The sequence below is a fragment of a genome, unplaced genomic scaffold (genome assembly GCF_019419815.1).
Source record: "Pyrus x bretschneideri cultivar Hongxiangsu unplaced genomic scaffold, Pyrus_bretschneideri_v1 Contig62, whole genome shotgun sequence".
Classification (NCBI taxonomy): domain Eukaryota; kingdom Viridiplantae; phylum Streptophyta; class Magnoliopsida; order Rosales; family Rosaceae; genus Pyrus; species Pyrus x bretschneideri.
In genome coordinates this window covers 1,434,697-1,574,759 of record NW_025999801.1, presented here as the reverse complement: position 1 = coordinate 1,574,759, position 140,063 = coordinate 1,434,697, and the positions used below count along the sequence as shown (strand labels likewise).

Sequence of the window (140,063 nt, the reverse complement as noted above, 5' to 3'; positions counted from 1 at the left end):
ATAAAATTTGTTAGGAACATCCATTAATAATCTAAAAGACAAAACGCCAAGCGAATCAAGAGAGAGACGAGAGAGAGAGAGAGAGATCAACCAGGAAAAGATAACAAGGAAACAGAATAAATTCTCATTTAGTGTCCAATAGCTCTGAACAGGTCATCATAGTATAGACATGCTGGCGCAGGATAAGACCATTTCGGTATCCCAAAACCTTACACTCGCAGGAAACAGCCTTGAAAAATACTAAAATCATCTGCTAACCCATGATTTTCACTGAGTGTACCCGACAGTGAGCCATTATTTGCTCTATTTAGCCTATTCCTTCAAAAACCAACCTTCTCACACTCTAACCCCTGTACTAATTCAGAACCACTGTGACACCTCAGGCTTGCTTTAAGCCTTAAAATTAATTCCCAAGTGTTAGTGATACCATATGCGCTTAAAATGATCTGCTCCCCACGATTTTCACTGCAGCAAGTTGCACAGCTTTCGTAACCATGTAGATTATTCATGTATGTGAAAAAATGGTTGTATAATTATTCATGTGAGGTTGCTCTAGTGCTATGATGACGGTTGATCATTTAGTCTTAAACATATCTAGTTCTTGAGGTTTGAAAACCCCACAAAAGAACATACATTGAAACATTCTCTGACTTGTCCGAAGTATCATATTTGGAATGGGATCTACCAAAACACAATCTGCTGTTATCGTTCCTTTTAGAGGCTTAAAGAAATTAAATTGTCTAGGTAAAGACACATGAACGAAACATCTCTTCCATCATTTAACATGTACAGAGTCACAAAAGTACCATCGAACGGTCTTACTAAACAATTAGCACGACAAATACACGCATCTGAGGGATTTTCTGAATTGTGGTTTCTAGCATGAAAGTACAAGAAGTAGAATTACCTGGGCCAAGAAACCTCCCAAGGCTGGGCCAATGATCAATCCGATACCCCAGGCTACACTCACCTGAAAAAAAAAGATGATAACTCTCAATGTTGATGGTAGTAGAACATTTATTATAAGAAGTTGCAGAATCAAAAGGTCAACGTGGCTTACTGTTGACATGCCTAAAGCTTGGTGTTCTTCTCGGAAGGCTTCACTTGCGTATGCCTGGTCATGCAGTTAAATCATATATTCCAAGTAACCGGGACATTACATATGTGGTCGTACACTTGCAATGACATCATTAATATATGACACAATATAGTACCTTAATCGGCCCAAGTAAACCATTCAAACTTCCAAGAAGAAATCGTGTAGAAATAGCCATCCAAAAGTTTACACTTAGTCCAAATAGAGTGTTGAAAATAACCCTGAGCCAGTAAATAGTAAAAAATAATTTATAAATACGCAGAGAAGAGTGTTGAAGAAAAGAGCCAGTGCTTATTGCCAAATTATCAAAGTGAAACCCAATGCAGAACAGAAGTTACTAACACTGCAACAGTCCCTATAATTATGACAGGCTTCCGACCATAGCGATCGGCCACCATTCCCCAAAGAATTGACGTCAGAACTCTGCCAAGCATATATGAAGACCCTTCACAATGTAACAAAGTTCGTAAAGACAGTTGTTAAGGAACGAAATGGTGAAGGAAACGAAAGGTAATAGTAGTGACAATCATCAACTCACCTACATATCCAGCATAGTAGCCAATGTCTTCCTCTCTTTTAGCAATATGGAAATCCCTAATCTGCAAGCAATATTTGGAATCTTGAGATAAAAAGTAGACTTCAAAGGGTTTTAAAGGTTGCAAAAAATTTAAAAATTACAAGAAACAACAGAATTATTAAGTATGCACACACCATAAAATAAAGGAATGGAAAGAGAGATGATATTGGCAGCGCTGCAAAACGATCACCAAACGATAGATCAGGGTTTAAACATTTAAAAAAAAAAGTATGAAGACAGTGCAGATATAAACATTACTTAACAAAATTGTTCAATCATTTGGAGTGTAACAAAGCAATCAAACTGTAGGATCAGCAACCCAATTTACATGCAGCAACAAGTCTTTCTTTAATCTCATAATTTCCTGGTATAGCTTATTCTAAAAGCACTTATAACCGCTTAAACCTCTAACATCATATTTCTGAATTTCCGTTCCAAGTTTTTAGTCTCAACATCAATTGCAGAGTTATATAGTCATACATACACGTCACATCATTCACAAGAAAATTGAACTGTAGACTGTAGTGCAACACAATGAGGATGAACTTGAAATCCCTTTTCGAAATCGGTTCAAGAAAAACGATAAAGAAAATCAAAAAGAAAAAACTGAAGTGCTTTTCTTACCAGCTGAAAGAACAATAAGCCATACAGAAACAAGCATTTTAATAGGAAGACCTCTCTGCAGCTCTTTACGCTGTTCCACTACACAGCCGGGACACTCGTCATAGTAAACCTTCTTCAGCAGCGTCTCTCTGCACTCCTCAGCCATGGTTCGAACGATCAATCGCTTCGAACCCTAAACCCGAAAAATGGCTCTCTGAATCTGTTTGATTCTGTCAGAAGCTGACTGAGGATCAGGAGGAGGAGATGTAAAACTTCTGGGTTTTGTACGCGTCAGTATTAATATTTAAGATGAAAAGTTAATTAATAGCACCGATTGCTAATCATGTTTTGAGTCGCAGTTGGCTACTTGCCTTGCGATTGACATCATTGCATGCGTCAACTGGAGACGGACATATATGCTCGCGAGTTCATTGGTACGGCAAGCCACATGACGGTAAGCTTAACCAGTTTTTGCACAACCGGTTAATTTAATACGAAAAATAATAGATTTTGAATTAACTCTTTTAACAAGTTAGACTGTTACCGTGTAACACATTAATTGATGCTGCTATCGGATCAGCTGTTAAGAAACTGTTAAAATATTATTTGTCAGATCTCAGACATTATGCACAACAATTTTTGCATGACCACTTGTTAACCCGATAACGAAATGGCACAACCCGTTGACAAATTGGACCATTATCGGATCAAGTGTTAAAAGCTTGTTAATATAATGAGTTTAACACAACACAATCAGTTCAAATATTAATGATATATGAGACGAACATGGTTCATCTGTACTATAAAAATTCTCGTCCTTGCAATAAATCATAATCATTAAAGGCGTTGGACGAAGACCAACATGGAAAATGTGACAATATAAATACGAACGAAATAGTATTATTAATAATGAGATGCGATTAAGATCCATGAACCTGCAAAATTTTCCAGTCCAAGAAATAAAATATAAGGTGTAGATATATCAGAATAAAATAATAATATTTGTGTTAAGGAAAGAAAGCAAAAGACAATTAGGATTGTAATTAGCGGAGTAGGGACGTCTTCCCAAATATTTGATTGTTGGACTGAGCTTTCATTGATGAAGTGGCGAAACTCAACCTCTTCCCAAATATTTGCTTGACAATTGGCTCGTTTACTTCGTCAATCATTCACTACTAAAACGCCACACTCACTTGTTACGTACTGGACAATTTCGAATTTTCCTCTAATACGTGAAAGAAAAAAAAAAACCAATACGTATTTTTAAAAGAGACGTTAATTCTTATGTAGCAGTTATAAATGTTTAAAATAAACACTAACATTCAGTCCAGCTGAATTGTTTTAAATTTATGTGGATTAACATATTTGAAGAGGAATTCAAAATTAGAGTAAGGCTATAAAAAAGAACTTATAAGGAGAGTGGAAGTTCTGCCGAAACGAAAAAAAGAAGAGGAAATGCCGCTCAAAGGAGAGTGGTCCTGCAAGAAGAAACGTCACCTGACACAGCAACGTCTTCTTGCTTTTCTTCAACCATAGATCACCTCATGTTGCTTCTTGGCCGTTCATTTCATCCTTTATAATGATTCAAGTTCGCTTTAATTAATATAAGACATATGGGTTGGAATACGTAGCCTAGCAATATGTCAAATTTTCTTGTGGGCTATTAAATTTTATTTGCCATTGACATCTCCTTTAGAGGTTCTACTGTGACATAAAAATACTAGATATACCATGTTATCTTTAATAAGAAAATTATTTATATGAAACAGATACACTGTCATTATTGTGTCTTGCGGGAATGAAATAAAAACTTGTGTCTTTATATAAATATGTGACGCCACATGATTGTGAACTCGTATCATATAAGTTGTTCTAAAAAAAATGGACACTACTTGTACTAGTAGGCTCCACTAATGTGATAGAAAAATACTAAGTAGACTATATTTTAATAAATGTATTATATTCTCCAACAATGGTAGGACCTGCTTCTGTCGATGGGTCTAATAGTTCCGCCTCCAATTGAAATATTGTACAATGTAGTTTACTAAAGTATGGTTTACCTAGCATTTATGTACGTGACTTGAAAGTATATCATTAGCATTAAAAATAAAAAAATTTGTAACTCAAGTGATTAAAACATTTGTCACGTACTCCTTTCCTAAATAATGTGTATAAAAATATTAAAAAATGAACATCCGATCTAAAATCAACTGACAACAAAAAAGATCCAACATTATTTAATCACTCATACAAAATTTTCTTTTTCGATGTAGAACAAGCAACAACTTTGGAGTCACAATTAGTACAGTTTATGATATTTGATTTCTAAAAGCAATTACAACAAAGTGGTAGCTACTGTCATCATATCGAGTAGTCATGGGCACAAAATATTTTTAAAGATTCTAATCAAATGGCACGTGAAAATTCACAGCTGCAACAAAAAGTACTATAGTACAATAATTTACACCAAGTTTGGTTGCTAGTGAAATTGAAAGGCTTGAGTCATCGAATTTTCCATTCATTTCCTACCCAGTCTCTGTCTCGTAGCTCCATGTTTGCTTTATCCATGTGAATTTATTTTTCTGCTTTTTTCATGAATAAAACTTAAAATTTCAGAGCAAAAATATGGTAAAGATGTACAAAGCGATGAATTATTTTTTCTTGTGTTTCTCTTTAGCCGTTAGCATCTGTTTTTCAGTCTTAAATTCTAACATATTTCACTACAAAGATTTATATTCAATTTTTTTATAGCAAAAACTATCTTCCAACTACTATATCATTACGACGACGATTTATTCAAGCGGACCTTCACAATATATTAGCAAATAAAAAGACAGCAAATAAAACAACAACATGTTAATTGACATGGTCATAACTTGTTTGAGTGTGTATGGCAGGCTCCAGCCAGCTAAAGTCTGAAATGGTAGAGCAATTTGTCTGCACATAAATAATGCCAATTGACAGCGAAAACAGGGATCTGGGTCACCAAATAATTGAAGGATCACCATTCGGAGTAAACAGTTGAGCCTTTCACTCGCGTGTTGTTTGTTTCTCAAATCGTTTTATTGTTCTGGTCCACAACATCATGCCACTAGCCATAAAGCATGTGCCACGAGCCACAGACACGAGAACCATTTTTATGAAATGAATTTACTTTTTATTATTATCGTAGTGTCTTGATCTAATAATGTTTTGTTATATATAAAAAAATTATTTTTATCTAAATTAACATTTGTCTACACACTTTATATGTATAAAAATATTTTTTTAGAAAATGAGAAGGACAGGAGAGAGAGAGAGAGAGAGAGAGAATGTGGAGGGAGTAGGAGGCTTTTGTTTTTGGATTTTTTTTTTTTTTTTAATATTGAACATGGGGGGAGTGGTGAGGCTTAAATAAAAGACAGTAAAATTTAGATCTATGAAATTACATTATTACCCAACATTTTTTGTGTGTGATAGAAGATTAAGTAATCTTTTTACCTTCTTTTGGTTGACAAAGAGAGTTTCATCAATTAATAAAGATTATATATTAATAAAATATTTTTGTGAATAAAAAATGGTGAAAAAACTATTTAGTCTTCTATCAAAACAAAAAAGTTAAGGGTAGTAACGTAATTACACAAAACAAAATTTTGTTGTTTTTTGTTTAAGCATTACCTACAAGTGATTTTAACATTCCTCATTTTTAAAATTAAAAAAAAATAAAATAAAAAAAAATAAAAAACATCTCTCCTTCTCTCTCCACTCTCTTGTTCTCCCGCACTCTTTTCCTCTCTCTTTCAATTTTAAAAACAAAAATAAAACATTTCACACACTCTTTTAGTGTGTGTGGGCATACACTAGTTAATACCTTATTGAATTGAAAAGTTGTGTGACGATAAATTTGTTTCACGTAAGTCCTCACAAATACCATCAAACTTTTTGTGAAAAAAAGATTTAAGTTATTTTTTACATAACATACACAGAGCCTTTAAGAGAAAGGATCACATTTTTTTTTTTTAAATGGGGATTAGTTGTTGGTTCAAACGACATCAAACTTCAATGATATGAACCATTAATTTTTCAAGTTGCACCTCATATACCATATTGCAAAATATTAGCCAAATCGGAAATATTTGATACATCTAATTGAGTTCAAAGACATTGACCAACAATATGGTCTAAGAAACAATGAAATTTCATTTAAATGAAAAAATGATTTTGGATTGAATTAAATTTTTGTAAGAATAATGTATAAATCGAGATTTACAACGTAAAATTTGGATAAGTGAAGTTCAATCAAGAGTGGATCCCATAATAAAGCCATGTTCTTTGTTAATCACCATTCATGTGATCGAGTCGAATCACATGGACATGGTGGTCTCTTTATTCGTTTTACTTATTAAAGTTGATGTCGGTTGCCCCTTTTAAATTGCGCATCTTCTTGTTAGTGTATCATGTCGAATTACTTTTGACGTTTCGTATTATCATGGTTTTTTTTCCTTCTCCTTTTTCCCTCAAAATGATTAAATTAAGAGAGTTTTCATGAATTTTCTAATAAAAAATATTTAACAAACTTTTATTAATAACAATGACAAATGAAGAGGTAGTTATGGTATCGTGAATAAGTTGAAATTTAGAGACGATAACAATATCATAAATAAGTTAAAATTTCACGGCAATATTGTAAGTTGAAGTTTGGGCATAGTTATTTCTCCGTAACAGACTGCATCTTAATAAATAGTTGATTGCTTCTTAAGAAATAATTGTTGGTGTCATCAAACTTCAACTTACTTAAGATTACTCAAACTAAAAAAAAAAAAAACAGTTAACAAATATTTAGTAGATAATCTAAAGATATTTCTATATAATCTAAAAATTTCTTAAGACCCTGTTACTCCCAAAATAGGTTATTTAGCTAAAGGTTAATAAAATCTTTACTAATTAGCCATATATCAGTGCTCAATTTTCTTTTAGAACATAATCAATCAAATATTTATAATAATTATTCATAAATCAATAAAGCATGTCATATGAGTTTAAACTAGTTAGAAAATAACTATTATACCCTTGTACTTTTCTCTGTTGACTTCATTTCTTTTCTTATGGTCTCCCCTCTCTAACTTTATTCATTCTCTCTTTTCTCCGGTGTAATTAGTAATTTTGCTTTCCAAGTTGAGTAAAACTCACGTGCTGTCATGGGCAATGGCGCCCAGACACTTCCCTTGTTTACGTCTAAAACAAACCATCGTGATTGCTCAGCCCAAAAAAAATAAAATAAAATAAAATAAAATAAAATGAAAAACCTAAGAGCAAGCAGAAGAAGGATGTAACAAATTCCAACAACTTACAAGGGTTTTAGTCGTGGAGATTCTTTTCTAGGGTAGTGTCCATCAAAATCCACCTGAATTGCAGGTGCGTTTGCAATTTTACGATCATCAATTTAGAACCAAAAAAATGACACTGCATTGCAGCATTTGAATTCAAATGTAAAAATCGCATAAGGTGTGAAGCATAGGAAGCGTGTGAGTGACAAAAAAAAAATAGAACCATGAAACAGACACTACAACGCAGTGTCTAATTCAAAATGTAAAAAACGGAACTAGAAAACAGACACCGTGTCTGAATCAAAATGTTAAAAAATAAAAAAAAATAAAAAAAAACAGAATCAAGAAATAGACATTACATTGCAGTGACCGAATCCAAATGTCAAAATAGCGTAAAAAACATAACCAGGAACGGGACACTTCACTGTAGTGTCTGAAGCCAAATGTCAAAAACAGAACCAAGAAACGCAATGTCTGAATCTAAATGTCAAAGTAACGTAGAAAAACATAATCAGGAATTGGACATTGTATTGTACTGTCTGAATCCATATTGACCTATTCCAAAATACAATGAGAAATAGGGTGTTAGTTGAAGTGAGTTCTAGTTGTAGTGGCAGATTTTGTAATTTTTGTTTATTTTAAATGCATTTAAATATCACGATATATGATTGAGCTATTTTAATTAACATAAATATTGTTGATATATTGTAACTTTTTATTGATTTTATACAACCTACATAGAAACGCATTTACATTAATGCCAAGCACCTTGGCCAAAGATTGAAAACCACCAAAATTTTAGTCAAGGAACATTGGTAGTTAGGAATCGTATCCAAAATTTCTCTTTCAAAAAATAACTTTATTTATTATTCAACACACATTTCTCATTTGGACAACAAAGTGACCGCCACCGCCAACTACTACAAACACTAACCTTCTACCACCACAACAATCGTCACCGCTGCCGCCACCACCGCCACAATCAGAACCCCACCACAACCGCCACCATTGCCATTGCCTTCACTACTGTTGTTGTTACTGCCACCGCTAGCACAACCACAATCGTTGCTACTACCACCACAACCACCACCACCTCTACCACCATTGTTACCTCTGTACCCTAACCCCCACACCCCTATTGGCATCACCAAGATACCCTCACCATTGTCGCTAGTCATCACCACCACACACCGCTGTTACCACTAATGCCCCCACCACTGATGTTGTCGCCACCACTGCCTACCATGTCTATTTTTGTTATTGTACAAAATTATACAATTTCAACATTAAAATTTACCAAACGCTTTTACACTAATTTTCATAGTCACAACACTTATAGAAATATAGTTTATCAAATGCTCAACTACTTTATTTTACATCTAATTATTCTTTAAGCACAACAGAAGCAGTTTTTTTTAAAAGTACAGTAATCCCAAACTGACTCTTAATTCCCCTATATTTTTTACTTGTGGTTAAAAAAAAATATAATTTATGTTTGACTGCTCTTTTCATTATTTTACATGTTGGAAGCCTCTTTTACCTAAATCAAGTGGATCGGGCCTTGTAGATGAATGCTGTCATTGAACAATGTCCTAGTGTTTCCTCGTGCATTATGTGATCCATTATTTCAAACATTTTTTTTTTATTTAGAAACGTGGGAAATGAATGGCTAATCACAAATGATCAAACAAACCCATACAATTCCAAGAAATTAAGGTCTCTTTCATGTCTGTAACTGGATTGAATTTGATAACTAATGTGAAGATTAAAATTTTGCCGAAGTTGAAGGGAAAGAGGGATTGGTTCTCAAAGAAACGACTTGTTCTTTCTTATCCCCATAAAAAAATGCATCCATTTCTTCCTCAAAAAAAAAAAATATATATATATATATATATATAATGAGTTTAGTAAATTATCTAATTCAATCTAAAATCATATATAAAAAAAATATATATATATATATATATATATATATATATATATGGATTTCACAATTTGAGAGGTTGACCAAAGGTTCTTGTTGCTCTTGGAGGAGCCCCACTAGTTATACTAGCTTGGATACGGTGGAAGCCATTAGAAAATTATATGGCTAAGGAGGAGGAGATAGAAGAGTTGGGTTGGAAACAAGAAAAGTTGGCATTGTAATTTTAGAGATTGTGAAACCACTCCTACTATAGTGGACTCTAAAGCCTTATTTGTGACTATTTATGTAGGAAGTATTTATATTCATTTGCGTCTTTTTTCCAAGTGCTTTTACTCGAAACAAGCTGAAAAGTTTATGAACAATTTAAGTTCTTTTTGAAATATTATTTAATTGGGAAAGCATTTGACTGGTGCCCGCTTCCGCAAAAGTGCTTAAATGATCAAAAACACTTTAAACATATTTTTTTTCCTATTTAAACGGTCACAATTAAGCCACGTCAATATTTAATGTTAACTTCTTTATACAGAGAAAAATAAAAACAAAAAGACAAAAAAGAAAGTGAGAAAGGAGGGAACTGGACTGAAGATGAGAGAATCCTACTCCCACTTTGGCATGCAAGAATGCCATTATTCATGCAGATAGCTAGTCTTCAACTTGCCTTTTCATCTTTCATAGCGTCGCTGGTCTTCCCAGAATTTCAGAACATTCTGTTTGGAGTTATATTGTTCCCCCAGAGGATCGTAGTAAAGGTGCACATACATGCAAAGATGAAAAATATGCAAAAAGATCGGTACTTTTCTTTAAATGAAACATTATATATATATATATATATATATATATATATATATGAAAGCCCTTCTTAAGAGGATCCAATAGTGAAACGAATGGGAGCACTTTTGAAGGGATACATACAAAGAAAAGAAATAAACTTGATACAACAAGGTTATATAGTTTAGTCTATGTCCAATCTAATACAAGGATCATGAACAAGAAGAATTTAGTCTATCATCCAAATCCTCCTCATTATGATTATATGTTTGCTGTTTTTTAGATAATGAACTTTTTGGATGTATATACTTTGTGTATTCTTCTGCTTCTATTTTTGCATTTTATCATTCTTTTATTATCCATAGAAGTATAGTTTTTTTAGATGTAAATAAACACTTATTTACAAGGTATATAATAAATTTACATAAATCCACCTAACTGCCTAGGTGCTAAGCCCCTGCTCACCGCCCAATTAGGAGGGCTAACGGTTTTTAGAACCTTGAATATAAATGGGCAAAAAATATATAGAATCACTTAATATGAAAATAGTTTAGATGCTAGAGATTGTTACCCAATGTTGGCCCGACTGCGTGGTCCTGATTTCGGCCACCCAGCCATCCAAAAGCCACTCATGGCCAGCAGAGAATCAATTGTAGTAGCCCGAAATTCTTCTCGTCCCCATCCTTTCTTTGGCCCTTTTGCGAAAGGCTTAACAAGCTGCAATTGTGTCTCGATGTAGGAGTTGATGGTGACCATTTATGTTTCAGTTGATTAGTGATGCTATAGCCTCTATCCCATTTAGCATAGCATAACGTATCAAATCTCCTGGTGGCGGCTGCGGACTTGGGGGCTCATCCAGTGGCCGCCCTGTGCAGTAGTCCCACACAACGGCGTTGGAAGCACGGATTGTCACGGCTCGGTAAGGTGCCATGATTAAGGGTTGGTGTATGAGAATGGTGAATAGCAGAAACGAGAATATGTTAATGGTTGGTGTATATATATAGGAAAGGAAATTGGTAACATTAAGTTACTGGAGTTTGATCAAGTTGGTGATTTATGTTGGTGCATTTTTAATATTAAATAAGATAATTATGGTTGTTATTAGTGGAAAATTAAGACGGTTCTCATTATTTGATATTAGTGGAAAATTAAATTTGTTGTCATTATTTGTTGTTAATGAAAATTAAGATGGAGTCTTTTAGTCTTTCACATTTTGTAACTCTTGTAATCTTTTTTTGTTAATTTGTGTTTATTACCTTCACTAAGAGTGTTTATTCCTTCGCCTAGCTGTGGAAGTTGGTGGTAGTGCATCGGGACCTTCAGTCTCAGAGGAAGGTGAAAAGTTGCTGCGGAAAAAACTGTGGAATGCGACGGTGCCGCGTGTTCGGGCTAGACTTGTCCCTCACATAACTTCCCTTATCTTGCCTGTCGAGCAAGGTTTGTTGCTGCGTCTTTTGCGATATACGTTTATTGTTAGTTTGAATGGTGCCTTTGTGGCGCCTTTATTAGGCCTTGAGGCTCACAATCAAAACTAAGATGAATCTGAGTATGCCACTGTTCTTTTTGTCTAACAGATTGTTTACTTGGCTGTTCAGTTAATCGATTTCTTGCACCACAAGTCACTTTAACTTCTTGGATTATTAGGATTGTTCATAGATGGGTTAAGTCTGTATTAAGTTCTTTTCTTCCCTTTTGATCAAGGACTTTCATTTATAGGGTCATACGTTTGTTCACAAAAGAGTTCAAAGTCATTCAAGTTAATTCCTTAAGTATTAGCTTAAGCGGATGGCAAGGAAACAAAAGTAATTAGTTGAACAAGGTTAATCATAACTAACACTTGAATGGAATTAGTTAAAAATGATATAAGGTTTAATTCAAGATATAGAAATAACAGATCTATTCTACGTAAATACAAATAAAGGAGATTCGGGCAAGATTACAACCTTGTCGGGTAAGGTTCATCCTCTTGTGGACACCTCTCCTTGCATTTGACAATGATTGAAATCTTGGAAAATGAAATATAAACAAGGTTTACTCAACGGATTGATACTACAACAAAAGGAATGGTAGTAGAGCTTCTAAAACTAGACAAAAGAGAGCTTTCTATGGTAGACCTGTGATTTGAAAGGGCCAAGGGATGAACAAACTAAATCTTTTTCTGATTTCGCTGTTGAGTGTATTGAGAGTTGCTTGATTGATTGGTTGAGAGAGAGACATATGCTTGTGCCCATCATAGCTTTTATAGACTTCTCTAGCCCGATTGTCCAAGCCTTCCCTTTTGGTGATGCCTTCCAGAGCACGGTGAGTCATCATCAACCCTTGCTAATTACATACCCATGCCATGGAAAAGTACATTTTGCTGAGGGTGAGTTGCCCTCTACTACTTGTCACTTCTTATATTGGTATGCTGCCTATTAGCCGCTAGAAATGGTTTTAAATTCTTCCTGAGCTGCCACCTGTCCCAACCTAATTTCTTTCTGTTTTTTGTATGTTGGGCCTTTAATTGTATTGAGCCCAACTTTAAATATCCACCCAAACACGGGGCAAAATGAAGATTGCAGCTTGGCGGAGTTGCTCGGATGCGTTACCAACAAAAGCTAAACTAAGGCATCGGAAGGTTGATGTTGACGAGTTGTGTTTAGCGTGTGTACGACGGGTTGAAACAATAGAGCATGTTCTTCGAGATTGCTCCTTTGCTGCGGCCGTTGGTTCGCAGGGTTAGGCTTGAGGATTAATGTCTTTGGTCACCTAAGTATAAAGGCTTGGTTGATACAAAGTGCTCCCTCTTTTCCTGTGGCGAAGTTTGAACTACTAATGATTTTATGGAACCTATGGGAGACGCGGAATGAACTATTATGGCAAGGAAAGCAACTCCAGTTGAGCTCGTTATGAATGTCGAGGAATGGTTGAAAGTTTATAAGCACTGGCATGGTCAGAGAAACCCTCGCACTACCAGCATGCGACAGAGATGGGTAGCTCCCAGTGATGGTTGGCTTAAGTGCAATTTCAACGGGACGTGGGGTTGAAAGCTCAAAGAGGAGAGGTTTTGGAGTTGTTGCAAGGGATAAGGAGGGTTCCTTGTGGCTGGGATGGCTGGTAGCAAAGATTGGGTGGCCTCTCCGCTGCTTGCTGAATTATTGGCAGCAAGGAGAGAGCCACGAGTTTCTGCAAGGAAACTTCCCTGCAGACGTTAGACTGGTGTTCGAAGGAGATGCAACTGCTGTTATGGCACTTCTGGATGGTGTTTTATGAGGTTCTTCAGAGCTTGCTGTTCTCTCTTTACCGCAGTCGGACCAACACGCTGCGGCCATATTGGCAGCCGCTCAGATGCAATTTCAGAGACAAGGCAGTGACGGTGGCGGTGCGGCAGTGCCAGAATTACCCAAGATAAAAATGTGATGAGGCCAATGTTTTCCGTTGAAAAATATTGGTTTCATACCCTATGGGATTTCAGAGGTCATATTTTTCCAGGAATTATTTTTGCCCTAACTTCTTCATAAACATCTTTTGGGGAGAATTGACAATAGAATAGTGACTCATATTCCTTATAAAACCAAACACGGTTTCTTAACTTTCCGATGTAAGACAAATCTTAACATCCCCACAAGAATCACTATAGCTCCAATAAAAAAAATAATACTAGGTACACCAAATGATGCGGTACCAATCAAATTTGTACAGTGAAAACCTGAACATGGCGCTTCGTGCCAATACTCAACCCCTGATGCCAATGAGTCATCACTTTACCATCACCAGATATATTTGTACGACGAATTAGACTTACTAGAAACAGAACCCAAACCCAAACCCCATGGCTAAGAACGGGTGTGGACTAGTTCGATATGGCATGGGTTGCAGCAGGCAGCAAGAGACCATGAACACAACAATTCGAAAACACAACACTAATATTTTCTGGACAAGTCTTAAAAGACAATTGAGTAAAATGGTTCGATGAAAATTCCTAACGCAACTAATGTCACAAAGAAGTGAAAAGAAAGGAAAGCACAAGCAGCAGATGCAAATAGATACAAATTTCAGAATGGAGATGATGTCGTTCTACGAAGCTGGTACTTTGGCTCCGGAGGCGGAGCACTCGGCAACACCTTCTCTTGCTCCTGCAAGGACAAAAAGTAAAACGAATAAGATATCTAATATACAAAAATTGATACTTTATTTCGTTCTTGATTTAAAATTTAGAAAATTCTCAAGCCTGGTCTGAAAATTTTCTTTATTTTCAATAATATTTGAAGAACGGAGGAAGGACAAATGACATAGAAAGATGAGAGAGATGAACAAGATTTGCATCCCTCTTCTTGGTCTCATCTCCCTCTCCCCTCTTTCATTAGTTGATAATCCATATAGCTTTTCGATCAAAACCATACAAGGTAGAAAATGAGCAGTTAATCAAGGCGTTGTCTCAACGTCATGCAAAGTCAAGAACAAACTAGGCAGCAAGTTTTCTACCAGCTTGGAAAAATAGAATGCAAGTTGAATGAAAAGTGTTGATACCAAAAGAAGGAAGTAGATCCTCCAAAACAACACAAGTAGACAATGAAGTCCAAACTACAGATGAAAATTAAAAAGCGGGACATCTTAAGCACCAATTTTTTTAATTACTTTTGCGAGGAGAAACAAACATTTTATTAAATAAAAAGTCCAACAAATGTAATATTGGCTTCCAGACTATAGTTTTAAGGTACGATTCAGTTTGTTCTATTTGCTGCCCACTTTGAGTCCTCAATTAAGTTAAAGTTTCTCCGCTCTCTCTTCCATAGTTATTCCTAGGAACTAATTTTAGTTAACACGTGTAGAAATGGGTTGCATCACTGACAACTGGTACAAGAAGGCCCGAACATATGGATAATCCAGTCATATTTACAATTAAAAAATTGGTGTCATGTCAACCCTTGCAAAGTTTGCCACTCACAAGGATTTTGAAACAACAATCCCTTTCAGAATCTACATTCCAATCCTGTTAGAAGATCCTGACAGACGTTAAACCCAATTACATCCCTTTACACCAACTTTCCCCTCTCACTTTCTCTTGCACTTTCATCAGAATAATTGGACAAGCAGTCTTTCTTATGGCCAAACTTACAAAGAACCAAGTGCTCCTCAAAGGGATATGACTAGACATATTAGGATGCTAAATACTCACACCCATTCTCCAAACCTAAGGCAAAGTTGAAAGATAAACCCAGACACACTTCTACACCTCATCCACAATCACCACGGTCCAAAAAATCATGCCATGTCCAACTTTGCCCTAGAACTTAAACATTCATTAGAAACTAGGAGTATCTGCTTGTCAACAAAAGCATTGTGATAGCAAGAAACAATCCCAATATTCAAGGTGGAACTAATAGTGAGAACATTCATCAGCTACTACACAAACTACAACCTAAACTTACAAGGCTAAAACTCTAAACTACTAACTCTGGATCATAAGTCTTGAAAGCATGTCAGTTAAAACATTGATAATTACATAGTCATAACATCCTGGAAAATTCAATTGGGGTACCCAACAATTTACTCAGTATTAACCATGCACCTTATATTTCCGAAACTTCCTATCTTTGCCATTTGAATAAGCTTAAAAGAGCAAAAATGAAAAGAAAAAAAAACTTTAATAAAAATAAAAAGAAGTCTTCCCTGCCCGGAGGTGAGTCCCCTGCTGGGACTTGTCTCCCAGCAACACACATTAGGGTTGCAGGGAGGCCTGCCGGCACCAAATCCAGAAGCAGAAGCAGTTTAGTATTTGTTTTCCTTTCAAAGAAAAAAATGTTGTTTAGAGGGTAAACAGTGATTTTGGAGTTTACATAATAGAAGCTCAGCATAGTATGCATTGTAGTGTACCTATAGATTTTCCCAACATTACCTGTAACAAAACTCTAATTTATGGGGAAAATAGTCATATACGGAAGCCATCCAGACATTAAAGTATGATCAAGTATCTAAGCAAGGTAAAACCTTATCTAGACATTCAAACTATCTCCTCAATAATGCCACTTGTAAAGCTGTTTATAATTATCCATGAGTTAATGCTCATGATAATCCTTGAGGAAAATCCTACTCATGCACAAAATAACTGCGTTAAGAAAAGGTATCACCCCCTAAGTTTAACACTATTTAGGAAAAATCCTCTTCACTAAGACAACCAAATCATCTACAAACAAATGCGATACAAAGTTGTATTGGTTATTCTAATTACTAGCCTTAAAACATGCAATAAACAAGTGTGTGATGACTCAATATCTTCGAAATGTTTAAATTAGTTGGTAGATGGCTTTTCCTGGGCAGTTACATTTGTATCAAACTCTCTGCAAATTTTGTAATAAGTTAGCTAACTAATAGCCACATGTAAAAGAGTAGGTGAAAAGGGATGAGCCCCCAACCCCTTTAAGGTTATATTGTGCTATATATACCAGTACCTTTATGCTTCTTTTTTAATCCTTAGGTTGAATATCATCAAATTCCATATAGCATTTATATTTAAACCTCAAATTCATTTAGACTCTTAGATTGAGTAATTTATACATGTACATCTGAATTAAGCGAGTACATGTGATCAAATTATCAAACCTGATGAGGTACACTGAGATGCTAGGAGTACCAAAAGAACTTACAACATAACCCTCAGTCTAGAGCTTCACACTTCATCCTTTCAAAAATATATGAAATCTTCTTACACAACTGTGCACATATCCGGTGGACACATGGTGACTGCATATGATCTATTAATCAAGATTGCAGTTCCGATATAATGGGTTATGTAAAATCAAACTTCAGGGTGAAAGACCCCAACCAGTGGAGGCACTGATTTAGGATAAAACTTGCCTTAGCCTTAGCATCTAACAACCAAGATTCCCTTATATTTGAACATAAGTAGAGGGCTCTACCAAAATCCATGCTCAAATTTCACCAGGATATGAAATTTCATTCATGAGATTGAGGCAAAGACTTACATACTCCAATCTTCTCCAGGAACTAGGAAAAAGTACAAAAGATTCTTAACCGCCCATATGTCAAGGATTCTACCTTAGGTCCTAAACCCGGGCTCAAATTTTGCCTGGATATGAAGTAATATTCACGATATCTCAAGGCAATTACTGTTTTCCTATTCAATAGGAAGGATCATATTCACAATCTGTAGGCCCTAGAACAGAAGTGGACTCCAATATTTTCTAGGAAGCAGGAAAGAAAGAACATTACATTCTTATCCATTATAAACTCACCCCCGCCAAAGTTTTATTTTGTATCATATTGTATTTATCACTTCGTCTCCAGGTTAATTAGGGCTATTTGTCCTTTCTCAAGGTTAAATGGATGCTTCGAGGGTCAATTAGTGGTTTACTTGCAGGATGGCATGGAAACTTCACGGAAAATGTAAAAAAGGAATTGGAGTGTGACTCCTGTTAGGTTTTTCCAGCCCATGATAAGTTGTCCCAATTGGAGTTGTTTGCCCAATTGGAGTTAGTTTCTCAATTGGAGTAGGATTCATAACTAGATTCCAATTAGGATTAATAATCTTTATTGAACAAGACCTTTACTATGTCTATATAAAGGGGCTATTGTACTAGTTTTGAATTGAAGGGAGCAAAACAATAAATTGTATACCACTCAAGGGATTAGAGCGAGAGAATATTGTAAACTGTGTGCGAGAGAAAAGAAAAGAGATAGTGTATTTCTTGTTCTTGTTCTTTCAGGTTTTTCGTCAAGTACTAGTTCTAGAGATTTGGCAAGATTATTGGTTGTACTCATTATTGATATAGTGTGGTTGTCCCATGGACGTAGGCACATATTGCCGAACCACGTAAATTCTTGGTGTTATTTATCTTGGTTATTTGTTTTGGATTTCCGGAGTTTGTTCTATTTTTCCATTCTTAAACGCAATATTCTCGAATCTCAACAACTCCTCCATGCATCTTGCTTAAAAGGAAAAGTCCAGCTATTGAAGGGACAAAACACTCCTTAAGGAAGACAATTGTGCAGTCCTTAAGATGGTATTGATGAATGAACAATTAATGTTCTCCCTGTTTCCTTCATTTCTTTCATAAGTTTTTTTGCTTTATTGTATACTGGATAATGCCCCTTAGAATTCTTCATTCCTTCTATAGAATTTTCTTAAGAAAACAAAATCATGTTTTTCAATCATGCAGCTACCAATCTGTAATTTTATCAAACTCTACCTACCAATTGATCTGGGGTTTGACTCTCTCCCACGGTACCCACCTAGCAAATGCTAGAGTTTCTCGCTCCCCAAATGTTGAGGGGTCAGGTAGGAGGGCCCAGTGATTAGTTGGGTCAAAGATTCGGACACACTAGTTTCAGAAAGAAAAAAAAAACAACGAACATTAACAACAACAACAACAACAACAACAAAGCCTTTTCCCACTAAGTAGGGTCAGCAAAGAAAAAAAAAACAAACCAAAAAAAAAAATTACCAGCTAAAGCATTTATACAATATTTTTCAAATCTATCCTAATTCCTACATCACTATTTCTCCAGAATCAATGACTCTGTCTCCGATAAATCAGATTTCAGCAGTATGCCAGTATCCAAAATCAGAAACATAATAATCATCCATTGATGAACTTAGTTAGTGGTGCCTGTGCGTGCATGTTTCAATTACCTGCAACAGGCTTGGATCTAAATAATTAAATCTGATGCAAAACAAACAACTTCCTACTACCAAATGAAAGAAAAGAAGCCAACAAAGATTCTCTCATTTCTAACGAGGAGAAAAGAAAGAGTTTTACTAATCGCAGTTGAATTAAAGCAAGCTACAATCATCAATCACCAATTCAAGATGTATTAGAGAAATCAAATGAAACAAATACAAACATACATCATACTAAAAGAAACCTGACCTTCTGTTTCCTTAGCCTTTCATTTTCCTCCTCCAGATGTGAAACTTTGTTCTCCAGTTCATTTGTATACGCCTGTTAACAGTTTTCAATTTTCAGCTAAAATTACAAGAAGAAAACCTTGTGTGTGGACTTATAAACCAAAAGATATGAAATATTAACCTGCTTCCTTGCTCGCGAACGCGCAGCAGATTCCCGGTTCTTTATCATTCTCTTTTGCCTTCGCTCAACAGTCTTCTCAACTATGTCCTCAGGGTTGCCTCTTTTCCTCCCAGGTGTCTGCGTATCTGATAACGTACCCATTAAGGGTGAAGGCACCGCAACTTGGTTGTCAGGATACGGCACTTCCATCATAGCTCCAGCACCTACGTGCATTGGCGGTGGTAAAGGTTGGCTTGGCATGTATACCCCCATCATACTTTGTTGTGGATGCTGATATTGTGGTTGTGGGTACTGCATCCACTGACCTTGTGACAACTGTGCTGCCACATTCGCATCAACCCCAACAAGAGGATCAGCATATTTTTTGTCTGAAGATGCTTCAGCTTCAGCAACAACTCCGGCTTTGACCAAGAAATCCTCCAAAGTCATCTCTCCCAAAGTCCGCTGTCGTTCTTGAGATTTCTGTTCTTCTTCATCTTTGCTTTGTTGAATATCTTTCCAAACCTCATCAACTGTCTTCTTGCTCAATGCACTAGTTAATGACAGGCTTGCCTGACGCTGCAGTTGAGATTGATTGACCAGTGTTGTGCCTTCAATGTCTATACCCATGATCTGATTAGCTTCAGCACTCCATACATTTTTTAGAAGCTCGTCAAGGTTCATGCTGCTGAGTGGCTTCCCCAAGTCACCTAACTGATTTTGTACCTCATCCAAGGTAAGACTGTAAATTGAGTTTTGCCGTGGCAAAGGCTGGAACTGTGACTGTTTGCAATTACCATCAGCCCCACCTTGAGATCCCATTGTCTGTATCCCCATTCACCAATTCTTAATAAGAAATTGCCAATTACACTGCAAGTCTAAATTTTTAAATATACTAAGTGATACCATAGCTCAGCAGCTTCAGCCTAAAACCCACTTGAGGCAATCAACCTGAATATCAGATACCTATGTCGAGAAAACATTGATATTTCAGACTAAGAATTTTCTAGTAGTTAACAACATTGTGTATGGTACAAATGCCAAAAGTAACTAAAAGAGGAATGACAACAAAGTTGAGTACACATCAACATGATTTGCAAATGAATACACACGCACACATAAATTTGAATGACGGTTTGAAGGATCTCATCAGGTCATGTAGGCATGTAATCAGTAGAGCCATAAGCTGCCTATTAAAAAGACGAAAATTTTGAAAAAATGAAAGATGCTAGATTGATGCCCATAAAATTACAGTTTAAATTCCCTTAAATGGATAAGAATAGTCCAATTTATTAGAAAATACAAACAAAAACCAACAGATTATCAACTTGCAAATTCAACTTGAAATCATAACCTCTACATCCATAGGAACAAAATTTGTTAAGAGAGAAAACAAAACTAATAAATCAGGGTATAAGCTATTGAAACCCAAATCTAATCAAGCACATATAGAGATTAGAAAAGAAAAATTTTTAAAATCAGGGTCTAAACTAACATAGGGATTTGCCAGAAACAGCAATGAACTCTTGCATGCAAGTGATTGAAGGAGTTGCAGAGCCTCCATTTAACCCAATGCTTTCAAACGCTAAACCCACAATCAAATTCTCACAAAAGAAAAGCCCCAAAATCCTATTTTCCCAGAAAATCAAAGAGCAACACAATGAAGCATGAAAAATGAAATTACATCATTCTCCAAAAAGGAACAAAATTTCACAACATTACCTCACCACAGAAAAACCCAAATCCCAGAAATTAGATTTGCATGCAACAGAAATCAGTGTTTTTCTAACTAAAAGAAAAAAAAATCACTGACCCAATTTCATTCCCAAATGCATGAACGTCTTTCCTCAGAAAATAAAACAAAGTTCAAACAATTTTCTTTTAAAGAAGAAGAATAACTGAGAGGTCTGCCTGAATAAAGAGCATCGGATACATACATATATATATATATATAGAGAGAGAGAGAGAGAGAGCACTCACTTTAGAAAGAGATAGAGAGAGAGAGAGAGAGAGCGATCTGAATCACAGGGAGAGTTTTGGGTTGAAGAGATTTTGTTTGCTTGAGTGTTGAGGTTGGAATCATCAGCAGCAGTACTCACACATACCAACTGTATCTATTGTTGAATATCCAATTTGCAGAAAAACAAAACTCAAAAAGCGCAGTTGCAAGAGAGAGAGAGAGAGAGAGAGAGAGAGAGGTTTCTGGCTTTCTGCAAAAACCAAAAATTCCCAATTTTCATTTTATAAAATTTAGTTCTTTTTTTATCCGTGCTATGCTCCTCTACTTGCGCCCTCATCAGTTAATTAATTATGGACTGCCAATTTGCTTGGTCCACTTGTGCCACCACAAAATCGTCCATCTACATCATTACATCATCACTCGCTTTTAGATTCGATATTAAATGTATAGATTAAATAGATATATTTTTAATGTTTTAATTTCAAAATTTGGACATCAAGTTCAGCTGTAGGTACTTAGATAGGGTTGTTTGACTAAGGTTGACAAGGGGAGTTATATTTTCGACTGAACTTGTTCAACTTACTCTTAGCTTATGAATCGTATTTGATTTATTTAACTCAATGGTTAAAAAAATTAATAGTGCTAAATTTCTCCATGCTTCTCTTACAACGAGCGTTATTTCTTGCATAACATAACGGAGCATTATGTCTTACGCAGTGTTTAAAATATTGGTATCAATGGAATACCAATATGAAAATTTGTGAAAATATCGATGGATATATCAATATCAATATCAATTACTTTCAATAGAAATGATGGGAATTCAAAATGAAATTTTAAGGAATGTCAAACACTAATTTAAACGAAATATAAGAGTTTATCTGATATTTAACTAATATATCATAAATATTGACAAAATATGTCGATTTTAACTGAAACTTAAGAATTTCTCCAAGATAGGGTGAAATCTAGACTTCACCTCTCTTTCCATATCTTTCTTTAATTTTTTTTATATTTCCACAGAAATATCGACTTTATCGAAGAAATTTCAAACACTAATCTTATGTCACATAATGGAGCGTTATGTCTTGTGTACCGTAACGAAGCTATGTCTTACATCACATAACGCTTCTATTATATTTTACGTCACATAACATAGCGTTATGTTAAACGACACATAATAGAGCGTTTATGTCTTACGTCATATGTTCAAATCAACTGAAAATTCTAATTATTTATTACATCAATAATAGTAATTTTTAGTTGATTAACCTCAAATCAAAAACTCCAGATTACTTGTCATTTCTGAGTCGCGTAGTTGAACTCAAATCTTTAACCCCCAAATTACCAAAAAAAAAAAATGAAGAAGAAGGAATTAATTTATATGGAAAACATAATGAATGAACTGTTTTGGATTTTTTGACATAACAAGGCTGCATATCATTTCCACAGAGCGCTTCTCGAATTTCATAAATAGCAATTCTATAAATAATTTATTTCTTAATTTTTTTAGTATAATTATATCGTTATTTAAAAAAGTAACTATTTGTATTTAGAAAACAGATATAGTAATTGAAATTGTTTATTGGATGATATGATTGCGGTACAGATACAAGCGTGGGAAGGCAGGCAGGGGAGCAAGAGTGCGTGGAACGAACCCAACAAACGAGGGTTTTGTCCAGTAGTGATTAAACGCTGTGGAAGAAATTGCTCCGCCCCTCCCTGCTGGAAGGCACAAAATCGAATTAAATAACTCTAATGCAACAGACAGTGGCCACGTGGCACTCCATGCTCCTTCTGCCTATTTGCACGTTTTTAGACTTTTTTATTTTTTATTTTTTATTTTTTTATACTTTATAGATTAAATAAGAAAAACTAAGAAATTCAACAAAATTAAATAATTATCATGTCTCTGTGCGCCTGCAAAACTCCACTTGAAGATGGAGGAGGTATCAATGGAAAAGATTTTGATACGAATTGATGTTAAGTAATAGGATATAGATTTTTAGTTTCAAATTAATAATTTAATTATGATTCGAATTTGGGGGACGACACTATCAGGTGCATGTCTATGGTCTTACTTGTTTAATTCGTTAGGAGGACTATATGGATTTAGGAGTGGATTCGTTGAGTTGTCCAGAACACTAATTCCTCTTAATTGCATTGAGTTGGTCTAGAATCTCACTTCCGATTTAGTTTCGTTGAGTTGGTCCAGAACTCTATATACTATATATTCCGTAGAATTAGTCTAGAAGCTCACTTCCGATTCGGTTCAGTTTAGGTAGTCTAAAATCTTATATTCCTCTAGATTACGTTGAGTTGGTCAGGAATCTTACTTCCCATTTGGTTTTGTTAAGTTGGTACAGAACCCTATGTTCCTCTACATTTTGTTGAGTTAGTCACTTCCCATTTGGTACCGTTGAATTGGTCTAAAATCCTTTATTCATCTATATTTTGAGTTGGTTCAAAATCCCACTTGTGGAGTTTCATTAAGTGATTATGGAACCCTATTTTTCCTGCTATTTAGACCATGATAAATTTTAGAAGTCATTGTAAATATAAGATGTTTTTGGAGCTTAACAAAATGTTAAACTACGAATGGCTTGGTCTAGTTTTATGGTACGTAAACAGTCTAACTTTAAAAATTAAATGCAACCATGAAATTAGAAGAATTCATTAGTACTACGAAATTCAGTTCATATATTTAGTCACGTCTCAAGATTAAATTTTCAGTGTGTGCGACAATTATGTGTTCTACCACTACCGTTACTGTTCACTTGCCGTCAACCAAATGAGGAAGGCCATTCAATTTACTCATGGAAACAGCCGGCCCAAAGTAAGAACTGGGCCGCCCAAAACCGTCGCTCCGGATCGCCCAACTTCCCCACTATTTTATTTTTAATTTTCTTTCAGATCGCTTGGCCTCCAATCTCCTCACTCCTTAATCGTTTTCAAATCAAACCCAAAGTTCCTTTTTATCTTCTAATTTTCGCTTTCCCCCATTTTCCCTCGTTTTCATTCCTCAACTTTTCAATTCAAATTTTTGTATCTAATCCAGCAAAACCCGAATCTCAAATTCAATGTCCGCGTCGACCGTTTCAATAACGGCGAACCCGGCGACGACCCGGCGGCGACCCGTCGTGGCCGTCGATAAGAAGTCCTCCAACATCGAACTTGTCTCCGCCGAACCCCAAACTCACAAAGCAGACGACACCGCTACCAATTCTAAAGATCTGAGCCACCACTCCATCAGAGGCGAACCGGGTCTTGACCGGTCCGCTCAACCCAAGAAAACCGGCCCCAATTCCACCATTTCGCCGCCGTCCAGTCGCCGCTCTCGCAAAACCCTAGCCGCTGATCCCAAGCCTCGATGGGTCACCGTCCTCCGAATCTTCTCCAAAAACTTCATTCTGCTTGTTCTGATTCTGGGTTTGTTTCAGATTGTCAGGAGACTCGCTCTGGGGTCTGGGGTTGGGGTTCCCATGGCGTTTACGGACTTGGAAGGCCGAATAGCGGAGGTCGAAGCGTTTATGAAGACCACTACAAAGATGGTTCAGGTTCAGGTGGAGGTTGTGGACCGGAAGATCGAGAGCGAGGTCGGAGGGTTGAGGAAAGAAATGGAGAAGAAGATAGAGGATAAAGGGGTTGCGTTGGAGAGTGAGTTGAAGAAATTGGAGGCAAAAGGTGAAGGGTTGGAGAGGTCGGTGGGCGATTTGAGGAGCGTGGAGTGGTTGTCGAAGCAAGAGTTTGAAAAGGTGTATGAGGATTTGAAGAAGAAGGTGAAGAGCAGCGAAGATGGCGGATTGGGTGCGACTTTGGATGACATAAGGGCCTATGCGAGGAATGTGGTTGAGAAAGAAATAGAGAAGCACGCGGCGGATGGGCTTGGCAGGGTGGATTATGCTTTGGCCACTGGTGGGGCTTCCATTGTGAAGCATTCAGAGCCATATTTGGTGGGGAAAGGGAGCAATTGGTTCTCGAAGAGTACGAAAAATGGGGTTCACGGTGATGCTGATAGGATGTTGAGACCCAGTTTTGGAGAGCCTGGCCATTGTTTTCCCTTGAAAGGGACTAGTGGGTTTGTCCAGATTAAGCTGCGGACTAAGATCATTCCCGAGGCTATCACTCTGGAACATGTTGCAAAGGTGATGTTCTTGTTCACTATCTAGTCTTTGCTTATTCATGTGTTGTTTCTTTATCTTTTGTGTTGGTTATGCTGGATACAATTTAAATTCTCGACAGTTTCTGTAATATGAATATTGTTTAAGATGTGTGTCGGAATTAACTCGCAGGCAATAATGTGCTAGGAACTGTGGGATTGAGATATATAGTCAATGACCTTCACACAATAATAGATCTATTGTAGTTACTGTTCTCGGAACTTTGACATGTTTACTCTTTTGGTAATAAGTTGTTTCGGTTATTAGTTATGCTGAAGTAAAGGTTAAGCTACAAGATTCCAAACTAGACAATGAATTCTTAATTTTGAAGTATTTTAGTCAATTTGTTGGTGATGGTTGATTTTTTGTCATTTCGTACAACATGTAACTTTAAATTTGCAGAAGTTCTGTAAGGGGTTGTGAAGTAGTCTAGGTGGATTATCTTGAGGCTGGATTTTTTTTAACCTTAGGTAATGTCACTTAGAACAGGCTTTTCCTGCACATATCTTGCCCTCCCTAGACCCTGCCTTCATGGAAGCTTAATACTCTGAGGCTCTGAGCCATTTGTCAAGAGAGTTAAAATGGTTACCAATTTAGTAGAGCTATCCCCTTTTTGTTGAAGACTCGCAGTCAGTAGGTCGAAAGCGTTTTTGTACTCATTTGAAATCCTTTGCTATTTCTGCTATTAGTTCGTGGGCAGGTTTCGTCTGCCTTTACTTTAAGCAATGTGGTATGCTCTTTCACAGCTTGATTTGTATGTAGATATTTGTGCTGTGTTGTAATGACTTACATGTTTTTTTATATTGTATAATCCATACTAATATAAAAGCTCAAAACATAGCGGCTTGCGTATCATATAAATCTCTAAAACATTTTCATGAAAATAAAATTATCAATACATGGAGAGTAATCTCAAACTCTATGTGGGGTGTTGTGTGTGTGTGTGTGTGTGTGTGTGTGTGTGTGCACACACTTGTATTTTTAAAGATCACTAACCAGGTTGGCAAATTTGCGAATCAAGCCTAACCATTTTTTTGTGGGGTCCTTAGTCCTTACTAGTTCCACAATTGAAACCCTTTGAAGCTATGGAATGGCTTTAATTATGTCCACAATTGAACCCTTTGTCCTACTATCTTTTAGAAACGCATCCTCTTAATTATATTAATATTTATAGATAGTTCCAAGTCTCCTTATTTTATGTAAGAAGTCTATGTATGTTCTGAGTAGTAGGTTGATAAAATTGAAATAAAGTCTTATTATAGTCGGGGAGCCTCTGAATTCATGTAGTAAAAACATACGATAGAGTTGTACGTGTACTTGTTCTTGTCTGTTTGCTATTATGCATCATGTTGTTTAGTTTGACTTTGACCTATAATATATGGAAATGCTTAGTCGGAAAAACATGTTTGATTTGCCAGTGAATATGTGGGTGGATATCATATGTTAGTTTCGGTAGGTGACAGGGATTCAGGAATGAGCTTCTTGTTGCTTATCGTAGGAAGGCTTGGGTTGAAAATGTAGGCTAAAGCAGCAAGCAACTAGTAAAGTATTGAAAAGCATAATCATCTAGTTACAGACACTCGAATGATGCGGTTCATGAGGCCTACTATGAACTGGAACTTGTAATGTACCAGTGCATAAAAGATGGTCAAATAAGAATGGTTCTTTTATGTGCTCGTGTTGTAAACTGAACCCAAATTCTATTGGGCATGATATTTTGGTTTAACTGCGGATTAAATTAAGAATAAGGTGTTAGGAATCAAAATAGTTGCAGGAATGTTTTTCTTTGTGTATGCGAGAAATTAATATTAAATATATGCGATAAATTAATATTAAAACTTGATAATGTTAGTCTGTGGGAACGCGTTTCTGATTATTTCTTTTACCCATATTGGGATGTATTTTGATTGTACAATTATTTTTCCTGTCCTTGCTGGACCAAATAATTACCTTTCTGATTAGATATATAAACAAATTTACATATTCCCTTTGTCGTATGGTTTGGCATAACAAAATTGGTTGCAGATATTGTAGTTAATCCTTCCAAATTCTTTAGTTAAACATGTCGGGATTTCTGTCTTATTTGGTTACTTGGAAGCTTTGAGCGTAGACATCCATTAAGCATTTAAGCAAGAAACGAAACTGAATAGTTACTGATTCTATAACTGTACTCTGTAATTAACTTTGTTTACAATAAATTTTGGACCTGCTTATATATTACTTCCTTTACAATGCCACTCTGTAGGATTAGTTTGAATTCCTTTTATGGTTTTGGTTACTTTGTTGATTTCTATATTATTTGGCTATGGGGAAGCTTTAACATCTATTGCAATGTTGGAGTACCATGGCATGTGAACCAACATGTAAAAGCATTTTCTTGTCTCCACAAGCATTCTGATTTCAGCTCACCACCATTGTGTTCTTTTGCCGATCTCTTTGTCCTTGATTATTGTGTTCATTGATAGATTCCTTAAAAAATATGCTAACATGTTTGTTTTTATATTTGAACAGAGCGTCGCTTATGACAGATCGAGTGCTCCCAAGGACTGCAGGATCTCTGGGTGGCTGCAAGGGGGGGATAATCCAGAAGTCTATACAGAGATGTTTCGCCTCGCTGAATTTACTTATGACCTTGAGAAAAGCAATGCCCAGACATTCAATATCATGGACTCGGCAGTGTCTGGCCTCATTGACACAGTGAGGTTGGACTTCACATCCAACCATGGAAGCCCTTCTCATACTTGCATATATCGATTGAGAGTTCACGGACATGAACCAGACGTTTTGTCTATGATGGCCATGCAGCAGTAGCGTTAATGCCATTACCATATTCGTGCAGCAGCGTTAATGCCATTACCATATTCGTGCAGCAGCATTCTTAGGCCACTTCTGCTTTGAATATGAACTCATATTTTTTTCGTTTAATTTATAACTTGGTAGGTAGAAATTTGTGGTATGTTTCTAGAGTTGTCGATATCGTGTATTGTCTCTCTGATATTTTTAGTTTGTAGTAATGTATTGGTAGGTGTATGGTATTTTGTCTGTGTTTTCCTGTCTATGCACCAAGTAATGAAATCAGGCACGGGTTACAGGTATAGAAACAGAGATTTTTCTTGTATATTCCGGAGTATTACTGTGATTTGTCAATTTTCGTTTTTGTGTTTGTTTCTGCATGCTTCTTGTTCCATTGATGTGAAAGAGTACTTGACCTTGGACCTCACGAAGGCGGTTCCCTCTGTACTTCACTTCCAGGGTTGGGCGCTCCTTCGAACTTATGACAAAATTGACGGTTAGGAATAGAGATTGGCATGAACGCAAAGTTTAGAAGGGCTTTGAACCAAATTGAAAGTTTGGTGGGCAAAGAGGAACAAGGTTTGAAGTTCAAATGGCAATTGTAAAGTTGAAGGGGAGTGTGGTGTTGGTGGATTAACATGCTTATAGCCATTGTAAGGACCTGAGAGCCTCCATAGCCAGATGAAGCTGAAGGCGATGATGCAAAAAGATGGAGGTAGCGGGAGGCCGCGGCGGTGCGCAGAGGAAGCGGAAACGACACCCTTTCATTTTGGTTCTGAGAAGCCAGCCATGCTCCCTCCGGCCGGCTTTTGGTCCTAGGACTAGGTTGGACTATTTAGCACCGATCCCAAACCATATCAAAACATTGATTCATTTAGCAACTGGATAAAGTGGTTAAACATTTTATGAGTAGGCTTGTTTTAGACCATTAAAAATGAGACGCCTAAATAAGCCTTCAACTACATCTTTGATATTTTAGTGTTAATTAGTAATTGTGTAGTGGAGCATGGGTAGGTATTTCATTTTACATTAGTAATAAGAAGTTTTGACAAAATTCTAGAAAAAACAACATTGATTTGCCGATTTGTATTCAGAGACGATATTGATCAATTTTTGATCGATGCATTACTTTAAAGAGGTAGCTCAATTTTTAGGGACCATTTATAATGCAAACTCTCTTAACGTTATTAAGACCATTTTGTAATTAATGACCTTTGAACTATAGGTATTATCACTACTTTGACCACTTTATAATAAAAAGTATGTAGAAAACAAAATTAAACGTTAAATAAATAGAAGGAAAAAAAAAGATGGAGGTCAGAATTGAGGAGCGGGTTCTACGGTGGTGGGACAGATGAGGGGTGCCGGCGTGTGATCCACTGCGGAGGAGGAGTTCAGCAGTAAGAGCCCCCGTTGCTCTGATAAGCCAACGGGCTTTACTCAACACTGGGGTAAAGAAATCTTCCAGCTACTCTTTTACAAGGCGGAAGGACTGTATCGCCGCCGCTGTGCTATCGACAGTGGCCGGAAACAACTGTGTGCGCGCTGGGCTTCTGGCCAGCGGCTCCGGCCAACGCTTCAGGGCGACCGCTTCTCTTACATACCACGCGCGCGAACACCTGTGTCTCCTGGGTCCACAGTGGCACGCCGACAAGGGCCCACTAAGCCCCTCAAACGGATTCACACGTCCCGTAGGTTGTCCACCTCCTAATCGCTTCCAGACCATCCTTAATGCCCCCACTTGGGTCACAAGTTCACGCGACTGAACTCGGCAATTAGAACAACACGTGTCAAGTATATAAAGAATGGTGCCCATGCTCAGCTGGTCGATGTGGGACAAAACAAAACAGATCCTCTTTCTTTTGTTTCACACATCAACGTCAAAGTCTTGCATCTTCTTCCTCTTTTCTTCTTTTCCTTAAAGATTCTAAAAGAAGGGGTGCGAGTAAATGACCAAAAGAGTTTGGTAATGCACCAACAAAATCCAAATATCAAGCTTTGCCTCAAGATTCCTTCATGGTTAACGGGTTCCAACCTTTGAAGTATAATATCTAGATCCCTCTAATGTCTATAACTGTTTTATATCATATTTTAGAGCATTTTTTACGTAGATAAAGTTTTGAACTAAATCATAAACCTTGAATGCTTCAATTCAAAAGAACAAACATGAGACGTTTTGCTAATTTGTTTATTACACGTACTCGCTAAATGCATGAATAGCTTTGATGGATAACTATATGTCTTGGATCGTGAATGAGATTTTTCTAGCAGATAATCTTGCTTCATTTGGGCTTTAATAGCTGGGTATGTTATCATGCGTTTGAAAGCCTACCTCTTGTGTACATCATTTTACTTGTTATTATGCTTCGGGCCATCCATTACTGTAACCAAAAGAATCGAAAATGTTCTTTCTTTTATCTTCCAGAAGCTATAATTTTCTCAGTGCGTGCCTTGCCTCTAAAGGCCTAAAGTAACAACCCAGGAAACATGCTCTTCCTTTTATATCAAATGCCCATATGTTTTGTATGCTTAGCCTTCCCCCTAAATGTCTAAAGTAATCCCTACTATTTGGAACGTAATGATATCTTGGATGCTTTGGGACCAGAAGTGAAGGCTATAAATCTCACTAGCTGATGAGTGATGACTGGCTCGGCTCCTTCCAAAAAACTTCGCACCTTTCCGCTTGAAACGGAAACATAGTATTAGTTTTAAGTTTTAACCTTTAAGCATATTTTGGTCTTTGATGCTTTGGTTTTGGGTTTGACTGAACTAATTAAAAGGCTAGCACCCAAAAACATGTTTAAAGATAATAGAAAGAATGGTTCCTCGACGTGGGAAAAAGAACGAAGGCTTTTTCTATAGAATTATCAGAGAGACGAGTCATAGGCCTTACTTCCAACAACACTAATATTATCCCTAACTTGTTAATTACCACTTGCACAATTCGTTAGTGTGGAGTTTTATCACAAAATGCCTTGATGTTAGATTGAATGGAGTTAGGATATTTAAACACTTCATTCTTTCTTTATAAGGCCGATCGTGAGATATTTCAACATTTTCTACTTTCTATGTTTCATGGTAGTCAAAATGGGGTTCTTTGTTTTGTTTATACAAGTGATATTTCAGACTACAGAATTCACACACATGAGCTCGAGTCAATGCCCTTAGTTATTTGAGTCATGAGACGAGCCTCTCACAGTGCGGGTTTATTTTTAGCAACACTATCAATATTGTGGACAATTCAAATGAAGAAATAAATCATAACGCATACCTTCTGCAAGGCTAAATCTTTAAAATGAATCACAAACTTCAAATATTAATCATAAGAATATAGTCAGGCCGAACATCGTGCCTGTGACTGTCTGGGCAAGTGTGGATATTTTGTTCTTTGGTAGCATCAAAGGGCCACATAAGTTTTCTTCAAGTATTGCTTAATAATCTAGAATCTAAAACCAAAAAGTAAGAATATTATTGGTGTTACAGGTTACAAATATATTATATGTGTCTGTACACACACACACACACACACACTATATATATATATATATATATATATATATTGGTTGATGCTTTGGGACCAGAAGGGTCTTCTCACTCACTGGTTATTTTCAAAGAAGTCTGCACCTTTCCGCTGTAAATAGAAGCAAGTCTTAATAATATGATGATTGAACTATATTTTGACCACCCTTTTTTCTTGTTGCCAATATTGTGGTCCAAAAAGTTTGGACTAAGATAGCAACAAAACGGCAAAGAGGGGACTAGAGAACCGGCGGAGTGGATAGAATTTAGAGTTCATGAGTACAACTTGTCCCTAAAATTCGACTTGTAAGAGAATATGGTGCTTTAAGAGTTCTCAAACCACTTCAAGGTATGGTGTTCTTCGGAATTGGGTCCTAAGTTTGGGACATGGAGACAACAAGCTCATTTATCTAATGTTATCGATTTATCCACCTTCAAAGAGAAATCATATTATTCTTTTAGAAGACCTAAAAATAGATGTTTGAATTGTTGAAATACATTATAGAGTGGCGTGTTAAAAGTATATATCATTGATATGATCCAAATTTCTAATGTGGGACAATTAAGTCCAAACATTACTATTCAGTCTCATCACAACCATCATATTTGCATACTCAAGAAACATTATATGAATTTATTGAATAACCTCTTTTTAAATAATTATATAACTGAAAATCCTCGTCACACCCATAATCCATTACAAACTTAATATAAGGCACAATTAGACTCAAGATATTAGATCCCAACACAGTCAAAAGTGCAGATTAAACATTATATTCAAATATTGAATTTTAAAAATATGAGGGGGTTCACGTTTTAATGGGAAGGTATATTTTATCAAGCTTGTTAATTAAGAAGTCCATGCAATAGCGGGTCCATAATTTTAAGGCCGGGAGGTTCCAATGTAAAAGGTTTAAATAAACTACTTAGACTGTAGAACATATAGCTCTATGAATAGAACGGTCCTCCCTAGAACATGTAGCCCTAGGATTAAAACATTCCTCTCTGCCCAAAACAGTTGGAGGGTCAAAAAAAGACATCCATACATGTTTTTCCTAGACCACGGATGGTCCCGAAACCACCCTGGTCCCTCTATAAATCCACCCATGAGTGCATGCCTTACAAATGTGGAAAATAGATAAAGAATTACATTTTCAAAATACAAAAACAAAAACTGTGTCCCGTTGAGAAGTGTGTGTGGGGAATGGGATCCAGCAGCTTCACGTTTGAAGTACAAAAATGTTGAGTCCAAAACATGTTGTCTGGGAGCCCCCTCCCTCCCTTTGCCAGCCTTGAAGAAATTGATCTTCCTTTTTTCGACATTGTTTTTGGTACCATCAAATTTACACATTTGTTGTATGCTTAATTAGTTTCTTCCTAAAACCAATACTTAGCATTTTATGGTTAAACAGTCGACAACCATTTCTTGTAAGCTGTGTTACGTGGTCCAAAGGCTTTGCCCTTGACAAACCCAAGACCAATAGAACTAGGGAAGGAAAACAAAAGACTAGAAATGTGGAGCACATAGAATTAGTTTGGTTCCATATAAGAATGCAAAAGTTGTATTGGAAGTTTTTGTTCTGCTCAATTTTAGTCCAAAAGGTTCCAGTTCTACCTCAAAATATGAATATTTTAAAACTGAGTCGTTGGTTTGATTTTACTGACAGTTTAAGATTGGTTGTACTTTACTGACTATTCATGATTTGAGAACCTGTTTAACGTTTGTCTAGACCGGTTTCAGTACAATATCGATCGAGATTAGTTAGTTATCGACAAACCAAGTTAGTTGGTTTGTCTTTTTAGACTCTTTTTTTATTTGAAACTCCAACACTAGAAAGCGCCAATAGTGCGGTCCTCCTTTTGTACGCAAGTGTAACCATAAAAGGGCTAAGTGCACCTTAACAAACTGAGGTTTGGCGTGAGTTTCAATACAAATCAGATCACATAATATCATGTTTTTCACATTACACCCTAAACTTTTGACGTTCGTCCAACTTACATCAATTTAAGTTGATTGTATGGTCAACCATTAACTGCTCATGAATCCAAGTTGAGACTCACCCTCCAACTGTCAACCTAACAAAAATGTGTAAATTGGTTTAACGTGAGTCAAAATTATCATGGTGCTATATGAAAATCAAAATCTCATAGTCCATCATGAGACTGGCCTTAAATTTTGATAAAGAGAAATGCAAAACTCTTTTAAAGTGGAACTTTTCGTCACCTCATATTTTAAGCATAAAACTTTATATTGTCAGCACCAAAATCATGTAAAAAATAAGGTGCCAAAGTATCTATAAAAAGTCCTACTTTTATGAAAATCTTCGTAACGTTTTCCATGGCATGTAAAATGTAGTTTAACCGTGAAGAAAGAAAGATTGACAATTGGCAACGTGCACGATGAGCCCCAAAAGCCCGAACCGGGGACCGGCCAGGGGAATATTAAGATTATTATATTGGCGGCAGCGGTGGTAGCGCCTGCCGTACAGCCAGGAAACCATAACCCACAAACAAAGCCTCCCCAAGTTTGACTGTTTGACGGAGACACACACGGACACACGTGGGGCCTCTTTTTCCTCTGTCACACAAAATTAAAAATAAAAAAGACATTTAATAAACCCTTCCCTCTTGTTTCTCTCTCCCATCAAATTTCAATGCACTAGAAAGTGCGACGCACGAAAACCATCACCATAATCTGCCAAAATTTTAGAACAAAGTACCAAATAGATTTTTTCTCATTTAAAAATAATTCTGCCTGACGATTTCGTCATAACAGTTCAATTATTCGAGAGATGAAGAAACAAGTAGTATGTAGATTTTCAAGAAAATTGATCCTTTTCGGACCCTTACTTTCTAATCCATTATATTTGAGAATTCGTGTAATTGACATTTGATTTAATTGCCACAAACATGGGTCTACTTTAAAAAGTATAATAATTTCAACTGTTGAATCAAATTTCAATAGAACGAATTCCCTGATTTGGTAAATTAAGAAAAAGATATCTGCATTTTCAAAACCAACTTTCTTCCGGAGCAGAAAACAAAGTACAAACTGACATAAAACTCAACGTTTAGGTCCCAATCCCAATTCCCAACTAATTATGTGTGGACTTTATTTGATGGGACATTTCACATTCTTCTCTTCCCCCTCTTTCTTTTGACCCCCCTCATCATTGTCTTTATATTTTTCCCAAGAACAAAAAAATAATAATGTTTAGCATTTTACTTGCTAATTGCACATATATAATTATATTTTTGTGTTTAAATTTATTTGAAGAGTTATGTTGGAATTAGTGACTGATAAGATTTACATATATTTAACGTCGTGTTTTTTTATTTTGCTATCATTTTTTTTAAGTTGAGTTGCAGAACCTTTCTATTTCTTCAGATTGTTATACTTAATTTTGTTACAAAATTGTTTTTTTTTTTTTATCAAAAAGGGCGAGTTTCCATAAAAAGATCCACAAGGATAATCAGAATCAAATAGAAAAACAAATCTCGCCTTATTTGGCAGACATATCTCAAATGTGAGTATCTTTACATTAAGACCAATACTAGTGCTAGCATCGGCTAAAAAAGGGGAATATAAATATACTCTTTTAAACCACTCACACATATATTTAATCATGATCGTTGATTCTGTTTGATTTACTCAATTCAATTGCCAAAAATAAAGAGTGAAGTCAAAAGCTAAAAAGTGTGTAAAATCACTTTCTGATAGAAAATTTGCTTTCTTAAGAACATATTAAATGTCACCAAAAATTAATTGAAAAAGAAATTGTAATACTTGAGAATTGTCATTTTCTTTTTCGTTTCAATAAAGTTTATAGAAAATTCTTAAAAAAAAAAAAATTGCAGAGAGAAATGACACTTTAAATATAAAAAAATATATAAATATTTTAAAGAAACATATTAAAAATAATAAATAATACATATAAAGTCACGTTTTTTATATACATTTTGACATAGGTTTTTGTGGGACCCATTCAGTAATGTATCTCAACTACCTAACTGTCCATCTTTTATGTCTTACCTAAAAAAATTATGTACACTAAAAATTAATCAAATCCAAAACTATACGGTTGAATTAAATTTAGTGTTTCTTTGTAGAACCGTATTCATTGACTATTTTTTCACTACAAATGAATTTCATAATTATTTTGGATCTATCTAAATTTTTAGCAAGGATGATCTATGAATGATGTACTAAATACCGACGGTTCGGATCATTGAAATACATTACGAAGTGAGCCCTATCAAATGAGTGTTACAATGTGTGAAAAGCGATGTGTCTCCGGCTCATAACCTATATATATATATATATATATATATTAAAATCAATAAAAATATATTAAAAACACTAATAAGTTTCGCTCGTGAAGTTATTTATTGCATTTGTCTTTGTTTGTATTGTCCATCAACAAAAAACAAAGGGAGAGGACTTTTCTTTAAACACCAACTATAGAAGAACAAGAGGTGGAAGTTTGAAGCCATCCATATGGAATATGCAGGTCACCGTGTCAGTCTTATCACGTTCAATTCTCCATCTCCTTTTTTTTTTTTTTTTTTTTTTCTTTTTCTGGAGTAAAAAATAAATTAAACAAATAAATCCAAATATTTTATCAAGGCAAGGAACAGGGAATCGCGTTGTCCAGTTGACTTTCTCGAGAAAACCCATGTTGCCTGTCAACTTGTTTCATGGGTTGGTTGTTCTTGTTGCCATTGCCACTCTTTCTTTATAATAATATGTACATATATCATATATATTATATTTATATAAGTTTACAGAGATCTCATCCCTCCTCCTCCTCCATGACTGTCAATCCTTCACCAAGTTCTGGTAATTTATGTTCTATTTATTCTGTCATCTGAAACTGAATTGCATTTGGGTGCTTGTGTTTGATGCTATTTTTTGGATGTAGGTAACTAGATTCTTATTCTCTGGGAATTGTTTTCGTTTGTTCAATCTCAATATTTTACCATTATTCTCATGCTGTCCTCTTTGTTTTTACTCTATAATTTATTTTGTCCAATTCATGAAATTTCCATTTTTTTTTTTGACAATTTAATTATCCGTTTAGGAGGGTTTTGATCTAATTGCTTTGTGAAGGTCTGTGAATAACAGTTGATGAAAAGTTGATGAAAAGTTGCACCTTCGGAAATGACTGTCAGCAATCAAGACGTGAAAAAGAAGGTTCTTTTTCTTATTTTTGTTTCCAAATTCTTCGTCTTTTCTATTTTGTAGATAAAAAAATGGATCTTTCGGCAAACAGAATGGTGTTTTTTTTAATCAGATTTTGTTAATTAATTGGATTTTACCCTTTTGTTTCAGTCTTTTATTCATAAAATCTTCACCCCAAAGGAGAAAGAAGGAAGCGGCTCTTCGGATTTCTCAGGTGAGACTATAATGTGTTTCTTTTTGGTTTCAATTCAATCGCTTATCAACCATTGTTTTCCATTGGAGAAAATCTAGAGAGAGAGAGAGAGAGAGAGAGAGAGAGAGAGAGAGAGAGAGGATATTCCTTGCAACTGGGGACTTACATTATATTTGATGTTATCTTTCTTTTTGGAACTGCAGAATAGAATCCCATCTGCTTTTTGAAGGATGTGATCTACTTTTCTTTTTTTGAATTGATTTGTTTTTCTTTAACTGTTTGGTAAGATAGGGACATTGGTCCAACCATATAAGACATTTGGGGTCTAAAAATGGCGTTTTTGGTAAGAAAGATATCGATGTCTACAGTGAGAGGGAGAGCACCATGGAAATGTAATCTTAGAATATATTCATGTTTCAAATCTAAGCTACTGCAAGAAAGGTAGCAACTAGCAAGCATAGAAAATGTCCCTCACATCCCCACCTCTCTCTCTCTCTCTCTCTGCTTCCTTTTTAACTTCCAAAGAAAATTTCTGTCTTGCTTAGCCTACAATTCTTATATATTTGACATCTTACCGTGAAGTCTTTACGTAATTGTATCCTCTTTCAGAAGCACAGCAGTCTAACCCGTCAGTTGACATTCAATCTATAAGTGACACAGGGTCTCAAATGCCTGCCGGTCAATATGTTCAGTCCTTTCGGTAATTGGAATATCTTCTACAACTATTTCTTTTTTCTGTCTTTCTATCCCCTGACAAGAATGCATATGCGCTAATTTTTGGCTTTTGTTTTCTCGGTTTTTTTGTTTCAGGGTTTTTGTAGCGACATGGAATGCAGGAGGGAAATCTCCTCATAGTGGCCTTCATCTGGATGATTTTTTGCAGGTTAATAACGAATCAGACATATATGTCTTGGGGTATGGTCTCTTTATTTATTCTTTTTTTCATTTTCTTTGTGTTTGCCTTTGATTTTTATAGTTTCAAACGGATAAATTATTTTGACAATTTTTTCAAATGAAATTGTACATTTGGGTACTCGTTTTTGAAACCATCGGACTGTGATATGAGTCACAGTGTATGATAATGTGTCAAAAAGACAGGCACACACGCTGTAGAAAGAAACTAGTGACTTTTATCTTCTGCGTGTATTTTTTGTTTTGTCATATCAGTTCGGTACAACCTTTAAAATGAAAATGTAATTCCATATTGTTTGTGCTTCTGTAGAAGATATTGATTGTTCATCTTATTAATTTTTCGGCTTTTTTCCATCAGTTTCCAGGAAATTGTTCCGCTAAATGCTGGAAATGTACTAGTTCTAGAAGATAATGAACCTGCAGCAAAATGGCTCGCTTTAATCAATCAGTCACTAAACAAATCACCTGACGGGTGTTCAAGAAGCAAAGCAGGTGGTTCACGATTTTCCTCGAAGCCTTCCCTTAAAAAGGTCAGTAAGACTTTTAGGACAGAGAGCAAACGGAGGTTGAAGAGTTGCAACTGCCCTTTTGAACTAGAAAGGAAACAAAGTAAAGATTTTTGCTTTCGGTGCCAACAACCAAACATAAATGAAGACGACCTTTCTTCAGATCCGGATGAGGATGGATCTAATGCCTTTGATATATCAGAAATTTCCATGGCCTCTGCTACCAACCAGATGAAGTACGGCCTTATAGCAAGTAAGCAAATGGTAGGAATTTTTGTTACTATTTGGGCGAGGAAAGAGTATATACAATATGTTAGCCACTTGAGGATCTCTTGCATCAGTCGCGGGATAATGGGACTTGGAAACAAGGTATTTTGTTAAAACTTTTACAATCACCGGATGTCGGTTATACATAAAAAAAAAAAAAAAACCTTTCAGTACATTGATTATTTTGTATACTGGTTGCAGGGCTGTATATCTGTGAGCTTCTTATTCCATCAGACAAGCTTTTGCTTTGTCTGCAGTCACTTGGCATCTGGGGAGAAAGAGGGGGATGAGCTTAGGAGAAATCTGGATGTATTAGAGATTCTTAAAAGCACTCAGTTTCCGAAGATTTGCAAAACGGCTCATAGTAGGATGCCGGATAAAATTCTAGGACATGAGTAAGCATATTTCAACCTTGTTATTAAAGTACTGATTCCTTTTTATAATCAACACTATTTTCTCACATTTATTGACCCTGATTATCTGATTAATCTCTTTGCAAATGGATCTAGTGTGGTTATATGGTTAGGGGACTTGAATTACCGCATTGCTTTGAGCTACTCTGAAACCCAAAAGCTATTGATGGACAACGACTGGGATGCACTTCTTGACAAAGATCAGGTAACTGATTTTGCCTCGAAAGAATAAGAAATTTATGTTGGAGTTGAACTACATGTACAACATAAGATTCGTTTTTCGTTACAAGCAGATCACATTTCATTCTCTCATGGTGTACTAATAATTTTTGTTTTTGGTTGCATGTATAGCTCAAGATCGAAAGAGAAGCAGGGCGCGTATTCAAGGGATGGAAAGAGGGGAAAATCTACTTCGCACCTACTTACAAATACTTTTATAACTCAGACACATATTTTGGAGAGATAAAAACATCAAAAAAGAAAAGAAGAACACCAGCTTGGTAGGTCGACTGGAAGAAAAGAATGTACTTACGGAACCCAATTGACTTTAACAAAGAAGTTTATTTGACTCGTTTAAAATTGCAGGTGTGATAGAATACTATGGCATGGAAATGGGATTAGACAACTTTCTTACATACGTGGAGAGTCTCGGTTCTCTGACCATCGGCCAGTGTGTGCAGCATTTTTTGTGGATGTTGTTGTTAATGAGAATGAAAATAAGAAGGGATCGCCTAGCTCTAATATGAAAATCGAAATTGAAGAGCTTTTACCAACTGCTAGATACCAGAGAAACATGTAAGTTATAGCTAAATTTGGTTAGTTCTTTGCCTACCGTTAAAAGTCCTTTCCCTGATCGTCCTTTTGTATTGTCAGGTACTAAACAGTAACCGTAACCACTGAAAGTTTGAAGAAATACCCAGTTTTGCTTATCAAATGAGATGACGTAGGTTTAATGATGCAAGGTTTTTTTGCAGCACTGAGGTGCAGAATAATTCTCCATTAAGTGATAGATGTACTGCACCGAAATAGTTGACTTCTCCTGCGGGCAATATGAAGTATGTTCTCTCACAGCAAAGATGCTCGGCTTTGGATATATTCGGATTTCCCAACAAGTTGAAGGGCAGATATGAATAGGTGACAGATTATTGTGTGAATTTCTGCTGTCTTTGTTCTCGTCATTTATTAAAGTGTTAGTTACAATATTTATTTGTAGACATTCCCATTTCTCTTGCCTAAATTTGGGTCAAAAGAGAATGGAGCTGATGGTATAAAATTGCTTGATTCACAAGCCACCCGGTCTCATCTATGATCTCAACGTGTTTAACTGGGCGAAACATTTTAGGTCGGTAGTGGTGAAGGTGAGAATACACCATATGGTAGTTTAAGTTCAGGACTATAGTATTAAGCAGCACATTCAGTTTCAAACTTTGTATGCAAATTGGCATTGCATTGGTAATCGAACCCTTTTAGTTATAAGTTGAGTGTCAAATATTTAAGGCCAATGGTGTTTTTCAGAATCAGAATCCATGTTACAATATCCAATCCGAAATTTTGGACTGGGACTGGATCGGAACACAATTTTTAAATTTGGAATTTTCAAAAACTTTGGAGTTAGGGTAATCTTGGAAATTTCGGAACATTATTTGGAAATTAGTATATTTTACAAGTTTTTTTTGTCCTAGATAGAGAGAATAGAGAGTTTGAACCTGAGACGTAATGAGTTGAAAATTTTGACCCTATTCACCATATTAATTCACCACTTTCGGGTCAATGTAATTGATGTTTTGGTTTTGTTCCATGTTTAATTAATGTGGTTGGGGTTTTAGTGGACTAATTAATGTCTCCTTACTGTATGAACATCATAATTGAAACTCTTCATTCTCTTTATCATTATCTAATGATCATATATGCAAACAAATTTATTAAATATAGAGATCGTTTAGCTATTCTTATGCATCAAACAATGAAGATCAGAATTGAAATCGTTCATTCTCTTTATCATTTTCTAAAAATCATATCGGTAAAAAATCATTCAATTTGAAAATCGTTAAACTATTCATATGCATCAAACAAACAATGAAAAGACATTAATTATAAGTTCAGGGATAAGTAGGTTTTCATATAAGGAACACCAGCATTGTCCATCCTGAAAAGCTCCATAATCCTGTACACTTTTACTCGGCCCTAAACCAATAAGAAGTCCAAGTCTAGTTGATCCAAATAAATAGTTGCAGACGCAGAAGCATCTGAACAAACTTAGGTACAAAAATGGATCTAAGGATTTAAAGGCCTAGTTTTAAACGGCAAAGTTTTTCGATCAAAAAAAAAAAAAAAAAAAAAGAAAAGAAAAAAGAAAAAGGGCAAAGTTTTGTGCAAATAACTTGGAACTTTCCAACCAAACAAGACATACAATTATTTCCCTTCGTATTATTTCGCCACCGCTCATAAACTTCAAACCAAACGATGACAATTCTTTTTATCTTTATTTTTTTTAGTTGAGCGATAGCATTAGTAGGTTAGAAGTTAATTATTAGAGGAAAAAGAATCAGTGAGGATCGAATTTGCACTAAAGTGCATAAACTTGATGTTTTTCACCACTATAATAAAGCGTCATCTGCATTACAATTCTTTAATAACAATTGCTTGGACAAGGAGGTCAGTATGTTGCAATGTAGTGGGGCAAGTGGTCCGTGTCACTGTTTCAATTGTTTTTTTTCTCTTCAAAGACGCATTTTTGCACTGCGCAGTCGAACTCCTTTGTCAATGCATTTTTCTGTCACAACACTACTTCGTAGTCATAAACTTTTGTAGTACAGTGACACCCACGTCGTATATTTTGCAGTATAGTAGGGTGTCACTATCGCTGCAATTCTAACTACAGTATTAACCTTGGCTTTAGAGCTGTAAACGGATGGATATTGGCCGGATCGTCTTATCTTTGATCCGATAATTCGACGGATCCTATACAACTAAACTTATATCCGATTTTGTACAATTAACGGTATCGGATCCTATACAATCAAAGTCAAAGAATATTTCTATCTGGTAGTGAGTGTTAAATTCATTACAAGACCCAACTAGGCAGCCCACACAATTGGCCCAAATACAAAACATGAAGTTCCAAAGAAAATCACAGAACAAGCTCACCACCAAGGGTGAAGAAGCTGCCACGACCGACGGAGGAAGAGCCGCCCCGAAGGGTGGCATGGAAATCGACCAGCAGTACAAAACAAGCGTAGGGAAGGAGAGAAGTTAGAGAGGGAAGCCTTCTCTCTCTCTCTCTCTCAAACTAGCTATCTCGAGAGAAATTCTCTCTCAAACTCTCTCAAATCAAAGAATTGTTGTGAAAGAGATGTAAAAAGTGTTTCCCTTTCTTTTTTGGATAAACTCAAGAAGCAACTAGCAATGCCACTTTATCGGTGTTAGTTTCTAAGTTACATTCGTTGCAAACTCCAGAAGTCACTCTTATAGCTGCCTCCTATTGAGCGCACTCCAGTTGAACACATCGACACCCCACGTTACGTGATACGTGATCTTGCCGGCCCCAGCATGTTGCCTTTCACGTGCCCTAGCGCGTGTCCCTCTGCCTATGCCCTCTGACACGGTCCAACCGACTCTCCCTTATGCTACCCCCTCCACCATGCAGGTCCACTCATCCAATGGTGACTTGTCTTCGTGATGGAACCTACAAACCGAAGACTCGTATACTGAGGCACTGTTCGGTATCCTCTTCCTTACGCTTTCTTAGCGTCTATTAATTGTGGTGAACCTACTTGTTTTTCTCATGCCGCTAAGCATTCGGAATGGTGCAGTACCATGATTGAGCAAATTATTGCATTGCTTCGCAATCAGACGTGATCTCTTGTTCTGCCCCGACCTGGCCAGAATATTGTTGGTCGCAAATGAGCTTTTCGTATAAAGTGGAATCTCGATGGTTCTATTGAGCACTATAAAGCTCGTCTTGTGGTTAAGGGTTTCCATCAGCATTGTGGCATTAATTAGTTTGAAAAGTTCAGTCTCATTGTCAAACTAGCTACTATTCACACTGTCTTGAGTCTTGCTATTTCTCATGCTAGGTCACTTCGTCAACTGAATGTGAAAAATGCATTCATGCATTAATGAAGATGTTTACATGGCTCAACCACCGGGTTTTGTGGATCCTGCTTGTCTGCATTTTGTCTACCACCTTCAGAAATCATTATATGAGTCTTAAAGAAGCACCTCGTGCATGGTTTCACCGAATCAGTTCTTTCTTGTTTAGCCTTGGTTTTTCGATGGAGTGAAGCGGATTCTTCACTGTTTATTTTTCGACATGCCTCCTCTACTATTTACTTGCTACTAATGTGGATGACATCGTTATTACTGGCAGCTCATCTAATCTTCTTAACCAATTTACTACTCTCCTTGGTAAACAGTTTAGCATCAAAGATTTGGATCCTCTAAGTTATTTTTGGGGTATACAGGTTACTCTTGACTCCCCTTGTATCTCCATATTAATCAACTAAAGTATGCTCAGGAGCTCCTTAAAAAAATTGATATACTTACGTGCAAGCCCACATCCACGCTTCTTGTCGCTAAGATTTCTCTCACGCTTCTGATGGGTTACTTCTGGCTTCTCTTACTTCATTTTGTAAGTTAGTTTGCTCCCTCCAGTATCTCGTAAGTTAGTTTGCTCCCTCCAGTATCTCACTCTCACTATTCCTAATATTTCTTTGTCGTCAATAATGTTGCCCAATTTATGACCTCGCCTCGCACTACTTATATGATTGCTGCCAAATGGATTCTCAATTACATAAAAGGTATTTTGGATTTCGGCATCACCTTGAGTCATCAGGTTGCTTCCGCTACCCTATCTGCGTATTCTGATGTTCATTTCACCACTGACTACCTTGTTTATCTTGGCTCAAATTTATCTTTTGGTGCTCTAAAAAGTAGGTTACGTTCCAGTGCTAAGTCAGAATACCATGCTCTTTCTCATGCCTGTGCCAAAACCACTTGGATTATTTTTTTACTTCACTGGCTAGGTGTTTGCCTATCCTTTCTTGTCCTTCTGCATTGTGACAATCTTAGTGTCACTGACCTCGCTTCTGATCTTGTTCATCATGCTCGCCCATATTATATTGAACTCGATTATCACTTTATTCGTGAAAAGGTCACTCTCATCAAGTTTGTTATATTTCGTCCACTAATCAACTTGTTGACCTACTTACCAAGGCTTTTTATCAACCAAGACATGGTGTTCTTAGTCTCAAACTTGTCTGATTAGGCTCATTCAATTTGCGGGGGATGGGGGCGCGATGTTAGAATAGAAAAACCGGAACCCTCTTCATAATTATAGGACTGTACTTATATAATTGTATTTATTTTTAGGATTTCTTTCACATATGGGTTATGTCAAACCTTATATATATTGTAACTTCCATTATGAATCATTAATTCAAGGAGTCATATTTCTACAATTGCGTGAACTTTTTCAAGAAGCAATCCCAACCAATGTGATAATTGTGACAGAGAATAGCGACTGTTGCTCAATATTATTGTAGTGAGAGTAAGAATGCCTTCACCAAAATGAATTGGTGTGTTCTAACGATTACAAGAGTCCCTCTGTATAAATATGAAAGTTTACAAAGTATGCTTCAACACAAAGCATTACATGCCTAATCAAAAGTCTTGACTATCGTATTGCTCAAAAGCCAATAAGCCATGTAGTAACTATAACAAATATCTCACCAACATTGCTATTTCATCCACCATCTTTTACTATGTGGGTCATCACAATTCTTTCAAGTTTTACATACTTATTATTGATAATGAATCACACATTAATGGAAAAAGAGATCTTGTATGCGCGTATAAATAAGTTAAGTTGCTCTTTGTATTGTCAATTGATTTATGGTGAACCTTTAACCTTTTACTTATGCACTACAAATTTGTTTAATTGGATACTAGTAAGTGAGTTTAAACTACAAAATATAGGAAAAATATGGTTATTATAAGCAAGAATAAAAATGAGAAAAAATTATCATGTGTATTTTTTATAAACCGCAGAGTCAATCTCACTCCAATATTGCTATCATGAGAAGTGACTATGAGGAGAACCCTTTTAAATTTGGAACCCTATGTGATGACACCTTTCGCTCTCTCCAAAAGCCACCATTGAGGATTGGAAATGATTAGACAACTCTTTAATTTCAGGGTAGGTTGAGTGGAGAAAGAGAAAATTTATGCTACAGTTACACTAGAGAGTAGAAAATGAATTGCTTATGAAAGAAACTTATCCATTCCAATGATCTCCAAAATAGTATGTCTATACCTCATCTAATTCACTCCAAATGAAAAATCACTCACTTCTACCTTCAATATGCCATAAAAAAAAATTACTTCTGAGGTGTGAAATGTTGTTAGCCTAAAAAATACGATGGAGCCAGAGCAGGAGTATGTCCTTCCTTGCACGTTCTCAGTTGCCAACACAACTGCATTACATACCTCTGCATTAAAATTGCTGACCTCTAAATTATCAAAACCGACAACCCCATTCCCCTGCTAATAATGTACACGCGCATCCCTGCATCTCTGCATCTCTCTCTCTCTCTCTCTCTCTCTCTCTCTGCATTAAAATTGCTGACCTCTAAATTATCAAAACCGACAACCCCATTCCCCTGCTAATAATGTACACGCGCATCCCTGCATCTCTGCATCTCTCTCTCTCTCTCTCTCTCTATCTATATATATATATATATAAAAAAGAGATCCCCAACACACATTTTCATACTCAACTCAACCTAGAGCCCCCCGAAAAACAATACGTTTTCACACTCAAAATGCCACGGCTACCCTCCTCTCCTTTCTTCCTCCTCCTCCTTTCTCTATCCCTCTTTTCACTACTTCTGTTAACCTCTGGTGCTGCTGCATCCTCCTCCTCATCAGCCTCTTCAGCATGCAAGTCCACCCTCTACCCAAAGCTCTGCCGTTCGATGCTCTCCACCATTCGCTCCTCACCGTCCGATCCCTACAGCTACGGCAAGTTCTCCATCAAACAATGCCTGAAACAGGCACGCAAAACCTCCACAACAATCAACCACTTCCTCGGAAAAATCAAGCACAAGTCGTTTTTCATAAACGACAGCGAGTCGAACGCGCTGGAGGACTGCCAGCAGTTCTCGGAGCTGAACGTAGAGCACTTGGAGGCGATCTCGATAGAGCTCAAGTCTGCCGAGACGCTGAATGAGGAACTGGTGGACAAGGTACAGACGTTGCTAAGCGGCATTGTGACCAACCAGCAGACTTGTTACGATGGGCTTGTGGTGTCTAAGAGCAGCGTTTTGGGAAACACCACGGCTTTGGCCGTGGCCTTCTCTAATGTTACGCAGCTCTATAGTGTGTCGCTTGGGTTGGTCACGCAATCCTTGGCTCGTAATCTCAAAAAGCATAAGAGAGGCAGTGAGGGCTCCGGCACAAAAAATGTGCACAAATTCCGGGAACCACTGGAAACTTTTATTAAGGTAAAGCTTTTGAGTTCATTTTTCTTGACATTTCTGGTTTTTTTTTATTTTTACAAAAATGTTATTTTACCATTCATTTGCATTATTTTTCTAATAGAGATGGGACCATGCACGGGTGTACCTGATCTTGATTAGAAAAATAGTACAAATAATTATATAAATAGATAGTAAATGTAGTATTACACATTTTTTTACATTTTTTTTTCTGTGATAATTTTGATATATATGTCAGTACCCTAGTTAAGATTTTAATTGGACAAAATCTTGTAGTATATCTGATAGTCAGAGGCTACATGCTTATAGCTTTGTTGAACTATTGGGTAATAAAAAAGGAAAATATTGGGAAGAATATCTTTTTAGACTATATTTGTAAAACATGATGTAACGATGGATAATTTAACTTTTTTTATAATGATTTAAATAATAAATTCAATCATTAACCACTACATCATATAATTTACAAAATATAATCTAAATAATTCTCCCTAGCATTATCTAATAAAAAATAAGGAACTTTAATGAAAAGCTTCCGGTATTGTTCACTTTAACGAAAAATCACATTTTTACACTAAAAAGTCAATCATAATACTATTCACTTTATTCCTTATTTTATCATTATCGTTCAAATTCAAAATTTTTAAATATTTTTCATTAGTTTCTATTAAAAAATATTGTTGAATAACAATGCATGGAATGAAACTCTATAGTAGTGTAATTCGGAACCCAAGAAACATAACAAGTGTCATTAGATTATTTATAAAAGGTATCAAAATGGCAGATACAATAGAGGATCTGGGGATGTGACACTAGATTCCAACAAACAAAGCACACTACTTCGCTGCGCAGCAGCTCCTACTTGTATCTAATTACAGATAAATACATATCTAAATAATTAAAATTCTATAGATTGGACACGTATTTATTTATGGTTGGATAGAAACAAGAGTTGCTGTTAATTTGTAGCAGCCGAATAGTGTTCACAAACAAATAGCAAGACTTTCATTTTATCTTCAGTCTCTTAAGTGGAATTTCTAAGAGCATCAATAGATGTCAAGTTAAAATTTTATTTGATGGCTAATGTGGCCAATTGTATATAAATGTTAAATTTTCTTCATTTTCAATGATGTGTCAAATCTTTATTTTATTATTATATTAGACCTCATAGTTACATTAATTATTTAAAATAATTAAAATTGATTTTAGTTTTTTATTCTTTTGGTTGCTAATAGGACCCATGCTTTAACAAATTAAATTAAATATATTTGACTTCTTTTAGATAGCTAGAAAGCAAAAGGTCAAAGACTCAGCTGCCACAACATGACACACCTCGACCTAGATCGAGGCGTGCTGGCTGTCACGTAAGGGTGACGTAACCATGTGTACAGTGCGGAAGCAATATTAATATAAGAAATGCGAAGAAACAAAAACCAAACCAACTAGAGCACTAGATAAGAATAAGTGCAAGACGAAAATAAGTGTGAGTTCACAACCAGAGCATAAGTAGTCTAAGTGCAATCCAGTAGGACGAATACTAATTATACAACATCCAAAGGTGATCCTAAAATGGTGATAATCTGTCAAAACCTCCGCTAAATCCCCGTAAGCCACCAACAATCACTCCTACCTAAAACCTGGAATGGTGCAAAACAAAAAGTGTGAGTGGGCAAAAACAAAGATTTTCAAAACCATTTCAATTATCAAAGATAGTAACCCCTTGCCATAAAACTTGTATAATTTCGCAGAAATTAAAATACATATCTATATCACAACCATGCTCAGAATAGAAAAATCCTCATATATACCATGTCAAATATCTCAGCATAAAAATATGTAAGCCAATAAATCAATGCAAAATGATATGTCAGCCGGAGTCACCTAACGTGACCTGTACGGCTCAAATCCATATCTCAACAAATATACCTGCACACGAGTCGGAACCACCTAAAGTGGTATGTACGACAGGACTAGGTGTAAATAAATACGCTCAAGTGCTACGATCACGTGAAGACTGTGCGAATAATAGCGGGTCACCTAGGAGTCAGAACCATCTATAATGGTCTGTACGACAGGACTGTGCACCTAACTTGGATCCAAGGTGAGCGTATGGTGCAGGAGGTGAACATCACGTGAAGGACTGTGCCCTAACCACGGGCGGGAGCACTAACACGGAGGTGCAAGTTTATGAGCTCAAAATACATCTCAACATAATCATGCAACTCACATCCACAATCAATAAACTCACCTGGTACTTACCTGAGCACCCGTAGCGTCAACAACAATATATGCAACTACTAAATACATATTCTAAGTATAAGACATTTGGCATGGCATTTCAAAACATATGAATCATTTAAATCAATTTTCTAGGAAAATACCAAGCATATATATATATACTGAAAACCAAAAGCTCACTCACTGATATGTGGAAGGGTCGTAGCCCCCAAGTCTCGCTTAACTACACTCGTCCTCTGGAAAAGTCTCACCTATATGCGAAACAACTATATAAATGTTGTTTTAAAGCACATAAACACAACTAGGTACTAACTTCTCACACGTTGCTCAATTGGGATGTTTGAATATACCAACATGATCTACTCAACCCCACGAACATCCCTATATTTTTAGAAAAAATTTCCGATCACCCACGTGCCGGCCAAGGCACGTGCCTGGCACACATACGGAAACCATAACGGTGTTAGGGAATATTCCGTCCAATAATGAAATATACCGTTAAATATACCTGACGCCATTATTAACGCCGTTAGTCTATTCCGTCAAAGTTGATGGAATATTCTTCGTCTTCTCAGATAATCCTCGTCGGAGCCGCCACCGGTCACCATCTGCATCGCTGGAAACTAGAAAATTTTCAAATCTTTATATCTTCTTCATTTTTCAACCAAACTTCATGAAATTTAAATCAAAATGAAGCTTATGATGAGAGGTCCTAAAACTCATGGGATCTTGCCGGAAAAAATCATGATAATCTGGGCACCTCTGCAACTTGTCAAACCCGAGCTTCCTAACGTCCAAAACCTTCTAAAATTCTTCCCTAAGCTTTGTGAAGAAGTTCTAAGGCTCTCTAACACCTCCAAACTCGACAAAACCTCCTCGATCACGATGGATGAACAGTGCACCTCATCGGGGTTTCCTGGTTCCCGAGCTTTCGAAGTTCTCACGTCCAACTACAAGTATAGATCGACTCCTGAGCTTGCAAGGAGTCCAAAAACAACATCCACAACCTCGATCCGTGAATGATCAAGTGGTTTGAGAAATTGTCTGTACAATTGTACGGAAATGGAAAGAAATCCGAGAAGGAGGAGAGAGAGTCAATGGGAGTGTGTATGTGTGTGTGGTCCAGATGGGTCACCAACCAAAACAAAAGAAAAAATAAAACTTAAGTTCTAATTGGTTCCAAAAACTAAGGAAAACATGAATTGGACCACAACCAAAATGCATGTCACACAACACCATCAGCATCCAAGGGTAAATTAGAAATTTCCATGCTCTCAAGGATAAAATAATATACACATTTGGGACGGGCTATCACACAACATATATGACATATCCATTGGGGAACACTTAAATAATTTTTAGTCTCATTTGGCATATTTGACATCTCATGTAGGGATGGTCTAATAAATATTGTGGCGGTTGGGAAAAGAATTAGAAAAATAATTTTCACGTACCTTTTTAGCTTTCCATATATTTTTATTTTTTGTTTTAACCATTTGTTTGAAAAAAAATCAAATGGAATTAACCATAGTGTGTAAGAAGTTAAAAAGAGTGGTCATTCAGTGCTACGGTATGGTGGTATTTCTTTTCACTTAGAAGTGAGAGATCTTAGACTCGAATCTCGTGGATGTCGAATTCAATACCAAATTAGGCTACACATTGTGTGACTTAGCCGAACTCCCCCTCCTCTTAGTGTAAAAATATTGATCTACTCAAAAAAAAAAAAATTAAAAGAGTGTGTTTATCATTTCCCAAAAAATTATAAAGTGAAGTGGGGTTTTTGACTTACAATTGGGAAAAATACTTGAATTTTTATATTATGTGGTTTGGTGAATCGTATGTTAGTATCAATTTATATTTTTTACATAAAACTTTTATAAGGCAATTTTATACACAAAATTGAATATTGTATATTTGAAATACACATAGAAAGAGTGCATGATGACATTTTAAGAGTAAGAGTAACATCTCATCTTAATAGCGTGAAATGTAATAGTAGCTTCACTTAAATTTCCAACTTCTCATTTTATTATGCAAAAATTTCCAATTTTTCATTTAATTGATGATAATTGAGGTTGTAAACACATGGTTACTCTATAAATTAGAGCTTCTTAATAAAAAGAATCATAATTAGAGTCACTATTTGTAATTAACTTGTATATATATTTTTTCATAATGTTACCCTTCAAATTGTGAGTTTTATTTTTATAAAAACTTAAATTGGTATAAGATATGTAGTTCATAGAGACTTAATTTGACAGGGACAATCACAAAGTAGATAGTACATCATAAAGATACCTTCTCTACTCTTTTTTTTCATTCAACATTTTTCTGATTTTTTTTTTTTTGGTCGAATTAGAAAACTCAGGTAGGTGCGGAACAAAATGTTTCAAGCCAGCTGAGGTACAATTCTTTTTTTCTTTCTTTCTAAATAGTTACGAAAACTTGTGTGTCGACACAAAGATCTCAATTTAGTGTTCAATTGTTTATTCAAGTCAAGTGGGTCTCTGTCTGATAGAAGTAGCTAGATCTGGAGTAATGGAGTCAAAATAAGAGGCCTTGACCTACCCATGTCAATTATTGTACGTTAATTTGTAAGTAGGGTCAATCGGGGGAATTTGCACCGTCAATGGCCTCCCCCATCAAAACAGCACGCCGCCACCACCACCACCCTTCTTTATATTTTTCTGGTCAACTCACCATCTGATCATACGACATAAAACGATTATTAACATGTTACCAAGTAATAAGTATCTTAATAAGTGACTTTGGTATATCTTACACGGTATTAAAGAGCGATTCTGTTTACAACCAAATTTTAAATACAAAGATATTTCAAAGGTTGGTTTTGATTAGAGTTAATTATGTTTGGTGTCCAAAATTTTGAGATGGGTGTTAAAAAATTTTATTGTCCAAAGATGGAATGTTGGGTGTAAACAAAACTCGACGTAAATTGATGAGTGAAAATCCGTATTGAATTTAGGTCATGTGCCAATACTAGTATATAATGCAGTGTACTAAAACAATAATCTGTAAATATGATCAAAATACTCAATATACTTGCGCAAATTAAAATTTAACAAATGTGTACGGTACGGCTACAATCTATAGAACAAGCTTAATCACATTGACTATAAATCCAAACCATACGTGTAATATCATTTGATCAACTTTATATATATATATATATATATAAAGTTCTGGCAAACCATACAATCTATAGAACAAGCTTAATCACATTGACTACAAATGTGTACAGTACGGCTACAATATATATATAATTAAGTATATGATCATTTAGTCTTGTGGCTAATCACTTTAATGGAGGAGAGATCCTGACTCGTGGGCTTAAATTTCATGAACCACAGTTGATAAAAGAACAAGTGATTATGTAGAGATTCGTGAGTAACTAAGGAAGAATTCATTTGAATAAAAAAATAAATTGCAGGCACTTCGGAAAAGTTCTGGCAAAAACTCGACGATTTCTGAAAGAGGTGAGAGGATTCTTGAAGAAATGAAGAGCAGTGGCATTCTGGTTAACGACATAGTGATTGTGAGTCCATATGGGACGGATAACTTTACATCGATCGGAGATGCCATTACTTCTGCTCCCGAGAAGTTGAAGCTTGAAGATGGCTACTTTGTGATCTATGTTAGAGGAGGATGCTATCATGAGTACATTGTCATCGCCAAACACAAGACTAACATAATGCTGCTCGGAGATGGCATTAATAGCACTGTCATTACCGGAAACCATAGTTTTGTCGATGGTTGGACTACCTTCAACTCCTCAACCTTTGGTAAGAATTACATTTCTGCTAGCTACCTCTTTCTCTTCTGGCCCCCTTGAAATTAAAGTGCGTATAAAAATTATTTGAATCACATTCATCCAACCAAAACCCTAGTAGGGGCTCAGAAAAACTATTGTGTCTTGTCACGTGACAGTGCTGAGTGACAAAATAGTTTTAATTGAAACATGACATGTATCCAAATTTGATGATAAGTTTTGTTTCTTTAACACATCATTTTTAAACTCAATTATTTGGCCAATGTACTCGAGAACAACTCTACATGCATGGTTCATAATTTTCATAATCCTTATGGCCTTCAGTTAGTAAGTACCAGTCGACTTCTACTTCATTGATGACTAAATATCGTCAAACTTTGTGTAACATAGTGAAAATTAGTTTGAACACGTGTGAATTGAGTATTAATTATTTATGTTTTACTTCATCATGCTTAATTAGTCTGAAACTCAATGATCTGTTGTGTTGCAGCTGTTTCTGCCGAACGATTTGTGGCCATAGATATTACCTTCAGGAACACTGCAGGTCCAGAAAAGCACCAAGCGGTAGCTGTAAGAAACAATGCTGACCTCTCCACATTTTACAGGTGCAGTTTCGAAGGCTATCAGGACACTCTATACGTACATTCCCTGAGGCAGCTCTATAAGAAATGTGACATATATGGAACTGTAGATTTCATTTTTGGAAATGCTGCTGCTGTCTTCCAGAGTTGCAATTTATACGCTCGAAAACCGATGCCCAACCAGAAAAACGCCTTCACAGCGCAAGGACGAACTGACCCGAATCAGAACACCGGAATCTCCATCCACAACTGCACAATTGAAGCTGCGCCAGACTTGGCAGCGGACCTCAACCCCACGTTAAATTTTCTGGGAAGGCCTTGGAAGGTGTTTTCTAGGACTGTCATCATGCAGTCTTATATTGGCCCTCTGATCAGCTCAGTTGGATGGTTGGAATGGAATGGGACGGTTGGATTGGACACACTGTTTTACGGTGAGTTTCAGAATCACGGGCCGGGGGCAAACACGACGAAGAGAGTACAATGGCCTGGTTATAGTCTGATGAATGCTACTCAAGCTTTGAATTTCACTGTCAGTAATTTCACATTGGGTGATACTTGGTTGCCCGACACCGATATACCCTTCTATGGAGGGTTGCTGAATTAGAGAAATATTAAAACTTATCAGCCTCGTTTGGCAGACTGTACTGATTATTTTAGCCGGATCTGCCATCGGATTATAGTTATACTGATTAAATTAGTCAGACATTTGACACATTATCGTACTAATAATCGATTATTTATAATGTATTTGGCACTGTACCGGATAAGAGATCGAATTATATTATTTTTATGAAAAAAATTTGTTGACTATTTAAAAAAAAGGGATTTTTTTTTTTGACAAAAATTCACTACAACCAAATGCATCAAATTAAAAAATAAAATAAAAATAATCTTGTTTGTCATTTTGAACTTTGTTATTGCATTTTCTATTTGTCCTTTATTTAAACCAAATTATAAAAAAACAAAAAAAAAATCCTCTCTTCCCCAGATCTTCTCCACCGCACTGCCCCCAGACACCCTCACTCCCTTCTCCTTACCAGTTCAAGCAAATCTTCCCGCTCTATACATCTAAAACGAATCCCAAATTACCCAGAAATAAGGAAACTTAATTACTATTAGAAAACAAAAAAGGGGGAAGGGGTCGTAAAATTCGTTCTGGGCTCTGCTGAAACCATTTGCTTCGTGGTTGACAAAGATGAACCGTCCGCAAACTGGGTTTCTGTCAAATTGAAAATCCCTGTCAAGAACTGTTGCTCAAACTTAGGGTCTAGTGCGTTAAAACTATTTGCAGGACGGAGAACTTCATGGATGTTGCAAATCGAAGAGAGCTCCGAAGTGAACTGACCCACCACCATCAGATTGGGGACGGTTAACTGCCGAGGCCCATGACCGTGACCCGGAGGGTCTGGCTCAGGCACCTTCGAGTCTTCGACACAATCGAAGAGGAAGAGGCTGCGGGAAAAGGGAGGGAGGGAGGAAGTTGGACTAATAATATGCTCTTTTGGGATGTATAATTAAGCGGGCGTAAAGCGGACTACATTGGTGGAGCCGGATAATTACTATTTAATATATTCTTATTAATAGTCTCATCCAATGCTATATACGGCGTACCAAATGAAATCCTAATTTCTACTGATTATTGTATTTAGTACTGTTTAAAACTTTTTAATTATTCATTGGCTTAATTTAATGGCAACTTCATTCATGTTCATCATATATATCCTCGGTTTATAATTTCGTACTCTAAGTAGCCGGTGTAAATTTACAAACAGATGGTAATAGAATTAACTTAATTTGTAATATTTGAATTTCCAGTTTTACACATGAATGATCTGAAAATTAATTTAATTGGAAGTATGAATTATGAAATGTCAGATATGTTGGACTTTGTATATACTAATTTTCAACAATTACATAAAAGCCAGAGAAATATATCACAATTTGCTGTGTAAAAACAATCAGAAAGTATAAGAAGGCAGACAAAACAATCATGATCAAAAAGTGTGAAATGGAAAATAATAAATTGGGAAAAGAAAAACAATTTTTGTTCATGAAACTATCAAATATATTGGTCAGAGGCTTGATGTGTAGGCAACACCAGCATCAGAGATCCACTTAGTTCCTTGGAGAAATGAATGCACTGTAAATTTGCTGGCTGCTTTTTGGTTGATGGTTCTCAACCCCTTCCATTTAACCCTATTCTTTGTGGAAGCACCAGGTCCAAAATTTTGAAATTCCGAGTAAAATACGGTGTCGGGAGCGCTATTGCCTACCCATGGCAACCATCCGTCAGTGCTGATGAGGTTTCCCATGTCTGTTTGCATGTACACAGTTGTGGAGTAATTCTTCCATGGCCTCCCGAGGAAAGTTTTGACCGAGGACAAGTCTCCAAAGGGCGATATGCTGCAATTGTGAATCGAAATTCCTGTATTTTGATTGGGATCAAACTTCCCTTGAGCTGTGATGGTGTTCTGCTGGCCAGGCATGGGAACCTTCGGCATTATGTTGCAGTTTTGGAGCACAACTGCTGAGTTCCCGAAAATGAAATCCACTGTTCCATAAATGTTGCACTCGCGGTAGAATTGGCGATTGGAGTGAGCATAGAGAGTGTCCTGGAATGCATCAATGTCGCACCTATAGAAGACTGACTGATCAGCAGTAGACAACAAGGCCACTGCCTGGTGCTTGGCTGGTCCTGCAGTGTTGCGAAATCCAATGTCCCGGGCAATGAATCCCTTTCCAAAAACAGCTGCATACAAAGAAATAAATGTTTCTATTACCATTATGATATGAAACATTTACCAGCAAACATTGCTGATCAGATCTCTCACTGAAAGGAGACTCATTTGCATGAGAAGAATCCCCTTTCAAAAGGACGTGGCGGTAATGTGATCAGTAAATATGCTAGCTATAGAGAGTTTTATCGAAATATAAGTTAATGCCAAATGAAAGTTTACCGAATGTGGCAGTGGAAAATGTGGGAGTTCCATCCACAACGTTGAGTTTGGCGGTTACAATAGTTGCATTCGAACCATCACCGACCACCAAAACATTCCACTTGGATTTCTCAACCCTCACATTCCCATAATAAACCCCCTTCTTGACGTAGATGACTGTTCTCTTCTTGCTCTTATCCGGAACAGCCTTGAGTGCATCCTGAATTGTTTTGTATTTGCTACTGCCATTGCTTGCCACGACAATGTCTGCCTTCTTCCTCAAATCCGAACTCTGAAGCAGCTTGCGATCCTTCCGATGCAGCCACTCTGGCACACCCTGGCTGTACTTATCGGTGGGATCAGGGTGTGTCAGCAGTCGCCTTAGATTTACTGAGTTAAGGATTTTGGAAATCCAAGAGACGATGGCGAGGCTGTTGCTAGTTAACTCATTGGAGTTCTTCAAGTAGCCGACAACTTTATCCTTGAGTTCTCCTTTTACATCATCAAAACCTTCAATGCAAGTCTGCTGATACGTGCCTGAAGAGCTCAGCCAAGTCTTGAGATCATCAAACACATCAACCAACGACTTAGCGTCAGAGAGTGAGTCGTTGAGATGATCCAATGCCAGACTCAAAAGGTCTTGACAATCTTTCAAAGCTGCCACGGACTCTGTGTCCTTGGCAATTACATTAAGAACCCCATCAGCCGAAAAATGAGTAGCGGCTTTCGACAATTCATTTATCGCCACCTGAATCGCCAACTTGAAAATCTCCTCAGGCTTAACATTGCTGGAGTTAACCAGAGGACCAAGACTGCTGTAACATGAATCCTGGTACAAGGTCACATCACAAACAGCCTTGACAGAAGTGGAGATGGCCGAGTCTTTAGAGTTCCCACCAGATTTATTATGAACGGTGGTTCCAACCACAGCAGCAACAACGACACAGACAAGAACTATGGACGATAGGCTTATGATGGCGACTCTCGTTCGAGTTTTCCGACGATTGTCGAGCCGGGCTTGCTCGGATTCATCAATCTTGCCATAGGATTTGATGGAAGACATAATGCTAAATGATTTTCCTATGTGGTCGAGGATTGCATGAGGGATGGTGGTTGGGTGTGTTTATATATATATGGAGGGTTTGGATAAACATATTGGTAGCCTAACGCGGTACTACGTGCTTTGCACTTAATTTTGGTAACATTCAACTGCTGGAGACTGGAGTGCTTCACATGTTAAAAGTATTATTCGTGCACTCCGATTTCCTCCCCCCACATACATATTATTATATGAATATGGTGTATTTAACTACAGGATAATGCAATCAAAATTTTAAATCAAATTTGGAAATCAATGATATGTCGCCAATAGGAAATAAGTACGTTAATTAACATTTAAGTAATAATTCAATCATTAATATCCATATCATTTAATTTATAAAATTTAGTTTAGAACGTATACATGTAAGTGTTATTCATGAACTCACTATTAATCATATATGTAATACAAGTATACTGATCTTGCCTCCCTGATTAATTAGGGACTAATCATTGTATCACTCTAAACAATTTACTAATCTTGATTGCAACGACCATACACCTAGTAATACTAATAATGTTGCTAAAATCTCATATGAAATGAAAAACAAAAGCCTAATTAAACATCTTTTCATACACTTGAATATTGTGTACTTGTGAATAATAACATATTACGAAATTGATACATCTAATTAAACTCCGAATGCTCGAATTTCTATCCAATTTCGTTGTGCACTTCGATTTCTTTAATTAAAGTTCAAATTTATTTCATTTTTGTCAACCATACTCTGGCTTCTTCATCCTCCAGATGTTGACCAACACATCACGATTCAGATAGACAAGTGGTCATTTCAGGTCAAGACGTGTCAGAAACCAATTTATGGCATAAGCTTAAAATAAATTAAAATTTATTATTTCTTAAAACGTATGTTGTACAAATTTAATAAAGAAAATTTATTTCTCAATTGGCAAGCAGACAAAGGAGGAGAAATTGTGATTGCAACACATCTGATCCAAATACTATTACCGTAGCTGAGACTCTTGCACTTCAGGATACACTTCTTTTTGCAAAATAGAGAAATATCAAGGATGTGGTGGTTGAAGGTGATTTCAAGATGGTTATAGATGAGATTCTCGACTAATGCAAGATCTCTTGGAGTCTCAGAACTATTTTCGAGAACATCAAATAACTGATGACCTCTTTTAATTCTATTCAGTTGCTGTTTATAAAGAAGCAAACTTCCTAAATGAAGGTATTACACTCATTAGTAACAATATTGACAACATTTGTATTTGAGATAGGGTGCTTCAGTGCTTCCTAGTGAAGCACGCCAACCTAGTGTTCCCGAGAATTCTTCTTTTCTTAATAAAGTTTATTTCCTAGAAAAAAAAAAAAAAAAAAAAAGAGATCACTATAGCCAAAAATTCTTGCCAATGTTTATCGAGAAGGGAAAAGAAAAAACAGTAGGGGTAACATTCAATTCTATCTGTTAAATCTTTATCCACGGCTGAGATTAATGCTTAGATAAGATTAAAATATAATAGCTAATTAAGTAATACATCTGGATAATTGAATATAAATTGTCTTTAATGAAATAAGCTAATTAGGTATCCATAACAGCCATATTATTATTCGCAATATTTGGTGTTTTGTGCCCGATTTAGAATTTTGGACAACGTTTTGAACTTCTATATTAGCCTACGTTCCTATCTATTTAGTGTAGATAATATTATTTGTTTAAAAAAAATTAATTAAAAATAAAATGAAAATACAAAAGTACCCTTAATTTAAACCTCCAATTTTTCTCTTTCTTCAAAATAGTGAGATGGGTAAATTGTAAAAAAGGAACACCCAGAGCGGTAATTATACCCAAATTCTACCCCATGTAACATAAAATCAAGAATTTGTGTCAAAATTACTTGTTCATTTTTTATAATATTGTTTAATAAACTACCACGAAGAGGATTTTTGGGTTCGAGTTAAAATAGGCGAGCGAGAACACTTGATGGGAGATGTATACATTGAGTTTGCAATATAATGAAATTGTCACACTTTGTTGAGTTGACAAAAGGGACATAATAATAATATTGTCGCACACGATGGAACGTAAATTAGCATGAATGTTTGATCTTCAATTCGAGTTTTAGTTTAAAGAAAGGAAAGAAGGTACATAGTACGTTGAATATCGATAAAGTAACTATAATGAAAAATTGAATTTTTGAATTATCAACGCGGAACGGTAGTATGCGTGCTATACAAGTTACTCTAAAATTCTAAATAGTAAAAAACCAAAAACCAAAAGGTTACGCTTACCAAAAGTAAAAAATAAAAAGGATAAGTTACCCACCCACGTCTCAAACCGCGGTTAAAACGTAGCTGAGTCTAGTTAAATAGCACGCCGTCCGACAAAAATTTCACTTTTGCTTCCAATCCTTTTGTCTGTCTTTTTCTTCTTCCATTTCTGTCTCTCCTGACCAGGACACAACTTCTCTCCCTCTCTCTGAGGAACCAGAGGGTGTTGAGGAGGGAGGAGCTGCCATCCCTCCGCCCCTACCAACCCATCAAATAGGTACCTTCATTTTCTGCTTTTTATTTGTTTACTTAAACTACTTGTTTCATTTCTCACTCTTCTTGTCAACTAAAAATATAATAATTGTCAAATGAATATTTTTATTTTATTCATCGTGTGAATTTTCATGTATTTTTATGGTTGATCTCTGTCTTAATGCTATCTGGTTGTTCTCTTGGTGTGTATTTTATATTGTACTTCCTTTAGTTGCAGGTCCTGGTGTTAGAATTTACCCTTTTTGTTTCTGTTTGATCTTTTTTATTTTTCGTGTTTTTCGTTGATTCTTAATCTTCTAGAACTTTGGATTTGATAGCATGGTTTTTTTAGTACAAGAGTAAACCACACTAAGGGCAATGGGTTGAATAGGAAGGCCCTAACCACCGGGGCAATCCACCACTTGCTGATAGTATAGTTTTGTAGTTCGAACATCTTATGATCCGAAGGGTGGCTACCCCGAATTTCCGTATCTATGTTAAACAATGAACAAACAAATTAATAAGTGAATTATATTGCTTAGATAGGTGGAATATGTGCTGCATACCTGCATTATATCAAGCTATAACATTTTGAGTTAAATCATGAAAATCAGTAACATGGTTTTGTGAAAAAATATGAAACTGATTAGTTGTGAATCTGTTGTTACCCAGTTCTGTTCTTTGTCCTTTGGAAGTTTTTTGCAGTTGCAGGGTATGCACTTGTAACATTTGGTTTTTGTTCTAATGATCTCATGTTCCTCATGTTGCTGATTGGTGTTTTTTTTCTTTTTCATTTTTCATTTTGTTTTTGGTTTGTAACTGATGTTGTTGCTTTTGTGCATAAGGTTTTTGTATGAGGGTTTTGCTTTGGTTTTTTTCGTCTTTTTTGTTTTGAATGCAAAACCGCGGAAATCCGTTGCGATTCTTTGTTTGTTAATATTACTTGTTTGATTCATGATCAATTAATATATATAGCTTTGCTTGTCTAAGTGGTTCTGACTTCTTTAATGTATTACTTTTTATGTTTGCAATTAATCGTATTCGTGAAAGTATGTAATTTTCCCTTTTATTTTCATTGAAGTAACGTTGTTGTTACTAGTTCCATGTTCCTGATCTCCCGTATGCGACAATTGTGGCTTTAACTGAGTTATTCGTAATTATCATTTGCAGAAGATTTCATTTGTTTTTGGGTTTGCTAATCATATAAAGAGTAGAAGGGTGGTGAAGTTGGCGTGGACTGTATTTCATTACCCAATTGTTATATATTTGTATACAATCAGCATTGTTCTTTGTTTTGGTGGTGGATGGCGATCATTGAGGAGTTGGAGTTCATTGAGGACCTGGACTTTCTTTTGGCTCTCCCTGAGGAAGGTGAGGCAGCCCCAGAGCATGACCCAGAGGCAACAGTGGAGGAGGATGATAGTGACGACGAATTGGATGTTAATGAGCTTGAGAGGAGGGTGTGGAAATATAGAATGCGACTGAAGCGGCTTAAAGAGCAAAATAAAGGAACAGAAGGAGCTGACAATGCTAGGCAGTGTCAGCCACAGGAACAAGCTCGGAGGAAGAGGATGTCACGGGCACAAGATGGAATCCTGAAATATATGTTAAAAATGATGGAAGTTTGTAAAGCCAAGGGTTTTGTTTATGGGATTATCCCCGAAAATGGTAAACCAGTGACTGGTGCGTCTGACAGTCTTCGCAAATGGTGGAAGGAAAAAGTAAGATTTGACCATAATGGCCCTGCTGCAGTTTCTAAGTATCTGGCTGAACATCCAATCCCTGGGAAGAATGAAGAGTCCCATGCAGTACCATCCACTCCTCACAACTTACAGGAGCTCCATGATGCCACTCTTGGTTCACTTTTGTCGGCTTTGATGCAGCACTGCCATCCACCCCAAAGACGTTTCCCGTTGGAGAAGGGTGTTGCCCCACCTTGGTGGCCCACTGGCAATGAGGAATGGTGGACTCAATTGAATCTGCGCAAGGATCAGGGTCCTCCCCCATACAGGAAGCCTCATGATCTGAAGAAGGCTTGGAAGGTGAGTGTTCTCGCGGCTGTGATAAAGCACATGTCGCCCGATATTGCCAGGATCCGGAAGCTTGTTCATCGGTCTAAGTATTTGCAGGACAAAATGTCTGCTAAGGAGACCACTATTTGGCTAGCCATCCTTAACCAGGAGGAGAATTTGGCCCAGAGGTTATATCCTGATGGATGTACACCTCCATCATCTTCTGGGAGTGGGTCTAGTTTTGCAATCAGTGGTACCAGTGATTATGATGTTGAAGTGGTTGATGATGAAGAGAATTATGAAGAAGAGGACTGCCAACCTCATTTTAATAACTTAAATATTGGAACATCTGGACAAAGAGATGGACTGATGCATCATTTTATGGCAGAGCTGACTGAGACCGATTCCGACTCTGGTCAAAAGAGGAAGCAGCTGCCTGAAGAGCCACAAATGATGTTAAATCATCAGGGTTACACCTGCGAATATCTGGATTGCCCGTATCATGATTATCACCTAGGCTTTCGCAACATAACTGCAAGGAATAATCACCAGTTGACTTGTTCTTACAGGAATAATTCTTCACAAGTTGGAATGTCAAGCGCTCATCCTAACGGTGACAAACTTGTGGGGTCCTTACCCAGTCCTCAACCTAATCCAGCTATTCAACAACCAGTGAACCAGACAAGTAGTTTTAATGCTTCCGGACTTGAACCTGCTGGGGATGAGCCGAATATGATATCGGAGTTTATGTCATTCTGTGATGGTAATACTCAGCAGAACAAGAACTCGGATCCTGGAAGCCTCGATGTTGTAGAAAACCACAACCAGCATCAGGTGAATTATCAATTTCCAATGGGTGATAACTTCTTTGATCAAAGGTTGGTTGTAGGACCCAACATGTCTGCAGCGTCACCTATGCCTATGCTTCCTCCAGCTACTCCAGCTCCTCCATCTCTCCCATCCACAGAATTTCAGTTTGATCCGTGCAACTTGTTTGATTCTCCATTTGGTAATCTTCCCGATAATACTGACAACTTAGGATTTGGCACCAACTTGCCGCGAGATGACTATAGTCTTGACTCGATGCTGGAACAAGATCCATTCTGGATGTGTCGTTGAAGCCGGGTTTGCTTGCATTGCGCTCCAATATATGAATAAGGATGTTCATATGTTTGTGAGCGGGGGAGGGATGTTTTCTCGACACAGTTCAGGTTGTCTCGTGATAATTCAGTTTTCTTTAGGTTTTTTAGACACAGTATTGGACCCGATTGGGTGAAACTTCTCAAGTTAGTGGTTTATTTTTATCGGTCGGACTTTTTAGATGTTTATAACCCTTGACAAATTTTGGGGAGTTTCTCGTACTGCAACTTTGTCATCAAGTCTAGGTTTCATAGTTGTTCTCAGTGCAGTATTGAGTAGGGCCTATAAAGGCCTGGAAAGAAGAACCCAATCTTATGGAGGAGGGTTCTTTTCCCTCCTAATCTCTTCCTTTCCATCCCCTCCTATTTGAACGGTTACGGTTTAGCCACGTCAGCATCTTATATTGATTTTTTATAGAGACAATAAGACAAAAAACAATATGTGAGAGGAGAGGAGGGGAGAGAATCCTACTTCCAATCTCATACACAGATACAGTACTTATGTTGAAATGTTTTGGACAGTTTTTGGTTGTTGGAGGACTTACATGACACAAGCACACAATTTTTGAGAACTTATATGACACAAGCGCACAGTTTTTTGAGGGTTTACATGACACAGTGTACCGTCATGATGAAGTTATATGTCAATAAAATAAAAACATGCATGTATATGTTTTTGTTCGTGTGGTATTGTTTTATTGACATGAGATGCCTTGTGATAGTGCTCCATGGCAGTGCACTGTGCCTTGTAAAGTGGTTCTCATCTAGTCGTATTATTCTACGAGACAAATGAATTCGGCCCCCCGAAGCCATGATACTGGTATCATGTGAATCAGTTTGGTCTTCCGTGTTAGGAATCTTAGGACTGAAAAATCAGGCAGAGACTGAAAAGGGGTCAAAGTTAGGTAAAGATCCTCTTCAAAATGTTTCGTGAAATCAAATGATTATATTTGTCACAATATAATGATAATTTGCACCAAGGAATAATGATTCCGACTGAGCTTAACAATACAGAGAAGAGAGCCTGGCTTCTTAAGTTGTGGAAGAGTTCCTCTTCAAAATGTTTCGTGACTTATTTACAGAATTTTGTGCCGCTCAGTTTTTAAGGTTTGAGGACAAGTTCCTCTTCAAATGCTTCGTGGCCTTCACATAACTTGGACTGTATGATCAAAATTGTTTATTTTATAAATTACTATGTAAAGTTCATTTTTTTACAAAAAGTTATTTAAAACTAAGATTGTTTAGTCAATAGAAAACAAATAAATAGTTCGTAATGTTTTTATTGAATTTGTCAAGCAATTTTTATACAACTCGATGACCTAACGATATTAATTTTAAGGGTAATGCTAGAGATACCAAATTTCTAACTAAATTTGTAAACCAAATGATGTGAATGTTGATAATTGGATTATTACTGAATGTTGATTAACGTGCTTATTTTCTATTAATGACCTTTCATTTGGTTTGTATATTTAGTTTAAAAATTTGATCACCCTAATATTATTCTAATATTATTTTATATTTTTATATAGAAGTGTTATTAGCACTCTAAAAATCTCATTCTACACTCCTCACAAATGTATTTTTCTTTCCAAATATAGAAAGTTTGGAATGTAGAAAGAGATTTTTGAAGTGTCAATAACAATTCATTTTTTATAAAGACGAACAATTCTAATTATAACACGAAATTATATAAATAGGCGACAAAATATTTTAAAGTGGCTTGTTTTCAACTTTAAGGAGCTAAGCTCTTCTCAATAATATAATTATAATAATTTGATACCGTAGTGCGATGAACAGTTAAGCACGTGGTTTGTAGTTTTCAAATATTTAATGGGTGCTAACGTGGCTGATGACTGCTTGGTTGTCTCGTGTATACGTGGTGGGTGGGAGGGATTGATTCACCCAAATTAGGAATTAAAAAAGTCATCAAGGCTATTATGGTAAAGTCAATCCACTGATTATGATTATCATGGAGTGGTGTTATACCCATTCCAATATCTTATTTTCTCATCCATCTTATATTTATATCCATTACAAAATGTTGAAAAATACATAAACTCTTTTCCCACTCACCATTATTTCCAAAATAACCTTGCATATTCTTTCTTCAAATTTTCCTTGCTTTGAAAAATTATTTTAATTTAAAAAAAAATTATCATTACTCAAAAACTCTCCCTACCCATAATATAAAAATATCGAATTACTCAAAAAAAGAACTTCAAATATCATCACCAGGCAGCATCTCCCTCCCCAAAAAAATCCCATAATTGTAACTACCAACACCCCCAAATCCTCAACCATGACACCAAGCAGAAAATGTTTCCAGCCCAAGCTCCACACGAGAGGTATGGTGTGCATGACTGGTTTGTCTTATTTTAGTCCAAAGACTTAAAAAATGAGTCATTTTTTTACTTATATTTGTCTCCTTTTTTTCAATTTTTTTTTATGAGATATTTCAAACTTTTCAGTATAATTAATCGAAATTCTACTATGTTTTGCTGTATAGTATGTATGAGGTAAATGAAGCATTAATGTGCACTAACAGATCCACAGTCAATGATTCAACGGTCACAGATTTTGATAAATAATATACACCGGTGCATACTAAGCAATTCTCTAATTAATATCATAGCATGCACCTCCCTTTACTTATATATAACTCATTTTATATTTATACTAAGGAGGTGGGGAGATAAGTTGGTATTAAAGAGATTCGAACATAAAACACCTCACTTACTAGTGAGGAATAATACTATACCAGAGTGCTAAGCGGCAATATTTCTCTATTTAATTATTTTTTAGGGTTGATCTCAGTTTACTACCCTGAAGTTTTTTGGTTTTCAACATTTCTTACATCAATTTTTTTCATCCCAGTCTGGTACATAAAGTCATAAACAAATTAAGCAATTAGCAACATTAGGATAGATGAATAAAATTATTATTTCAAAGTAGGTGGGGAAATAAGACATTGGGGTGGACTTAGTAGCACTCTTATTATTATTTAAAGTAATCCATCTAATTGGTTGTTTCACGTTTTGAAAATTTCTCTCCCTCGCACGTTTCGACGCATCCCTTCACCATTGCATTTTTTATTTTATTTTTTTTACAGTTCCACTAATCACCCATACTTTCGAACGCAAGAGACTTGTAGCTCAAGCTGATATCATGATTGAAATGCCATTTTCAATCATGAAATGAAAGGTTAAATAAAGCTTTGGAGGTAAATTTTTTGCTCTTAAATATATGATTTAGTGGCAAATTTGCATCACTGGTAGGAATTACAAGGAGTAATATAGAGTTATTTGAGTCATGTGAGCTCATTGGCCCATATTTTGACGCATCTGCATTTGGTTTTGCACTCAAAGTCTTGTATTTGATTTTTCATACTTTCTAATGTCACTTGTGGAAAAAAAAAAAAAAAAAAAAAAAACTCTCTCAGTTTGAAAGATGAAGGATACACAAAAAACTCTAATTAATAGATAATTGAAGTAATAACTAGTGATTGTACATATACTATGCACAAGGTTCTTAAAAATGCTAGGTGCTAGTTAGGAGGCGAAATGAGGCCTAGCGCCTAGAGACTAGGCGGTCTAGGCGGATGTAAGTAAATATATCGTATATCGTATCAATAAACTAAATTATCTTATAATATATAAATAAACATGAATAATATGTTATTTTTATAAGAAGAAAATATATATGTAATGTGAAAGTTTTAGGTATGGTGTGATTTAAAAAAAGAAAAAGAAAATAATAAAACATTATCCTAATAATTTCATATGTATTTATTTAATGGTGGAGTGTGTAATTGTATTTTATTATTTTAGTATAATTTACTAGCAGGTGGAGTGTGTGAAAGAATATTTTTAAATATTTTAGCCGTTAGATTTAAATTTGGACATTTAGCTCTTTTTTTATCGTTAAATTTGATTATATTAGATTTTAACCATTGAATTCAATGAATTTATAAATATTAAACTAAAAACATATATATGGTAGGCCATACCGATGACCTGTGGAAAATTTTGATCTAAAGTTGCCCAAAAAATGAATTTTGGGTTAAAACTCATATTTGACCCAAGAGTTGGAGTAAGTTTGGTAGGTTTAGAACTGAGTTTTACTCCAAGGGTTGGAATAGGTCTAATAATAATGTCTTAAAAAATGCTACTCTCACCACATATTTATACAATCATTGGTACTATCTAATAGAGATGAGACTCACATGTATTTGTCGACCCTATTTGTATTAGATAGATAATACAAACATGCGATAAGTGTAGTATTACTCATAATGTATGGATTACTGTTCAATACTACAATTTAGTATATCATTATATTAAAAAAATTGATATTAAATATAATATGTCAAAATTTTATTTAATGATTAATGTAGCCAATTAAATATAAGAAAAACTAATGAAAATGATTTGATAACTTTTGTAACATCCCACATCGCCCAAGGGAGTGATCATTATATGTATATTCTCATCTCTACCTAGCACGAGGCCTTTTGGGAGCTTATTGGCTTCGGGTTCCGTAGGAACTCTGAAGTTAAGCGAGAAGGGGGCTAGAGCAATCACATGATGGGTGACCCACTAGGAAGTTGCTCGTGAGTTTCTAAAAACAAAACCGTGAGGGCTTGGTAAGCACAAAACCGTGAGGGAATGGTAAGCCCAAAACGGACAATATCGTGCTACGGTGGTGGAGTGGGCCCGGGAAGTGATCCGCCCCAGGCCGGGATGTGACAACTTTGAGTTTTAACAATAAGGACAAAGTAAAGGGTAAAGTAAATAGTATCATGATTGATTTTTTAGTGTAAAAATATGATTTTTCATTAAAGTAAATAGTACTGAGAATTTTTTGTTAAAGTTCTCTTAAATATATATGTTAAATCTCCTTTTGTCAAATACTTTTTATTCATATATTGGGCCAATGGTCACATTAACTATTAACTATTAAAATATAACTAAAATTGATTTCAGCTATCATAATCATATTGGTTATCAATGTGATTTATGTAAAAATAAATTAAAGCCGTTTGACTCCATTTTTGTTTGTTATCAATAAGGACAACTTGAAAGTAAGAAATCAAACAACTCAATTGTCGTCACTTAGTACTACTATTTAGTAATATTCATTTGTAAGTAAGAGGTCTTAAGTTTAATTCTTACAAAAGACGAAGTTGAACCATATTATTGCTAGCTTATTTTAAGGCTTAACCTATTCTCTCACCATTTTAGTGTAGATAATATCATTTGATAAAAAATAAAATAACTCAGCTGTCCGCCAATTATGACATCTCACTTTAAAAAATCTTAATGTCGTTTAGTCCCAATTGATGTATTTAACTTCTCCTTTAAAAATAATCTAAAGTCCAGTCTTTTGCAATGAGTTTCACAACATAATTACAGAAAAAGGATTCGGGGTAATATTTATATTTAATTTTAAAATAAATTTTAAATGCATGATGTACGATAAATAGTCACGATTACAGAATTTCTAAAATATTGAAGAATTACAAGCTAAAATTGGATATACAGAACATTGGGTAAAATTTGGTTTGACCAAACATAAACATCAATGACTTGACTATTTGAATTGAATACTATTTGCGCACGTTTCTTAAGGGGGCAACTGGCAAGTGACTTGAGGGAAGAGAAAAGTGTACAAACAAAAAGAACGACAAGGAAATATCCACTGCAATGGTAGTCTCCCCACGTGGTTCCTTCCAAAGTATTAACCACGGTTAAACGATAACCTAACCCTAGTTAGATAGTTCACCTTCCAAAAATAAAAAGTTACTGTTGCTTTGCTTGTTCATATCCTTGTCCCTCCCCAACTCACCCACCCACCCAGCCATCTTTCCATCTTTTTCTCTCATTTTCTTCTGCCATTAACAAAGGAAAAGAAAACCCACTAAACTCTCTCCTCTGAGCAGAAAGGAAAAAAATTCTGTGTCTTTCTCTATCTCTCTCTCTCTCTCTCTCTCTCTCTCTCTCTCTCTCTCCCCCTCTCTGAGTAATCAGAGAGTGCTTGAGGGGCTTCAATGCCTTATACCACCACTTGATATCCATCAATCAGGTACCTTCATTTTCTGCTTTTCTTTTCTTCTTAGATTGTTTTGTTTGTGATTGTTCTGTGTATATTGGGTTTATGTTAACATGTTCTTATCTGCATATTAATTAATAAAGAGATATATTTGTTGTTAAATCTTGTGACTTTTCAAGGGTTTTGATGGTTGATCTGATTGCTCCTACTGTATCTGATTTGTAGAAACTCTAAGGTTCTTCTCTTATTCACTTGCATCTACATGTTTATCTGGGTTTTGTTTTTGTTGTTTACCATATATCATATATGTGTGTGTGTGTGTGTGTGTGTGTGTGTGTGTGTGTGTATTGTTTTTTGTATTTTCTGTTTGATCTTTTTAGTTGCCGGGTTTTTGCTGCTTTGTTTTGTTTTAATCTGTTTTTTCACAAAATTTGGATGTGAGTAGTTTGAATCTGGATGGAGGGATGCGTATGAACAGCCTTTGATCTGAGCACGAGATACTCCGTGTGTTTTGACGGCTAGATCTTTGCTTAAAAATACAAAAACCAAGATCTAATGATTAAAACACCGGGAGTATCCCGTACTTTGGAGCACCTGGAAATTTTGATCCGAAAGTCGGCTACCCTGAATTTTCGGATTTATATTAAATGATGATAAAAAGGATTAATAAGTGAATTATGTTGCTTAGATATGTGATAAATTTGCTGTAAACCTGTGCTATAAGCTATATCAGTTTGTGTAAACAAAAATTAAAAACCCAAAACTATGTCCTCTCAATACTCATCAATAACGTGTAACTGTAAGGAAAATGAAACTGGATGATAGTAGATCTGGAGGTGCCTGGTTCTCTACATGGTAGCGGTGTTCGAAGTTGCAGGGTATTACGTGTAACTTAAATTTGGTTTTTATTGTGACTACCTCGTGATTTTCGGGATGATGATGGATATTTTATTTTCCTTTTTCTTGTTTTCTATTTTTGCTCGGTTATTCGAGAGTCACTTCTTTTGTTGTTTGTAGTGACGAGGGCCATGTGTTGGGATTATCTTTTGGTTCTTTTTTGGTTTACGTTTTGAATGTGAAAACAAGGAGTTCTGTTACGTTCCTTTGTTTGCTTGCTTTGCATTATTTGTTTGGTTTGATGCCCATATAATTTATGGTATGTTTGTGTAAGTGAATCCGAATTGTTTGTTGTGTTACTTGTTTGTGATTAATTGTATTTATAAAATTATTTACTTAATTGAATTATCATTACTGCTAGTTCAAAGTACCTGATTTATGATTCACGACAATTGTGTGGTTAACCGAGTTATTGTAATTTATTGTAGTTGCAGAAGATTTGATTTCGTTGGGTTGAGTATCCTTTATCGGTGGACCTCGGCTTTCAGAGATTTTAAAGCTAATAACTGTGCGCAAGATTGGAAATCTTTTAAAGAGTGAGAGAAGGGCAGAGAAGTTGACGTAGTTTGCATTTGATTACCCGTTTATATAATCAGGGTTGTTTTTTGTGTCGGTGCTAATGGGGATCTTTGAAGAAATGGGTTTCTGTGGTAATCTTGACTTTCTTTCGGCTCCATCTGGGGAAGGCGAAGCAGCTCCAGAGCATGAACCCGAGGCAACTGGGGAGGAGGATTATAGTGATGAAGAAATGGATGTTGATGAGCTGGAGAGGAGGATGTGGAGAGACCGAATGCTATTGAAGAGGCTGAAGGAACAAACTAAGGGAAAGGAAAGAGTTGACAATGCGAGACAGCGTCAATCACAGGAACAAGCTCGGAGGAAGAAGATGTCACGGGCACAAGATGGGATCCTGAAATATATGCTGAAAATGATGGAAGTTTGCAAAGCTCAGGGTTTTGTTTATGGAATTATCCCAGAAAAAGGAAAACCAGTGAGTGGTGCCTCAGACAATCTGCGAGCATGGTGGAAGGAAAAAGTAAGATTTGATCGTAATGGCCCGGCTGCAATTTCTAAGTATCAGGCAGATCATTCAATCCCTGGGAAGAATGAAGACTGCAGTGTAGTGGCATCCACTCCTCACACTTTACAGGAGCTGCAAGATACCACTCTTGGTTCACTTCTGTCGGCTTTGATGCAGCACTGCGATCCACCCCAAAGACGTTTCCCATTGGAGAAAGGTGTTGCCCCACCTTGGTGGCCTACCGGTAATGAGGATTGGTGGCCTCAATTAAATCTGCCCAAGGATCAGGGTCCTCCCCCATACAAGAAGCCTCATGATCTGAAAAAGGCTTGGAAGGTTGGTGTCCTCACAGCTGTGATAAAGCATATGTCACCAGATATTGCCAAGATCCGCAAGCTTGTTCGTCAGTCCAAGTGTTTGCAAGACAAAATGACTGCTAAGGAGAGCGCCACTTGGCTAGCTATTATAAACCAGGAGGAAGCTTTGGCCCGAAGGTTATATCCTGATAGATGTCCACCTCCACTGGCTGGTGGTGGTGGGTCTCTCGCAATCAGTGGTACCAGTGATTATGATGTTGAAGGTGTTGATGATGACGAAAATGTTGAAACAGAGGATTGCAAACCTCTTGTAAATCACTTCAACATTGGAACTGCTGGTCAAAGAGAGAGGCTGGTACCTCAGATTAAGGGGGAGCTGATTGAGATCAACTCAGATTTTGGTCAAAAGAGGAAGCAGCTGTCCGAAGAGCCACAAATGATGTTAAATCAGAAGATTTACACCTGCGAATATCCGCAGTGCCCGTATCATGATTATCGCCTAGGCTTTCTCAACATAACTGCAAGAAACAATCACCAGATGAACTGTCAATACCGCAGTAATTCTTCACAAGTGTTCGGAATGTCAAGCTTTCAGCTTCACAATGAGAAATCTGTGGGCTTCTCTCTACCCATTGCTCAACCACCTGCACCCACATTTCAACAATCAGTGAACCAGGCAAGTAGGTTTAATGCTTCAGGAGTTGATGATGGGCAGAAAATGATATCTGAGCTTATGTCATTCTATGATAGTAATGTTCAACAGAACCAGAACTGCAATCCTGGAAACCTCCATATCGTAGAGAACCGCAACCAGCAGCAGTCGAAATATCAATTTCCAATGAATGATAACTTTTTTGGTCAAGGGGTGGATACAGGATGCAACATCAACATGTCTGAACCGGCCCCCATGCCTATGCTTCATCCAAGTTTCGCATCCCCAGAAGTTCAGTTTGATCAGTGCATTGCATTTGATTCTCCATTTGGTAACAATCCCATTGAAAACGTCAACATGAGATTCGACTCCCCCTTGCACTTGGCACCAGCTGATTATAATGTTATGGACACTCCGCCGAAGCAAGATGCTCCCCCTTGGTTCCAATGAAGTGGGGTTTTCTTATATTGACTGCTCCAATGTGTTGGAGTTACACAGTTGCGGACTGAATAGGTGAAGCTTCTTTTTAAGTTGCACTTTTTATCTGTCGGGACGTGTTAGGTGTTTAGATGACTGCTCCAATCTATGTGTTGGTAGGAGGGGTGTGTGTGTGTGTGTTGTGGTTTACGTTTAGTTGTTTGTATCTGTCGAACTTGTTAGATGTTTATAACCCTCGAAACTCGAACAGTAACTTCCTCATCTAAGTATAGGTTATCTGCTTGCGGTATTGAGTAGAGCCAATAAAGGACTGGAAAACCCAATCCGTTGTTCCGTACTATTGTTGAAATGCAGGAAACATTTTTCCGGTTGCTGAAGTCGATGTTGGCATGTGTAGTTATGTAATGTGTACACAGAAGACATCTATATATGTGGTGGTTTTTATGTACCTTTGGCTTGTTCCTTTGTGCAATCAACAACAATATTCAAAGTGCTAGATTTGCCTGCTATCAACTATTCTTCCTATACAGTGCATCACGTACACCGATACACTGTAGGAATCTTTATTGTCAAAAATTCTACAGTTCATTGTTTGGGATGATGCTGGATGGCTGGATTTGCATGCTTTAATCTAAAATTCCTCAATTCTCAAATCTTGTACTGTTGTACATCACATAGACGATGCACGAGAATGCAGCCATAATGTCTTGAGCTCCACGCATCTCGTCGTGATTTGCTTTAACTTGTTCACACAGTCACGCGTGATTGGTTTCGAATCATTATCCTCCTTTCAAAGGGGTTGTATTATTTTCTTTATTTGTCACATCAGTGTGTCCAAGTTTTTCTTTTGGGTCAAAGAGTTTGAAAGAAGAGTTGGTTTTGCGGTCAAAGTTAGGCAAGTTTTCTTGTATTTATTGAGTCATTAGATTCTCGATCAAATAAATAGTAACAACCTGAAAGGGAGAGAGATGAATTCTCTTCTCATTGACTCCAGGTCTCCCTATTCGTATTTGGGTCTAGTTCAAATCGTGTACGCATAGAAAACAAGAAAGAAAGAAAGAAAGCAAGCAGTTACTGCCGCTGCTGCTGCTACTGCTGTAAAACATCATCCATCACCCCCAAGCAGCCAGGGCATCCGCCCGCAACACCGTTCCGCTCCGTTGACGATAAATGTGATTCAGCAGCTGCAAAACACAGGAATTTCTCATCATCAAGACCCCTTTTGCTCTTAGACTTACTCCAACTTTTTGAGTAAAACACAAATTTAAAATTCTAAACCTACCTCAACGTGTTCCAACCTTTGGGCGTAATATGAGTTTTAACCCAAGACTCATTTTGGGGGCAAATTTAGCCCAGTATTCCCTTGAGTTAGTGGGTTGACCCATCATATATGTGTATTTTTTTTAGTTTTATATTTATAAATTCATTGATGGTTAAAATTTATTATGATTAAATCCAATGGTAAAAAAAATAAAAATAAAAATCTAACGGTCCAAATTTAAATTCAACGACTAAAATAATTAAATTTTTTTTTTCATGTGTTTCGTATTCTTTCATAGTGTTCCACTAGTTTCATGATGTCTTTTTAGTAATTTTTCAATATATCAGAATCTAAATATTTTTAGGTTAAAATGTTCATAAAAATAAATTACAATAGCCTACATAATTTTTTTAAAGTTACTTTAAGAAAACTTTAAGCAAAAAATTATCCTAATTTCGGGCTAAAAATTTAACCAGCAAGGTTGGAGCAGAAAAACTGTTTGGGTTTAAAACCTAAATTTTCAGGCTTAAACATTTTAGGTTTTACCAAGTGTTGGAGATGGTCTTAATCTTTTTTTTTTAAATTTTAAAAGAGGAATAATTGGTGGGAAACCATGGTTATCCACCTCTTCAGGGACCAGAAAGACTCACAAATTTCCCACCTCTTCTGGGACCAGAAACAGAAAGACTCACAAATTTCCCACCTCTTCCGGGACCAGAAAGACTCACAAAATTTCTATTAATCTTATTGACATTATCACAACATAAATGTAGGCAACCTGATGGTATGCATAGAATAAATTGGAATATATGAAGTGTCAAATTGGATCAAAAACCTTTCCATAAGATAACTGTGGCGCGGCAAGTGTGAAGGACTAATTGCGTTATTTCAACTTTATGGTATGCTAACTTAGAATGGGCTGAAACGAGTACTAAAATTATTTTGATTACTGATTTCTCTTGTATTTTAAATGGACAAGCGGAAAATAAAAATTTCGGGCTCCCACTTTACAATCTCTAATTTACTACTGAACTAAATCGAGTCAGAGAGAACTCTCATCCCAATTCATGACATTCACACAAGCCTTGGAGTCATTATGACTCCGTTAGAATTGTGGCTTGGCAGCATGAGCTTTTGCTTCCTTTTGTACGAGGTTCATTGTCTCCTTCCTTTCCTTCTAACTAGGAGGTGCAAGTTGGATTAGAGATTCCAATCTGAACAGAAAATTTCCATTCCAAGTCCAAACATTATTGATTCCCAAAATTTTCAAAAAAATTGGATGGCCATTGGAATGTACCTATCCGATTTGAAATTTCTCAAACTTGTTCCTATATAAATAAAAAAAAAAATCATGCATATTCTTATTTTATCATGTTTGTTATTATATTTAGTATGTTTTATCTCATATTTTGTATATTTAATCATACTATTATACATACTGTTTAATCTTATCTAATATGGTCTTATGTCATAAAAAAGAAAAGAATATTGAATAGTGCACACATACAATTTTTGTTTTGCAAAATATAAGAGATCCGAATCAAGTTCCGGAAATTCTGAGAGAAAACTAATTCCAAAATTTTCAATAAATTCTGATAATTCAAATTTCTGAAACTGGAACAAATATATGATACGGATGCTTGTTTCCAATCTGATCCGACCAAACTCACCCCTACTTCTAACCTTTAGTGAGATGATAAGATTTTTCTAATTAGGCAGCTTGTTTCCTTTATTGGAATTGGGCCTCCGACTCTTTTACTTGAGCCCAAAGTGCTACGTAACTCCTCCTCTGCAACTCAAGATAAGCATTATAAAATGCAAACTTGAAAATTGATGCAGAGGAGAATTCCCAAGAGACATATAAAACTTGCTACAAAATCAAATTGACTGACTCTTTTTTTCCTCAGCAACTAAATTGGACAATATATTCCCTCACTTCCCATATGAATCCTGTTAACGTGAGTCTTAATTAAGGATGTAAAGTCTATGTAAATATTTTAGGAGTTCTTTATTAGGAAGTATATTTTGTGTCCCTTTATGTTTCCTTGTGGAACAAGGATTGTGTATATATATTCTTAATCTTGTGAATAATAAGAAGTAAGTAGTTCAGCCATATAATTCTATTTGGTATCCGAGCTTGGTTTGCCGTAACCCTAACTGTAAAAAATTTCATTGTGCCGCTGCTGTGTCTGCAAGAACTATGCTCGTTGTTCTTGATATGTATGTGTTGCCGTGCTGTCGTGAGTGTGTTGTTGTGCTGCCATGTACTGCGATATAACAATGTTGAACGACAATAAGGGAGGCTCAGAACAGAAACCTAAGGGTAGAATTGCTGGTTCAACTAGTCAGTCTGTTATCAACTCTGTGGTAATTTTTGAATGATGCTTCTGTTGTGCCAAGTGCTATCAAACTCAATGGATTGAACTATCCCTTTTGGTCCAGAGTGTTGGAGATGCATATCGCTGGACGCGGTAAGAAGGGATTCGTGACGGGAAGTATCAAGGAACCGAAGAAGGCAGTACTGAGTATGAAACGTGGGAGACAGGAAATGCAATTGTGAAAGGGTGGTTGATCTCAAGTTCGTGTGGCAGGAGTTGGATTAAAGCAGACCAATTAAGATAAAGTGTGCTCATGATTTGAAGACACTTCGAGAAGAGATTCAACTGCACCAAGTTTATGTTTTTTTTAGCAGGTCTAGATGATATGTTTGATAAGGTTCATAGTTGACACGATTCGATCCCGATGTCCATGGGACATCAGAATGATCACGTGTTGGCCAACACCCGAGGGTGATGAAAGCCATTTATTGAAAATATGAGAACTAAAATATGAATAAGATAAAAGAAATTTAAATATAATTAATATGCAAATGAGGAACGTGTTCAGAGCAAATAACTAACTAGAACACTAAAAGCAATAATATAAAATTGAATGAATAAAAGAATGGGTCCTCTACCGAGAGGACTAGAAGATGCCGATACGGATGTGCCTTGACGCCAGGATTGTACGCCTCGAATCTAAATCCTGAGGGGGCGCAAAACAAACATGAGTGGACCAAGTTGATATACATATATAATAAAACAATTATCAACATACTAATCCACAAAGCTTTATGAAAATTAATAGCATAATAAGTGGTAGGTTTTTCTGAAAACCCTAGCATGCCATAAAACATCTCATATATAGTGTGATAAATAATGGTATCAAATAATAATATCTCCCGGTCCATTGCTAGCTCTGTCTCTCGACCCGAAGCCAGAGATTATTTCTCTAGGCCCCTTGCCAACTCCATGTCCATCAACCTGAAGCCAGGGATTATTTCTCCAAGCCCACATGCCAGCACCATAAACCTCGTCCGTGGTGGAATAGTGACCACTAGATAAGCACAAAACCATTGAACATAGTCTTTCCAAACATAGGTACATATATCTCAAAAACAACTTCATAGTATAAAGTCATCCATCATCTATACTATAAAGCAGTGTTTAAAAACATGTTCTAAATAGTATATCGTCATCCATTAGATACTTTACAAGGCTACAAAGAACATGGGTTCGATAGAAAATATGGTATTCCAAAATATTCTAAGCATAATATCTCATAAAACATTTCATAAAACGTAATTAGTAAATCATGCTTTTCATTTATGCCATTTCTACTATTAAAACATGCATTTTAGAAGGGGTCTACTCATAGATACATTGTTGCCGAAGAGTCACGCAAACTAGCGTAGACGGATTCGCCACAATTATTGCACCTAAGCACATAAAAAAGGTGAAACTATATCAAACGATTGAATTTGGGAAAACATATGTCATAAACGGGTCCAAGACGTTGAAATTAGCTTAGCAGGGGTCCCGGACAAAAACCCACAAAACGGCCGAAAAGTCAATGTTGACCATTAACCCGTCAAAGTCAACGCTGACCGTTAACTGGGTCAAAGTCAAAGTCAATGGTCAGACTGGGTCAAAGTCAACAGGTCAACTAGGTTGGGTCAACCGTTTTGGGCTTAGGGTTGGATAGGGTTAGGCCTAAAGTAGTGGGCTTGGGTTCCAAGGCACAAAGGCCTTATCTGATGGGTTTTGGTTCAAGGGGCTTGGGCTTAAAAGCCTGGCCCAAAGCAAAGGGTTTAGGGTTTTAGGCTTAAGAGCTTACGAGCCAAAGCCTTTGGTCTTGGGCTGAAGGCCTAGCCCAACAAAAGGATTTTGGGTTTCAATAAAAATAAAAGGAAAATAAATAGGTAAAAGGATTTTGGGTTTGGGCTTAACAGCTAATAGGCCTAAGGCCCGGCTGTTAGGTCATTCTACCCATTAGTCATTAGGGAAGGAGGCCGGAGCTTCTTGAACTCCGGTCATCATCGTTTAGTCATTATAACTTACAATCTACCTACGAAATTGAAGGTAGAGATGAGAGGGAGAAGTTGGTACCTGAGGTTTGCCATGAAACGCCTAGAGATAACCAGATTTGGACTCGCACACCCACAGTTTGCCGAACATGGGTTTGGTGTTCTATGGGGACTCTAGAGCTTTATGAAGACAATTGAGAGGAAGAGGAGGTCTATGAGGGTGATGGTGGTGTTGTGTCGTCACCGGGGTGCTTCTAAGGGTATGCGTGGGTGCAAGTTAGATCGGCGAGAGAGGGAGAAAGAGATAGAGTGAGAGAGAAGAGTGAGCTGAGTGAGTCTCAGACTCTCAGGGCAATAGAGAGAGATAGGGGATGAGTTGGGGTGATGCCACATGGCAAACGGTGTGATAAGAGAATCTAAAAGGAAGGTCTGGATATCTTAAGGATAAGGGGACCAAATTGAAAACTTAAAATACTTTTAGGGGAAACGTAAAATTACAAACTAAATTTAGGAGGGGTTTTACAGTAGTGATGTTCTACGAACTCAACCTTTACCATCTATCGAAAAAGTGTTCTCTGTGGTTAGCCGTGATGCACAACGCCATGCCACCATGATGGGTGGGAGTAACACAATTAGCCAATTAGGGGTACCTACAGTGGCTATGGTTTCTCAACCATCTACGCGTTTTTTGTTCCAATGGGTCTTCAAATTCATCTATGAATTCTCGTCCCTTTACTAGAGAAAACAAAGATGATTTGAAGTGTACTTTCTGTGGTCAAACCCGCCACATTGAGGATACAACTTTTGCTAAGCATGGAGTACCCGAATGGTTTTTGGAGTTGAAGAAATGTTTGCAAGCAAAGGAGCGTGCAAATAATGGAACAAGTGGAAGATGTGCATCCTTAGCCGCTGCCACACCGAGCAGTACTAAGGAAGCTGAGCTACCCTTTAGTGATTCGAGTCAATCTATGTTGACTAGTACTGGTGAATCATTGTCTAATACAAGTATTATGGGACGTGTTCTTTTAGCCTCTGATACTGATCATCATATAGGTTGGATTCTCGACTCTGGTGCAACGAATCAAATGACTTACGATAAAACTTTGTTTCAATATATAACAATATCTCGTAGAAAGTGCATTGCTATTGCCAATGACATTACTGCTTTGGTTGTTGGAGTAGGAACATTGTGTCTTACACCCTCTCTTTCGTTACATCACTGTTTACTCATTCCATCCTTATCTCATCATCTATTATCTATGCCACAAGTTACTGAGTAGTTGGATTGTGTTATATAATTTATTCATCATTTTGTCTACTTCAGGACATTCAGATCAAGAAGATAATTGGGCGTGGTACTAAGAGAGAGGGGTTGTATTATGTGGATGACGTCATTCCTCGAAGAGCTAATGAAGTTCGAGCATCTTATGCTAGTAATTTACAAGAAGTTTGGTTATTGTATCGCCGATTGGGCCATGTGTCTTTTGGTTATTTAAAGCATATGTTGCCTAGTTTATTTCGTGAAATAATTGAATCAGACTTACAATGTGAAGTATGTATTCTTGCTAAAAGCCATCGTGCTTCATTTCCTCCAAGAATGAATAAAAGATTATTTCCGTTTAATCTCATGCATTATGATGTCTGGGGACCATCCCCTGTTCGTATTTCTTCTAGAATTAAATAGTTTGTTACATTCATTGATGATTGCACTCGTATGACCTGGTTGTATGTGATGAAAAAAAAGTGATGTCAGTATGGTGGTTTGGTCTTTTTCTCAGATGATTCAGACTCAATATTCCTCTGTTATTAAAGTTCTTCACTCTGATAATGGAGGTGAATATATTAATTTTGAGGTGTCCGAATTTCTTCGTAATCAATGAACTATTCATGAAATGACATGTCCTCACACTCCAAAAATGGGGTGGCTGAGAGCAAAAATCGCCATATTCTTGAAACTACTCATGCCTTGCTCATTTGTGCTTTTATTCTTAAGCGTTTTTGGCCTGAAGCAGTCACTTATGCAATTTATGTAATCAACCGTATGCCATCGCGAGTTGTCGGTTTTCAAACCTCTTCAGAAACTCACCCAACATGCTTAGGTGGTGTGTAATGTATGTTCATATTCAAAAGATTCATCGAAGTAAACTTGATCTGTGTGCACTTTGGTGTGTATTTGTTGGCTTTTCCACTCATCAGAAAGGAAGTGTTATCATCCTGACACTCACCATATGTATGTGACTATGGATGTTACATTTTCATTATCTGAATAATTTTATGCTCCACTCCACTCGACCTTAGATCACCATGGGGAGAATGGTACTATGGATGATCTTTGTAGGTTGGATATAGGGGAGCCGTGGATCCAACGGGAGTCAATGGAGTTGCTGCCGAGAGCAGCATGAAGGATTTCCAGCAGGTTTCTGCCTAGAATAGAACAAAAGAGTCTCGGCAAGCAGCTGCCAAGAGCAGTGATGCCCAGCAACAGCAAAAAATTACCGACAATGGTAGTTTGGTTCAACAGTTCCTACTGAGCCATGCCCTGAATAGTTTCCGATAGCGAGCCTAGTAATGTATTACCCTTTCTTTAGCTCCACAATGTCGTCCAATACATCTTCTCTGAATATACTTGAGGTAAGTATTGTAGATGATTATGAAACTAATCTAAATAATATTGTAAGTACAAATAAGTTGCCACCAAGACAAAATTGAGGTGTGCCGCCTAACAGGTTTTCTTCGGAAGGGAAAGTGAAGTACCCAATAGCTAACTACGTATCATGCATGAATCATGCACTTGAACGTCAACCCTTGGTGAATAATATGGAGTCCATTGAAATCCCTACCAGAGTGGAGGAAGCTTTGAAAGATCCAAAGTGGGTGAAAGCGATGGATGAGGATATGTTAGCATTATAGAAAAAATAAGACCGTGGAAGTAATGAAGTTGCCCAATATGAAGAAAACTGTTGGATGTTGCTGGGTGTTCGCAATTAAATACAAAGCTGACGGAGCGATTGATAGATACAAAGCAAGATTGGTGGCAAAAGGATATACTCAGACGTATGGTGTGGATTATTAAGAAATGTTTTCTCCCGTAGTCAAAATGAATACGATACATGTTCTTATTTCTTTAGCTACAAATATGGACTGGCCACTAAAACAGTTCGATGTGAAAAATGGTTTCCTTCATGGAAATCTGAAGGAATACATGGATTTTCCTCCTGGGTATGATGCTGGTGGAAAAACAGGAGTATGTAGATTGCGGAAATCGCTGTATGGGCTCAAACAGTCACCTCATGCATGATTTGATAGGTTCACTCTAGTTATGAAGAAGAATGGATATCATCAAAGTCATTTCGATCACACATTATTTGTGAAGCGGAGACTGAATAGAGTAATTGCTCTGGTTATCTATGTAGATGACATGATTATCACTGGAGATGATTCTGACGAAATTGTGAATTTGCAAGAACATCTTGCGATAGAATTTGAGATGAAGAACTTGGGTGATTTGAAGTATTTCCTTGGGGTTGAAGTTGCTCGTTCAACCAAAGGTATTTTCTTGTCTCAGCGTAAATATGTTTTGGATTTGTTAAATTAAAGGAAACAGGTATGCTAGGGTGTAAGCTTGTGGATACTCCTATTGTGGAAAAACATCATTTGGTTGTGTATTTGGATTAGAAACCGGTTGATAAAGGGCAATATCAGAGACTTGTAGGGAGACTGATTTATTTGGCTCATAGTCTTCCTAATATTGCTTATGCGGTAAGTGTTGTGAGTCAATTTATGCACTCACCAAGTGTAGATCACATGGTGGCTGTCATGCGTATTTTAGCATATTTGAAGTCTGCACCTGGTAAAGGGATTTTGTATGGAAGACATGGACATCTAAGAATTGAAGGATTTACCGAAGCGGCTTGGGCAGGTGATGTAACTGACAGGCGTTCTACGTCCGGCTATTTCACTTTTGTTGGAGGGAATTTAGTCACATGGCGTAGTAAGAAACATAAAGTGGTATCGCAGTCATCTGTTGCGGGGTTGAGTACCCAGGTATGGCACAAGGGATATGTGAGATTTTGTGGTTACGCAAGCTTCTTTAGGAACTTGGGTTCAAACCGAAGGAGACTATGAAACTATATTGTGATAACACGTCTGCAAATGATATAGTAGACAATCCAGTGCAACATAATAGGACAAAGCATGTGGAGGTTGATAGGCATTTTATTAAAGAGAAACTTGAAAAGAAGATTGTGTCGATACCATTTGTAAATTCTGAAGAGCAATTGGCAAATGTTCTTACTCATGACGTGTGTAGTAGGAAGTTTGATGACTCACTGATCAAGTTGAGCATATGTGATATCTACACACCAACTTGAGGGGGAATGTTAACGTGAATTTTAATTAAGGATGTAAAGTTTATGTAAATATTTTAGTAGTCCTTTAATAGGAAGGATATATTTTGTGTCCTTTTATGTTTCCTTGTGGAACAAGGATTGTGTATATACATTCTTAATCTTGTGAATAATAAGAAGTAATTCAGCCATATAATTCTATTAATCCCTCTTGGTTGGGTCTTTGCTTTGCCAGTCCCATCTCATCAAAGGTTGGTTTGTCTTGGTCATCATCGTAATCGTTGTCCTAATCATTGGACAAGAAACAAGAAGAAATGCAGATAAGCATGAAAAATATCAGAGATTTTAGGCAGAGGAGGATTCTGTGGTCAGGAAAGTCATCAGCAGAAAGTCAGGCAGTAGCAGTGACAAGAACAATGTGGCAACCAAAACACTCAAAAGGCTGTTTGCACCCACAAACCTTCCTTCTCTGCCGCTCCACACCCGGGGCAATGACCAGAAAAGCTTTGCTGCTGCCGCTTTCCAAACACGGAAGCAGGTGTCCATGTCAAATGTGCTGCTCACTAATGAAATCATGATGATGAGGAAGATTGTTGAGAATGTGTCGCCACACCCGAATGTGATTGACTTGCCCGATGTGTACGAGGATGAGAATGGGGTCCACTTTGTGCTGGAGCTCTGTTCAGGAGGAACTGTTTGATAGGAATAGGATTGTGAAGCAAGAAAGGTATTGTGAGGCTGGAGCTGCAGCTGTGGTGAGGCAGATTGCACTAGGCTTGGCAGCTCTTCACAGCTTGAATACTGTTCACCGGGAGTTGAAGCCGGAATGTGCCTCTTCTTGAACACCACCAACAATTCTCCGCTGAAGATTATGGATTTTGGGCTGAGTTCTGTGGATGAGTTCACTGACCCTGTTGTGGGACTGTTTGGTTCCATAGACTGTCACCAGAGGCTCTTTCTCAGGGACTGGTCACTTCTAAGAATGACATGTGGGCTCCGTGTGTTCATATTTTTTTCTTCATTTTCTGGGCAAACCAAACAGAACACTGTAACATTAGTAGTGTATAAGCATATTAGAACACAGAAATGATATGATTTGCTTTTTAGGTACCCACCTTTTATTTCCCAGTCGAATCAGCAAAAGCAACAGATGATTATGCCTGTAAGTAATTAGCATTGACATTCTACTAGAACACAGAAATTAAAATGATTTTCTTTTGTCCAAGGTTCTGTTCAAATAACGAGAAAATGCTTGTCCTGCAGGGAGAGTTCAGTTTCTATGAGAAAACCTGGAAGGGCATTTCTTTGTCAGCAAAGCAGTTGATTTCAGACCTCCTCAAAGTCGACCATGACAAGAGACCTAGTGCTCAAGAGGTAGGCTTGTAATTGTAGCAAGAGAAGAGATCAAGCATCAATAATATCGACAAAACGTTGATATCAGTCTGAGCTAACTAAATGAACTCTTATAGAGTAGTTCTTGGTAGCACCAAAATGCAGTCTTCTAGATTTGTTAGCCTAACTAACTTAGAACCATCCATGGGCTGTCGGTCCTTCAACCAGAGAGGATCAAATGGATACTGAGATGGTATCACGACTACAGAGGTTTAATGCACGGCACAAACTCTGTGCTGCAGCAATAGAAAACATGTGGACAAGCTCGATGTTCTTAAGAACAAAGAAGCTAAAATCATTGCTAGGATCCCATGACCTTAAACCAGACGAAAACAAGAATCTGAGTTTACATTTTAAGAAAATGAGACTAGTCAAGTATTGCACAACTAATTATCTGTGAATGTGGTGTAAAAATGTAGGTCAGACAGAGAGAATCATCAGTACTTAGCATCCAGTTTCTGGTAAAAACTTGCATATATAGCAGTTATATGTATCACATGGCTACGTATTTCAGTTTAATGACAAACTTATTCTGTTTAAGCAATCATAAAATTACACTGGCAAGAGCCCTTTGCTAAGTTATCTGGTAATCCAATGTTTTATAAATTCCAATTTGGCAATGTGCAAATGCGTAAAAGGTGACAATGCTACTTTTTCAGAATTTGAGGAGGTGCTGAAAGCAATGAAAATGTCGTCTCTAATACCTCAAAACACCCAGAATCTTTGACCTATTCGACAAAAATCACGATGGCACCATTGACATGTGAGAGATACTGTCTGGATTCTCTAGTCTCAAGAACTGACAAGGAGACGATGCTCTCCGCCTGTGCTTCCAGGTGCAGTCTCCTGTATTTTCAGTTAGTTCAAGTAAATAACAAAAACTCACTCCAAGAGTCTAACAAAACTAATTTGGACTATAAAGTTTCCTGAGAAAATCAAACCTTGCTCACTAAATTAAAGAAACTACTACTAATTGAACGTCATATAGCTTTTACCATCCATAATGTCTTCTCTACTGCTCTGCCTAATTCACTGTCATTATCCCTATTCTATTTGTCCCACTATTTTGTTTCACATCCATATGAATGATACGGATCGGTCTGGATGCATCAGCAAAGAAGAACTAGCATCTATGCTCAGGGTAATGTATCTTCCCCTATCACCTTAAATCTCACATGGTTTATCCTAATTGTTTGGTTGTTTTCAAATGAGATTATGACTAAATAAAACTACATTGAATAGGCTTTTGCCAGATGACTGCCTTCCAGCTGATATCACCGAACCTTGTAAATTGAATGAAATATTTGATCCAATGGATGCAAACAGTGATGGAAAAGTTACCTTTGATGAGTTCAAAGCTGCCATGTGTAGAGAGACAGGCCCCTCCAAGATGTAGTCCTCTCCCATCCTCGACCATTATAGTTTTCCGTTTATCCAGTCAATGGCCATCAATTTTTCCAGTAAACTGCGGAAGTTAATTTCTCTGTGTCCTTGGAAGACCAATGACCATAAACATGAAAATTGAAACTAACTGTATGCTAACTTCTGCCATGGCAAGTAGGAGTGCCTCGCTGCTTTAATTCACAGAGCAAGGAAAATCCAAGGTAGTCTACTTAGCCTGGCTAAACTGCGGAAAATTTCAGTAGCAGCAATAATGTTTTATCTTTGAATCGACATTTTTGCCTGAGAAGTTACTTTTTACTTTAAAACCAAAAACGGTAACTTTCAGCCCCAGAAGACTTCCTGTTTAGGGCTGACTTTTTGTTTAGCATTCAGGTGTTTTATGTTATCAAAACATGTACCAGAATTGAGTGAAACTGGAAGAACAAATCTAACCAGTAAAAATCTAAGCTGTGTTTTCCTTCCAAAGAAGAAAAAGTGCATATGCACACCAAACAAGGAAGATTGAAATTTCCTTTTAAAATTTAATCTCTTACCACCGAAGAGTTGTTTGGCAGGACGGAAAAGGGAAGCTTTTTAAAATGAAGATTTTGCTCTCTTCCTGCCTAGAGGCTGGAGACCTTCATTACATTCGTAAGCCAGGTTGATCCATCAAGTCTTGTACCAAGTGAGAACTCCCCTTTCCCTCCTTTTTTCACCCCAGAATTATATTCTGTTGCAGTCACCATGAGATAAAGGTCACCAAATACAGATTCGTAATGAGTACACAAGATTTAATGTTCTGACTGAGTATATATCCTGTAATTTTACGAATGTAATGAAGACATTATGTCCTTAAACGGATCCTAAATATTCAAGAATTTTGTTCCGATACAAGTTTTAGAGTTAAAAGAGTATTAACAGTTCCTGTTAAATATGCAGTTAAATACACAAGAATGTAATGAAGACAATATGCAGTTAATTGTGATCCTAAATATTCAATTATTTCGTTCCAATATAAGCGTTAAGAGTTAAAGAATATTAACAGTAAAGAGATTTAACTTCATTCAAGCTCGTGACCTAGCTAAGCTGTACTCAAAACTATACGAACTTTTTGAGTATGGTTAATCCAACAGACTATACTGATAGTCAACTCACAACCAACCCCCATAAACCTGTTTTTAAATTTTAAGTGTTCTTAAGTGTTTGGGATACACCTTTCAATGCAGTGTTCTCCATTCCAAAACACACTATTACTGCTTTATCATTCAAATGATTGAATCAAACTCAACGATTGAGCTAATTCATATTAACGTCGCTTATATCCAGCAATTCATACTAGAGTACAAGAAAATAAACTAAAACCACCAGCTACCAGACTAATCCGCATTGTCATTACAACCATCGAGATATTCTATACAATTAATCATCATTTATGTCCATACCTCTCCCATCATCACTACCTCTATCATTTGTACTGTCATTACAATCGTCGGTACTCTGTACTCTATGATTCATAACTTTCCACTCACCAGGGACCGTTACATCCATCCACCTTAACTCATCGCTGCCAGTATCTCCCAGGTCTTCCACCCAATCTTCAATGTTGGAATCCATAGCTTCTAAACATATAGGATCCAGGGTACCTCTTGTATAAACGCCTTTACTTGCTTCAGAACACCTGCTTCCGTTAAGCCAAAATAAGGAAGAAAAAGGAAAAAGATAAATGAGTTGTGTCTGAAGAAACAATTGGAATAGTACAATGCTCACAAACTTTACCAACAAGCATTGCCCTATTCAATTTTCTTCCTTAATAATCCAAAGAGACAAGTTAGTTTTAAATTTGTGATACTAGAATAAAAGAAATATTTCACAAATATCCCATTCCTGAATTGTGTTTCAGCCTAATTGAGTTAATTTGTGAGAAAATTGGAGCACTGGTCCCTGAACTTTGATCCAATTAAAGCATTGGTCCCTGAACTTTAATTCAATTGGAGCATTAGTACCCGAACTAAAAATCCGTCAGTAGTAGTCCATGAACTTGTCATGTGGAGCAATGGTACTTTTGGGCAACTCTGTTAGACCTCTTATTTTCCCTTAAAACCCTTTAAATTGGACGGAAGTTCTAACATGTTACCCAAAAGGACCATCATTTCACATTATGATGACTTCGGATCAATTTTTAATTCAAGGACCAAAGCTCCAATTTTGCCAAAGTTGAGGGCATCACAAGGACCTTTAATCGAGAGGGAAGAAAAGTGGACAACGGAAAAAGATTAACTCTGGTGGTTGTTTTAAAATAAAATTGACATGAGTCCATTTTTATGTGGAGAATTAATCAGTAAATACAAGATTAAAAAGTAAATACCTAAGTCCCACAAAGACTCACTGTCTCGTGCAACCTTGGAGTATAAAATACATAGACAAATCAAAGCAAATGAAATGGTAGTACAGATTATATTTATTTCCTTGCTATGAGCAATCTTATGGATACACTATGAGAAAAGATACCGAGGGTGGAGAAACTTACATATGTTGAAGGTGCAAGTTATGATGAACAAATACAAGGTCGTTCAACCTCTGTTGCTCCAATCGGTTCCCTTTCTTTGAATACATACGTTCAAATATGCTCCCACTCCTCTTAGACCGGATAATGCTGCAAGTTTGACTTAGTATCCTGACAGCTAACCGTTGGAGATCAGGGTAATCAGCTCCATACAGGGACCACCAAGTAGCTGCAAAACAAGACAACATAGTTTAATACTGCAATGCATAAAACAAGCTAGAAATCTGGAACAAGTGAAGATTATTTCAACCTGGGGCCAATGATTCTCGACATCGTAAAGCCACGGGTCGACCAAAATCCCCTACAGCTTCCTCATAGAAATTTATGTTGCTTGTAATCACAACTTGAGCTGTTAAGTTAGGCTCTATGGTTTCGATACAGTCAAGCAATCCCTTCTGGATGACTTTGTTAGTAGAAAAGCTAGGGCTATAAAACATAGACGGGTTGAGATAGCATGCAGCCGCATGAAGTGGGCTATGGAGCTCCTCTTGCCAAACGTGATCAATAACCTTCAAATATGGCAAGTAATCAGGTTCATTATTGTCAAATGCCACAATTACACTTTTCTTTGCCTTTTCAATTGCATCGTATAAGTAACCAATAGATGGTTTCTCCTCACAATCCATAAGATGAAAAACCGAGAGTAGGTGCTTTGTCACCTTCAGAGTTTGATCACACAGTGACCAGAAAAGTTGGTCTGCAACAATCTCTGCTACCTCTAGTCCAGCCCTTTGCTTAGAGCAATTTGACTGCATCCAAGCAGCAGTGGTAAATATTTGTTGGAGCTGGTGCTTCAGAGCTACAATATTCTGCAGCGTAAGGAAGACGGAAGCAAACCTTGTGGTTGCAAGCTGGACAATCTCTCTTCCACCTGTTTTCTTCCTTACCAGATTAAGCATCCAAGCACTGTTGTATACAAATCGAGTTACTTTTTTTGCCTTTGCCAAGACCTCTTTAACTTCATTCATTTTCCCAATTTCCTCAAGCATTAAGTCAACACCATGTGCTCCGCAGGTACTGCAGAAAAAGGTCTTATATTTCTCCATTAAAAGCTTTCTAGCAGCTTTACAACTGGGAGAAGCATCTGTCACAAAATTGACAATCTTCTGAGGCCCAATTTCTTGAACAACACCGTCAAATAAATTAAGAAGTGCTTCTGGACATTCTGAGATGTCTGACGCATCTGCAGATTTGAGGAACACAGTGCCCTTGGGGCAGTATACAAAGAAGTTGATAACTGTATGACCACCTTTATCCACCCACTTATCAACCATGACTGAACACCCAGTCACATCCCAAGATCTTCTCAGTTCCTCTCCATATTCTTCTGCATCATGAACACTGTGGTTCAACAATTTTCCCCTCAAAGCATTATAAGAAGGCATCTTATAGCCAGGACCGACAGCAGCAATGGCATCAGCCATCTGTTGATAAAAATGCGAATTTGCAGCAGTGAATGGTATACCAGATTCATACATAAATCTTGCAACAGCCAAATCAGCTTGATCTATCATATCTTGAGAAGCAAAACTCTGATTCAAGGGCTGAGCGATATTAGCTGTTGCAGCAGGAAAAGAATGCTTTTTGTGTTTCTTATTGGAAATTCCTCCTGTAGCCTCTTTTCCCTTTCTCCTTCGCGTGCCTCGTGTGGAAACTTTCTTTTGAGTTCTCATTCCATCTTCATTGTCTTCTTCCCTATACTGGTAGGATGCGGAATCCCTGCTAGTGTTTAATCCTTTCTGCTTTTTAAGCTTCTCAAGTACTTTAAAACCTAGGTGGTGTTGAATCTGCATTTTAACTTCTTCAGGTACTTCCTCGCATGGAGCTACATTCCCCCTTTCCCCTGCCAGATGCTGTTTTAGTCTGGAAATTCCACCCCCAAGCATTACTTTGTGGCAGTATTTGCACTTAATCTTCTGACGACCTCCATTCACCATAATGCCATGGGCCCAGCCAGGATCAGAAGCACGAGGTGGAACTGAACCCTGATGATTAATGCATCGTAGACAAATGTCAAAAGAAAGAACACAAAGGCACTTGTATACGATAAAAGAAAAATAGATTGTTGTCTTGGCCATAGTTTGAGATGATAAGTTAAACTTCAAGGTATTTAAGCTCGGCTAATACAGTATCCAAGCTCAAAGATTACGTTGAAAGGCAAGTTATCCAACCTCAAATATTATATTGAAATATGATAACCAGAAAAGATAAAAACACATGAAAAATAAAGCTCACTTGATTATCCTTGTGCTGCATATCTTGGGAAATGTCAAAAAGCTTCTGAGAATAATCCACAATAAGCTGTTAATACGCTGAATTGAAGTCACAATACACAAAACCATGATTAGAGAAATTAAAATAAATTAAATAACACCAAAACTACGTTTAAAAACTTCATCTAACTCTAAAATTCTATCTGAAAAATGGAACTTATTAATGACAAATTAAAAAAGAATTATCAGAAACCACACTACTGTTTCAGAAACATGCTTTAACCAACGCAATATGGCTTGGCATAACCATGTTCATGTCAATCTACACGATGAAGATTGATGTTTCACCTCTGTTGTGTTTTACTACCAGTGTCAACTTATGACTCTAGCATTTAGTGATAACCCTCAAAGACATTAACTTATTTAGATATAATTACCTACAAAAACAAAAAGCTAATGAACTGCCTCATTCATAAATGATATGCAAATTAAAATAAACAAGAAAAAGATTTAGTCATTAATCATTATTAATCCGAAATATGACCTCAAAATTAAACTCCCAAGTCTCTTTTGTCTCTTTCATGAATATAAAGGAAAATAGTTTCACACTTATCGAAATCAAACCAATTTGCAAATGTGAAGTTATCAGCAATATTCACATAATATTGGTAAAATTATCAATATCTCCCAGCCAAAGTTACAACATGTGACTTCAAATTATTTGAACCGGTCACATGTTGGAAGGAAACCAAGATTAAGTCTATTCCATCGCACTAGTTTCCCCAAAGTTATATTATTGCCTATTTTCAAATAACATATGATTTTTAATTATATAGACTTCCCAATCAACAAATGAAATCATACTGGTAATGCAATCTTGACTTAATATACGTACCAACTACGTGTAAAGTGGGAGAAGATGTAAAATTATTTCTTTGTTTGCAAAGGTAGAGAAAATAGAAAAAGAAAATGTTCCAACACAGACAAACCAAGCACCACGACCCCAAGCCCCAGAACTTACCGCTGCATAGCACACCTCTGTTTTGAGCAAGAAAACGGCATGAGTTTATAGCCACTGGAACAATTGATAACAAATGAAAACGCAGTTAGGGTAGCATCCAGAAATTATCAAATAAAAAGAAGGCAATGCAAAAAGAAATTCCCCGAATTCATCATGGGCATCCATGAGAACAAATTACACAAGCAACTTTTACAGCTGAATCCAAAATTTCAAGTTTTCGACATATAACACTATAACTAAATTCATATGTCTTTTTCTCAGGGTTGCAGGCAATACAAGTTGCAAAATTCCATAATTTTTTCCTTCCATTGCTTTTAAACCATAACAAAAATGTAGTTAAATAAATAGCTTCACAAGAAAATTCAGGTGACAGACAACACTAATCTCTGGATTCCGAAAGTAGACAATAGAATGTAATGCGCTGTTTAACGCCGAAAGGTCCTTTAATTTTCCTACATTTTCTCAGCAACCAAACAAGTACTATGAATTAACAGCAACATTTGGTTTTCACTTTTCTATAACTCAGAGAATTCCCAACTCCCTATTGGCATTCGAATCAATTCATCTCATATTCACTTGAAAATTAACACAAAGCACTTACTTGAAGCTTTCCAACAAGCCGAGATTTTCCGACTCCGAAATATCGGACTGGTCTTCCGAGAAAGTAGATCCAAGACCCGAAAACGACAATTGCAGGGAAGAAGATGAGCGAAACGTATAGAAGTGGGTCGGACTCGGAAAGTACAATTCGGGATCGGAAGTTGAAACTCGGGTGGTTTTGTTGAGAAAGGAGCGAAAAGAAAAGCGGGACGGCAATCGTGTTTCGGGTTGCGACAATGGAAATTCGTGTGTGGGCTTCGATAATTCGCACCAGAATGGCACAATCCAATCGTTGCGCCGTTTCGCTTTGCATCCCACGTGCTACCTTTCACACGTGACTTTTTTGTTCAACCAAATACAAATATAGACTTTCACTCATAATAATTTAGTATTGTTTAAGCGAAGTGTTATTGGTATTCTAAAAATCTCATTCTGCACTCCTCATTATATATATTTTTCTTTCCTAATATAGAAAGTTTGGAGTGCAGAATGAAATTTTTGAAGTGCTAATAATAATTCCTTTGTTTAAAATATTAAATTTATTTTTCTCAAAAAAAAATATTTAATTTATTAAAATAATATAAACTGCTAATACAGTTTCTAAATTATTACCTGAGTGAAAATTAGGATTGTAAAAGAGTTCCTTCAAATACATGGGTAGTCAATTAAAGGATTGTAAAAGGCTTTAGAATCCTAGTGTAGTAAACTAAAATTTTAAAGAGTTTTTATAGGGTCCATGCAAATCTATAGTTATTCAAACATTCATAGATTTTGAAGGATTTCATTTAATAAGAGATTTTTGTATGATTTGATAAGGGATGGTAAGCATAACAAAATCCTAACACCACCCCTAAGATTTCTTTTCAATCCTCTCGCTTTCTTTCTCTCTTTCTCTCCATTCTGCAACTCGAGCTTTCTTTCGCACTCTCCATTTTCTCTTGGAAACCCATCCTTCCATACTTCCTTCCTTCTGGCGTCTTGGCCACCCACCCAACAAGGTCCTGAATCTAATCTCTCACCTGGGTTTGCTTTCTATTTTGTTTTTTAATCAAATTATTATTTTGGTTTATAGAATTCGATTCAATCATACAATTTCCTAAATGCTCAATTGTCCTCTTGTCTTCTTTCTACTATTATTATATGATATATCATGGTCTTAATTCCAAGTATATCGAGTTCATTATGTTGACTTGAATATACACGGGAAGCCTTCAACCCAACCATTTTATCTACCCTTGGAATCCTTCTGAATCCTGCTTTCATGAATGATTATGGTGGAAGGTAGACTTTGGGAAGCTTAATTTGTATTTGAACTTTCCTACTAGTGGAGGATCATGGAGGATTGGGGTTACTTGGGAGAACTGGGCACAACTCTTCATTATTTTTTCAAAGTTTATCTTATTTTTTATTTAAAATTAATTTTAAAATGACAAGAGAGTTTCTCAAAATCCATTCAAATCATTAATCAAAGTCCGTAAGAATCCTTTCAAATCTTTAATCAAAATCCATTTCAAAGTTGTAAAGATTCTACAATTCTTTGAAATCTGTCACTTAAAAAAATCTTTTAAAATCCCTTGAAATCCAAATTGACTACAATTTCAAAGCTATTCTATTTAACTTTTCGTCAATTTAAGTCACATGTCTTGCACGTAATACACTTTGAAAAGTAAATTGGTAGTTTTACATAGTTTAAGGACCTATTTTTTCCTAAGAAATATAATATGGACTTAATTTTGGAGGATAAATTAGACACTAAATTTGAAACATATATGCAATATTAAGGTCTCATAGGCAAGAAAATGATGACATTACTCTCTAAATGTGTAATGTGAATTAAGTTGACAATAAATTGGATAAAATAGTTTTCAATATAATATTAAGAATGCAATTAATAATTTTGATGAATTTAAAGATTTATTTTTATCAAGTTGATAATTCAGAGACTAAATCAGTTTACTTTAAAAATATATACGGTTCAATCATATGTGATCCCAAGTTCAAAGTCATACGACACTTTGGCGTATGCGGTCGGATATTTCAAGCCAATACGAAACTTTGGCAATGCCTACAAGAAAATCTCAAGGTTTTAAAACCTCTTCTTAGAGCATTTTGATTAATTTTGAAAATGGTGGAGGATTGTTAGAAATTTTTCGAAATAAAAGTTTTTAGAATGATTTTACCGGTAGGAGAAATTGGGCTACCGGTCGCATCCCTTCGGAGGATGAGTCGTGTCTATTTGGTTTAAAGCTATGATATATATACATATATATATATATATATATATATATATTTTTTTTTTTTTAGTACATCGATATTTTTACCTTAGAAAGAAGAGGATTTCGGTTAAGCTACACAATGGGCAATCTAATTTGGTATTGAATTTGCCATCCACGAGATTCGAACCTAAGACTTTTCATTTCCAAGTGAAGAGGAATATCATCAAACCGTAGTACTAAGTGGCTAAAGTTTTGATACTTCTATATAATATTAAAATCATTTTAAATACATGTTTAAGCAAGGTTGTAAAGGCGCTTAGTGTTAGTGGAGCATTAGGCAGGGGCTAGCCTAGGTGTCTAGGCAGGCCTAAATGGGGGGGGGCTTAGTGTAAGATCCCACATCACCCAGGGGTGTGATCCTTAAATGTATATTCTCATCCTTACCTAGCACGAGGTCTTTTGGGAGCTCATTGGCTTCGAGTTTCATAGGAACTCAGAAGTTAAGCGAGAAGGGGGTTAGAGCAATCCTATGATGGGTGACCCACTGGGAAGTTGCTCGTGAGTTCCCAAAAACAAAACCGTGAGGGAATGGTAAGCCCAAAGCGGACAATATCGTGCTACGGTGGTGGAGCGGGCCCGAGAAGTGATTCGTCCCGGGCCGGGATGTGACAATTTGGTATCAGAGCCTAACCCTGGTTGTGGTGTGCCGACGAGGACATCGGGCCCTTAAGGGGGGTGGATTGTAAGATCCCACATCACCCAGGGGTGTGATCCTTAAATGTATATTCCCATCCTTACCTAGCACGAGGCCTTTTGGGAGCTCACTGGCTTCGAGTTTCATAGGAACTCCGAAGTTAAGCGAGAAGGGGGCTAGAGCAATCCCATGATGGGTGACCCACTGGGAAGTTGCTCGTGAGTTCCCAAAAACAAAACCGTGAGGGAATGGTAAGCCCAAAGCGGACAATATCGTGCTACGGTGGTGGAGTGGGCCCAGAAAGTGATCCGTCCCGGGTCGGGATGTGACACTTAGGCTGTTTTTTTTATTTTACTTAAATTTATTAGTGACGTCACTTAGTACTACGGTCTAGTGATATTCCTCTTCACTTGTAAGTGAGAGGTCGTAGGTTCATTTCTACATTATTCCTAGCTTATTGTGAGGCTAAGTGACCCCCTCCCCCTAATGTAGATAATATCGTTTGTTAAAAAAAATTAAATTTATTTGTAACATATAAATAAAGGTTATTTAGACTTAAAAAATACAAAATTGTATTAGGATACATAAATTCCAAAATTGCAAAATAGAATAATATATAAATTACAAAGTACTAAAACATATTGAAAACATAGGAAACAAACACATAATGATTGTTCATCCAAATATTCAACAAGTATCTTACGATTTTTTTTAAAATATAAAATGCATGATGAAAATTATCTATTTTCTACCTAAGTAAGAGTCACGACCTAAGTGAGGGCGTAGGTAGCTCTATGCATGAATTCTTAATTTTTAGACACCTAAAGATTAATTGGAGTGGTGGCCAGCCACTTAGCATCTAGACGAGGCCTAAATGGCGCTAGTCATGGATTTTAGAACAATGATTAAGAAGTTTGAAATTAAATTCAAATGATTAGACATGTCTTTTGTGAGACACTTAAACATCTATAAATTGAGGACGAATTCTCAAAGAAAACGAAGATGAAGATTCCCACAAAGTATACCATCTCCACCTTTTTCATTGAAAAACCAAAGTACTAAGAACAATTTTGCATATTTTGTTTTTGGTTCAAGCTTGAGTATTCTTTGTTATCTATTGTGTACTTGGGGTTTATCTTAGGAGTGTGTAAAATGTTGACAACTAATAGGCGCGTGAATGATGAATTTTATTGGGTTGGAGTAAGGCGGATTGATAAATAAATATTTCAGAAGTCCTGTTATGGAGTCAACGGCTTCGATCGAACTAAGCCGTCTAAACGGATCAACAATGTCACCACATCCTATTAAGCTCCAGAATGATAGGCAATGTTTACAAACCTTGTTGAAATCGACCATATTTACTCCACGAGACACATAATCTTAGGGGTGGTTCGGTATGGGATACCGAACCGAAAGTAGTATCCCGAATCCCAAACCGAAATCTTTTGGGACGGGAATTTGAAGACCAATCCCAAACCAAAATTTCGGGAATCCCAAATTTCGGGAATCCCGAAATATTTTCGGGATTTCGGGACAAATCGGGAATCCCAAATTAAAATATGAAATTATGAATTATTCTTCAAATATATAATTTAAGAACACATTCATGAACTAGGAATGTCATTTCATTCACACTACCATTTAATCAAATATTGGCATGCTTGATTGTTTTTATCAGAGTCAAAATTCAAATTAATTAAATCCTTTTGACAATCTGTTAAGAGACAAAAGAATCAAACCTTCTGAAATCATTAGCCATGACAGCAGCAATAATAAAATCCAAATGAATATCAAACAGAACATGAAAAATATGCAAGGTGTAAGACATTCCAGGTTGCAGAGCATGAATTAGAAACTACTAGCATCAATTATAAAAGAATAATATATAATATATATGTATAAATTAATAATATATAATTTCGGTTTGGTATGGGATTCCCGAAATATTGAGAAGCCAATCCCAAATCCCATACCAAAATTTCGGGATCGGTTCGGGATAGCATCCCGAAAATTTCGGGAATTTCGGTTTGGGAAATTTTTGGTTTGGGATCGGAATTTTTTCGGTTCGGTTTGGGATTTTCGGGAATTTTTTCCACCCCTACATAATCTAATCAATATGGGGATTAGATATGTTTTTTATATTCTTAGAGATTCTTAATGTCATGTCAATGAAAAAAATAACCTTGCATGTTCAGATAAATAATTGAACTATTTCAATTTTATCAATTAATGAGTTTGATACAAATTTATTTCTCTGCTTCTTTGTATAAAAAAAATAAAAATTATTAAAAATAAACAAAAATGAACATAAGAACACAAAAATTGTGTGGAAAATTCACCTTAAATTTCATGACTAGAGAAGGAAGGATAGAGATGGTTCTTCAGCTTCATTTAAAATTGTGAGAATGTTTGTCTGCATGAATCACCACACCCACAATCCATCGGGATTGTTGTTAAAATCCCCAGAAATTCTTTCTCAATCGTCAGATTAAAATACATCTAACGGTTAATATAGAAAAAAAATCACTGTCACCTTAATGATAAAATTTCACATAGAAAATATAAACCGGCTCCGGCAGCGCAGGACAAAGTACACCAACCATCCGTCCCTTAATTCACATTTAAGCCATTTGAAAATATCCTAATCAACACGTAAGTAATTTGTTAATAGAAGATAAATACATTAATTAATGCTTAAAGTAATAATTAATTATTAATTATTAATCATTAAATTATATATTACAAAGTATGATTAAATATTAGAAATTTTAATGAAACATTATCATTTTTAACGTTAAAGGTATTTCCCCAAAAAAATTTTCTATTTTCACTTTTCATCTACACCTCCCTCTCTCTTAGTCTGGAGTCTGGAACTTCTTCCTTCTTCCTCAGACATAGTTGAGAGAGGAGAGAGAAAGACAAGCTTACAAGCACTGCTGACAGTGAGAGTCACCGAGTTCTTCATTTCATACATAACAGAGGTATACATACAAACTCTCCTTTCCCGCATCATTATATATATATATATATATATGTATATGTACTATTCATTTGTGTGGTTATTAATTTGTAAAATGGCTTCTTTCTTCATTCCCAGTTGCTGCTTCATCGTTTTGCTTCTCTTTTGGGGGTTCAAAGTTTGAATCTTTTTGCTTTCTCTCTATTTGTTGGCGTTACAGTGTGATTCAGGTCATTTTTCACAAATATATTTACCATTTTTTGCATCAAATTATGGTGATTTAGTTGAATTTGCCAGTCACTCACTCCAGTATAATGCATTGAGGGTTAGTAATTTTAATTAGGGTTCTTTTGGATGTGTCAGTTACAGCTTAAAGAAGTTCAGTACCCATGCCGCCAATGCCGAAGAAAAATCGAAAGATGGCGGCTGATGCCTGCCGTGCAATGAAGGAGTTTGGCATTTCGGAAGTTCGAACGAGGGCGGGGGTTAAGGAACTTCTGAAATTGTATGAGAACAACTGGGAGCTTATTGTGGAGGACAATCACAGAGTGCTGCTTGAGTTTTTATTGGAAGGTGACACTGACAAGAACAAGGAAGAGGAAGAGGAAGAGGCAGAGGCAGAGGCAGACGAAGAGGTAGTATTGTTTTCCTTATCGAATTTTGTCATGGGATGTTTGGCTTGTTGAATGCTTGTTATTATTATTAGATTTTGTCTTTAATTACTCTCATCTTGTATATATGTCATAGGAGGGAACTATGAAAATGTTTCAACTAAATCATTTCTTTTTTCGCGCTTCATTTCTACGTATACGTTATGCTTATGCTTGGTCCTCATGCTTCATTCATTAGATAGTGGAACAAAAGGGCAAAGGAGTTTCGATATGTGAATCAAAGGTGAGTACTTTTTGATTCGTGGTTGTGAAGTTTCATGTCATGGAGCTCTCGTTGACAATGCAGACGGCATTTATAGACATTATAGTTCTTTTTCTTTTCCCACTTGCATGCTTATATTCTAGTGTTTTCGTGTTTCATATAATTTTGTGCCAGGCTGTGAAACGTAAGAACAAAGCAGCTCCATCTCATGGTAAAACTGAAGATGTTCAACTTCCAATCAAGAGATATTGCACAAGGCAACAGACAAAACAAGCATTGTCCCCTTTGAAATGCGCCACACCTTGCCTCGTAGAAACTCCATCAAAAATGGCACATCAGAATGAGGATTCTGAGGAATCTGAAGACTCTCAACCACTAGTGAGAAGAAGTCGCCGGAGACTCCAAGAAGGAGAGGTTTTGGACAGTGGGAATAACTTCAGTCCTGTACGTAATCGCAATACACAGCTGGAAGAAAGTCTCAATATGATGTGTGAAGATAGTTTTTCAGATTTTGATGACGGTGGCTTGAAGTTCTTGGAAGTGAAATCATCCACTGTGGACAGTAGAGGAGCTGTTTTAGATTTGTCGCTGTTTGATGTTGAATCATCTCCTCCAAAGCGAGAGCTCGAAATGTCTTTGATTTGTCACCCTTCTCTACATTCTGATTTCGATTTTCCACATTCTGATGAAGCTCTAGAATTATTGGAAGAGACATGCATGAAATCATATGGGGTCAGAGAATGCTTAGTGGAGACAGGATTTGATTCCACTTTTGATGAAAGTACAATTTCCAGAGATGTAGCAGAGTTAAAGAATTCTGATGCACAAGATGTTCTTGAATCTCATTATCAAGGCAATGATTGCAATACTCTTAAGTTCCCCGAGCGAATTATTTGTATTTCAGAATCTTATCAAGGTCGTTCCCCATATACCCAAGCATATAGCTTTTGGCTCTTTTAATGATCTTCACCGCTTAATTGGTTTTTCAAGTACGGATATTGAGAGCATCTGTGGTGAATCGGCAAAGAGATTAGTGATTTTCCAAGGCCAGAAATCTCCAAAATTACGCAAGTTGGAGGAGGCTGCTCATGACTACCATTCTTCCATTGGAGTTATAAAATCCGGTGTTTATATTGAAGACATAACTAGAGGTGAGGAGAGAGTGAAAATTTCCTTGGAGGATGGAAAAAATGTTGAAGATCTGCCAAACTTTCTTTACATCCGTCAGAGTTTAGTTTATAAGAATGCCTCTGTGAAATTTTCACTTGGTCGTATGTCTCATGACAGTTGCTATTCACGTTGTTTTGGGGATTGTCTGACATCGCCCATGCCTTGTGTCTGTGCTTCTGAAACTGGGGGTCAGTTTGCTTACACACCAGGAGGATTGGTCAAAGAGAAGTTTCTGGAAAAATGTATAGCCTTGAAGCGGGAACCTATACAACACCACTGCTTCTATTGTAGAGAGTGCCCTCTCGAAAAGTCTAAGTACGAGAAGAGTTCTGTGGCATGCAAAGGCCATTTGTTACATAAATTTATTAAGGAGTGCTGGCATACATGTGGATGCAATAAGAACTGTGGAAACCGGATTGTTCAGCAAGGCATCAGCGGGAAGTTGCAGGTTAGGTTATTCTCTGTAACTTTCAGTTGTCAGTTGTAACCCTAGTTAATAACATAGCTAGAGCTAAATCAGTTTTAAATGCTAGAGTCATTTGAGTGGTTGTTTATATGTTCCAGGTATTTTTGACACCCGAAGGGAAAGGATGGGGTCTTCGAACACTGGAGGACTTGCCAAGAGGAACTTTTGTTTGTGAGTATGTTGGAGAGATATTAACCAACACAGAACTAAATGAGCGAAATGTGCCAAGTACTGGTAAGAAGCATGCATACTACACAGTGCCACTAGATGCGGGCTGGGGTATGAAGGGTGTCTTGAAAGACGAAGAGGCACTTTGCTTGGACGCTACTGTTTATGGAAATGTTGCAAGATTTATCAATCACAGGTGAACATTCATACTCTATATACACAGGACACTTCCTCCTCCCCCTTCCGCCAACGTTGAACTTTTTTGTTATAATAATTATTGTTTGGTGTTTCTTTTCTTGCTTTTCAAGTTTGCTTTTCGCCGCAGGGGATGAACCAATATTCTATTTCTGCTGATGTTAAAAATATTTCTGCCTCTTACTGGATATATCTACTTGCACTATTACGGGCGAAGTAATTTTAGCTTAATATAGACACATTTATATACATTTATAGGAAGAAATCTGATGCACTTGATCAACAACGATGATAACAGTTGCTGTTCCTTTACGTTGTTTCCAGTTTCTTTATCCTCTGCTGTTCCTTTACGTGGTTTTCAGTTTCTTTATCCTCAACTCAGTTCAGGTTACCCTTTTCTGCCAAAGTTAACCGGTTACATAACAGGACTCCCCTACAAATATCTTGGGCATGAACATGAAATCTTTTCTGTGGACTGCCCAGTTTCTTTTTTCTGTCGTAGATTGCGTGCAAACTTAAAGTTCCGCTATCGTCCAGTGACTAATCTGTTGTACAAACAAAAAAAAATTCAAACTTTATCCTGCAATATAAATATCTGAAATATTGGACGAATGTGTGGCATTCAATAAACTAAATGAATGGTAATTAATACGATCATGGACAAGAATCATTCATCTCAGAATGTATTATAATTTCTTTATTGAAACACCATGTTTCTCATTCAAGCTGTCTCAGCGTCAGTCGAGTATATATATACCTGAACGGTTTTTATTCTTCAGTATCTTGATTGTATAGTAATAGTACATTTATTGTTCAGGTGTTCTGATGCTACCTTGGTTGAGATTCCTGTTGAAGTGGAGACCCCGGATCGTCACTATTATCATGTATGATTTCTAAAAAATTAATGACCTCGTCCTTTCAATCTTGTTTTTACGACTAGAACTAGTCAATGCATTTCTTCATACGGATACAGTAAACACAAGCTTACTTGATGTTTTTCCTTCTTGCAGCTTGCCCTTTTCACAACAAGAAACATTGCTGCTATGGAGGAGCTCACTTGGGTAAGAGGGGTTCACCAATACATGTTATTAGTGTTTGTTTGGTATCAAGGTCCAGCTTTCATATGTCTCTGTTGTTGCAGGACTATGGCATTGACTTTTGTGAGTGTGATCATCCCATGAATGCGTTTCAATGTCTCTGTGGGAGCCCACTCTGCCGTGATCGTAAGGAGTCCAAGGGTGACGTGCAGCTACGCACTTACGGTCGACGAAGACGATGCAGAGTGTAGTTTCAAGCACAATATGTCATCTCATACTATAAAATAGTTACCATGCTTTTTGATTAAATTACTAATTTGGTAATGAATTCTGCTGTTGTAATGGAAAAATCCCTCAAGCAGAACGTCGTGAACTTTTGCGGACATGACAACAGATTGAATTCTTGTGTTTTGGTGCCTTCAATTGACTTTCTCAAAGCCAAGTGTTATTGGTTTGATCTGGAAAAAGGGAATTTGTGGTGGTGGGGTTGGTGGAGAGGGATGGGAGAGCATCCGCGGGCGGATTCCTCCGTTTGCTCCTCAGCCTCAGAGGTATTTGCAGCCGTTTCCAGCCGTTGCTCTCCACCCAAGGGCAGGTTCTTACGCTTCACTCGCCTATCCGCCTTACGTCTTACTTTTACTGCTATATTGGTAGTTACTTCACTTTGCTAACATAAAACAGATACTGGATTTGCCTATTAACGATAGTGTTACATTGACTGAGGGCGAAGCCACGGATTGGAGGGAGGGAAGCAACGAAGAAAAATGGGAGAGAAGCAAGGTGGAGGCAATGAAGAAAGAAGAAAATAAGGCAACGAAGAAAAAGATTAAGAAAAAGAACTAAAGATGAACATGATAAGATCACATCCACCACCATACTCATTTTGGTCATTTTATACATTCACTACTGTTTTATATAAAAATCTACCAAATACTTAACACATTGGTTTACAACTAGAGTTTACCAAGCACCTTATTGCTTCATTTTACAATTGTTTATTCTCACAACAAAGCATAAGTAGTTCTTCTAAAAACACAGCAATACTGAACGAGGCCCAAGTAGCCAAACGGATCATTTATACATAAACGATTACAATCAAATTCAAAACATTTGATCTATAGAACATAAGGAATGAGAGCCTTAACATTTTTGGGAAAATCTTCAAACTTGGACACATACCATCTTCTCGTCATGTAGCTCCTGGCGATCAAGTATAACGTTGAACCTATGGTGAAGGAGAATCCATAGAGAGTTTGAGAAATAAGAGCAACCCCTACAAATCCTATGATTTCAAAGAGATAGTGAGGGCATATAATGATTCCAAACAAACCACCCTTGGGAATCTTATATTCCTTGTCACCCTTTAACCTCCTCATTCTCGAAAGAAGGCAATGATGGTAGAAATTGCCAGAAATCCCCAGTATAAACAGCAGACAGCCAAGGTACTTCAAATCGATTGATGGCTCTGGAAGCCCTTTCGTTAAGGATTGAGCATAAGTCACGCTTGCAGTACACACACCATAACTAAGAGAGATGATAACCGCGCTATCAAGGATCATTCCTCCGCTGTACTTGTGAACAAAAAGAACCTAGAAAACACGAAAGACCATATTTTCCGTGACTTGAATAATAGTTGAAATTATTGTTAATGATACCAACCATAGTTAAAAGCTAAAACTTCTTCCCTGGAGGATAGAGCTGAATAGTCCTAGCTACCAGGTTTTACTAGTTTACATGCAACAATAAAATATCAGACTCGTTTTAGGTAGGGATTTTCATGCATAAGCCCTTTATAACATCACATTTTAGAAAGAAAGAAAAAAACACTTCAAACTCAATACTTTTGAGCAAACCCCAACTTACATACAGCTTACATTGGAACACAAAAGGAATTTCATAACCAAGAAACAATTAGAGCATGACAAAGTGATTTTTTATGAAGGTTTTCGTTTCTCCAATTGAGCTGTTGAAGTGTTTTTCTACGAACCTTCTAGTTCTCGGGGTTTTTTTTTATTTATTTACTAATATAGCTAGAGGAGACTATATACTCAAAAAATCATCAAATGAGCTTGTGCATTTCTTGGCCATATCTGGAAAGAGAAAAATAAAGGGGAAGGGGGGGGAAGTAGTACTAGTACCTCTAAAATCCTTTTCAAAAAGTGAATTGTCAGAGCCGAAGACAGCAACAGCATTCTGATATCCTCTTGAGGATAAATCACAAAGGATGCTACAGCTGCAAGAAATGCCGGAGTATAAGCTATCAGCATGCCTGTTCTACTAGATAGTTTGATTTCCTTTACAGCGAAGGTTTTAGAACCGGAATTCCAGAACTTGGAATAGTGTAAGTGCTTTTCTCTTAGCTCCAAGAACCCATACACAGCTAATATTGTGAAGCTAATCACTGACATTGATGTGACGAAAAGAGAAGAAAGTTGTGGGAAAATGTATGTCGTTGGCATAGTGGCCACCGTGATTAGTCTTTCGTTTCTCCCTTTATTTCCCTCTCTGCCTCAGATTTCTGCAATAACCACAGATATATAGGCTGTAAGGAAATATCAACACCAGTAGATAATCTTAATTCCATAAGAAATAAGAACATAAATAATATCCTAAATATTATTCTGCATCATTTCAATAGCCAAAACCTATCCTCCGAAATGAAAGGTAACCATAAAAGCATAGCAGAACTTGATTGATTACTGCAAAATAATAATAATAATAATAATAATAGTTATGCTTTATGTTACCATGTAACTCCTTTGCATCGATTTTATGTCTCGACAAATTTTTCGTATCGAATATTCAACATTTCCTCTAAATGCTCCCAATAGACTAACTATAGGCTGCATGTAAATGCAACATATCAAACTGTATAACCAGAGAACAAGAGATGAAGGAACCAAAACTTCTCCTTATAAGAACAAGATACAAGCACACTGCCACACTTGATGCGAATTGTGTCATCCCTGATTTACTTCTTTTGGACAATTCAATGACCATAAGTATTTTGTGTATTAGAAGAGAGAGTTGATTTTCACACACCAATTTTAACCTCTCACACATCCCTCTTTAGCTTGTCCCTCATTTTTCTAATTAGAGACGTTTTGTATATGAAAATTAGACGCTCTAAAGTTAAAAAAGTTGATCTTTTTGCAAAAGATTCATCTATGCATATATATGGTCTTGCTACTTTAAGGATGCCCTTAATTCTAAGACCATCTGAATAACGAATTTCAACAATTAAAACCGTCTACGCTTAGTTCCTCATTCAAGGTTCATCATTGCATGCAAAAAATCATCTATATATGTAACGGAGGATCCATTAACGCACATATTGGGTCCGGGAACCCTACGGAAGCTGGAAAAAATGGTTCGTATGGTCCTACAAGAATCCTATGAGATCCAACATGGCATACCGAGACTCAACGGAGCTATGTACAGATGATAGCTGGTGTCTTTTGATAAAAAATTAAAAAAAAAAGACCTGGAGGTGCCAACAAAATGTCGACAGGCCCACCAAGTGTTCGATGAAATGCCTCAACTGAACTACTGCACGGTATGCCATGTTGTAATGTTCACATCTAAAATAAGTTTTGAACTCTTACGCTAGTGTCGTGCAGAACACCGAAGTTCGCACAAAAACCGAAGTTTGCATATCGTTAGCTATAGAATAAACCAACACCAATTTTTTCGAATTTCTGGAACCCTAAAAATTAATATTTGCAAACTAAAAAACAATACAGCGGCTGCGGGGTTTTTCTGAGAGGGAGAGAAGAAGTGAGCAAAATATGAAAATTAAGATGATTTGAAATGAATATTAGAAGATATAAATTACATGATTCAGGCGCAATGGAGTGAAAGCCTACCAATTAACCAATGAACTGGTATCAGTAAAATCAACATATAAAGTAAGAGAGAGAGAGAGAGAGAGAGAGAGAGAGAAGTTCACACCGATGGCTACAGAGGACCGTCTGAGTTGTGGTGGTGGTGGTAGATCGCGCCAAAACAACAGTTCTTATATTGGGAGGCAGAGACGTGTTGGAAATAGAACGGACGACTTTTGCTAATTTTTGTTCACATCGTGGTGTGTTCTCTCGTGTCTTTTTTTTCTTTTCTTTTTTTTAAGTTCATAGCTGACTATAAATTTGCTTCTACACCATTAGAGAGTTTCTAACCAAGATCTTCAATTTTTAACTTTAAAGAAATTTTGTAATCCGTCGTTTACCAGTGGATCACGTATCTTTCTCCATCAACATGTTGGGCGTTGCTGGTATAAAATACTGAGACATGTAATATTTAAAACATTGTGGGTCTCCCCGACGGCAGGCAACTGTAGCTTTCGCGATCTGCGTGTAGTCTCTTTAGAACAATGACACATGGCTTAGTGGGGACAGGATTTGATTCCACTTCTATTGTTACAACGCAAATACTGAGACCAGGAACAAAAAAGAACAATGACACGTGACCCATGACCCATGACATAAAGTTTGAGCGGCTCATAAGGGAAAGTCCTTTTAGCCATTAATATCTGACATTCACATAATTCCGCATTTTAATCTTTAAGATTTAAAATTAATAGAAGTAACCATTGATTTTGTCCATCATTAATTGTCACATCCCGGCCCGGGCCCCCACCACAACCCGGACCTGATCCATCACCGTAGCACGATATTGTCCGCTTTGGGCCCCGATCACGCCCTCACGGTTTTGTTTCTGGGAACTCACACGAGAACTTCCCGATGGGTCACCCATCCTGGGAATGCTCTCATGCGCTACTCGCTTAACTTCGGAGTTCCCATGGAACCCGAAGCCAGTAAGCTCCCAAAATGCCTCGTGCTAGGTAAGGATGGGAATATACATTTAAGGATCACTCCCCTGGGCGATGTGGGATGTTACAATCCACCCTCCTTAATTGTCACATCCTGGCCCGGGCCCTCACCACAACCCGGGCCCACTCCACCACCGTAGCACGATATTGTCCGCTTTGGGCCCCAACCACGCCCTCACGGTTTTGTTTCTAGGAACTCACACGAGAACTTCCCGATGGGTCACCCATCTTGGGAATGCTCTCATGCGCTACTCGCTTAACTTCGGAGTTCCCATGGAACCCGAAGCCAGTGAGCTCCCAAAAGGCCTCGTGCTAGGTAGGGATGAGAATATACATTTAAGGATCACTCCCCTGGGCGATGTGGGATGTTACAATCCACCCTCCTTAATTGTCACATCCCGGCCCGGGCCCCCACCACAACCCGGGCCCACTCCACCACCGTAGCATGATATTGTCCGCTTTGGGCCCCAACCATGCCCTCACAGTTTTGTTTCTGGGAACTCACACGAGAACTTCCCGATGGGTCACCCATCATGGGAATGCTCTCATGCGCTACTCGCTTAACTTCGGAGTTCCCATGGAACCCGAAGCCAGTGAGCTCCCAAAAGGCCTCGTGCTAGGTAGGGATGTGAATATACATTTAAGGATCACTCCCCTGGGCGATGTGGGATGTTACATTAATCATGTTGATCATTCCACAAAAAATCTCCCTTAAATAAGGCTAAAATAACAAAAATACCCTCAATTCGGATGTTTAGGTGGACATTTTAAGTCGAGATGTGTCAGTTTGGTATTTGAGATTAAAACTCATATTGGGTTTGGTTAGAGGTGTGGCCATCCAAACCAAACTCAATAAATGTTCGGGTTTAGTTTCACATACTTTTCCAATAACATCCTGCCCAATTGAGTTTACAAATTGTTAATTAAATTATCAATATCTTTTTAAACTCAAATTTAATACTTAAACTACCCTCATAAACCCAATTTAATATGGAAATTTATCTTTAGACCCATTTAGAAAACAAAAACGATAAATCACTGTTCTGCAATTCATTCAAAGTGTGCTTTATCTGAATTGGATTTCCATTGTTCTTATCCCATTGCCGCTTCATAAACAAGACCTATTCAAACTCGCTCGCACTCCCATTGCCACAGTAATTAAACTCTCTATAACTCAAAATCATTTTATAAATACACGTAGTAGTAATAATAATTATACAAAGACAGAAGTTACATAGAATGGGTTCTTTTGTCTGGTTTGTAATGTTTATTAAGCCCAAATGCTTAAGCCAGTATTTGGGCTATAGTATCGTGGGTTCTTCTGAAAAATAATTGTTGTTGAGTGGCATTTCCTTGAATATATCCATTATGATTGCTCGCACAATTCCTGTTCCCTCTTACCAGAAAGGAGAAGCTTTTTAACTAGCTGGTGAATCCATACATTAATCTAATAAGATGATTAGCTCACCATCAAGTCAATCCTTATTCGTCGTTCGATCTTAATTTAACGGTGAAGAAAAAAGTACAGTAACAAAGTTAGATAATCATTTGTCGTTGCATTAAGATAGAACAGTGAGTGACCACAATTTCTTTAGACCATGAAATCTAAGAGAACAAGACTAGTAGTAGGACATTCTTACCATATGAATCTCAAATTTCAAACTTTGCACGCAGAAGAAGGCAAGAAACAGTATCATTGAAACCATATTCTGTCCAAATGCAATCCAACAGTAAATATGAATAGAACTTGAATCGGGAATCACAACTATGCCAAAATTTACATAATCCTGTAATACGCAATTCCACAGTAAGTATCAACGAAGGGAGGCACATTCGTCGATAATTTGACTGACCTTATCTATATTCTTACATGTGTACAAACTATACAAATCGTGCATGGTATGACACGAACATATATACGACGAGGGCTTAGGCAATTGTTATAATGGGATGAGTCTAAGATTTTGATTAATAATAATGTACAACTTCACTAGCATTGTGCTATGTATGTACAACGGAATATCTTAGGTATCAAATGATTGATAGTGAACAAACTTAGGGATTACTTTTATTGAGTTCAAATCTCAGCGATCAAATTGATGAGTTCTACAAATCTCATGGATCATTTTAGATAAAAAGCCTAAAAAACATGAAAAATTGATGCAATGCCATTAATGTAGTCTGGTGGCTAGTTCAAATTCGATATAATACTTCCTAGTAACTTGATTTCTTCCAAGCGGTGTTTTAATTAGGAATTGTGCTTTCATTTAGTAATGGTCCTTTACTTTGCTATAGTGGGCTAGGAACTTGGCTTTGCAGTTATAATGGTTGCTGGCTAAGCTCTCTTAGTACTCAGAATGAGAAGTCAGAACATCAGAGACAGCAGGGGATTTGAATTTTGAAGTTTATGTAATTGTTCTTCTATCTATTGAAAATGAATCTCACATTGATGAGAAGATAGACCGTGCATGAGCTTATAAGTAAGTTGAACCACTCCTTATATTGACAATTGGTTTTATAGTAGAACCTCAACTTTATTCGTGGTATCAAAGCAAGTTGTCCCACGTGTAAAGCTAAACAGCCACACATGCTCCACATGATATCAAAGCAAGTTGTCCACATGTTAGGCTTACGTGAGGGTGCGTGTTGAAAACGAATTACTCTTGCGTGATGGTGCATGTTGAGAATAAATTCTACATTAATGGAAAGATAGAACAATTCCACATTTAATGGGAAGATGAAACCTCAACTTTCTTCACTGTCAAAGTCTAAGTAAACTAAAATAGCTTCGGCATCATTGTTTGGTAATGAATGATTGTGATGTTGCTTTGGTTTCGGGGTGCCCCGACCCTTTCAACGATCAAATTTTCATGGTTTTTGGTTTGGATTTGAGATTGAACTCCAACCTGTCACATTTCACTTGTAAGTGGAAAGGGTGAAGTTTGACTTATATAAAATGCAAGCAGAATTCAATGTTTACGTGGGGTTCGATATCTAGTTATAGTTGATACGTTGTGTGAAATCGCTGACCTCAATTTTCAGTCTTTAGTCGTTGTTTGACCCATAAAACTCCAAAACGATGCCGAAATTCGTGTCATGTTTTTGGACGGAAAGGCTTTCGGCGTCGACCAAAACGATCGATGGCGCACGTTCACATTTTCAAACAAATGGATGCTGAGTTTGAAACTGTTTGATTTGATGATTTAAACTAGATTTTGACAGATTCGATTTGATTTGATTGGATTGGTTGATCGGCTACAAAAAGAGACAATAATCTTTTTGCCATAAAGCAAGTGATGAGGCTTAATCTAATATTTCTTATAATGCCACATGAGTCGCATTGACTCACATGTCACTGACAATCTCTCAAGTATTCTTTTTTTTATTTTTTATTTTTTTAAACAAAACATATTTTACGCTAACAAGGAGGAAATCGGCTTAATTTTATAATGAGTTAGATATAATGTAATTCAAATTTGTATTTGACGATAATCGAACTTAAGATCTCTCACTTACAAGTGAAGATATATATCAAATGACTTAGATATTGAATTTTATACAACAATAAAATGAGACATCCAATCAATGAATTAGAGACTAAATTATAGAATTAGTGCCTCACCTTTAACATTAGTTTAGATTTTTCTCCCTAAATTAAAAATTCGTTAATTAAAGTTCCTAAATTTCACCAAATGTGGAGAATTCTTATAATAATAAAAAATAATAAAAAAAGATTTCAACAGAAAATTTAATAGACGGACTGATGTTGTACTCTAAATAAATTTCAAGAATCTAAAGGCTCGTTTGGATGTGCTTTAAAATGATTGAAAACGCTTTTAAAGAAAATGTTTTTGTGTTCCCAAAGCACTTGAAATGCTTTCTGCAAGAAGCACCAGTTATGGGCTTCTTCCATGAAGCACTTTAAGTGTTTTTTTTTTCCTTCAGAATTACTTGCATTTTTACTAAAAATTGGTTCCAAAAACATTTTCACCAAAAGCACTTTCAGTCATTTTAAAAGCACATTTAAACGAGCTCTAAATGAACAAATTTTCAGTTTAGGGACTAAATCTAAACTAGTTTAAACTGTAAAGACTAATTCTATAATTTGCTCTTATAAAAACTGAACCACCAGTCTGAAGCTTGAGATACAAAATATACGCCGTGGCTCAATTGCATCTGGACAGCCACAACTAACTATGCGCATATAAATACACCGAAAACATGGTTACATGGAAACAATTTATATACCCCCTACCTAAAACTAAACAAGATGTAGGCCTATGAATAAAACATCTAGCTACAACTAAACCGAATTTCTTCATCGAACGTCATCGCTCCTCAATCTCTGGTGCCACCTTTCGTACAATGAAAACTTTGATACGGTTATTGGGTTCGAAGCTTTGGCGAAGGCAACTTCAAAGCAGATGAAATGACTCGTTTATATACTTCGCATCTGAATGAACCTCTCTGTTTTCAACACAGAATCATGGTATAGTCACCAATTATAACACTTGTACCAAGAAGGAACAAATCCATTTCTCCCAAAATTTACTTCATACAGAATCAGTACAATTAAGTACAAAACAGTATGTAAATGCTAAGTTGCTAAAGTATCCTAGTGTGGTTTTGAAGATATCAAGATCGTCTGAAAGGTACAAAAACGCTGAGGAGCTGCAGCAGCACAAAGACACTCAGGTTAGACTCGTAGAGGGGTGAGCACTCATAGAGGCTCCTAGGTACTAATAATGACCGCAACCAACCTAGCCAGCAATGATACTCCAGACTAAGCCTGGGTAGGTTGTAAGACCAACCACCATCCTTGATTCTCACATTATTGGGTTGTGAATCAAGGTCTCGACACTGAGAGTTGACCACATCCTTTTATTTTACTTTTATTTTTTATTTTTTGAACTTCAAGCTTCAACGGAAATCTTTACCCTTCAACCATTAGAAAATTTCAGCATCAAAGAGAGAGATGGAAGCTTGAGAGCAGATAATAGTTTCTACAGCAGTTAGATGTCATAGCAGAATACTCCACCTTCCTAGTTCCCTGAGAGTGCAAATACGAGAGACGGGATTGGAATCCCTGTGTTACTAGGGAGCTATAGACAGTTTGATTTTGAATTACTTGATCTTTGGGTATTCACAAAAGAACCTATGTATAAAACACCGGGGAACTTTTATAAAGTTTTGTAGAGTATTGTGCTGTCTATTTACTTCTGCAGTTCATGCATGACCAATGGAGATTTATCTAAGCGATTATCACAAGGTGTTTGTTGTAAGGTTTTGGGTGAACCAAGAACCTATTTGACATTGTGGATTTGCACAGGCCACGCAAGGTTGGAAAGAAACATTGTAATGTTTAGGTTTCGGTTGTAAGGTTAACTTATATTGCGTGCTTCTCCTATTTGAAGGGTTTAGGTATACAGATACAAAAAAGGATTAAATGTCAATTTTTCTAGATATGTTGGTAGTACGGATGTAAGAAATAGATATAAAAAGTACTCTCCAATCAACATGTAACAAAATAGTAAAAAGGGAAAGGGACAGAACAACACCTCAAGAGAAATGGAAACTACAACGCATCAAAATAATTCATTCAATAATTTCGTATTCTAAGACCAAAGTAGTACAGCAAATAGTATGCTTACATTTGTCATAGCTGCTAAGCCATTGATCTCAACATGGAACCTAGTGTATCTCTGGAAACTTGAAACTTGACCTCCGTTTCTCCAGAAGTTGTCTTTGTATCTTGAAGCTGAGAAACCACAATAATGTCCATTGAACACTTGGGCAGACAAATTTAAGGAAAACAGAATAATTTCGTATAAAATCGGATTACTTAACGATATCATAAATGTTGACCACATATGGCCCGTTTGGTGAACTGGATTATGCTTAATCCAGCTAGACCCACCCTAAATATAACAGAATTATGAACCTCATAAAAAATCTGAGATAACACCCAGGACATATCAGCTTTTGACCCAAAAAAAATGACCCTTTCAGCTTCAGCACAGCGCAGCCATCAAATCCCTGATGACTGTTGTCGCCTCCTGCTGCTTCCAGCCAGAAAATAGCTTAACATTTCCTACCTTGACACCCCATTGGCATATCCTTTTACACCCAAAAGTCTGTCTTTCCCGATCCTTTTACCGACAGGAAATCCTTATTCTGGAAGCCCAAAATCTTACCTACAAGCTACAGCACAATTCCTACAACTTAACTTTGTTGAACTAAACCCACAAATTATTTTGCAGGTTACTCACTATTATACTTTCCCACCATAAACCTATATTGGCCGCTTAATCCAGAAATCTTTAGTTCTATACCATTCAACAACCTATACTGACAGCAGATAGCCCAATTCTCTGGAAATCAGAGCCGTCTTACATTTGACAACTCTGTGTCACAAGTCGAACTGTGATGCCAATCCAATTGTAAAACTAGGGTGAAAGCCTAGAAATTTAATTGTCATTACCTTAACACAAAGAAAAAACTGTTAAAAGATCTCAGCAAACTGAACTTCCTCAGAAAATTTGATGGGAGAGGGGCCGAAACTTTGAGTTTTCATACCTTCAAATTGATGACAGCAACTCTGTTGGCTGGTGCAGAGAGCTGCTGACTGACATAGGCCATCAATCTTAACATAGGCTCTAGTGTAACCCTTGTTAGCCTAAATTGTACCTCTTTCTCCCCTGCAGGATTTTTCCCATAATCTTGTAGCTACAGTTGAAGTAAAAGAAATTAGAACAAGAAGCCAAGTAGGGTACATGACAAGGAACTAGCAACACAAATAGGCTACGTCAGTGACCAAATTCAGCAAGCATAAGTTATTTGAAAATACAGTGAAAAGAATAATTAAATGGGTTCAACACAAATAGCACGAATATTTAAATGGTTTTCACAAGATGATAAATCACTTCCGCACTAAAGTAGAATTTGGTTAACGAAAAAGTTATCACCTAAAATGGGTCAAAATCCTATATCTTTAGAGAACATATTCCAAAATAAGACTCCAGACCTCAGGTATAAAGGAAACATTTTTCTTTACGACAGCAATCTTTTTCCCACCTCTTGTAGAGCACTCATTGCTGCATTGTAAGTCTCTACAGCAACTGCCCCTTCCTCTGCATACTTAATGGCTTCCCGACATAAATTGTTAAAGCGCATGGCCAATGTCTCAATACCTTGCAGATCTGAACTCTGTTCATCTAGTCCAACACAGGATTTAGCATTTCTTGTCCATCGCTTCAATATGTAATGTGATGGAAGGGTAAGAACATTTGTTACTGTGAAGACAGTTAAAATATGTCTACACAGGATGCCTGAATATTCAAACATTTGACAGCTGCAGCTTGCTTTTATTCCGGAGAAATTTAATATGACTATATACGCCTTGTCATCATGTTCATATTTTGCAACCCTGTATTTACGGACTATCCCATCACCCTCAATCTTATTTGCAGTATAAACAAAAGTTTCAACCAATTCCTCTTGAAACTTTGCAAAAACTTTTTTGGTATACAAGTTAGCTGCCTGCTGTTCCATTGGTGAAGGTGTCTTCAGTACAGGAGCAGTGCATATTGTATCATAATCTGCTTCTATTTCTTTTTCTAATGAATGCTCAAGAGCCCTTTCATACTGCTTAAATAACAGAGGTATACTTGTCTGTTGATTCACATAGCCATCGGAAAAAAATACTAACACCTTGGTTTGAGGAAATTGCAGCACAGAAAGTTCCATGAACATAGACCGGGGCCCATTGCTTTCGAGCATTATACACAGCCTGTAGCCAGTCGTTTCTCAGTAGATCGTACCTATCAAGAAGGGATGCCCATGATGATTCGAAATCCTCAATTGTCTCTGAAAAGTTGATGCAACTATATATCTCTCCGTAGAAGGAAGGATGACCAAGATATATAAGAGCCACTCTTTCATGACCTTCTCTTAAAATATGCCACTTGCATATACCGCATTTCTGGAAATACCTGAGCAACTGCTACTTTTATGGCTCTGTCTTGGTCTGTAGTTATAGAGACAGGAGGCCGTTCATTCATGGCAGAAAGCCATGTCCAAAACAGCCATGTAAAGGAAGACTCAGATTCATCTAGAAGTAATGCACAACCAAACAATTTACACCAGTGAAAGAAGCAAAGGGGACTTGGTAATGATTGGGTCGATACATTGTATCAAAAATTACAGCACCAATAAAACAAATATATCATTCCTTTAGCTCTGACTGTGAAGTAATGTACAACCAAACAAGACCTTCTGGCCATGATTGGGTCGATACTTGGTAATGATTTACACCAGTGAGAGTTTTCTGAAATATATGAACAAGTATATCATTCCTTTAGCTCTGACTGTGAAGAGTTCCTCAAGGTTACGCCCGCTGAAGCAACAATAAAACAAGCTGATTAATTATACAATATATATATATGAACTAAAGCTAATTATTATATAAAGGAGAAATTAGATTGTTTATAAGTTGAACACAAAATAGCAATGGTACGACCAACTTCCACTGTTTCCCGATAGAAAAGTGGTGTTTTGCATACATGCAATTGCAAAGAACGTTGGTCTTTTGTGCTATGATAGCTCTATTCTTGGAACATAAGTAACTGCTACGTTTCTTCCCATTACCTGCAACATTTGGAAGAACAGAAGAAAGCATAGATTCAGAACATTCATGTATGGCACTCGGAAAATTAAACAGTTTGTAGCTTGATCTTCGTATGTGCTGCACACGAGGAACTATATACATTTCAGCGAGCGAAGACATCCATACTGTTATTAAAACAATCAAGAAAGCGTCAATCTATCCTGATTCATCATTACTTCACAAAGTTTTCAAATAATAGATTAACCTCCACTATTCCTAGATCATATTTTATATGCACCAAGTGTATGTCTGGTTAATTTTCAGAGTTTCGGACTATAGTTGTCAGTACCGAGAAAAGTATACCTACGTGATGAAACATGTGAGTTTACTACTCGGTTTCAAGGGCGGCAATTTCGTATCTGACTTCTTCCAAATGCTCATTTATAGCGGTTACAGCATCCTGCACCCCTCTAATGGCTTCCTTGAGATCATTATCATACTGGGCATTCGCTTCTGCCTCTTCAGTTCCGGCAGCTTCTGTTATCTCGTGGAGATGCACGCATTCATGCTCCATTGGTCTGTTAAATCTGCAATTTTCATGACTCACCAGACGCTCTGAGGGTCTTCCAGCCCTCTTCAACACCTGAATTGTCACCGTCTTTAAAACAAACAAACAACCAGTATACTTCATGTCAGAAAACAATGGAGCCAAATCTTGCAACAAACAACATAAGTACACACATTGCTCACAGTAGCAGAAGTGCACCAAAGATTGTTCCTTTTTCTTCATTTCTATCTATACAAGAAATATTAGAGGAGGGGAATTCGCACACAAGACCTTGAGTAATTGTTCTTAACCGCTTGAGCTACGAGCCCTTTACGTGGATCATGGGGTTCTTTATCTAGTTGTTCTATAAGGCTATAAGGCTATAAGCATCTAATTAACTTGCTACCAACAAAGCAAAGCCTTGCCAAATTATTTGAGCGGCAATTATGCATGATAATATGAATTAAACAGAAAATTAAATTAAATTAAACAAAACTGGAAGGATATGACGAGTTAAATTACCAAATTCAGTTTCTGCTTCTCGTGGGTCTGAACAGCTCTGAGGAGATGGGCTAAATCAATCCGGGAGAAATCGGGATCGTTGAGGAACAGCGATTCGATCCGAAGAACTTGCTTCGAGCACTCGTTGAATTCGAGCGTCACCTCACTGCAAACTTGCTGGTACGCCAACTCCGCATCTACTCCCGAAGGGCGGCGACGACTCCATATACTCCCCAATCCCTCGTTTGAGCTTGGCGTAGGCCTCCGCCCTCCGCTGCTGAATTCCGAGGAACTCGCGGAGCAAAGCGACGGTTTTTGTTTTAGATGCCACACTTTCTTCTTCCATTGGGTCTGTGATTGATACCTTCTTGTCAAATTCTTCCATGCTCGGATCGGATAGTTCTTCCTCCTCCCTTCTGTCTTCCACCGCCACCAGGCCCGATGGAATACTCACTTTTATTCACTAACCCCTAAAACTCAAGACATCTGAACCCCATTTTGCAACGCGGAATGCACTCAAATGAGAAATGCTAAGAAGAAAGACTCTTGAGATGCCACGCCACTTTATACTGTCCGCTGGTATTACTATTGGGTGGAATAAAATCCCGAAATTTCCAAACCGAACCGTTCGGTACCCGATCCCAAAAAATTTATGCTTTCTTTCGATAACCCCGTCCCGAACCGAAAATTAGATTATAATAATTTATAATCAAATTATATTATTAAATATACAATTGTAATTATTATAGGTGGTTAGATTTGGTTGAGATTTAATCTCAATCATTCATTTATAATTAAAACTCTCTTGAGTCACTTGTCTTCATTCTGATTCTCTCTCCACTTTTCTTCGCTCTTCCCCGCCCAAACCCAAATCTCTCTCTCTCGACTAGCCTCCTCCTCAGTACTCCATACACTTTGATTCTCTCTCTCTCTCTCAAGTCTAAATTGGACCAAGTCTCTCGGTCTCGGTTTCACCGTCGCAGATCCTCGCCTGGAATTCTTACGACGAGACGCCACGTTCATGGAGAGGCGTCGTTAGGGCGCCGCCGCTGACAATTTCTTGGACGCGAATTATTTTCTTCTGTGGTTGATTTTTAGGTTTGTGAAAATTTGGGATTTCTGAAATTTTGATTGTTTCTGGAATTGTATTTCTGCAATTGTCATTTGCAACATCTTAAAGATTTCCCCCAAATTCAAAGAATTGATTCTTGCCAGTGTTGCTAAAGATACCTATGTCAAAGGTGTGTGAAAGTCTTTTTGTTTTCCTTATTTACAACTCGCATACATCCATGTGTATGTCTTCGGTTGCATGAGGATGTAAGCAATCAGTGGCAGGGAAGAAAAAGTTGGTAACGCTAATGCCATAATGTACACAATATTTGATGATGCTGAAGACATTTGAACTTGATATCTAATAGGATAGCAAGGGTCTTTCATATCCCAAGCGGTTAACATGGCTTAGTTATGAACTCCAAGTCTGGTGTTTGAAGGCAGAGAACATTTTGAAGACATCTCGTAAAATTAAAAACTCATGGAGGGCTTTTTGACTACTGTCGCTTCTTTTTCTGAGAGATGGAGGGCCGAACGATTTGAGTTAGCGTGAGAAGGAAGACGGCAGCAGTGACTAGCCCCCTCCATCCTCCCGGATGGCAGTTATTGCCTCTGGCACTCGCTGCTGCAATTTTGTGATCAAGATCGCTCTGTTGCTCTTCTTCTTTGTCTGAAAAACATACAAATAACAGAAAATTTTGAGAAAACTTAAATGAAATGAATACGGGCAGACCCCTAAGTGCTTTAATGGAGCATAATTTACCTGAGTCCATGATGAGGGTATTCAACCATTTCGGCCTACAAAAATCAGTATTTTTCATTTCTGCTTCACTGAACCAGCAAAATTCGTATTCTCCTGATACATTCTCCAGCGGTGACAAATCCCCACCGATGACAAATGGATCATTAGGATCTGGAGTGGTGTTGTGTTGGGTACTCATCTTGTCTTGGTGCTCTTGCACAAGCTCCACACCAAATTCCTTTACCCGAATTAACTGATCACGTACCATCGTCATTACGGAAACAACCACTTCATCTCCACATTCTAATATTATTGTTTGATTGTCCATTTTCCAATGGCTCAACCATGTCACATCTTCTCCTCTCCCTCCTGGACCACGGCAGAATCTTGGGCCATAGAGCCACTTCAGACCCTTACTCTTGTTACTCACTTCAATACTCATTGATGGATCAGGACCATAAGCCCAAATCCAACTCTCCTCGCTTGCATAGGTAGCAAAGATGTTCAAGCCCCGAATTTTGTGACTTGCAAGAAAAGGCACAATAAAAGAAATTGAGGACTTGGTACTTTTATAGTTGAACCGGCCAGGAACCTCATTCCCAGCAAAATATGTGCTGTATATACCTTGTTGATGCAGTCCCTGTGTACATGGCACGGAATCGACTATATTAGGCAACTCTTTCCGATGAGAGAGAGAGAGAGAGAGAGAGAGAGAGAGAGGCACCTGAACGGGACTCCAAATCCAATCAACATGTTTAAATTTTTGCAAGCCGAAACATTTCCTCATTTCCAAGTTGTGCAAGCTGAAAAGTTTCATTATTTCCACATCAACTTTGCCAATAGGTTCTAACTTGTGATAGTACTCCCACTCAATTACATTGCGGTTCTCACCATTGTGGTTCTCACCCACATAGGTCAATGCTCTCAACTCATTGGCTTGATATGTTACAGTTTTTAACGATATGCAACCACGTACATTAAGCCATCCAATTTTCGGCAACCCCACAAGTGATTCGAGCCTCTTACATCTCAAAAATGAGAGATCACAGAGCTCCCTCAAACCTTTGATGAAAACAGGTAGGCTAGAAATTGGATTATCATCTAAATATAGATCTTGCAACGAGGATAGATTACTTAAATCTGTATCAAAGGCATCATCAGAAAGATTGCACCTACTAAGGTTTAACCTTACTAAAGAACATGGCAAATAAGTCAAGATACTCGAACTTGTACCAGGCCGTAATTCACTTAGAATACCATCTGTTTCGAGAACTTTCACAGATTCCATCTTCTTCATCATCTCATCAAGATTTGAGCAACCAGATAAATTGAGTGTTTCAAGTGATTTTAGCATGCACATGTTAGGAAGCATCCTAAGATTCTTGCAATCCTCCATATTCAAGTACACAAGTCCCTCTAGGTTTCCAATGGATTCATGAACATCAAGCAGGCTTTTGCAATCTACAAGAATCAATTCCTCTAGATTGGGGCAGTATGAGAAGTCCATGGTTTGACTAAGGCCATGAGAATGGCTCACATCAAGGATCTTCAATGAAGGAAGAAACTGCAGGAAAAAAAATTAAAATAAAGAAAAAAAAAAAGAGAAATAATATTTGAGGGAGTTAATTCTAACATATGCAATTAGTCAACGAATCAAAACTTAAAAAAGCAAAAGAAGGAAAATGAATTGAGATGCGTAGAGTAACATACTTTTGTTCCTTTGTAGACTTGTGTCAAGCTACTATATTGCATTTCAAGAACAATTAGGCACTCTAAAGGAAAATCAATGGGTATAGAATCCAAAGGAAATTCAGGCCAACACAACCATCTTAATCCTGTAGGGAAATTTGCGTAACATCCCTCTAGCCGTACACGTCTAAGATGGAGTAGTTGTAATTTGTGCATCCTTTCAAATGCATTGGTTTCAAAGACTGTCTCATTTGTGTTTATTGGACTGTTTGCAGGATGCCAATGCATGTCCAGGACAAGACCTTGGATTGTTTGTGTACCCTAAAGAAAAAAAGGGAACAACATTAATATGGATAATTTTCACAAGAAGAGAAAAACATATATATATATCTAAAAGGCATGTTTCTACGTACAGTCTTTTCCCTCAGTACTCGGAAGGAATCCTTACGACGCCAAAGTCTACTACGTTTCTCAGGCTCTTCTGATTCTAGGCGAACTATTTCTCTTCCCATATCACGAATCAGATCGTGCATGGTTACCTTGTCGTGTTTATCAATTTTCACCAAGCATCTATCAATGAGATTTTGAATGCCAACAGTTGTATAGAAATCACATCCATCTAGTATTCTAACAATGTATTTTTTGTCCCTTCCTATTAGGAAACAAGCAATGTGGAGGAATAATTTCCGATCATGGTCATCTTGTAAACTGTCATAGCTTATTCTTAGTTTATTCATGATTTCGCCATTAGGAATAACTTGTAGCTTCTCCAATGCACTTTCCCACACACCCATACTTTCGCCTAACAGAGAAGAACCCAAAACTTGAAGAGCTAATGGAAGTCCTCCAGTATACCGCACTAGCTTTTTTGAATATTCCATGTAACCTTCAGGGGGATGGTCCTGGCCAAACGCATGCCAGCTTAAGAGCTCCAACGATTCATCGTAATCCAAAGTTTCAACTCCGTGGACCTTAGTAACTTGATGTGCCTTTAGCAACCTTTCACGCCTTGTTGTTATGATTATTTTACTTCCGGGATAAAACCGATCTTTCATCAGTAGTACTGCATCTAATTGCTCCTTATGGTCTACATCATCAAGAACAAGAAGAACTCTTCTAGAGCTTATGGCTCTTACAATCTTAATTATTCCTTCACTGACGTTGTGCACTTTCTCCTCCTTCCCCTTCAAAATATCGTAAAGAAGTTGCATTTGAATTTGAACTAACCCGTTCGGTTGACTTGCTGTTTCTCTGATATTTTCAACAAAGCTGCTCCCTTCAAAACTTGTAAAATTTGAATTGTAAACATATTTAGCAATTGTTGTCTTCCCTATTCCAGACATCCCATGCACAACAACTATACCGACATCAGTTGATCCATCTTGTAACCATAAATTGATGTGTTTGACTCGAGATTGGATTCCAATCAAGTTGGATTCAACAGCCAAGGGTGTGCGAAGTAGCTTGTCACCAATCACCTTAACAATTTTTGTGATAAACTTTGACTCGTACCTACGAATTTGCAAAAAAATGAAATATAAATCAAACATGTTGTCTACCTAAGAAAGTTACAAAGGTAACAACCGGAAGGAGGATAAACTTACACATTATTTTGACAGCACAACTTAATTAGCTAAAAATAAAAATGAAACTTTGTTGACAACATGAAACAAGGGAAAACGAAATTATGAAAGTTATTATATGCACTTTTGGTAAAAGAATTATTGTATACACAGAGGATTCGAACTAAGAGGGGATTCGAACTCGACACGTGTAGAACACATGGGTTTAGAGAGATAAGAACAAATTGTTCAGAAAAAGGAAGGCAAAGCAAATTTTTGGTTAAAAATAAATTAACCTTCCAATATTGACGCTAGAAAGATAAAAAGGGCAAATGAAAGTTACCCATCAGCTTGATTTGATAAGACCATCCCTGCTAGATCAGCAAGCTCTGCAAGTGCCTCCCTCCATCCCCGCACCTTATTCGGCGACTGATTTTTCTCGTGTCTTGCAAATGCTTTTCCGATGCTTCCCGTCTGCTTCCTCGCATGGGATGGATCGACATCGTAGAAGACTGGTAATACTACATGGTCCGAGGTAGTCCTCTTGCGTTCAAGGATCATGACAAGCTCATCAAGGCACCATCTGGATGACGCGTAATCTTTCGAAAACACGACAACAGACGCTCGTGATTGCCGGATTGCTTTCTGTAGTCCTGGCTTGATATCTTCTCCTCTCTCAAGTTCGTCGTCATCTCGGAAGGTGAGAAATCCTGCGTTGTTCAAGGCTGTATAGAGGTGGTCAGTAAAAGTCCTGCGAGTGTCTTCGCCTCTGAAACTCAAGAAAACATCGTAACGATAACCCCAATGAGTGTTGGAATCAGAAGATGTTCCTTGAGCTGCTCTCACAAGCGCCATAGTTTACGATCGATGAACAAACAAAAAACAAAATAATGCTATGGTTTCTGTGGGTTGAGAGGTAGAAGAAGAGGGTGAGATTGACAGATCTGAGAGCGGGATGGAGATGGATCCATTTTTTTTTTTTTTATAATCTTTTTCAGAGTTAACAGTGTTAAACTAGAGTTAGTAGCTGACTGGTGTCAAACTCTAAGAATGGCCACAGGGAGGTCACAGAGGCTTTTCGGTGCAGAAAATTCCAACTCCTAATTAGTTGGGTCATTCCTATCTACTTCCTGGAAAAATTGCAAATGAAAACGCGTCTGATCTTTTTGTAATTGACTCGTTTTCGTCAAAGCAAAATTCGTTGGGTCGTGTTAGTCAAAGCGATTATTATTAATTGTGGGGTTTTAGTCAAGCAACGCGTCTTAAAGCAATTCTAATAGAAATATCAAAAAATAAATGTCAAATGTTAATTTGATGATTGATGTGGTAATGTTATATATTTCCTTTTATTTTTTTTAATCGATATGATTTTTTTGTTATAAATGATATTTTTATAACTCATTTTAAAAAGAAACCCATTAAAATAAATTTTCAAGATGGTGCATTAATAGATTTACACAGTAAAATAATTAAAAATTATTTAACATCACTTTTTCTCGTACCTCACCTCGGGTAACGGTGTTACAGTGAATCCTGATTTCTTGTGTTTACAGAGAAAAGATAACTTTAACAGTAAAAAAACACAAATCATTCACAGTAATTCATTGCCTTTCTAGTTCAAACAAAACAGTAAGTAAAGTAACATTCAGTTCAGATATCATTTCAAAACAAAACAAAAAAAGGATCAAACGAAGCAAAGAAAAACGTGTGAAATAATTAAATAAATAAACAAAAATCTCACCTGGTTTCATCGAGCCTCAATTTTGGGACTGGGAATTGAAGTGCCATTGTCGCTTCAATTTCCTGAAAGTGTTGGAAATTAGGGTTTGCCAATTTGGGGCCAAGTAACTGTAAAAGTATAAGAGGGTAGAGCTCCAATTGTTTGTGTTAAAAGAGTAGCCGAGTTTAAGTGCATAAAGCATAAGCCCCAAACCAAAAACCCAGAAAAAGAAAGAGGGTTTTGTCATCCTCGTCACTGCACTCTCTGTCTCTGCCTATATCAAAACTACCCTTTTCTTTTTTTCTTTTCGGTTGACATTTTCACTCTCCATTTGGTAATTATAACGTGTAAGAGAACATTTTATAATTACATATATATCAAATTCGTAATTTAGGAAATAATTCAAATTTAAGTATGATTACATGGAACGGTCCACGGTTACGTAATATTTTTGTTTAATAATACATTATTATGTGCAGTTTGTCTATACGTGATAATGTATTATTGAATCAAAATGTCATATACTGGTGAACCTATTCTTATAAGTTACTCTTCAAATTAAGACCCTTCTTGACAAAAAAATAAAATAAATAAATAAAAAAGCAAGTGACCACGCAACTTGTTTATCTTGGCAATTTTAGTACCATTATAAGAGCATTTTCAATGGTACAAGCAATTGAGTGTCGAAATGCATTTTAATGAATCGCGTAGGCAAAAACTACCCCAATGATATATGCAATTGAGTTTGCAAATTTTGCCTACTCCCTTAAAGTAGGCAATGTTGCCTACAATACCAAGACTAGGCAATTCGGTAACACAATTTTTTGGTAGTAAAATATTTTATATAGAGGAAGATGGCAAAACTAAAATATAAAAGCAAATGTTATAAATGAAATAAAATAATAAAATATAAGTATGCCTACTTGATTTGCATAATCCATTGAAGTGATAAACTTTTTTCATTAATCAATTAAGTAGGTAACATGTCACGTTGGCCTTTATAGTACAATTTTATCTACTTTAATTGCCTATATCATTGGAGATTCTCTAAGCCTTTTAAAATTGGCGACAAGAATAAAACGTGACTTTATGTGCATGGACGTTTTTGACGTTTTCAGTTGCCTACGTATGTGTTTGCCCAAAATAACATTTTAGACTCGCAGATTACCATAAAATCTCAATTTATAAGCCTAAAAAATTGTCGAGCGTAATTGTAAGAATATACGTTGGATGATGAGTGCATAGAGAACAGATGAGAGAGTTTCTTCTACAAGTTTGCAACTCCTTCCCTCGCATCTATAGTGCATTATGTTGGCCTCTGGGTATATTGGTATAAATTTAATTTGAATAGTTAAATACGCAGTGAAAAATAAATAACATACATATGTTTTCTTAATTATATATTCAATTGGTTGTAACTGATATAGCAACAAAGGATAAGGATTAAGAAATTAACTTACTTGAATCCCTAGCCACTCACGTGCAACTTTGTTGAATCTTCCTCGTACTTGGCTATCTTCCTCTTCATGATTGGTCATGTGAAGCTCTCCAAGTGTTGAGCCTCTAAGAGTATCCACATTGATTAATCTAGCAACAAATGATGGAGTGATTGATTTAAATGTGCTAGCAATATCCCTCACTTGGATCAATGGTGCTTGGGCAACACCTGATGTGTTTTTGGCTTAGGTTTTTGTCTCTTTTCTTTGAGGGACAAAACCGAATAGTTTTTACATTTGGTTATGAGACACCTATGAAGCCTCATGTCTGACGAATATTTGCATTCTACAACTAGAAGCTTTGTAACTTTTGACATGTGATAAGAATCTATGCGTTTAAGCTTCTTGGGCAGTCAGTGTTCAGTAAATTTGTTCAACAGATAAACACCTCTATATCCACCACGTGTCCAACACGCGTAGCACGAGACCATGCTAACTTTAATGTCGTATACAGTGGCCTTTACGGAGAGGCAATGTCCAATTGACTTTGCAAACGGCTAGAAACTTTATTTAAAAACTAAATGATGAAATACAAGTCTTTCTACCCTAATCTGTTTGGGATATTGCTTCCGTACCTTAAAAATCTTAATGGGCTTCAGTAACAAGCAAACTCTCAAAGTCAGGTCAAACTTTTAAGCCGAGACTAATAAGTATTATAAATGTACAGTGCTAATAACACAGATTTTTTAAGTCTAAACCTTTTAGTAAATATATTTTTAAGTCTAAACCTCTTAATCAATATATGCATATAAACCTATTGGCTGAGAGATTTCCAAGTTACGGAACTGAAAGTCATATTATGAAGAAAATGATCATAAAATGTTGGGTAGGAGGGATTAGAAAATGCTTCGTTTGAGCGCTACAAGTACAAAGGCAGAGGAATTAGCTAACCTCCTTTGGAATTGAATGTGTAATATGCAAATTTCTCCTACATTGCCTTTGTAATACTTAAAAGGTACATTTCCTAATCACCCCTACCCCTTTCTTTATGATCTGTCTTTCAATCTCATTCAATCTCATGACTCGAAAATTCTCCACCCAAACATAATCAAAGGCAATACTTAAAAGGTGCATTTCCTAATCACCCCTACCCTTTTCTTTATGATTTGACTTTCAATCTCATGACTCAAAAATTCCTCACCCAAACATAACCTAACTCGAAACGAATCTAATTTTTAAGGGTTAAAAGTGAAGAAATCTTTATCAAGATTCCCACTTTTTGTTCCCTTTACTATTCTCTACTTCTAAAAAAATAAAGGAAAATTATTTCTTTCACCCAAAACCAAAGGTACGAAAAAGGCAAAACCTTTCTCTTGTTTTATAATTTTTGTTGGTCTATAATCCTCCCAGTCCACCCACCCACATAGAATCACAACAAACTGAGACCAACCCCAACAATCCCCCAACCCTCCCACATTGACCAACACCCTTCCAAGTTCAAACACAATAAGTTACAAAGAAAGAGAGGTAGTTGTTGATGATGGAGAAAAAGAAGACCCATTATCCTCCAAGTTTCCTGGGACACCCACATCCACACCCACCTGATCCACCCCACACCCAGCAGATTCCATCAAGCCACCCAAACTGCCATCATCAGTTGCACCAAATATCAAGTCAAAATTCTCTTCGAACCCCAAGTCCTCGAACGAGTCCGGTAACTCCAACGACTTGTTGTCAAGAGGGATGTCATCGGGAACCGGAACCTGCTGAGTCATCATTCCGGTGTCCAAAAAGTTCCAACTAAACTGGTGCTCCTCTGCATGATCACGATCCATTACTTGCTCCATTGTATTGCTTTCCATGCAATGCAGCAGATGAGGGTAAATCATTCGTTCTTGTTCTTGTTGCTGTTGTTGCGGTTGCAATTGGTGCACTTTGCGTTGTTCTTGTTCTTGTTGTTGCTGCTGCTGTTGTGGTAGCAATTGCTGCACTTTGCATTCGACTTCTTCTTCTTGTTTGTGTGGTCCAGTGTTCGAGCAATTGGAAGGCTGTTGACCCTCTGATTTTTGATGATCCAGAGGGTGGATTTTCTTCTTGACTCTATCAACGTAGTTGCTGATATCAAAATTGGTCACTGCATTTGTTCCTCTGTACTCTATTGCCGCCATATCATATGCAGCTGCTGCCTCCTCTTGTGTATCTTCAAAAAAACAAACAGTTAACGATCAATAAACGACTAATAAAACTATTTGGATTATTCATGTGAACTACATTGTAGACTGCAACTCGAATAGAGACGAGACTCATAAATTTCGTATATTTGTGCAACATACTTATATCTATTAGTGATGTGATCTACAATGTAATACACAAGTAGCGTTATGATTGTTTATCGATAGTAGTTTAAGTAAAAGTACGTATAACTGAAGATTCGTCCGTACAATTGCAACATGCAGCTAATCTATGAGAATTTTTATGCCCATCAATACCTAATTTTTGATGCATTAAAAAGCAAAAAAGAAGGTAGGAATTAGGTGAAGGCAACTAGTACTCTTTCCACATGTTCGTTTGTCAAATTCCGTCTCCCTTTTTATTTATTTTATTAATATGAAAATACGGTCACACATTTCAATCTCCATTCCTAGTTGAATTTTGATAAACCAAGTGTACAATTGCCAACCGTCGGCGAACATAACTATAAAACTATATAAGCATCTATCAACGGTTGTAAATCGTCCACACAAGATGAAAAGGACACTAGGTTTCTACTTATTTCAAGTTTTCTCTCTCTAAGAAATAAAGATGGGAATTGGGAAGCAGACACACAACACAGCCAAGATTTGGACGGTTAGGATCTGGCAGGAAAGCATGGCCAGGATGACTTGGCACATCAAGAGAGAGCCACAAGCCGGGCAATAAGACACGTGAGCACCCGTACCCGTCGCTTTTTAAAAGGCTTTTTTGGGAAAAGAGATATCTCACGATTGGTTCTACCAAATTCATCTAATCAGAAGATTTAGATATTTGAAATTTGATTTACCGATTAAAAATAAAGGTTAATAATAATTTAAATTATTTGATCAAATTTTAAGAATTTGAATCACCTAATTTGATAGATTTTGTGGAAAAAATCCGAAAATGTTCCCTTTTCATTTTTTTGGATCAAAACCAAAAATAAAATATGAAAATAAATAATAATAATAAATAAATAAAAGTCTGAAATCTGATCCTGTCTTTTGAAGAAAAGAAGAATGACAGCCGACTTTTATTTATTTATTTTTCTCTCCCATAAAACGAAGTCACGTGCCCCCACTGCTGGCAATTAAAACTCACACTCTGTTTGCTGCTTTAAACCCAGATCCAGTCAAATGCTTGCGTGTCGCCTGTACTTCCGCATGTACCAGATTTTGCCCGTGCTAAACCCAGTTGTGATTTTCACACACCCTTACCTACCTTTCTCACAGCCCTCCATATTTTTTAATACTTAATTTGTATCCTGCTATTTAATCTTTCATATATACACCTCTCTATTTAATCTTTCACTAATTACTATAAAAAAGTAGGAAATGTATATATAGAAGATTAAATAGTAGAATACCAATTAAGTATTAAAAAATAGAAAGAAGTGTGAGAAAAATAGTAAGGTGTGTGAAAATCACAACCCAACCCAAAACCCCACCAAATACTACTATTTAGGGGCGGATCGCAAAATTGGCTAAAACAACATGCATTTTTGTAATTTTATTTTCCTAAATACAATGATATTTATTTAGTAACGCTATCTAGGTCATCTACTTAAAATTATATTTTGTAAACCACATATGAAGCAACACTAAAATAATAATCCAATGACTAACTGCGGCTTTGCATGGTAAGGCCTAAAAACATGGTCTCCTGAGCATTTTTCTTTACACAAATAAGTGATTGGGCCAAGTCACAAACATAATAATTTGGTTCGAATATGCATTTAGCGAAAATCGAATTTAAAATTTCTTATTTACTAAGTGACATGCATTTCTATACTTTAAATTGAAATCTTCCTTACCATAATATAGATTAAACTAGAATACCGCTCAAGAAAGCGTCTTTATCCCCCTACTAATTTCGAAAATTTAAACACAGATATAGTTGTTGGGATATTGATAGAGAGAAAATGATTTTCATTACTCGTACAAAATATAGTTGGTACATTTTTGGTGGTCCTGTCCTGTCTCACATGTGGAATTTACTTGCGGGGCTTTGCTAGGAGGAGATAATTTAATTAATAATTATTTTATTATTCGTACAGAAAATAAAAATGTCAAGGCATGGAAAGTGAAAGAATTTTGAAGCATTTGGACAGTGCATGATATGCATCTAAAATTGGAGAAAACATAATAAAATTAAAGAGATGGTGGTTAAAATACATACTATAAGTTCCGAGGTATAAATACTTGTTTCCGAAAACTCTTCCGATTCTCGCCTCCCATCTCCCATTGTGATGATGCCTGTGAAAAACATTGATTTCAGCAAGTAAGAGCGTGATCTTGAACAATAGTAGCCACATTTTGTCCAATTTTCGGCATGCAAGTGCGAATTTACTTACCTCGCCACCCCGCGGTACTTTGAAACTCCTCTCGAAAATCCACTGCTCAGCCGGCGCAATGATGCTAGGTATTCTTCCCTGGTAGCCTTTTCCATTTCTTCAATTTCCTTTGTGTATGTTTCTAGCTGCAACATAAATTTACATTCAATCATAAATTAGCGCGGTAAGGTTAGTAGACGTTAACATGTAGTAGTGAGTACAATCTTTAATACTAAACTGTCACACAAACATACAGATGAACCACGTGTGTCATGGTATAGTATGAGAGAAGAGTTACATTATATGGAAACAAAAAAGACGGCGGAACAATAAATGTACCGGGAAATTGAGTATTGTACCAGGCCCCCAATATTTAAGGGCAGCTAGATCGTAGGTACGAGCAGCACCCTCTTCACTATCATAGGCCCCTGTATGCAACACCAAATACATTAATAAATTTCCAAATGCCTATATAACTTTAAATAATATATATATGGGTTCGTCAAAGACAGGCAGATAATAAATATTTGACTGTGCCGAAAATATAGCTCATTACATTAAGTTTAAGTGTCATAATGATTTTTTTTTCTTTTCAAAATTCTAACCAATTATGTTATTACTTTAATTAATAACCACCAGGCAGCTACCATGACCTTTTTTTTTTTTTAATTAAACGATAAATTTGTTAGATTAAATCTTAAATTAAGAAGTTAACGATGAAGGGTCACTTGCCAGCCACCATGACCACATAATAAAGGGTTACTTAAGAGAAGAATCTTTGTTTTTCTTTCTTAAGAATTAAAATTAAAAATGGAAAGATAGAGTAAATAAAAACATAGTCAGAAACATAGCAGAACAAGCAAGGAAGAGTCTGACTTACCTAAATAAACTAATTAAGCAGCGGCAAAAGTGGTGAGGATGAACGTTGCATTGACAGGGATTTACAGGAACAAAAACAGAGTCAGAAACAGGAAAAATACAAAATACAAAATATATATTTATATTTATATTAGATTTATAAAAAATAAAAAAAATAAAACCAAGAAAAATTGATCCAATCCGGATTTAGAAATTAAATCACTACCTTGTCGTCCCTTCTTGTTCTGGATGTTGTTCCATGAACTCTTGTCCCACAGATGAGCTTCAAACCGCCCGGTCCATCTGTGCCTGCAAACCACCAAAATTAAAAATGTAATATAATTTCATACATGCAAATGAATTAAGAACAAAAAATAAATCGAGAAAGTCGGCATGTAATTTCAGTGCAGAAATTGTAAAATTAATTAATATAAAAAGATGGGTGACCTGGTGACCCCTCTGTAAATGGAGCTTCTTCTGCCTCCCGTTCCTGACTTTGGGGTGTTGCCATTCTTGCATTTGTCTGCTGCTGCTACTGCTGCTTCTGCGGTTTTTCTCTTCTTTCGAACGCGTTTCGGTTTCGGTTTCGGTTTCAGTTTCAGTTTCTGAATCTCGGCTTGAACGTTGTGCTTCGGAGTCTCCGGCCCCGAGCACGAAGAAGAAGAAGAAGAAGAAGAAGAAGAGCAAGAGAAACTAGAGTACCTCTTCATCGATCTGGATATTCTGTGGACTTGAAAAAAAATGAATAAATGCATGTGAGGTTTTTATGGTGAGATAGTTGAATGCAGGAGGAGGAGGAGTACTTGGAGAAGCATAAGAAGAAGAAGAAGTGGCATTTGGTAGCCAAAAGTGGTTTACCAAAAAAGGGAGGGGGAGGGGAAGGGAGGAGGCAGTCCACTGTAGAAGCAAAGAAGCAGGACCGATGAAGTTAACCGGGGGTCAAAGTTAGGGGTGGGTTAAATTAACTCAGAGTTGATTAAACACCCTACACTTGGCATCTGCACTCAGCCATGCTACCAATCCGAACTTGCTCTCCAAGCTTTGAAATATCAATCTCTCTCCCTCTCACTATCGCTTGTGTATGTATGTATGTATGTATGTATCCTTAAAACTTTTAAAAACTTGAAGGATCTGCCGTGTGTAAGTCTGTTGCTTTCATTGGGTTTGGGTAGGCCCTCTCTTTAAGAGCTTCTCTAAGTGTCATTTGCCAACTCATTTGAGACTCTTATCTACTTCAAAAATTTGTTATTCTAATTTCTAACTCACTCTTCAATCAACTCTCTGCCTAGGGTGTAGCGATTTTTAGGACCTTGTTTGGTGATGAATAAGTCTGCCCTCATTGGGGTGCAAAAATTACATCAACAACCAGATTGTTGGGCTGATATTGAAGGATGGTGCTTCAAATTGGGATCCTTTTTTGGACATCTTTACCTGGTGATTAATTGAAGGGTGATGTCCACACACCTCTTTTTACCTTATAAACATTCCTCTCAATTTTCGGCCGTCGAATCAAATGAATTGAAGAAGATCAAAGAACAAATACGGTGTACCATTTATCATACCAAATGCAATGGTTGAGTTAAAGCTTAAAATTTAAGGTTTAAAACACCCAACCACTCCCCCCCCCCAACCCCCACCAAAAAAAAAAAAAAAACATTTTCAAGCATTGGGCTAAAATAAGCCATGGGGAGAAAAAGTAGTTTTCCATGCAATTCCACCAAGAATTTAAGCTTAGGATATACAATGGTCCAACCACTATATATAAATGCGCTTCACTTCTCACTAGTCGTAGTGCACTGAAGCACGCAACGCCCCGCATGTGACAAAGCGTTAGCACCTGACAACGTTGTCGGTCATACTTTCTGAGCCCAACGACTTTTTTTTATCTAACAGCTGCATGATTAGACCGTTGGTTAATGTGACGGCTACATTAAATCAAACAACAATGGTTGAATATAAACAAATCTAATAGTAAAAAAAAAAAAAAAAAAAAAAATCTGATGGATCAAAATTAAATCCAACAGCGGAAACAATAAAAAAAATATTTAAATCAAATTTCACTAAAAAAACTGTAGAATCCACACAAAATTGACTTTCATGTGGTGGATTGGGACGGTTTTGTTCATTGGTTACGTGCTCAATCCGCTTGAAGAATGGATGCTATCACGGGAAGCGTTAGAATAACTCTCTTGGTTTCCTTCTTAAATCGAGTAGTTGATGCAATTAAAGAGAAACATGACGGACAAGGCAGGCTTCATCCTAGCCCTAGCACAACACTTTTTATAACAACAATAAAATTTTATCCCACTACGTAGGGCCGGCAAGCCAAACGGTTTATTACAAATAAAAATTCTAAGCCACGGTAGCATGCAACCACACACTTCATTTCATTAAACCATTTTTGGTACAAGTTTACATTCAACACCACAAAGCGACTAAGGACGGAAATTACACCGGTGTGTAAATGTTTTTAACATCAAACCACTCTCTTTTACCTTCACACACGTGCCAGATCTCGACTATCGCCCTTGTCCTTCCCGGGCCTCCAATACAAATTACACCTTTTTACAAAATTTTAACAAAGAAGATAAAAAAAAAAAAAAAAAAACCTAAGTACACCCAACTTCACCTCTGAAGACATTGTTCTATTTCTGCCTATTGTTCGATTTATGGCTCTGCCTCAGACCATAATCTCAAACAAATGAAGCAAAAGGGGAAAAGGGGTTCGAAATACCAGTACCGCAGAGTAAAATACCACCCGTCTGTATTCTGTTTCTAAACAAGACCCTGTCGAACATATAGCTTTGTGCTGCAGCCTGCAATTTATAGTCACCCAAATCACAATAGTTTGATCGTACAATCTGCAATTCCGTGTCATCTTTCTCATTTCCTTTCTCAAAATGTCGGACATACTTCTTAATGTCCTGTTGAAGATCAAGGGTTTCTGCTGTTGGCTTCTGAGCAAACGAGAACTTCCAATCCTGGCCTCTCTTGGCACTGTTAGGACTAATTTGATTCAGAGCTGGCTCCCTGGGACCACCGCTGGCCATCAGTCCTGAAGCACGCCGTTCATTGGAAAACTGACGTTCGATGTTCAACTCCTGAAAAAATGGACATTATGTTTTCAGAAACTAGATTATTTTCAGTAAATTGCTTTTGCAAGCTCATGGTTTTCAATGTCAAACAGGTACGACTATGGTTGAGATACATTATGTCTTTCAAACAAGGGAACAAGATGACTAATCAAGATTATTTCTACAATTCCTCATCAAACAAGGGATAAACAACTTTTTACTAAAACAAGCCATGAATATTGTAGACTCAAATTTCTTCCAAATCTTCTTGCACCAAAACAAGTCATGAATTCTTCCATCTATTTATCTCCATTCTCTCTATGTAAAAGTTAATATTCCTTTCATGGAACTGTGTACAAGTTGGCAACATCAGATTTTCCAGGGTAGAAATAATGCCCTTTGGTTATTTACCTCACAACAGTGCAGTTTCATAATTGGAGAAGAAATTCTGAAGGAAAAGACGCAGTCTCTGCTTCGAACCAAATATGTAAACCACATGGGTACTTATTCAACTACTATGGAACAAGAGAAACTAAAAGTAAAGAAATCCTTTAATAACGAAAAATAAAGGTTATTGGTCCTTATACTGGGGTCCTTATCCACTCTGATGTACGTTTCAATTTCTTCAATCATATCCCTGTGGTATACGGATTGCAAGTGTGGTCACATTAGATTTTTATCAAAAGTACTTCAAGGGTATTTGGTTATGCACTTGTATGGGTATTTGCTTTGGGGCAGCACAAGATCAGAGAGATACCACCCTGGACATCCATGCCATTGGGCGCTCCATGAACTAAACCTAAACCCTTTGCACTATGAAAACCAAAGTATAAAATGACCCAAACTATAGAGCACAAATGCAATTTGGCCAAACATATATAACTAAATGACTCTAGAAGTGCACAATTAACTTGAACCACTATGATTTTGTAATTGAATGAGGACAAAGAACCACAAAATAGTTTTAAAAAACCGTTGAAATGACCAGTTTTTGCTTCTTTTTTTCCTTGGAACAGACAGTTTTTGGAGTTACATTATAATTTAGTAAGAATGAGGACAAAGAACAATGTAGGAAGAAACTTTATGACAATATAATATTTCACTTTGATGAGTTCTGTTTCTCCCAATATGCCAGTAATTAGAATCAAACTTGCCACTTATTCTCAGCCACCATAATTTTTTGAAGAAGAAAACAACTTTTATTGCAAGAAACAATGAAAATACAAGAGGGGCAAGAAGTGCACAGAAGCACAAACAAAAAAGGATAAGTAGCAACATCACTAGAAACTATGAAAACATCACAAACTAACAAATAGCAGCATTCCAATTGCACAAAATTTCTGAAAAAGAAAAATCTCTAAATTCTGTAGTAACCGATGCCCGCAGAGATGACCATAACCGAACTATCCCACAGATCCTCCCTTCTATTGACTGCGTAATTCTAAAAAATCAGCCTGTTTCTTTCCATCCAAATGGCCCAAAAGATAGCCGAAACTAAACAACCCCATAAGACCTTGGCTTTCTTCCCCTTTCCTGGTAATTTATGTTTCTCTACCATAATAACAATCCCTAGGTAAAACCCAACTCATACAAACACCCTAAACTATCAACCATAGATTTAAAGCCACTGGACAGTGAAGAAACAAATGATCAACAGACTGAACTTTTGTTGCATAAAATGCACCAATCAGGTTGTAGGCATGAATGGAGCAGGTCACAAGTGTTAACTTTCCCATGAGCCACTTACAAAGTAAAAACCTTCACTTTAGTAGGAACTTTAGATTTCCAAACCAGGGCCATAAGCCTAGAAAACCCTATCTGCAGCCCTACATATTTCCTACATAATTCATGCATTAAGACCATATACGTTTATCACTATATGACATCTAGCAACAAAAACATATTTGACATTTACTTTTCAATAGTCTTATAATTCAAATCTAAAATATTTATAAATTATTACATTTACAAACAAACAATTTACTTTTCAAAATTTAACCACTTAGTGGGATAAGGCTTTGTTGTTGTTGTATTAAATTTACAAACAAACAATTTGACTGGTGTTTGTTTCAGTAGTTGGACCATAAAAATGTAAATGAGCAGCTGTCTGAATCGATATCCAGTATGGTTTTAGAATTATGCAAAAAGTTGTACCCATATAATGACACACATGCAAGTGAGTAACCAATATTAAGTAGTCAAATTTTTCGTTGATAACTGTGCTATTTTGGGGAAAAAAGGCATGCAAAAAGAAATCTGGAAATGGAATAATAAGCACCAAGGTATGAGATGGACCTTTAAATCATTGAGGCAAAAGTTCGAGCTATTGGTGACTGAAGCAACTGAATTTGCTTGGAGTAAAGATGAGCCTTTTCTGACTGGGGTAGTAAAGCCAGTTAAGTTGAATGGTGGGTCCTCTGGGGATGAGAAGTCGGAACTGTCAAAAGTTGATAGGGATACACACTCATCAAAATAAGCCATGGCTTCATCCGTTAGACGTTTGGACATCTTTCTTCTTTCAATGCTAGCCTGTACTCGCAATTTAATAAAATAAAGGAAAGTTAAAAAAAAACAACAGTGTTAAGCTCTTTACTTAGATGCTAGTTGTAAGAACTTCAACTATTTATGGATGCAAGGAATTGCTCTCCAATAATTAATTTATATGAATGCAAATTTATCCATAACCAAAATATAACAGAGACGCAGAACAAGGGGTAAAAAACATTCCACAATTTATCCATGAACAAATCTAACAGAGACGAAGGTCAAGAGGTGAAAAACATTTCACTTACATAAAGCATTTGTGTACAAACGGATGACATTTTGCAAAAGAATCACACTTTGAAGTGAAATTGTAAATGTGAACCTTTGTGATTGGCATTTTCCTAGACCTTGCAAAACACTTAAAGCTTGCTTAAGGCTTTAGGATTTCAGGATAACACTAAATTTCTAGGATGATAAAGATTGAAGCCTCTATGTTGACTCATTTCACAACTTAACTCATGAGTGCTTGGGATATTAAGAACTCATATATGAACGTTGGCTCAATAAGGTTGTATGTATTGCATCATTTTCTTAATATTCTTTTCTTACCTTCCATGTTACCCAGTAAATCATAAACCTGCAGCGGACACGTGTTTCTTCATACTTAACTGAAGGTTTTCTTCTCTCTAGATTTAAGATTATCGATATTCATTTTAATGAGAAAACCAGATACCTTGTTTTGCTGAGCTTGCTCTTAATTTTTCTCCCTGAATTTCAAATAAGCTCTCTTATAATAAGCATCAATTAGTTGACCTCATTCAAAATCCTGTATCATTGCTTAGTTTACAGCTTTGGACTAAGAAACTGCTAGAGTTTATATTAAGACATGTGACCTCAAGAGGCTGCATAGATCTAGATCTGAAGCATACGAGTCCTCTGATGAATTGGTGCTGCACAGTGGTAATGCTAATTGGCCTATTACCTAGGTTAGATAGGATTGAGCTTAATTACCCCTGATTGACCATGTAATTGACCGAGTTCATGGTGGATTTCTAACTGGCAAAGTTCTCGCAGTTTTTTCCTTTCTGGGATTTCCACGTCAAACAATTCTTGTGTTGAGTTGTGTGGTTTATCTTTCTTATTGAGATTTAAGCTTCATGAAGATCGTGGAATATAAATTCAGAAATACACTTATTATATCTCAGATTTTGTGAACTCTGTTATTTTTCATTGAGAATTATTGCTTGAACATTCAAATACATTTTGGTTTTAGAAAATGTTGACATAAACTCTAGAAGCACCATGCGCAATTTTAGTAAGAGGTACAAATGCAATGAAGATCATACACAAGAAAAGCAAACATGCTTACCATGGTCCCAAGAAAATAAATGAAATTATACGCATAGAACTTCACGTAAAAATTTAGAGGGAAGACGGGAAGAAAAAAAAAATATCTTACTTTTCTTCCTGGGCGAGACTTTGGCACACTAGGGGTCTTGGGATCTGGAAGAACTTCCTTCAGAATTCTGCTGAGCTCTTGTGCACGGTGCTCCTCAACAGCCAGATCTGATTGAAGTTTTCTAGCGCGTTCCTGTGACTGCAAGCTTAAGGCATGGGTCCTTTATGAGTTTTAATCCCCAGAAACAAATAGGAGAAGAGGTAACAACAGAAGAAAAAAGAGTATGGAATCTTAGCATGCCTAGTACAATATTGTTTCCTTAATGTCACATCTGATGTAGCATGTCTAGTAGAAAAACCTCTCTTGTAAAACATGTCAACATAAAAAGTTTCAGATCATGCTGATAAACAGAAGTCACTGCAATTCACTGAAAAGACCATCACCCAAAGACCTGTCCAAACGGGGAAACTAAATATGTTGAAACCCTTAACATAGGTTCATGAAGCAACCACTTCAAAGATTTCAACCTACGCACTTGCAATATGGAGATACTATAAGACTGTAAAAGTAATTTAAACACTTCTGTTAAAGCACATCAATAAACATCATCATAAAATAAATAGATTACATAAGTACTTCCACACAGTACGCCAGCCAACAATGAATGGACATTCTGCATTAACCACACCCACAAGAAGATGCCAATGGTAACACAATGAGACATACTCTACTGTATGGCTAAAGTAAACTCTAAACCTTGAAGAAATTGTTTGCACTTACTCCTATTAGTTAAATCAAGGCATGAAGATGTCTGCTCAAATGCTACCATATAGTAAGTTCTACAACGATGGCATTTTCAATTAAGCCACAATAGATTGCTCAGTGTGACAAAATTCTAGTCAGTTTATGGAAATGGAAAATTACCTGCTCCAGCTTTTTGGCATATTCTCTTCTGATGTCCAAAACTAATTCAACTGCACTTGGATTTACCAGGTCAGGAGGGATATCAGAAATGTCAGTATTTGCAAGTGCTGGAGTATTACTCCTTTGCATAGCCTGAGATTATAGGAAGGAAAGAGAAAATATCAAATAACTGTGACAGCATTTTGCAAGCAAATAAACAAGAATTATAAACACATGCCGGCATCTCAGCATTACCTATTTGCCATCATTAGAGCACAAAAACTAATTTAATAAGTATTACAGAAACTAGGGAACCTATGTACATATGGTATGGATACGTTCTTCTTGGTATACTCAACCAAAAAAACTTTAAATTATGTATACTCGACCAAAAAAAAAAAAAAACTTTAAATTACAAGTCAACTGAAGAAAGTGGCTGTCACATAGTTGTCACTTGTAGTGTTGATAATGCCACAATCCATATTCCACAAATGCCAAAACCCAAAAGATGAATTCTCAATCAACCAATCTAAAATCTGGAGGTTATCTGTCCATTCAAGATGTAATAGAGTCATTAAGATCTCTTGATTAAGCACCTTAACACCTCCAAAACATTCACCAAATTGTAAACGTACACATCAAACTAATTTAATCCAAAATTGTGATGGCTTGAGATCTCTATTGACGTATCCAAGTCCACAGAATTGAATTCACATAGAACAATATCAAATTGCAGTTTCACATTTGAAGAGGTGCCAATATCATAGTGTTTACAGATATAGGTTATTTAAATATGCACTGCTTATGACTGTCTATATAATTTAGTACATCCAATTGTAAGTTTAAGATGCTGGGCATATTTTTCCATTGAAAATGCATAATCAACTATAACATTTTCCTTGTCAAATAAGGGAAATTAATTGTTACTTTGAGAAATAAAATTGAATCTTTGGCAAATTGAGACAAACTAATTCTTAAGGTATTCATGTGAAATTTTAATTCATCCTACTCAATTTGAAAAGGCCCCCTCACTTTAGCTAGCAAGAATTCCTATTAGAATGGTTTAAGAAATTAAGAGTAGATACCAAAACAAAAAGGTAAAGCTATTCAACCAAAACGATCATGTTTAACTTGCATACAAGGTAATAATACATTAGACACCTATAAGAATCCTTAAATAAAATCCACAAGAACTTACACTTGCAAGGTCGTTTTGAATCTCAGATATAGCTCTTCGCACTTCAGAACGAACTGTTTCATATATACTACTGGTTGTGGTATCCCCTTCCAAATGATTCTCTTGAACTGACTGAAATTAGAAGGCAACTTATCTTATTATCATAACCAACTACCTATCTTCAAAGGCAGCATTCCAACTTATATCTTAACTAGGTTGCAGACAAGCATTTCACAAAAGCAAAAGAAATATACAAACCAAATCATTGAAAGGACGCCCGCAGTTCACATTCAACTGTTCACAAACTGCTTTAACAGTCTTCTCTTCAGCTCCAGACAAAGAACTTGCAACCGAAACTCCATCTTCCCAATTTAGAGACTGTGACGAAGACTGAAAGACAATCACAAACAACAAGAGCCAAAATCATCAATCAAGATGCTAATAATAACACTAAAAGTCATATCATACAAATTCAGAAAAGGGGTCAGCTTAGTTTTTACCAAATTTGCATCCAATTCCTGCGAATGCTGACTGGACCACGTCCGCAGGCCTTTCACCTGATCCAACAGAGCAGAACTACTTCTAACTAAACCACCCTTTTTCCTATCATTGCCCAATTTACTCAATGAGCCGCATTCTTGTTCATCCTCACTCTATACACACAAAAAAAGAAAAAGAAAAGAAGCAATTCCATCATCTTTTTCGGTTTCCCAAATCCGAATTACTCAAAATTGAATAGAAATCAAGATAATACAAAACCTTGGGATTGACGAAACTCCCTCTGGAATCCGGACCACGCGAAACCGAGCGGTTCCGGCGTCCCGGGTCGACCCTCGACAAGCTCCGACCCACCTCCTTCCGGGTCCCCAAGGTGTCGGCATTCCGCGCAGCGGATCGGCCCCTTCTAGTATCAGCGCCAGTGGAGGTGGCAGGTCTCGAATCTTTCGACGTTACAGAGTCGAATTTGGCGGGTTTGACTAGGTTCTGAGAGTCAACGGCTTGGGGGTCAGTAGACCAGAAAAGAGGGTTGTCTCTTTTGTTCAGGAAACTTTCAGCGGAGGCGTCAAGGCTGGTCCTTGAGAAAGCGCTGACGCTTCTTGACCGTCTGATTGGGGCTTTCTTTGGCGGTGGATTATCTTTGTCGGTGAATTGTCTGCCGGCAGATGACGACGATGACGACGGTGCTGAGAAGGTGGAGGTGGTGGTGGTGGCGGCGGTGCTTCTTTTGGTTGAAGATTTGAAGGCTGAGACTGCCATAATTCTATCTGCTGCTTTTGCTGTCTGTTATTGTCTATATCAAGGGAGGAATGTTATCCGATTTACAGAATCTTGCAAGGAGGAGTCCAATTCAGAAGGATTTGATACCTGAGGAGTCGGTTGGACGTTGGTAACATCGACGGTATATCCAGGATCGTCTTTATTTAAAAAACTAATTAAAATTAAAATTGTTTACATAATTAAATTAAAGTAAATAAATAGACGGTTTGTAAATTTTTATATCATCCGTCCATCTATTTATATGCAATTTGATAGTACTAAACAATCTCTTATGTTATTGATTTTTTTTTTCAAGAAATGATATTTGCTGCGTGATTTATAATATGATTAGTTCTGATAATAAACACAAAATTTTATAAATCAACCACGAAGAGTTAAATAGTAATTCATAATCATCATGACACCTTTT

At 36.9% G+C, this 140,063-nt stretch overlaps 15 protein-coding genes and 1 pseudogene across 32 annotated transcripts in view; 6 read left to right on the top strand and 10 right to left on the bottom strand.

Moving 5' to 3' along the window:
* LOC103946158 (protein ZINC INDUCED FACILITATOR-LIKE 1) overlaps positions 1-2,649 on the bottom strand; it is a 5,689-nt gene extending 3,040 nt beyond the window's left edge. Inside the window, exons 1-7 of the mRNA XM_009356800.3 lie at positions 2,298-2,649; positions 1,808-1,848; positions 1,635-1,695; positions 1,439-1,541; positions 1,215-1,317; positions 1,061-1,114; positions 908-970 (exon numbers count right to left, since the gene is read on the bottom strand). Of these exons, the coding sequence (XP_009355075.2) occupies positions 908-970; positions 1,061-1,114; positions 1,215-1,317; positions 1,439-1,541; positions 1,635-1,695; positions 1,808-1,848; positions 2,298-2,442 (570 nt within the window). The 5' untranslated portion in view covers positions 2,443-2,649. The remainder of the gene's footprint in view (positions 1-907; positions 971-1,060; positions 1,115-1,214; positions 1,318-1,438; positions 1,542-1,634; positions 1,696-1,807; positions 1,849-2,297) is intronic.
* An 11,512-nt stretch (positions 2,650-14,161) lies between these two features.
* Positions 14,162-21,480, bottom strand: LOC103946156 (ABSCISIC ACID-INSENSITIVE 5-like protein 2). Of its 3 annotated transcripts, XM_009356796.3 has the most exons (5): positions 21,263-21,480; positions 20,189-20,248; positions 19,304-20,107; positions 19,145-19,216; positions 14,162-14,389 (listed from the first exon to the last, which is right to left on the bottom strand). In XM_009356796.3, the coding sequence occupies exons 2-5, from the start codon at positions 20,189-20,191 to the stop codon at positions 14,309-14,311; spliced, it is 960 nt and encodes a 319-aa protein (XP_009355071.2). In that variant the 5' UTR covers positions 20,192-20,248; positions 21,263-21,480; the 3' UTR covers positions 14,162-14,308. The 3 variants fall into 3 exon arrangements, with proteins under 3 accessions (XP_009355071.2, XP_009355069.2, XP_048428694.1); XM_009356794.3 differs by having other exon boundaries at positions 19,304-20,248; XM_048572737.1 differs by lacking the exon at positions 14,162-14,389 and adding an exon at positions 15,737-16,040 and having other exon boundaries at positions 19,304-20,248.
* A 2,679-nt stretch (positions 21,481-24,159) lies between these two features.
* LOC103946155 (SUN domain-containing protein 1) lies at positions 24,160-28,300 on the top strand. The gene is made up of 2 exons (XM_009356793.3): positions 24,160-25,387; positions 27,914-28,300. The coding sequence occupies exons 1-2, from the start codon at positions 24,323-24,325 to the stop codon at positions 28,211-28,213; spliced, it is 1,365 nt and encodes a 454-aa protein (XP_009355068.2). The 5' UTR covers positions 24,160-24,322; the 3' UTR covers positions 28,214-28,300.
* Positions 28,301-36,160: 7,860 nt separating this feature from the next.
* LOC103946154 (type I inositol polyphosphate 5-phosphatase 10) lies at positions 36,161-40,479 on the top strand. 3 transcript variants are annotated; one of them, XM_048572735.1, is made up of 11 exons: positions 36,161-36,554; positions 36,851-36,908; positions 37,047-37,110; positions 37,699-37,789; positions 37,900-38,004; positions 38,360-38,876; positions 38,976-39,169; positions 39,284-39,392; positions 39,539-39,687; positions 39,773-39,982; positions 40,162-40,479. In XM_048572735.1, exons 2-11 carry the CDS (start codon positions 36,876-36,878, stop codon positions 40,214-40,216), a joined length of 1,527 nt encoding a protein of 508 aa, XP_048428692.1. In that variant the 5' UTR covers positions 36,161-36,554; positions 36,851-36,875; the 3' UTR covers positions 40,217-40,479. The 3 variants fall into 3 exon arrangements, with proteins under 3 accessions (XP_048428692.1, XP_048428691.1, XP_048428693.1); XM_048572734.1 differs by having other exon boundaries at positions 36,825-36,908; XM_048572736.1 differs by having other exon boundaries at positions 36,165-36,554; positions 36,825-36,908; positions 40,061-40,479.
* A 5,475-nt stretch (positions 40,480-45,954) lies between these two features.
* Positions 45,955-53,913, top strand: LOC103946153 (probable pectinesterase/pectinesterase inhibitor 47). The gene is made up of 3 exons (XM_009356790.2): positions 45,955-46,689; positions 52,370-52,721; positions 53,199-53,913. Exons 1-3 carry the CDS (start codon positions 46,009-46,011, stop codon positions 53,891-53,893), a joined length of 1,728 nt encoding a protein of 575 aa, XP_009355065.2. The 5' UTR covers positions 45,955-46,008; the 3' UTR covers positions 53,894-53,913.
* A 1,251-nt stretch (positions 53,914-55,164) lies between these two features.
* On the bottom strand, positions 55,165-57,301 carry LOC103946152 (putative pectinesterase/pectinesterase inhibitor 24). Its single transcript, XM_009356789.2, has 2 exons — positions 56,247-57,301; positions 55,165-56,038 (listed from the first exon to the last, which is right to left on the bottom strand). The coding sequence occupies exons 1-2, from the start codon at positions 57,286-57,288 to the stop codon at positions 55,362-55,364; spliced, it is 1,719 nt and encodes a 572-aa protein (XP_009355064.2). The 5' UTR covers positions 57,289-57,301; the 3' UTR covers positions 55,165-55,361.
* Positions 57,302-59,696: 2,395 nt separating this feature from the next.
* On the top strand, positions 59,697-63,342 carry LOC103946151 (protein ETHYLENE INSENSITIVE 3-like). Its single transcript, XM_009356787.3, has 2 exons — positions 59,697-59,833; positions 60,979-63,342. The coding sequence occupies exon 2, from the start codon at positions 61,113-61,115 to the stop codon at positions 62,937-62,939; it is 1,827 nt and encodes a 608-aa protein (XP_009355062.2). The 5' UTR covers positions 59,697-59,833; positions 60,979-61,112; the 3' UTR covers positions 62,940-63,342.
* A 5,442-nt stretch (positions 63,343-68,784) lies between these two features.
* LOC103946150 (ETHYLENE INSENSITIVE 3-like 1 protein) lies at positions 68,785-72,511 on the top strand. 2 transcript variants are annotated; one of them, XM_048572649.1, is made up of 2 exons: positions 68,785-69,043; positions 70,342-72,511. In XM_048572649.1, exon 2 carries the CDS (start codon positions 70,527-70,529, stop codon positions 72,345-72,347), a length of 1,821 nt encoding a protein of 606 aa, XP_048428606.1. In that variant the 5' UTR covers positions 68,785-69,043; positions 70,342-70,526; the 3' UTR covers positions 72,348-72,511. The 2 variants fall into 2 exon arrangements, with proteins under 2 accessions (XP_048428606.1, XP_009355060.2); XM_009356785.3 differs by having other exon boundaries at positions 70,336-72,511.
* Positions 72,512-82,450: 9,939 nt separating this feature from the next.
* Positions 82,451-91,759, bottom strand: LOC103946149. 9 transcript variants are annotated; one of them, XM_048572608.1, is made up of 9 exons: positions 91,461-91,759; positions 90,860-90,913; positions 89,861-89,937; positions 88,285-89,610; positions 87,876-88,134; positions 87,590-87,794; positions 86,505-86,740; positions 83,403-85,792; positions 82,451-83,312 (listed from the first exon to the last, which is right to left on the bottom strand). In XM_048572608.1, exons 3-8 carry the CDS (start codon positions 89,879-89,881, stop codon positions 85,686-85,688), a joined length of 2,154 nt encoding a protein of 717 aa, XP_048428565.1. In that variant the 5' UTR covers positions 89,882-89,937; positions 90,860-90,913; positions 91,461-91,759; the 3' UTR covers positions 82,451-83,312; positions 83,403-85,685. The 9 variants fall into 9 exon arrangements, with proteins under 9 accessions (XP_048428565.1, XP_048428561.1, XP_048428559.1 ...); XM_048572604.1 differs by having other exon boundaries at positions 83,403-83,544; positions 84,384-85,792; positions 87,876-89,610; positions 91,461-91,757; XM_048572602.1 differs by having other exon boundaries at positions 83,403-84,525; positions 85,021-85,792; positions 87,876-89,610; positions 91,461-91,757.
* A 5,453-nt stretch (positions 91,760-97,212) lies between these two features.
* Positions 97,213-101,628, top strand: LOC103946224 (probable inactive histone-lysine N-methyltransferase SUVR2). Its single transcript, XM_048572776.1, is given in 9 exon segments — positions 97,213-97,350; positions 97,692-97,963; positions 98,178-98,222; positions 98,376-99,071; positions 99,073-99,819; positions 99,936-100,201; positions 101,018-101,084; positions 101,211-101,261; positions 101,342-101,628. Coding segments are annotated over 8 exon segments (2,265 nt in total). The 5' UTR covers positions 97,213-97,350; positions 97,692-97,717; the 3' UTR covers positions 101,489-101,628.
* Positions 101,629-102,063: 435 nt separating this feature from the next.
* Positions 102,064-105,362, bottom strand: LOC103946139 (very-long-chain enoyl-CoA reductase). 3 transcript variants are annotated; one of them, XM_009356772.3, is made up of 3 exons: positions 105,189-105,362; positions 103,376-103,755; positions 102,064-102,826 (listed from the first exon to the last, which is right to left on the bottom strand). In XM_009356772.3, the coding sequence occupies exons 2-3, from the start codon at positions 103,694-103,696 to the stop codon at positions 102,353-102,355; spliced, it is 795 nt and encodes a 264-aa protein (XP_009355047.2). In that variant the 5' UTR covers positions 103,697-103,755; positions 105,189-105,362; the 3' UTR covers positions 102,064-102,352. The 3 variants fall into 3 exon arrangements, with proteins under 3 accessions (XP_009355047.2, XP_009355050.2, XP_048428735.1); XM_009356775.3 differs by lacking the exon at positions 105,189-105,362 and adding an exon at positions 105,073-105,097; XM_048572778.1 differs by lacking the exon at positions 105,189-105,362 and adding an exon at positions 104,843-105,033.
* Positions 105,363-110,161: 4,799 nt separating this feature from the next.
* Positions 110,162-114,822, bottom strand: LOC103946141 (protein FAR1-RELATED SEQUENCE 3). Of its 3 annotated transcripts, none has more exons than XM_048572729.1 (5): positions 114,627-114,822; positions 113,140-114,460; positions 112,642-112,791; positions 111,717-111,823; positions 110,162-110,532 (listed from the first exon to the last, which is right to left on the bottom strand). In XM_048572729.1, the coding sequence occupies exons 2-4, from the start codon at positions 113,842-113,844 to the stop codon at positions 111,731-111,733; spliced, it is 948 nt and encodes a 315-aa protein (XP_048428686.1). In that variant the 5' UTR covers positions 113,845-114,460; positions 114,627-114,822; the 3' UTR covers positions 110,162-110,532; positions 111,717-111,730. The 3 variants fall into 3 exon arrangements, with proteins under 3 accessions (XP_048428686.1, XP_048428687.1, XP_048428688.1); XM_048572730.1 differs by having other exon boundaries at positions 114,712-114,822; XM_048572731.1 differs by having other exon boundaries at positions 110,457-111,115.
* Positions 114,530-116,276, bottom strand: LOC103942535 (annotated as a pseudogene).
* Positions 116,277-117,047: 771 nt separating this feature from the next.
* Positions 117,048-121,913, bottom strand: LOC103942536 (disease resistance protein RUN1). The gene is made up of 6 exons (XM_048572727.1): positions 121,105-121,913; positions 119,613-120,711; positions 119,221-119,520; positions 118,235-119,074; positions 117,532-118,150; positions 117,048-117,438 (listed from the first exon to the last, which is right to left on the bottom strand). Exons 1-6 carry the CDS (start codon positions 121,614-121,616, stop codon positions 117,266-117,268), a joined length of 3,543 nt encoding a protein of 1,180 aa, XP_048428684.1. The 5' UTR covers positions 121,617-121,913; the 3' UTR covers positions 117,048-117,265.
* Positions 121,914-125,407: 3,494 nt separating this feature from the next.
* Positions 125,408-130,424, bottom strand: LOC103946144 (ethylene-responsive transcription factor WRI1). Its single transcript, XM_009356778.3, has 7 exons — positions 129,787-130,424; positions 129,566-129,648; positions 129,362-129,370; positions 128,821-128,909; positions 128,503-128,627; positions 128,328-128,404; positions 125,408-126,117 (listed from the first exon to the last, which is right to left on the bottom strand). Exons 1-7 carry the CDS (start codon positions 130,092-130,094, stop codon positions 125,429-125,431), a joined length of 1,380 nt encoding a protein of 459 aa, XP_009355053.2. The 5' UTR covers positions 130,095-130,424; the 3' UTR covers positions 125,408-125,428.
* A 1,282-nt stretch (positions 130,425-131,706) lies between these two features.
* Positions 131,707-139,770, bottom strand: LOC103946145. The gene is made up of 9 exons (XM_048572688.1): positions 139,742-139,770; positions 139,136-139,529; positions 138,877-139,029; positions 138,635-138,766; positions 138,398-138,508; positions 137,221-137,352; positions 136,357-136,494; positions 134,709-134,942; positions 131,707-132,440 (listed from the first exon to the last, which is right to left on the bottom strand). The coding sequence occupies exons 1-9, from the start codon at positions 139,768-139,770 to the stop codon at positions 132,033-132,035; spliced, it is 1,731 nt and encodes a 576-aa protein (XP_048428645.1). The 3' UTR covers positions 131,707-132,032.
* Positions 139,771-140,063: the final 293 nt, after the last annotated feature.

What these genes read in the sequence shown, in the direction of transcription:
- LOC103946141 (XM_048572729.1), bottom strand. Translation starts at nt 113,844, where the DNA reads ATGCTCGAAAGCAATGGGCCCCGGTCTATGTTCATGGAACTTTCTGTG. An exon ending in CAATGAGTGCTCTACAAGAG is followed by an intron (nt 112,792 to 113,139) that starts GTGGGAAAAAGA and finishes CTTCAACTGTAG; the next exon opens with CTACAAGATTATGGGAAAAA. An exon ending in TTGCTGTCATCAATTTGAAG is followed by an intron (nt 111,824 to 112,641) that starts GTATGAAAACTC and finishes GTGGTTTCTCAG; the next exon opens with CTTCAAGATACAAAGACAAC.
- LOC103946139 (XM_009356772.3), bottom strand. Translation starts at nt 103,696, where the DNA reads ATGCCAACGACATACATTTTCCCACAACTTTCTTCTCTTTTCGTCACA. An exon ending in TTTTGAAAAGGATTTTAGAG is followed by an intron (nt 102,827 to 103,375) that starts GTACTAGTACTA and finishes CGTGTTTTCTAG; the next exon opens with GTTCTTTTTGTTCACAAGTA.
- LOC103946151 (XM_009356787.3), top strand. Translation starts at nt 61,113, where the DNA reads ATGGCGATCATTGAGGAGTTGGAGTTCATTGAGGACCTGGACTTTCTT.
- LOC103946152 (XM_009356789.2), bottom strand. Translation starts at nt 57,288, where the DNA reads ATGTCTTCCATCAAATCCTATGGCAAGATTGATGAATCCGAGCAAGCC. An exon ending in ATTTTCCACTGCCACATTCG is followed by an intron (nt 56,039 to 56,246) that starts GTAAACTTTCAT and finishes CTTTGTATGCAG; the next exon opens with CTGTTTTTGGAAAGGGATTC.
- LOC103946155 (XM_009356793.3), top strand. Translation starts at nt 24,323, where the DNA reads ATGTCCGCGTCGACCGTTTCAATAACGGCGAACCCGGCGACGACCCGG. An exon ending in CTCTGGAACATGTTGCAAAG is followed by an intron (nt 25,388 to 27,913) that starts GTGATGTTCTTG and finishes ATATTTGAACAG; the next exon opens with AGCGTCGCTTATGACAGATC.
- LOC103946149 (XM_048572601.1), bottom strand. Translation starts at nt 89,881, where the DNA reads ATGCAGCACAAGGATAATCAA. An exon ending in AACTTGCACCTTCAACATAT is followed by an intron (nt 86,741 to 87,589) that starts GTAAGTTTCTCC and finishes TAACGGAAGCAG; the next exon opens with GTGTTCTGAAGCAAGTAAAG. An exon ending in AGGTAGTGATGATGGGAGAG is followed by an intron (nt 85,793 to 86,504) that starts GTATGGACATAA and finishes TGACTGCAACAG; the next exon opens with AATATAATTCTGGGGTGAAA.
- LOC103946154 (XM_048572735.1), top strand. Translation starts at nt 36,876, where the DNA reads ATGACTGTCAGCAATCAAGACGTGAAAAAGAAG. An exon ending in ATCAAGACGTGAAAAAGAAG is followed by an intron (nt 36,909 to 37,046) that starts GTTCTTTTTCTT and finishes CTTTTGTTTCAG; the next exon opens with TCTTTTATTCATAAAATCTT. An exon ending in CAATATGTTCAGTCCTTTCG is followed by an intron (nt 37,790 to 37,899) that starts GTAATTGGAATA and finishes TTTTTGTTTCAG; the next exon opens with GGTTTTTGTAGCGACATGGA.
- LOC103946145 (XM_048572688.1), bottom strand. Translation starts at nt 139,770, where the DNA reads ATGTTACCAACGTCCAACCGACTCCTCAG. An exon ending in GGAGTTTCGTCAATCCCAAG is followed by an intron (nt 139,030 to 139,135) that starts GTTTTGTATTAT and finishes TTGTGTGTATAG; the next exon opens with AGTGAGGATGAACAAGAATG. An exon ending in GGCGTCCTTTCAATGATTTG is followed by an intron (nt 138,509 to 138,634) that starts GTTTGTATATTT and finishes TTCTAATTTCAG; the next exon opens with TCAGTTCAAGAGAATCATTT.
- LOC103946150 (XM_048572649.1), top strand. Translation starts at nt 70,527, where the DNA reads ATGGGGATCTTTGAAGAAATGGGTTTCTGTGGTAATCTTGACTTTCTT.
- LOC103946144 (XM_009356778.3), bottom strand. Translation starts at nt 130,094, where the DNA reads ATGCATTTATTCATTTTTTTTCAAGTCCACAGAATATCCAGATCGATG. An exon ending in ATTTACAGAGGGGTCACCAG is followed by an intron (nt 129,649 to 129,786) that starts GTCACCCATCTT and finishes GGTGGTTTGCAG; the next exon opens with GCACAGATGGACCGGGCGGT. An exon ending in GTACAATACTCAATTTCCCG is followed by an intron (nt 128,628 to 128,820) that starts GTACATTTATTG and finishes TTTATGTTGCAG; the next exon opens with CTAGAAACATACACAAAGGA.
- LOC103946156 (XM_009356794.3), bottom strand. Translation starts at nt 20,119, where the DNA reads ATGGGGATACAGACAATGGGATCTCAAGGTGGGGCTGATGGTAATTGC. An exon ending in GTTCGCGAGCAAGGAAGCAG is followed by an intron (nt 19,217 to 19,303) that starts GTTAATATTTCA and finishes AACTGTTAACAG; the next exon opens with GCGTATACAAATGAACTGGA. An exon ending in AAAGGCTAAGGAAACAGAAG is followed by an intron (nt 14,390 to 19,144) that starts GTCAGGTTTCTT and finishes TTGTCCTTGCAG; the next exon opens with GAGCAAGAGAAGGTGTTGCC.
- LOC103942536 (XM_048572727.1), bottom strand. Translation starts at nt 121,616, where the DNA reads ATGGCGCTTGTGAGAGCAGCTCAAGGAACATCTTCTGATTCCAACACT. An exon ending in GAGTACTGAGGGAAAAGACT is followed by an intron (nt 119,521 to 119,612) that starts GTACGTAGAAAC and finishes TTTTTTCTTTAG; the next exon opens with GGTACACAAACAATCCAAGG. An exon ending in TACCCTCATCATGGACTCAG is followed by an intron (nt 117,439 to 117,531) that starts GTAAATTATGCT and finishes TATGTTTTTCAG; the next exon opens with ACAAAGAAGAAGAGCAACAG.
- LOC103946153 (XM_009356790.2), top strand. Translation starts at nt 46,009, where the DNA reads ATGCCACGGCTACCCTCCTCTCCTTTCTTCCTCCTCCTCCTTTCTCTA. An exon ending in CACTGGAAACTTTTATTAAG is followed by an intron (nt 46,690 to 52,369) that starts GTAAAGCTTTTG and finishes AATAAATTGCAG; the next exon opens with GCACTTCGGAAAAGTTCTGG. An exon ending in CTTCAACTCCTCAACCTTTG is followed by an intron (nt 52,722 to 53,198) that starts GTAAGAATTACA and finishes GTTGTGTTGCAG; the next exon opens with CTGTTTCTGCCGAACGATTT.